This window comes from Pelodiscus sinensis, chromosome 2, assembly GCF_052426305.1.
Source record: "Pelodiscus sinensis isolate ZL-2025 chromosome 2, ASM5242630v1, whole genome shotgun sequence".
Lineage (NCBI taxonomy): Eukaryota > Metazoa > Chordata > Testudines > Trionychidae > Pelodiscus > Pelodiscus sinensis.
The window spans coordinates 181,054,077-181,175,972 of NC_143053.1; the positions used below are offsets into that span (position 1 = coordinate 181,054,077).

The window sequence follows — 121,896 nt, forward strand, 5'->3', positions numbered from 1 at the left end:
CTAGAGATCACCCCACCATGAGTCTTGAGCTCTGATAGAATTCAGGCCTTCAAACTCTACTAATGGTTATTCTGTGGTCACAAGTTCATAATAGCTTTTGCTCAGAACAAGAAATTCTATGTGTACATTAGCCCAATGTTTCTCAACCAGTGGTATGAGTACCTTTAGTACAACTGAAATTTGGAGAAAACAGAATTTTTAAGTTTTACAGTGCTTTATTATTTTTGTACTTTTTACACCTAAAAATTCCATTGCCTGCCAGGCTACAATTAAGTTGTTTAAACAAATGTGTTGCAATGGTAGAATAAAATGTGTGTGTCTAAAAACTGTAGGGGCTGGAGGTACTTATAATTATTTTTTTGAAAAAGGGGTACTTTATAAAAAAAAGGTTGAGAAACACTGCGATAGCCCTTCCACTTTGCAAGTGGGGGGTTTGGTATCCAGAGACTGTGAATAGGTAATCTTTCAAGCAACTGTTTTCTCCTTCAGATGGCTAGGTCTAGAAGTGGACATTTGCCTTTATTTTGCCCCAACTATTTCTTTTTTTGTCTCAAAAATTTATTTTTGTCTGGCACTTTTTTTAAAATAATCTTTTGATAATCATAACACTTCCCAGGATTTACTTTGGTCATGTCTCCCTGAGAGAAGTAACGCACATTTTCATATTAATACATAAAGTTTGCATTTATGAGACAATGGACTCCACAGTTATTTAAAGTTAAAATCACCCTCTTTCTCACAACTACCTTTAGGATTCAAAACCTCTAGCCAATTTTGTGGGTAAAGTTTTAGGTGAAGGCTGAGGTTGGATCTTATTTTATTTACACATTCTGCCTCCATATTGGTAGTCTTCAGTCCTGCCAGGAGCACAGGGGACTGGATTAGAGGATCTTTCAAGGTTCCTTCAGCTACATCTACACTGTAAGTTATTTCAGAATAAATTAGCTTATTTTGAAATAGCAAGTCTACACTATAACACTACACACGCAGGCTATGTGTACACTCACGGCTTCATGCACAAGTATGGCCATTCTTGCGCAAGAATCGGTAGAGCGTCCACACTGCCTGCCCACTCTTGTGCAAGGAAATTTACAGTATGGCATGGTAAGAGAGGGTTTCTTGCACAAGAGCTACACTCTTTTTTTAAACAGGTGTAAGCCCTTTTGTGCAGGAGTTCTTGTGCAAGAGGGCAATGTGGATGCGTGGCAGGGATTTCTTGCGCAAGAAAGCCCTATGGCTAAAATGGCCATCAGAGCTTTTTTGGGCAAGAGATTGTCCACACTGCTATGGGCGCTCGTGCATAAAAGCACAGCTCGCACATGGCAGTGTGGATGTTTTCTTGCGCAAGACTTCTTGCACAAGAATCCTTGTGCAAGATGTTCTTGCACAAGAAGTCACCAGAATAGCCCAAAGGTGGCTGGAAGTTTTTTTTTGTTTTTTTTTTTAACTCCAGTCCCACATCCATCTCCAGTGGCCCGATGCACGATGAGGGGGGTTTTCACCAGGGATGTTAAAATGCCTGTAGCTGGTTAACCGTGTAACGCCCCGTGACACGCTGGGAGGGAGCCAGCCCGCCGGGAGCAGGGCGTAGCAGTTTGGGTAACGGAGACGCATGCGCGTCGGTTACCCGTTTACACGGCTGCACACTGACACGCCTCCTTTGCGGGGGGAGGCGGAGACCACGCGCTGCGAGCCCGGCTCTGACAGGGAGCAATGGCCCTAGCGGCCTCTGGAGCTGCCTGCCCGCCCCGGGCGAGCTTGCGGATTCCCGCTGGGCACTAGCTGGCGCGCGGGGCAGCGGCTGCACCTGAGACCCCCCCCCCGAGCCGGATCCGCGCCCGCCCAGCACTGGGGCGGAGGGGAGGGGAGGGCACGGGGCGGAACGGGCGGCGCGCGCCCCCCCCCCCATGTCGCGAGGCGGCACCTATGGCAGGGGCGGAGCCTGGCCGCACGAGCCGCGACATCCGCCCATTCTCCCCTCCCCGCGATGTCGCAGCAGGGCCGAAGGGGACCCCCCCCCAATGCTCCGCCCCTTCCCCCATGGCTCCTCCCTCGAGCTGTGGGCGGTTTCTGCGTCGGCGCCGGTTAAAAAAAATGGCGGCGCCCAGTGGGCAAGCGGAAGCTGGTAGGAGCGCGTGAGGGGCGGACACCCGCAGCCGGGGCTTGCGCGCAGGTAACACGAGCCTCCTGGCCTCGCGGCCACCCCCTCCCATTCACCGTCGGCATAACGGCCCCGAGTTCCCGCCGCCCCACGTGACCCCATAACGGCCCCAACCGCCCCATGGCACCCAGCTCCCCGCCCCAGCCTGTAGCATTGCCAGTCTGCCCGGCGCTGTACAGGAGTAGCCTCCGCCGAGCATCCTACCAACAGTTCTCTGCCCAAAGCTCCTCTCCTGTAAGCTAGATCCCCAGCCCTAATTAGGGGTGCCAGATGGTTTCAACAAAAATAGGGGACACACTTGACATTACATCACAATCTACATGACATCTGATTTAGAAAACACCGGACATGTCTATTTTCACAGTTATGTTTTCTCAATTTGTTTCCCAAACAGAAAGTTCAAATACTGGACTGTTGGGTTCAGAACTGGACACTTGGCAATCGTACTCCTAAGCGAGAACTCTCATAATTTCCTCTTCCCCCCAAAATGTTCCAATGTTGGCATTGCTACTCCAAACTAGAAGCCCATAACTATGGCTCTTTAAACCACCCTCTCGTCTAGAACTCCCAAAGGTTATGTCTACACTGGGGGGTTCTTGTGCAAGAACACGTCCACACTGCCATGTGCTTTTGTGCAAGAGCATCCGTGGTAGTGGGGACGCTCTCTTGCAAAAGAAAGCTCTGATGGCCATGTTAGCCATAGGGCTTTCTTGTGCAAGAAACCCCTGCCGCGCATCCACACTGTTCTCTTGCGCAAGAGCGCTTACACTTGTTAGAAAAGAGTGCAGCTCTTGCGCAAGAAGCTCTCTCTTCCCATGCTTTATTGTAAATCTTCTTGTGTAAGAGTGGGCGGGTTGTGTAGACAGTCTGCGGAATAACAGCCATTCTTGCGCAAGAACCCACCAGGGTAGAAGTAGCCAGGGTGTTCTCAGCCCACAACTCCCACCCCAAACTAGAATCCCTGAAACTTCCTCCTCCCCAGAGCATCCCATCCCAGAACCTTCCTCCTGTAACCTAGTATCCTCCTAACTACCACCCAAAACATTCCCAAGCCCCCATCCTAACACAGAACCCCCTATAGCTGCTTCTAGAGTCCTGTGGGGATACAAAAATAAGTGTCTGCATCTGATTTTCAATCCACCAAAGCTGTCCCTGGATATCTCTGGACTTGCAGGCCTCTCTGTGACTTCTGCCAAGGGGTGAGGTGTGGCTTGGAGCCACAACCTGTCCATGCTAAGAGCCAGGTGGGCAGCTACAAGGAGCTGTAGTGGACCATCCACCTATCTTGGACAGGGAACTCTACAGCTCTGCTCATCTCCCGGGCCACGCCAGTGTGGAGTGTAACTGGGGAACCATAGCAGACCCTCCACTTGCCTAAGGAGAGGAGGGGATGGAGAGTAGCTGCCAGCTGTGTCCCTGTCCCCTAGAATCCCCTTCCAGGCAGATGGGGAGGGTCTATATTATGGTTCCTCATAGCTGCCTGCTCTCTTTTTTCAGATTCCTGCACATATTCACAAAATGTGTATCTGCATCAATGTTGCTGTCTGCAAAAATGATCCATAGATATAAAACAAGTACCCCCAAATTTGCAGAGCTCTAACTACTTCCTCTGTAAAGCATTTCACGCCCCCCCCTTCAATCACCATGCTGATGACAAGTACTGTTGTGTAGCTAACTCTTCTCTCCCAAGCTGCCCCCCATTACAATATGCTGTCCCACATCAGTACACCCCTAGAGGAGTGTTTACACAAAGTTTTATCCTTTTTTTTTTTTTTTTTTTTTTTTTTTTGTTCTTGTTCAGAATTAAATACAGGGAAAATGACTTGTTTCAGTTATTTATTAATAATTACTACTTATATTAAAACTGCAATAGGTTATTCATTTGGGGGGCACTTCTGTTAACCAGATGAAAGATTTAGAGACCCTACTGCAAATTAAAACTTTCAGGGACTTGATTCCATTCCACATGAATGATTTGTCTCTTCTCAGAGAAGGATTCAATTATAATAGATACAGTGGGAAGAAGAAGTTTGTGTAATAGTAATTAGGGATGTGAAGATTTAATCAGGTGAGGCTTACCAGTTAAAGATTAATGTGGGCAAGGGGCTGCTGCAGGGACAGGATGCTGAAACAGCCTCTGTCCATGGCAGGCCAGGACTCCACACAGGCAGGGGCTCTTCTGACCAGGATGCCAGAGCATCCTCTGCCTGCAGTGGTGGGTGGGGAGAGGCATTCCAGCTGGGCTAGAGTGCCCCCCCCCCACTCATTTTCCTTTAATTGTTTAATCATTTAAACAATATGGCTATGTCTACAGTGGGAGGTTGTTGTGCCAGAGATATGCGAATGAGGCGAAGTGTGGAATATCGCTGAGCCTCATTTGCATACCTAATGAGCCGCCATTTTTGCGGAAGAGGCTCTTGTGCTAGAAGGAGCTGTCTCCACTGCCCCTTCTTGTGCAAGAAAAACCCTCTTGCGCAATGCCGTTATTCCTGAAAATAATCAGCGTAGCGGCATTGCGCAAGAGGGTTTTTCTTGCGCAAGAAGGGGCAGTGTACACGCTCCTTCTAGCGTAAGAGCCTCTTCTGCAAAAATGGCAGTTCATTAGATATGCAAATGAGGCTCAATGATATTCCACGCTTAGCCTCATTTGCATATCTCTGGCGCAACAACCCGCCACTGTAGATGTAGCCTAAGTGTAACCAGTTAGCCAGTTAACAGGATTTTACATCCCTAGTAGTAATGCTGAAGATGACCACTTATGGGGAGGAGAGGAAAAAATAGTTTGCAGCAAAATGGCCAATGTATTTTTGAGCTGTATAGATAGACATTACATCATGGAATGAGTGTGATAGTAAAATACCATCTGATGCTTACATAGCACTTTACAAAGGAAGTCAGTATCATTACCGATTTTATTAATGAGGAAATGGATGTATAGAAAGGTGAAATGGCATGCCCAAAATCATCTGAGGAAGTGGGTCTGGCCCACGAAAGCTCATCATCTAATAAACCATCTTGTTAGTCTTTAAAGTGCTACATTGTCCTGCATATTGCTTCAAAATCATCCAGAAAGTCAGGAGTACCCAGATCTCCTGAGTGCAGGCTCCCTAGCTATTTTCTGTATTTTTTTTAAAAAATTACACCTCTAACTGAAACAGTTATACCACCCAACTTTCAAGAGTAGTCTAGGTGTAAGGATGGAGAAGAATTGGCATGGCACAAGGGATACTAAGGAGTGCTTGTCATCAGCATGGTGATAGAAGAGGGTGTGGAATGCTTTACAGTAGGAATTTTAAATATCGAGTAATTGACTAATCAAATAGTCGATAGGGCGCCTCCGCCTTTAGAGTGTAGCAACATCCCTAGGGCTTCAAAGATGAATAGGGTTACCAGGTGTCCGGTTTTGAACTGGGCAGTCCAGTATTTGAGCTTTCTGTTTGGGAAACAAATTGACAAAATATAAAATGAGAAAATATGTCCGGTATTTTCTAAATAAGATGTAATATAGACTGTGGTGTACTGTCAAGTGTGTCCGATATTTTTGTTAAAACCATCTGGCAACCCTAAAGACGAAAGCCCCGCATGAAGCCTAGGGTCAGCTGGGGTCTCTAGCGCTTACCCTGGGGTTCCATGTGGCACTGCCACTTTGAAGCACCGCGGGGAGCCTGACACTGGGCTCCCCACAACGTTTCAAAGCAACAGGGTTCCGTGGAGCCTTGGGTCTGGCCCCAGCTCCATGTGGAGCTGCTGCTTTGAAGTACTCCCACCTCTTCCCTCCGTCCTTGCTGCTGCTTTCTGATGCATTTGCTTATTGGTTAGTCGACTAATCTTTCACATCCCTAATTTACAGAGGAAGTAGTTAGCAAGGAATAATGGGATGAGATTTTTTAAATGGGTAATGGTTGTTTTTAAGGCTGGGTAATATTCTTTTCATATAAGTGAGAAAAACTGCTAGTCCTGGCAACACTGCTATTGGGAGCAATCCTGCACTTGCAGTGAGATGGTCTAATAGGTATTTTCCATCTTTGACTTCTTTTTGTGATAACTGGATTGAGACTTTCCAAAGTGTGTGAAGAAAAGTTTCCATAACTTGTGTATTTTCTGAGAAAATTGGGACACATTATTATCATCATCATCATCCTGACTTGCTGAACCATAGTAAATTAAGTTTTAAATGTGTAGGATTTCAACCTCAAGCATTATTCATTTTATTGAATAATTACCATACCTAGTAAATTTGAATCAGAAACTCTGAATTAGTGAAGAAAATTAACTGGTGTTGGTCAAAATAAATATCAAACTATAACAAAATAAAAAATTACATTGAAATAAGTCTCTTGGTGCATAAAAATCTTTAGACAATGATATCAAACAATCAATTCCTATTCTTTATGATATTCATCATGCAAAATACCTTTTTCGATGTTCATATTTGTTTTATTGTTTACCTCAAGAATGGAAGTCTTATTAAATAAAGCTTCCATTACTCTTTCTGTAACTAATTTGAATTACTTTGTGGTTTGTAACAGTAAAAATTTTCTTTGCACTAAAATGAGTTGAATAGGTGATTTGGTTTTAATTTTGTTAGCAAATAGTTTTATGAACTGTAATCAATGATCATAATAATCATGTATTTCTGATGAACAACAAAAATAATTATTTAAACCTTTCACCCAGCATATTGGTGTGTAAAAAGTTGTGCATTTCAGCTAATTTAAGTGTCAAGACTGTTTATGAAAAATTTTGGTATCTGTAGGTAATCACAAAGTATGACTTTATTTTGAACAAACAAATCCACAAACAAGCTCTTCAAAATATATAGTATATTGCAAAACTAGTTTCATGTTGGTGCCCCTCCCAGGGTCAGATCCAGTTCTTTAGAGTTAATTGAGAGCTTTAACAACTTACAGTATTTGAAATATGAAGTACAATCTGAAATAATAAAATATTGTTTAAACCATGCTTAAAATACATTTCATTACAACAAAATTGTCATACAAATTTCTCCTGTGGTACTCATTGCTTGACCTTGGATTAAAAGTTATATTTGTGTATTTTTCAGAACAGCCATTGTATCCTAAAGAATGCAGTCTGCTTGGCAGAGATACGGAGTTTGTTCCTCATGTCTGAAAAGGCAGCTAAATGATTTAATTAAATGGCAAAGGAGATTGGTTCCAGGATGCATCAGATCTATTTACAGTGAGACGGGCAAGTGGGAAAGAAACTATGGATTAGAAACAAGAAAGAAAATTGAGAAGTGGTGGCTTCCGAGAATGAAGGAACAGTTTTGCAAAACATCAGAAATAGATGTAAGCTTTTTGAGAAACTTGAAAAATTCAGATTTAATTTTTTTTTTAAAGTGAAATGTTTTTGAAGCGTCCATCTGGAGTATTTTAATGTAGATGTTTTAAATAGTGTTTTCCCCACATGTAATCTACTTGGCAAAATATATATCTTGTAATGGACTATTTGAAAAAGTTATAGTAAGAAAAGTGAATAAGGACACAATATGGTTAATGACATAAAGAATTTTTAAATATATGGCTCCCATTTAATAGTTTTCTTCAAACAAAATATTTACTGGCAGTAAAACCAACATATTTTGTTTGTTTTTTAAAAATACTACTTTCATGCTAGGAGTAATAAAAAAAAATCCTGAGTTGGGGTGCAGTGGAAGCAATAGGACACCAACAGAGAAATGCAAATAGACCATTCTTGAAAGAAAACTATAATAAAGAAAAATAAGACGTCTTAAAAGGGCCAGCAATTAGAAAGACATTGAGAACAAAGCTTTCCTGGTTATGGACAAGAAAATGAGACAACTGTGAGTTGTGCAACAAATGTGAGTCGTGCAACAAATTCCCCAAATTATTAATAAATAGGTATTTAGATGTTTGAATTTATCTAAATATATGCAGATGTCTTTCTAGATTTTTATGAACTTAAACTAAGTTGTCATCATTTCTAGGATTAGTTTTACATAAGAGGAGCAAGTAATGTTTGTGAAGCAGTAAAACTAATGAGAATAGAAGGTGATTGCCAGCAGAGAGTCATGTAGAATCAATTTGTACAATGACAAAAAATAACTTTTTTTTTTTTTTTGGAGGGGAAAGTTCTCTGTACCACAAAGGTGCCAGTAAACTGAAGGGAAATTACAGAAAAGCAACAAAAGTAATTACAGTGCTTGCAGAACTCATATGAGGAAAGATTAAAAACTAAGGTTCAATTCCATAATCCAGTAACATGAGTGCAGGAGTCCTCCCACACAAACTGGATTTCCTTTGACTTTCATTGACTTTAGAGGTACAGGAGCTCACCCATGGTGATTGGATTTCTACATTAGGACTTAAATATGTATATTTGGTAAAATGATTATTAAGGCCCTGATTCTTGTATTCCTACAACATGTGCTTAATTTTATATACACAAGTAGTTTTGTTAATTTCACAGGGACTACTTGCATATATAAACCTGTGTGTATACGCATATGTAAGAGTTGCTGGTTTGGGGTTGAAAGTGACTATGCTAACTGAATGCAACTGTTAGAAGACTGTAAACACTATAGCTACGTCTATACTGCAGGCATCTTGTGCAAGAACTGTTTTGCACAAGAGTTCTTGCACAAGAGTGCATCCGCACTGCTATGTGCTTTTGTGCAAGAGATGTGCTTTTGTGCAAGAGCATCCATGACAGTGTGGACGCTCTCTTGCGCAAGAAAGCTCTGATGGCCATTTTAGTCTGTCGCCTGTCCGCACTGCTCTTGCACAAGAGGGCTTATTCCTCATGGGAAGAGGAATAACTCTTGTGCGAGAAGCCCTCTTTTCTCATGCTTTACTGTAAATTTACTGTAAAAACGCACGTTCAGTGTAGACGCTCCAAGTTTTTGCACAAGAATGGTCATTCTTGCACAAAAAGCCTGCAGTGTAGAAGTAGCCTAAGATTATGCTTAAAACACCAGAATAGTGCTTTAGTGTAGACACTTGCTGCAGTGAAAAGAGCGATTCTAATGTTTGCTGTAGTTAACCCACATCTCTGCGAGACCGTAGCTAGATCGACAGAAGAATTGTCAACCTAGTGCTGTCTACATTGACGGTTAGATTAGCATATTTGTGTGTCTAAGGGGTGTGGATTTTTCCCACCACTAAGAGATGTAGCTATATTGATACAAGTTTTTAGTGTAGAAAAACAGAAAGGAATTGCTAGTACAAGATAAAATCAACCGAGTTATATTTTAGGCTGACTGAGAGACGTTTTCTTAAAAGAGGTATCTATTTTGCTGTGACAATCTCCCAAAGGAAAGGACAGATATTTCCATTGTTAGAGGGGTTTTTTTAATTGGGGAGTACAAAGCACTCAAAAATACTATAAAAATTAATCCTAGATCGAGAAGAGAGATTTAGGTAATACAAATCTATGATCCTAATTTCCATAGTTCTGTGATTGGGTAATACTTAATCATCTCACCCGCAAGGGAGCCATTTCTAAAGTAAATCATTTTCCTCTGAACACTTCAAAAAATGAAGAAAAAGCCTTTGAGATTGTAAACTTTGAAAGAAATCAGTTTTCCCAGGGCGGTTTGGCTTCACTGACCAACTGCAAAAATATATTGTCCCACTAGTGTGACATGTTAAATTTACATTTAGGGAAGCTTGTTTCTCAGAGTTTTTCTGTAATTGAAAGCATCCTAGGAACATTGATTGTCTTTAGAAAAATCCTCCCCACACTGCAAAGATCTTTGATAAACAATTTTAATATATATTCTGTCTCTAATACAATTCTGTTTCTTTTTCACTCTTATCTATGTTCAATCACATAGCTGTAAAATCTCATTCTTCCTTCTCATTTGCTTCTTTTCTCCCCATACCTGCCCTCCCTTAGACAGAAAACAGAAGTCATTAAATTGTCACAAAGATAGAAAGATGACCAGACTTGCATGGAGAAGAAAAATAAAATGAGAATTGTATGTGTATTCCAAGGGAAGCATTGATTTAAATGCATACTTTTTAATACCAGACAGCAATCTAGAAAGCATTCATAAATATGCAAAACTCATAGGATTATTTTTTAATATTTGTTCTATTCCTGGTATTAATGTGACATTTAATAAAATCCAGGGTTAAGGTGCTAGTTGTCTGTAATATCCCAGTAAACCATTTCAATTCCTTTCATTTTGCAGTTTACTGGAGAAACAAAAGGGAAAATCTGAAGGGCCAAATATTTTTGGAAGAATGTTTATTAAATAGGAATACAGAGTAATAATCATTGTACAATAGAACCTCAGTGTTACGAACACCAGAGTTAGAAATTGACTAGTCAACCACACATCTCATTTGGAACTGAAGTATACAGTTAGCAGCAGAGACTGGGGGGAAGAGAAGGGGCAGAGAGGGAGCAAATACAGGGTGAATTGCAGCCAAGGGGAGCCACAGAAATCAGCACAGACCAGGCTGTTGCTTTCCATGGTTCCCCTTGGCTGCAAACGGTGAACAGTAGTCGATGGAAGCCACAAGGCTCTGTGGCTGCCAAGCCAGTAAATAAACAAGTGGGAGCGGCCAGTTATCAGGTTTCTCAGAGTGGATCTGTGGACCACTTTGAGAAACACTGCTTATTTGTTTTTAAAGTTTTTTTTTTTTTTTTTTTTTTTTTTTTAATTAAAATACCGTACTTCTGTTTCTCTAGGTTTGTATTTTTACAAAACCTAAAATCTGGGGCAATTTTGACCACACCTTCTTAAAATATAGCACAAATTACAGTTTTAAATTAACAGTCATTTCTGTTTTCCTTTGTTATGTAAAATAATCTTCTTGTAAAAATAGGTGTATGCAAAACCCCCATGAATGTTTGCATTTAACTTCTGAGCTAAAACACTAGGTTCCAAATTCTCTATTCATGTAAATTGGTACAAAGCAATTGACTTTTAGAGCATTGCCGGTTTATACCACTAGGGAATTTATCTCGAATGTTTTTTATTCAAACCATATTTTTGCCTTTGTGTAACATTACTTTGTTTTCATACTGTTGCGTATAAAGTGCTGACTGATTTTTTTTTCCCCCCAAAAATTAAATGCTAGCTTACTTGGATTTAATTTTTTTAATTCTTCCTAGAAATCAAGACCAAAGTTTTATGTGCTTTCAATGTTCCCATACCCTTCTGGAAAGCTTCACATGGGCCATGTTCGTGTCTATACCATCAGTGACACAATAGCACGGTTCCAGAAAATGAGAGGGATGCAGGTAAGGAAAGAACCTTATAGCTATGAATGTTATTAATAACTGAATAAAACATTATGGCTTCTTTCAAAAGTTTACGACTGAATATTGACTTAGTAAAGTTTTGAAGCTTTACTAGGCAGAAGAAAAATGCTGTTTTGACCATCTCTCAATTTAAATATTTAAATGAGACTGGCACAGAAACAGCTCCCTTACCTTGTCAGACCTTTTTAATAAACTTTCCCTTTATTTCTTTAGTAATTTCTTATATTTGCTCTGTGTGGGGGGTTTTTTGTTTGTTTGTTTGTTTTATCTTGTCTTGTCTCTGCTGTTTGATTCCATATATCTGGTTCCAAATGAAGTCTGTCCTTGACTGGTTGGTTCATAACTCCAAGGTTCAATTATAAGTCATTGGTTCAGGAGTATATTTATACATGTACGGCAAGCCCTGTACAATTCTTAGAAATACCCAAAATTCCAGGCCCAGAAAACATTACTGTGGCTGAATGTTAAAGGGCTCTTTCGATGCCTCTGTTAACTTCATAGCTTCACACTGGGCTTTATAAATGTCCCTTGTATCTGGCCGTTCATCCTCAGGCTAAAGCTTCCCATCTTTGCTCTCCATTCTTGTGGCAACTTGTGTCCCTTTGCAGGTATTGTGCAGGATGCAACAGAAAGCTATAATCCTCACTGAGGTCCAGTCTATGGATGTAGATTAATTAACTAATCGAATAGTTGATGGGTTTTTTTTAACTATTTGATTAGTCGATAAGGACTTCTTCCCCCTTTGAACTGTAGCAGGAGCCCTGCAGAATCACAGCAGAATCAGTGCGAGCAAAGACTGCTTCAGTCTGCATTTGTGCCATTTCCTGCTGTGACTCTACCTCCTCTGCCCTCCCTGGAGACGGTGCTGGAGGGAACTGACTTTTAATTCAGCTTCCCCCAAAACCGGCTCCTGCTTCCTTCCCCCTCCCCCCTTACTGCCTCTGTCTGATAGAGGCAGCAAGAGAGTGGGAGAAGGGACTAGTCACATCACTAGTCAGCTATCCGATAAAGTTTTGCTTATCAGTCAACTAGTCACTTACATCCCTAGTCCAGTCTAGTGAGTAAATGCCACCACAGTCTCTTTGATCTACCAAAAACATATTCAGCAATTATTCTGTACCTGCTGAGCTGGTAGTTGAATTTGAGCTTTCTAGTGGCTGGTATGACTCCATCAGCAAAGGAACATGGGGTAGGTGTGGTCACTATTGGCATTTCAGTATTGCCAATGGTAATCCCCCATCTTGGAAAGAATGTCTGATTGTAGGTCTCTGAAGAGTCCTGAGTTCTTAAGAATGTGATTATCATGCATCTTCTTTGACCAGCCACATCGATGGCAGAGAAGTGTGTTCCCCTTGATCCGCCAGTGCTTGCAAAACCATAAAAAAATAGCCTTTTTCTGTTATGGTATGCCTATACGGCTGTGTTGTTTCAGAATAATTTACATTATTCCGAAATAACATTGTCTGCATCTACACCACAAGCAGTTATTTCGAAATAATGTCGAGCTGGAGGACTGCTTACTCCAACTCTTGTAAACCTCCATTTTATGAGGAGTAAGGGAAGTCAGAGGAAGAGTGCTCTTCCTCAGACTTCCTGCTGTATAGACAGCATCATAAGCTGAAATAAACTATTTCGACTTAAGCTGTGCTATTGACGTAGCTGAAGTTGCTTAGCTTTTTTTTACTTTAGTCCTGCTGCATAGACGTGCCCTTAATGTATTCTCTGTCAAAGTGGGCTGGTGTCAAAATAGGGATATGCATGCTGTCGCAATGCAGTCTGGGATACCATTGCTACAAATCCATGCACTGTGCCCTGCACGTTGCTGAGTGTCAGTCTTTTTGTAGCAGGAAATGATTCATGACTTGACTTAATAGTCCCCACGTAGATTTTCAAACTCCAAAATTATTTGCTGCTGGTCAGTGGGAATCTGGAATTGTAACTTTTCATAGTGTAATCACTAGTTGCTTCTCCACTGTCAATGCAACTCTCATCTGGTGGTGTTCTGCTGGGAAGCGGGAATAAGCTCATTACACAGACACAGGAATGAGGCCTTTTACATCTGAAAGTTCTTCAGCCAGTGTTCTTTGTCCCAGGCCTGCATTATGATGTGATCTGAGCAGTCAGTGCCATTTCTCAGACCCAGAAGCAGCGCTCCATCACTACAACTGATCCATAAATACAACCAACAATTTTGAATCTTTTACATTCTATCCCTTAGCAAATTGTGCTAGAAAAAACTGCCAAAGTCCCCCAGTGTTGTTGTACTTCCTCTGGGTCTGCCAAGACAAAAGAATCACGTGTTTTCTATGTGCAGTGTTCATGAGAATAGTTATTATTTACTTACGGTATATTGCATTTTCCATTAAGAGTAGTACTAGTGAGTATACACAACACTGATGCAAGAAGCCAACTATGCACATGCCCGAGAAATATACAAATTTTGGTGGTAGAAGATGAAGTTAAATTGCATCCACCAAAGTTTGTGGCTATCTCATTTTCATTCCAAAAGTTGGTCTTTATTTCTGAGGTTGCCTCACTTTCATTATCTGAGGAGTTCTGAAAGAATTTTCTCCCAACCAGTTTTTATCTGATGAAGTTTCAGACCTCGTACTTCATATTCTTTTTTTCTTTCATGTGAAAAAAGACTGTGAAGTGTATTAGAAGCAGTGGTTGCAGAACACTGAATTTCCTAGGGAGCTATAAATAGGCATATCTTTGCCTTTGTTAACCTGCTTGAACATCTGTTTATGACTAATGATGATCAGCCAAAGAATTCAATCTTCAGATACCATAACAGACATAAAAGGTCTCTTCCGTGATTTTCATTGTGTGTCAAACTCAGAGCTGTTAGGTCATGATGAATTTTTGCATGAAAAGAAATGTTCTGGAGCCTTTTTGAAGTTACGAGCTTTACTAATTCCTACAATGTAGGAATCACTGTCATCACTCTTGAATTTCTCCTTTATATAGATTAATTTCTGAATCCTTGTCTGTATTTTCAAGAAACAGTCTCTGTTTCTAATCTTTTACAGGTTTGCTATATGTGATGATTACAACAGACAAGGGATTCAGAGTTTCCATTTGAAAACCAAGAGAAATTAATTAATTTCCTTACATGATGGGATTTTATTAAATATGCAGTACAGGTTGTGAACCACTCTAATACAGCACTCTCTGGTCCGGCAACATCCATGGTCTGACATGATTTTAGTTAGCCAGATGTCTACTTGTCATGGGTGTGGCCAAGTTTCCCATGGTCCCATAAATTTTGTTTACAGCCACCAGTCCTGGCTCTTGGTGTTCTGTGCCGTTATATCATAGAATCATAGAGTTGGAAGAGACCTCAGGAGGTCGAGTCCAACCCCCTGCCCAAAGGAGGACAAACTCTAGCAAGATATTTAGCTCTAATTTTCCCCTGAATGTCTCTAAGAGCCCAGTAAACAGTGAAAGTGTTGATGTTGTTGCTGGATAATATTGACTTCCCATGGATCCGCAAATTCTCTGCTTCAGCACCAGAGAGGTTCAACCTGTAAATGCATGACAATTTTAAAAAAATAACAAACCAAAATGTATTTTTGAAACATGAATTGGAGAGGTTTTTTTTTTATTTTATTTTATTTTATACAGCAAAAAAGCAAATTTGAATTTTGCCAGGCTATAAGTTCTTACATCTCTTCCCAATAGAAATTATTAACTTTTGTATTATGGCACATTTTATTTTGAAATGTTTTTCTGGGTGAAAATATTAAAGTTAGAGAACAATGCCATTTATATTTGCTTGCTTTCCTCAAGAAATGGATATAGTAGAAAAGATAATCTTTTTTTAACATTTTCACATTTAAGGTTTCTGCATGAAGATGAAGAACTATTCTTCTGTCTGATCTAGGTCCATTAGCACTAACATAGAATACAAATGAAGTCTATTTTATGTCACCTGAGCATCTGGCCCATGATCCATTGGGAATGACTCCACTTAATCTTCTGACAGAACTGTGGTTATATGTAAACCTAAAGTCCTGTCTGGCTCCTGGGTTAGGTTGTTGAATAAAAGGTTTCTAATGTAACATTCATTATAGGACAAATAGTTTACATTTTAATTACTGAAGACAAGTATTTTACTGTTAACACTACAGATTATACTGTTTTTAAAAAATGTGACCTTAAAGTAATAATCTTATTTCTCAGATACAAATACTGTTAAAATAGATCTTCAGATATATAGTATTAATTACAAATCTTGTTACAAAACTTATTTTTCAAAAGTGCTATGGAGAAATCAATGTGTAGATTTTAATTTACAAGAAAAGTATTCCCTAAATCAACTAGCTTCAAACAGAAATAAATGTTAATTTATACTTTATTTCTTAATGAATTTATACATACTCTTCTGTAAATTCAATGAGAGATGATTTGGACCAACCTATCACATTTTCTTTTCAGTATTTAAAAAAAAATCTTTATTTTGAGGGCATTGTGGACTTTATAAATCTTGAAAAATGTCAGAAATATTTTTAAAGTCATCCAGCTTGCCTCCATTTGAGGCAAAAAATTCTACCATAAATGTTGTTATCAAGATGATTTAAATCTTGATTTAATTCACCAGGTGAATAAATAGTTGATTTTAATACACTTTTGCATATGTACTACTTTATTTTCCAAAGACGGATGCATTCTCATTCATTGATAGAGCCATTAAAACATGTTTCTTTACAACTAAATAGAGCCTTTACACTGCATTTGGTATATCTTTTTGCTACCTAGGAGGATGCACTGTAACGACATACATTTATTTAAGCAATTATATAACTTCATATTTTCAGATTTATTATACATTTTACTGTGTTAGAAGGTGAATTAAGTATTGCTTATTTTACTAGATAATTAACTTTTTGTTCATAATTTGTCTCAAGCTGTATTATATGTTAACTGGACTTTAAACCCACAAAACAGCATGTCACATTTGTTTTTATAACTCAAAACAACCTTTAAGTGTTTTGTATATATCAATTTCATATATCAAAATGTTTCACATTTACAACAAAATGGTTTATTAAATAGAGTGATTAAATGTAGTTAATGAATTAATTATTTCAGGTCATCCTGGGAAAATTTTCAAATATGCCCAAGGGAAAGTGATTGGAAAGTTTCTTCTTGCCTAAGCCTCTTGAAAATGTTGCATTCTCCTAATTTACATAGGCTGACCTGTTTTGCCATATTTAAAAAGCCCTAACTTGATCTCACAAGTTATGTTTTCCCCTTATTGTTTCTTTATATAGAAAAGAACCTTAGCTCTAACTTAGTTCTTGATAGTGGATCATGGACTGAGCATGCTTGTTACTGAAATGTTTTAAGAATTTATAAAAGTTATGGCTTTAACATAATTTGTATAAATTCGGTTATCCTTTTAAACAGGTTTAATTTTAAAAAGGAGGATATATAATTTTAAATAGCAAATTAAAAATTCTGATTTAAATAAAATGCTTTTTAATTTTTTTCAAATAAATCAGTGATTTCTGTCTACAGTGTTTCTATCAAATTCCTACACAAATTGACCATATGTGTCCTTCCAGGGTCTAAGAATAATTCTCTTAAGAATGAGTAAACACAGAGAAATCCAGTTAATTTGTTTCCATGATGTTATTTTAATAGAATTATAGATTAAAATTAATACCATAAGTGAGAGTACCAATTTTTGTATCAATGACTGGCAATCATACTGTAGTGATAGTCTGAAAATTATTATAAGATTTTTTTTCAGTTGGAAGTGACTACTTCTCCATTCCTCTGCATTGTGGATAGATTTATTTTAATTATAGTTAAAAAAAATTTCCTAATGGATGGGATTCCAGACCTACTTTGAATGTTTCTGGTATCATTTCCATATCCCAAAGGGACTTGAAATGATTTTTCCCTCATAACCACATCACAAATTCCTTCTTTGAAATGGCTTGAGATTCTTGTCATGTCTGTCTTATGCTAGTGCTTTTGGAAATGTAGGCAGTTGATGGTATTGAAGACAGGCAAACAGATCTACCTAAGCCTTATAATGCACTTGTCACAATGACATGTTATACCATTGCACTTCAGTTCTGATCATTGTTAGCTTTTACTTCTACTAGCTTCTCCTGAGGAAATGTTGCCCCTTTTGTTAAATTGTTAGATGGTTACTGTGTTTCAGATTAAGTGGATAGCACCATATACATCTCATGAGAACTAAGTCAAATTTGAATCCAGTTTTCCAAAGGCACATAACTAAGATGTTGATTAGCTGACTGACTTTGACATTAAAAAAAGAGAAATTTTTGGGGGATGCAATTAAACATGATAAGAACTTAAAAGACTGAGGATGACAGAGACCTCATTGTGTTGTCTAAGCAGTTTTTGTTGTGTATGGACATAGAGTAAGAGAATAATTTTGCATTTTTTATTTCTTTTGGGAGCAAGAATAGAAATAAATTAGAGCATTACATAAGCATAGTTATTATGATGATAGAAGTCTGTGGGTTGATTTTTCTTTTAATTGGGCAGTAGATTAGTGGAATGTTATAAAATGACACTCTGTTGCAGAGAATTATTGAAATAATGCTGCTTACATGATCATACATAGTAGTCAGATATTCACAGTTTTGGGGTTTCCAGTTCCTTGTCTTCCTGATTTTTAGCTTCTACATATCAGATTCTGTTAGCTGATTGTCTTCAAATTGCCTTTTAAGTTTATCTCAGATGGAAAGCTTATTTTTAAATATCATTCTCACTCAAATGTATAGGTAAGTAGAGGAATGTAGGATCTGTCAAAACATACTAGGCCATTGGTCCTTCAAATTCTTTATCACTTAAACAATAACATTTGTTTTTGTCTGAGGTTGTCTTCTCCTTCCAGCTTTAAAATAAATAATATCTATATGCAGGTTGAATCTCTCTAGTCTGGCACACTTTGATCCAGCAACAGCTATGGTCTAGCATGATTTTAGTTACCTTGAGGTCCAGTTATGCATGTGGCCAACTTTCTCGTGATCCCATAAAGTTTGTTTACAGCCACCAGTCCTGGCTCCCAGTGTTCTGTGCTGTTATTTAACTCTAATTTACCCCCAAAATGTCTTCTAAAAGCTAGGAATGTTAAGTTGTGATTAATTAGCTAATTGAGTAATAGTTGATTGAATTTCCATATATTAATCAATTAGTCGATAAGAGGAGGGCTGCTTGCCACCCCTACCGCAGCACTGAAGTTTAAATGTAGTAGGAGCCAGGCGCACAGGCAGCCTAGTTCCTACTATATTTAAAATTCATAGCTGCAACGGGGTTAACTCTTGGGGGCGGTATGAGCCAAGACTGAATCAGGCTTTTCCTCCTCTGTCTTCCCTCCCCCCACACCACAGAGACGCTGATGGGGGGGGGGAACTGCTTTTAAGCCGACTCCCTCCAGCACTGGCTGACACAGAGGCAGCAAGGAGGGAGAAGTGAGTAGTCATCTCGACTACTCAATAAGCATAAGCTCTTCGGGTAGTCGACTACTTCCTTACATCCCTACTAAGATCCCTGTAAGCAGTGAAAGTATTGGTAATGCTGGTAGATAATATTTACCCTCCCATGGTTTGGCAAATTCTCTGGTTCAGCACCAGTTAGACCCCAAGAGTACTGGACTAGAAAGGTTCAACCTGTATAAAGTTTATTAAATAGATGTAATTTTTGGTACATTTATAAGTTTTCATAACGGAATGCAGCACATCATGAAAGAAGAACTACAGGGCAGCTTATGACACACTATTCCTTATATACCAACTAAGGATGTTAAGTATCGTGTAATTGACTAATCGAGTAGTTGATTAATTTTTGCATCAACTATTCGATTAGTCAATAGGGCGATGCTGCCCCTTTGAAACTTCGCATCAGTTTCAAAGCAGCAGCACTGCACGGAGCCTGGGTCTCACCCTGCCTCTTGCTGCCTCTATAAAATAGAGGCGGGGGAAGGGGGATGGAAGCGACTAGTCAACTATCCTGTCGACTATCTGATAAGCATATGCTTATTGGATAGTTGACTAGTCCTTAACATCCCTAATACCAACGACTCCAAAAATGCAAACAAGCCCTTTGTTTCCTTTTAGCAATTAAGCAAAGGGCTTTCAATCATTTTTCATGCCTTCTTTAGTCAAATCAATAGGGAGATAAAGTTGAATATTATCAGAATATTGACAGTGTTATCATGTAGCATTCTTGATCTCACCCAACAATTTCACACAAACATGAAATAAGGTGTCTGTCAAGACAGAACATAAAGAGATTGCACAGTTGAAAACTTTCCAAGAGGAGGGGTCTGAAATCTCTGAGAGGAATGGATGAAACTATCTTAAATCTTCCTCTTTCAATTCTGTAATCATGTTAACAGGGCCTCCTGGTTAACAGTCATTTATCACTGACAGAAGCACCTGGGCATCTGAGTTCTGTCCCATTGTCCTGAGATTATGGACCACATCATGAAACTAACACGGTTTCTGTGCCATGACCTAATGTTAAGCTTGATTCTTTGGAATCTAAAAATCTTTCAATATATCACTTTCTGTTAGAGTTGGCCCAATTGCACCCTTCTCAGAAATTTTCTCTAGAAGAGACAAGAGATTGTGTGTGGTAATGGTCAGGAACATGATATTAAGTAACCTTTATTGAGGTAACTTCATGGGCCTCATGTAAAAATGCAGATTACAGAATACCAGTTTCTGAATAGCAGTTGCTTCCTAATAATAGGAGTAGTTTTTGGCCACAAGCTTGTTGTGCTTTCCTTCCTCTATATGAGCTCACCTACTGCTTGTTAGGTTAAAATCGCTGATGAGGGAATGTGGAACAAAGAGCATACTTATTTGGTTAAGCGCTTTCTTCCTTTCTGCTAATGCTCTCTCTCAGAACTGACTTATTACTGTCTCTAAATGTCCTTTCTGCTGACTCTCTCACTTAATAAGTGTAGACCTCCTGAGAATTACAGAAAAGAGCCTGAACTGGGAGATGGGTCTATTACAGTGATGGACAATCAAGGCTAATGAGTGGGCCACATAAATGGCCCTCCTTCATGTCAGTGGGCTGCAGGATTGTTGTAATCAAGACATCTCCTGGGATAAGGTAGTTTTGCTAATGGTGCTTGTATACCTACAATTTGCAGGGGGTGCCAATTGAACCATAGCATCACTTTTTTTTTTTTTGGATGCAGAGGGAGCACATGGCTCTTCCAGTCAATGTTGTGTGCAAGCATCATGAACCTCATGTCATTTGCCCTTGTGTGTCACGCTAGTAATACTGGCAAGAAAAAAAACTATGAAGATGGAAACCAGCAGGATGTTTTGCAGGCCACACGTAGAACTTGATGGGCTAGAGGTTGCCCACTACGGGTGTATTTTTTTCTTGCTATCTGGTGGGTTAGGGAACACCTATCATATTAATGGGTAGCAGGTTTAAAACTAATAAAAGAAAGTTCTTCACACAGCGTGTAGTCAACCTGTGGAACTCCTTGCCAGAGGAGGCTGTGAAGGCTAGGACTATAACAGAGTTTAAAGAGAAGCTAGATAATTTCATGGAGGTTAGGTCCATGAAAGGCTATTAGCCAGGGGATAGAAATGGTGTCCCTGACCTCTGTGTGTCAGAGGCTGGAGAAGGATGGCAGGAGACAAATCGCTTGATCATTGTCTTCGGTCCACCCTCTCTGGGGCACCTGGTGCTGGCAACTGTCGGCTGACAGGCTACTGGGCTAGATGGACCTTTGGTCTGACCCAGTACGTCTGTTCTTATGTTCATATAACAAGACTTCTCAGCCCAGGAAGAGGCTACTGCTGTGCTCAATGATCTCTTAGTAAGCAGAATTGGTCAGTCAGTTGTATAACCACAAGATATAGTGACCTTATTCTGAAGTCAATGTCAAGTCAATATATAAGAAAGTGATTGACTTTCTCACATTTCATTGGTTCATCTGTAATCATGGGGGAAATAGTGTGTTTTCTGATGGTGCCTGAATCACTGTACATAACTAAGGAACTGATGCACATATCCATATGCCTTACAAATTATTTTCTTTTTGTCCCTGATTTGTTTGTTTTCCTTTTAGAAAATGACAGTAGTAAAACTGTCCTTATATCTTCTCAGTATTATTTGAGTTTGATGTATCTTCTGATTTACAAGTAAGGTGTGTATTTCAGATGCTCTTCTCTGATTTCTATCCTGTATTCAGTACTATAGGAATCATACTCAGTTGAATAGGCATCTTTCTCTTGTGCTGTGTCCATGTTACTTGAGTGGACAAGGATAGTGTTGAGAGCTGTGTGGGAACTATTGTAATCTGTAGATTCCCTGATTTTGGTCAAAAGGAACAGACATCTTACTATTTAGACAAGTGCATTTCACAAACCTTTCTAATCCATTCTTACTATAGAGCAGGGGTGGAGAGCTTAAGGCCTGGGGGCCGAATTCAGCCCTCCCCCCCACCACTGGGGACCCTGCACCAGCATCGCCCACTCCCCAACCCCACTACTGCACCCCTTCCTGCCCTCACTCCTGCATCCCTAGCCTGCTCCTGCCCTCTCAGCTACCCCAACCCCCAGCCCACTCCTGCAAGCTCCTTCTGCTCACATTATGCACCCCTCCTCCCACTCAGGACTCACCCCTGCCCTCCACCACTTCAAGCCTGCTTCCTGGCATCCCACTCCCCCACACTGAACTCTTCATGTTTGGCCCTACCCCAGAGTCTAAGGAGACCCACAAAATCTATTAGCCCTAGGCTATGGTACGTAAGGGGAATGTGGAAAGTGTCTTTCTGCTTCTTAGTTGGGGGCCACATCAGTGAGTGTTTTTGTTTTTCTTTTTGCTTCTCACTTTGGTGTAGCCCCCAACTGACTTTTCTGTTCATCAGTGGCCCCTGACCCAAAAAAGGTTCCTCACCCCGGTATAGAGATAAAAGAGACAGTGAACTTGAAATGATTTTCTGTAATATATTATGTGCACTACATTAGTCTCTATGGCAACTACATAGACACATCTATTCTGGAGTTTGACTTGCGAATATTTGTAATATGTCTCTAAAACTAAGGCTTCAGTAAAACCTCAAATGTAAATATTTCTTTGGTCCTTAAATTTTAGGGTCACCTTAGATACCTATTAGAGCAAAATATCTTTTGCTGTTGAAACTCTTAAATTGATGTCCTAATAAGAATAAGAATTCCAGATATTGATTAAAAAAAATCTGTGAGGAGATATCAGTACTGTATCACCTCAGAAAAATAAATGTTAAAATTTCCTCCAAGATTGATAGACCTAAATAGGAAGGCACAGAGTACAATGATTGCATGGTTTTTTTATTGTGATGAGCGGCCTAGTGCATTAGGTAAGATCTCTTATTGGACCAGCTTCTGTTGGTGAAAAAGATAAGCTTTCAAACTTCAGAGTTCTTCAGTCTGAAAAAGATAATTAGAGTGTCACAGCTAAATACGACGTGGGGCAAATCGTTAAGGATAAGGCATAAACACATGTTGTAAAAGACTTTTTAAATTGAAGTGGACAGTTAGGAGAAGGAAGGGTTAGTGGGTTACAGCGTGTTGTAACAAGTCATAAAACAAGTAACTCTTGAGTCCATGATTCTTAGTGTCTAGTGGAGTTGTGAATTCAAGCTCCTAGGCTCATCTTTGGAAGATATTGTGCAGGTTTCCTTTGAAGACAAAGACTGATATGTCAGATATGGAGGGATTGCTTTGCGAAAAGAGTTTGTCCTCGAGTGATAGCAATCGTTTTATCATTTACCATGATCAGAGTGTCTTTTATCGTGTTTCTGAGTTCATTTGAGAACGTAGTGATTGTCAAGTTTTATTTACATAGTTATTGAGGCATTTCATGCATTGGATGGAACATATCACATGTTGTGATAGGCATATGTAGGACCATGGATTTTAAAGGTGTGTTGTTATGAGGGTTATTGATCACTTTCGCAGTAGAGATATGTGGAGGTTTTCCATCTGTTATTGCAAGGTCAGGTGCCACTTAGAATCCTTGTGTTCTGTTGGGAGCTTCCTTCTGTTTGAAGACCACAAAAGTGGGGTCCAGGAAAGATTTCTTTCAGGATGCAGTCCCCATCAAGGATGGCTTGTAACTGTATAATGCACTGGTGGGGAACTTTTTTTGAGTTGGGGGCCCATTGACCCACAGAAAAATCAATCTGGGGCTGCACAAAAAACTCCTCACACACTAGAGCCTGGGAGACCCAGTCTTGTAGATTTGTGTGCTCCAGTCTCCCCAGCTGCTCCACCACAGGGCTAGAATGCCAGCACAGGGTCCCCAATGCAGGAAGGGTCCTGAGCCTCAGGGGCCGGATCCAGACAAGTCAGGAGCTACGGTTCTCTGCCCATGATTTAATGGTACCCTGTATGGGTTTCGGTATGGAATGGTAGGTGATGACTAAGTGTGCATGGTCTGTGGTTTGGTTTGGTTTGGTTTTCTGTGGCCCCATATGGTTTGTTTAGAGCCACCAGTCCTGGCTCTCAGTGTTCTGTGCTGTTGTTTAGCTCTAATTTACCCCTAAATGTCTTCTAACATCCCAGTAAGCAGTGGAAGTGTTGGTAATGCTGCTAGACAATATTGACCTTCCATGGTCTGGCAGATTTGTTTAGGCACTGGTCAGGTCTCGAGTGTGCCAAACTATGGGTTGAACCTCCCTGGTATGCACGCTCAGGACCTGACCAATCCCAAAGGAGGGAGTTTGCCAGACAAAGGTAGGTCAGGCCCCTCTGCTGACAAATCCTGGGAGAGCTTGGAGTTTATCGGCAAATCACCAGGCTCTCCTGCATCTAGGGCCACCAGGCTCCCAGCTCCTTTACTAGCCCCAGGGTAGCTGGGGCTCCACTGCTCTAAAGCTGCCGGACTCCACAGCCGCGGGGCTATGCTGTAGTGCTCTGGTCCAGCAACATCCATGGTCCTGCAACAGCAGCAGTATTAAGGTGTTAAATTAAACCATTTGTACACCGTTACCAGACTTTCAGGAAAATAAAAAAGCTTCTTGAATTTACCTTGTACTTCTGACTGACTAATCGGATAGTTATCCGTTCGAAAGTTATAGTTTCCCCCACTTTAAATCAACCTCTTTATTTCTGTTGTATTTTAAAGACTAACAAGATGGTTTAATAGATGATGAGCTTTTCTATGGTCATGCCAATTCTCTTCCAGAATATGATCTGAGGAAGTGGGTCTGGCCCACAAAAGCTCATCACCTGTTAAACCATCTTGTTAGTCTTTAAAGTGCTACATAGTTTTTCCTTTTGTTTTAGCAAGATCAGACTAACATGGTTATCTCTCTATTACTATTTCTGTTGTGTTTTTCAGTTGTCTTTTAATTGACATCTTTCTAAAATATTGTGTGTAAAAGTCTTCAGCCAAAATTCCCAAGATTGTTTTCAGCAAAACTTGTTTAGGGTCTCTGTGTATGTTTTGTTTTGCCTGAATTATTTAGGGCTATTTGAAACTCTTTCCTTCCTCTTGGTTCTCACTTAAACCAAAATACAAGAATTGGATAAAAAGGCACGCTACAGGTTCAGATTTGACCAGGAGCTATGCAACAGGTTCTCCGATCCAGGAATTTGTGTCCAGATATACTGGTTCTTCATTTTTTCCCCCTTTTCTAGTACAAAGATTTGTATTACAACTGCTTCTTCAGACTCGTAATGTCAGTTGTTTTGCCTTCTGGCATAGTAACCAATTACAGAGGGCTGATGTTGTTAATGTTAACCCATTACTGAAATAATGATTTAGAAGCACTATGCGAGTGATCTATAAATTAACTACTCCTACTTCATTCATATTCCCTATGTCACCAAACTACAGCAGGCAGATATTTCTCATATTTCCATTAAAGCTGAATTAGTCTCAGTGGGCACTTTTTGGAGTGACTCAAATCAGGGAAAGCAAATGTTGAAATGTGAAACAGTTCATTATTTTGAGCCCTGAAGGTGTTACTAACTTCACTCCAGAAAGTGACAAAGGATAACATTTTTCAATTTTTGTTACAAGGTGATAAATCCAATGGGATGGGATGCATTTGGATTACCTGCAGAAAATGCTGCAATTGAACATGGGCTGCACCCAGCAAACTGGACACAAAGGTATGTTTTATCTACTAGGTACTTATCAGATTCACAATATAAATAATGAATTGTACTGTTGCTTAAATTTTTAAAAGCTGAAGTATAGCACTGTGATTTTATAAACTCGAAAGGTGGTCTACTCCAGATGGCAAGTTGTAGAAGACATAGTAGCTGAATAGTATAAATGTGACATTTCCCAAACTCTGAGATCAGCATAAGTAGGTTTTGAATTTGTTCTTGAATAAAAATTGCTAGAGTACATAACTAAGGGAGATGAATTATCTGGGTGGATTTGCTGACATTTTCACGATCAAATTGAGGGTGGAAGATGATTGGCCCTTCATTTGGGCCTGACCCTAGGACATGACAAGCACTTATATTTCCTACTAAGTTCAGTGCGAGTTGTGTGTTCCAAACCTCTCAAAATTGGGCTCTATTTCTCCCATTATTGTTTGTTTTTGTTTTGTTTTGTTTTTGTTTTGTTCCACTCAGTAGTATTAACATTCTCAGAAGTGTTTTTCTTTGCAAAATAATCAAACATATGAACGGCTCATTAATATGCATGCACACAGTGGCACAGTATTCTCCCAGGAGTAAATCATGTACTACATAAAGGTAGTTCAGAGGAAAGTGTAAACTGCTGAGTTCATAGAATTATTGCCACCCTTCTCCATCCAACCTTGGGATTCTTGTGTGTGTAGGAATTATTATTATTACTATTATTATCATTACTTTTTGTATACTTAGATAAGTTTGGGATTAATTATGTTAATGACATTTTGGGAAGGAATTCAAGTGATTTCTGTTCTTACTGTAGTGTTTGCTGTGGTAATCATAATCATTATTCCATTAGCAATAAAACTATTTTCTAGTTCATTCCTTGAGCTGAGGTGGTGGTGTGGTCGGTCGTCTGTTGACCCTCAAGAGGAAGAGACTTGTGGTTCCACGGAATTGTAATCTGGGATAGAGGGCGAATTTAGATCTATTCTAATCAGATTGGCCAGCCTTACTCATGTAAAATTTTCACAAAACTCTTTCCCAGGCTACAATCCCTACCCCCACCTCCATTCCTATGCTCCCCCATCCTCCCTAACCTCTCCTCCTCCCCACCCTACACTGCTCATCCCCCTCCAGCCATCCCTACCCCCACCTCCTTCCTCCATTCCTACATCCCCATCCTTCCCTAATCCCTCCAAATCCCCACCCCATACTGCCCATCCCCCTGCCTCCATTCCCATATCTCCCTGACCCCCACCTTTCCCCCTTACTGCACTGCCCATCTCCACATACACTCTATCCCTTCCTGCCTCCCTACACACACCCTGTCCCCTCCCACAAATTTGTCGAGCGGTGCGCCCCGTTCCTCAGGAGCACTACCAGACCGTGTAGCACAGCCCCGGATAGCACAGCCCCAGCCACCACAGCAGGAACCACAGCCCACCCGCAGCTCAGCCTTTCTGAACAGGTCTATTGGGGCATCTTTGCACCATGGCGAGCTCAGGGAGCCCAGAGTGCAGAGTGGCGCTCTGGAGAGCTGGGAAGGCGGCTGGGGTGCAGTGTAACTGTGCCATCCCTAAAGAGCAGGGTGTGCAGTGTGGCCAAGACCTGCCCAGCTCGTGGTGGGCTTAGAAGAGAGCCTCTGAGCTAGGGGTCTGGCCCCAGGTCACTGGTACACACCGGAGCCTCTCATTTGGGGGGAAACCTGCAGCCCGTCCCCAAAGTGCTATAAGCAGGCCCAGGCCGCACAGAAGAAAGCTGCGTGGCAGGTGCATGGGATGGGCAGGTTGGGGATGATCCCAGAGGCAGGCAGACACTGCTTCAGGAGGTGTGCAGGGATGGAGCCACCATCCTCCCACCCCATTTTGCAGAGGCCAGTCAGTGGAGAAGCCTGCCAGTAGCTTTGGTAGTGTGGCAAGAGGTCAGGGGGCAGAGGGCAGTGTTTGAGTAGGCTGTGGATGCAGAGTCTTGGCTGAGGGGGATGAGTGAGGAGGCTGGGGGTGGCACACAGAGGAGCTGCAGCCAGTAGGGCTGCAGGCGAAGAAGCCAGTCAAAGGGGAAGCCTCTGATGGTGCTGGTAGCATGGCAAGAGGCTATTTCCGGAGTAGGGGGCATGTTCTGGGCTTGGAGTTGGGGGTGTGGTGATGCAGAATGACGTGTGTGCGCGTGCGCGCGCACACACAGCAAGAGAGAGAACAAAATAAACTAAGGTCAGGTCTACACCGGAATTTTTTTATTTAAATTGCTAGAGGTGTAATTTTTTTAATGATACTTTTTATACCAGTAACGTCCTATTGTGCAGACAGCTCTCCTGGCAGGATATAACTTTTGCTGGTATAGCTTATTATAGTCAGATAATTTTTTATGGATTATGTTGGCAAATGCATATTTTTGCCCATAAAAACTGTATATACACTAACTTACCTTTTCATACAGCCACCAATTAAGACCTGTCTTGAGTATGTGTCATTGTGTCAGTGATGCAAATCCTCATCAGAGCTCTCTTACCAATTGTCAGTGTGGGGCATTGTGGGATGGCTTCTGACAGCCAGTAACAGTCAATATAAGCAATACAGTGTCTACACTAAAACTGCATCCACCTAAATACTATGACTCTATGCTTCTTGGGTAAATGGTATTTCTAAATTGGCATAGAAGGGCACATACATTGGTGCAAGCTGAATTTAAGTAAAGACACTATGGCAGCAAAGCAGCCTTCATTGTCCTAACCCTGTAGTGTCAACCAGGCCCAAGAGGGTTTGCTATACTCTCAACAGACCTTTTCTAGTGTAGACCTGGCCTAATGCTATTACCTCATTCAAACTAGTCTCCAGCTGTTTCTAGAGAGGAATTGCTCTACAACCTTGTTTATGCTAGAAAGTATATCTCTTGACAGCAATGGATGCATCTGAACATTGTTTCCCAAACTGTGCTGAACATAAATCTGATGTTACTGAGTGAAATTCTGTGCCCTGGGTTATATAGAGATCAGAATAGATTATTATAATGTTCCCTTCTGGCCTTAAAAGCTTCGAAGAAATATGTTTTGTCTCCTAAGTTCTAGGTATGTACCCTAGCCACTGGCCCATCCTTATTCTGATTTAGTTAGAGGGGATTTCCAATTTTCAATTCAGAATTTCCAGAATGTTAATTCTTTGCTTTAATTTCCATAGAAATGTAAACGTTTATGAACATCCTATTATGTTCCACATCGTTATGTCATGTAAGAGGTGTGTGTATTTGAGAATTCTCCTTTATTTCCCTCTGCCAGGATTGGTGGAGAGCAGCTGTGTCCTGATATTGGTGTATGGGTCTCGCTACATTGCAGGGACTATGTTGACTACCATCAAAGGGAAGATATTGTTGCTGTGCTCTTTAGTGAAGAGACTTCAGAGCAAATAATGCCAATACTAGTCACATTTTTAAAGAAATTCCTTTGTGGTTTCTCCCATCCTACCCATAATAAATGGGAGGAACTTCCTGTAAATATCCACAGTGCCACTGTGTTATCCATGTCAAATCTATCCTTAAAACTTGTCTGCCATGATGCCTACAAATCACTCAGCACTGGTAATACAACACATTACACTTTTCACTGTTGTCTCACTGTTACCTGGTTCCCCCCTCTGTCTATTTCTTGTACTCTTCTGATAGGTCTTATCTTAGATTTAAGCAATTTGGAGTAGGGATTGTAAGGCATGTGTATAGTTAGTAGCACTATGAAGGTGGAGTCTCTACTTTCTACTGCAAAACACATAGTAAATAATCATGGAAAAGCATTTTTTCCAAAACTAAAAAGTTGGCCTCCTCTCTTCAGTTACACTCAAAGTATAGGCAAAAATCAGTGTGTAGTTCAGATGGTCATTAAAAGTTGAACAAAAATGCATTGGAAGCCTTTAAGTTTAAAGTGTTCACATAAGAAAGATTTGCCTGTTAGCCAACTACTTTCATTGGACTGTTTATGTAGTTTAATGATATTTGACTCTTCTGTTGTACCTTTCTGGTTCAAAGAGTTTTACAGGCATCTGATAACAAGTGCATTACATAATCAAAAATAGCTAGATATATTCTTTAATGTGCTTGTTTCATATTTTTCTTTTGCAGTAATATTAAACACATGCGGGATCAGCTTGATGCACTGGGTCTGTCTTTTAGCTGGGAACGGGTAAGCTTTTTTTCCTGTAAGATTTTACGTCTTTTTAAATGTATGAAAATAGTGCAAAATAGAATAATAACTCCATAATTGTATAATGTTAGGTAAAAAAGAAACTGTATAATATGTAAATCTGGGATGATTACTGCTTCAGACTACTACACAGCATGAATATACTTGAAACAAATTTGGAAAACTTAGTTACCAAACTTTCCCCACTTTTGAGATAATCACTGACACCGCTTCCCCTCCATCCCATCCCCCATAATGTGGGGGGTGAAGGGAACACTGCTTTTTTTTTTGGCAACTGAAACATTAACAGTTTTATTTGGGCATAAACTTTTGTGGGGAAAAACCCACAAAAGCTTATGTCCAAATAAATCTGTTAGTCTTTAAGGTGCCACAGGATTCCTTGTTATTTTTGCACATACATACTAACACTGATTCCCCTCTGAGCCTGTTCATCTCATTTGTGCATTAGAATAATTTTTCCCTTAGTTTTTTGGGCCATCTTTTATAAGATGTATATTTTCAGATATGCTTTTTAATATGCACATATTTATTGTGTGCTGGGAGTGAAGAAATTGTTCAAAATAGTATCTTTAAATGCTGGATTATTCTGTTTAAGAGACTATAAAGCATTGGCTTGTATTATCACAGTTGTCTGTATCACCACAGGAGGGAGGGTGGGAGGAAAGCACATTGGAAGCTGGAAGATCTATTTAAAACAGAAGTGCTTGAGAAGCAGCTGTTACTAAGGCTTTTAAGGTAAAGAAAATCAGACAAAAGACTGTGCAATTATGGAGATAAGAATGAAAATGTATTTCTTTCTGAAGCACTTACATTGCAGGGTTATTGCATTTATCAACAGATTGAAGTTATTCACTATCTTTGTATTCTCACTGGTAAACTCTGCTTATTACGTTAGTATGATTCTGCATAGAAAGGCAAAGATGTTAACAGTGGGTTTTTATGGCAGGACTACAGCTCTAAAAGTAAAGAGGGTTTGTTTTCTACCTACCAGTGTAAGACTGCTCTCTATTTTCATTAGATTTAGAGCTAAGGACATTGAATTACATGGCAAAAATCTGAAAATCATGCTACTGTGTGTGGCAATGAGATCCTCACTGTTGCAGTTTAAGTAAGATAAGTGTCCTGCATAGCCAAGAAGTGGCTTTGGGAAGAACAGGCTGAGAGAGTGCATCTAACACATGGTTTACACTTAAATGTTTTCATGCATTTGTAAGCCTTTTTGTGTCAGAGAGCTTTTCTATCCATATTATGATAAAACTTTCAAATTGGGTAAACCTTTGTGTGCCTACTGTAATGTATTATAAAGAGCTAAGTATAATATTGCAGACAGTCCTTCAGGAGAAGTAAGAACATTTATCTACTATTTAGATCTTTAACATAACTTTATCTATTAGCCAGTTTTACAACATTGGCCATATCTAGGATGTTGGCAACTGAAAAGGGAAGGGTATATGGCTGCTGTGAGGTAAGATTGTCAGACTAAGTGAAATGAGTCCAACCAAATTCTCCTATTGTGGATTGTGGCTAGTCTATGACCTTTGCCCTTGCTTCCCTTACAGCTTATTTAAATATGCCCCCCCCTTGTTAATTGCTGACCTTTCAGATGTCTCTAAATATTTGTGATAGGTTCTGTGACACATCTGTTTTAGCCCTTGTATTGATGGAATGATTTAAAATGTGCTAGGGACATTTTAGCTTATGGGTCCTATGCAACGTTTTCTGAAATGGGCAAAAAAAGAGTTAATATAAATTCATATCGAAGTTGTTATGTAGGAAAATAAGCTGGTGAGCTCTATTTTGTTTTACTTAATTTCAGATGGCTGGTTCTTTGCAAATATTTAACTAAGATGTTTAATGGCCTGAACAGCTGTGCAGAAATGAAGATATATACTTATTTAATGGAAAAATCAGCCAACATTGCCAGAGCCACATCTCCTGAAAAATGATAGGAAAATACTCTTTATTATGGGTTGATCAAACTACCCATGGCTCTTTGACAAACAGGAGTTTCCTGTTTTAGTGGAAATGTATTGATTTTGCTTAAATATGTGCCTCCTCTATTTCAATAGAGCTTGACAGGTAACACATATATACTAGAAGAGCATGGTAAAAACAAAATTTAATAAAAACGAAATTGTAATACTTAAAATGCACAACTGCACTTACAAAGCTGACTGAATGTAAAATTATCTTTGGCTATGTTGCAAACTCCTGTGCAAGACTAGTGGAACCCAGATGTGGTTTTATTACTTAACTGAGGTATAACGTAGATAAGGAATTTCCTATTTTGTCTAGATACTGGAGGTCAGCCTCTTGTATACTTGTTTTTATTAGTTTCTGTCACAACCTAAAAGATACCATTTTATGTTTTGGTTTGCATATTGTGGTCAGTAAAATTGCAAGATAGAACACTGCAGGATCTCATGGTCAGCTTTATAACATTATCAGAATATAGCAACATTATTTCAGAGAGCCAGTAACTCAGATCTCTTAGTATATTGTTTGCATTTAAAACAAACATAATTAATGGAATTAGTGGAATTAGTAGTAATGGTCTATACCAGTGGTCCCCAACCTTTCGGGGCTGTCGCGCGCCCGGGGGCGGGGCCGGCCCAGATCTTTCAGCAGGCGCACATAAATGCCCCAGCGGGCGCCATGGCACCTGCGGGCACCGCGTTGGGGACCACTGGTCTACACTATTACACAGAAGGAAGAGGTCCTGGCCTTTAAGGAGTTTGGCCAGTAAAATTACTGTGAACATGTGGTGAGAGAAACTTGGGTTTGAATTTAACATAAATTGTTAATAGGGTTGCCAGATAGTTTCACAAAAAATACCGAACATGGCAGGGAAAAAAAATTGGTTGAGCTGGGACGGGGGGGAAGACCTGCAGACACAGCAGGGAAAAACTGTCCCCACCTGCCTTCCATCCAAGAGAAACAGAAAATACAGGTATTTTCTGGGGTGTTTTTTTTTTTTTTTTTTAAACCGGACAGAAGACACAATTGCCGGACTGTCCAGGTGAAAACCACACACCTGGCAATCCTAACCCCATGGAAGGAAGGGGTGAGGGGGCTTCTCTTCCCTGCCCCGCTTACAAGGTATTCCTCCCCTTCCTCCCCCCGCCTTTCCCTCAGGTTCCACATGCCTCCTTAACAGTTAAGGAGGCATTGCGTCCAGTGTAGGGCTAGCTTAGGCTACAAGACACTGCTCCTTGATGCAACCAGCTTATTGCAGGGAAGGAGTTCTGGGGCTTGCCCAGATGTGGCCACCCCTTCCTCCCTAAATGCACCTCATGCAGGGAAGGGGCTGGGGGTGATTCTCTTCCTTCCCACTCCTGCAATGTATCCCCCACCCCCGCTCCAGTCCTGCATGCCTCTCTTAACAGAGGCTAGCCAGCCTATTCAGGGAAGGGGGCGGGACGAGGGGAGAAGCTGGCCCTGCTGTGGCTTCCCCTTAGTTCCAAAAGGTGCCGCATGCAGTGAAGGGGCTCAGGGGCTTCCCTTCCCTCCCACTTTGAGAATGGATCCCCTCCCCTCTCCTCTCATTCTGCTCACGGCAAAAGGAGTTTTGCTGGCAGCCTCCTGGGCCTGGGCCTGGGCCTGGGCCTGGGCAGGAGCAGCCACCTCTTTCCCTGCCGCCTGCCTGACGTGCCACAGGGCTCCAGCACGTGGAGCTTCTCCCTCGGGCCAGATCTCCTGTGCGGCCTCTCCCACGTGCAGGAGAGGAACCAGAAGTATCTGGCCATGCGGCAGGGGAGGCTGGGGAAAGTGTTTTAAGTGGCCCCAGGGACACCCCTTCCCCCCCGCCAGACGCGGCAGGGGAAAAATGTCCCCTCCGGCCTTCCATCCGAGAAAAACAAAAAATACCAGACATTTTGCATGTCTGGTATTTTCTGTGTTTTGTTGGGGTTTTTTTTTTTACTGGACAGAAGACACAATTCCCCAACACCTAGCAACCCTAACTGTTTAGTTAGGCACCAGTTTCATTTTATCTTTATTTTTCTTGTAACCAGTTTTTACTTTTATGCCTCATTATTTGTATTCACTTAAAAGTCTATCATTTATTTATTTATTTGTAGTTAATAAACTTGTTTTATCTAAACCAGTGTGATTGAATTGAAATGTTTGAGAAACTCCACTTGAGATAACAGAATTTATGCATAGTTTCTGTTAATAGAATGATGGCCTTCTTATGAGCTTACATTGTCCAGGAGAGAGCTGAACAGTACAAGACCTGTACTTTTGGGAAAAAGCTTTGGGACTAGGAGTGTGCGGAGATCACCCCGCACTGCAGTAATAGTCAGGCTGGTAAAAACCTGGGTGAAACTGGCAGACTACAAGTGCATAACTGGGAATGATTTATATGCCAGAGGCTGTTTGTGAGCAGTTCAGGAGTGGAGACAAGAAGAACAAAGCATTGTTAAGGGGGCAGTCCAAGTTAATCTAGATTGTATACTGTGTATGTCGCAGGCAGTGTACTCAGTGTGCAAGTTTCACGAATTGAATACAACACAGCACTTGACTTATGAGTTTATATTTTTTAAACCTTCATGTTAAACATACAAGAATATTTATTTGTCTGACAAGTATTTTAAGAAGTCTAAAAAATAACTTGCAGCAGATGGACTCCATTTTCAGTATGATATAATTTGCCTATTGAGGGCATTTAGGTTGCAGATGAGGACAGGATGGGATCACTATTGCCTACTTATGTATTTGAACACCTACAATCCAACATTCAAGGAGTTTGTTCCCTTAGAAGACAGACTAAAATCATTGTGTTAGAATCATGTGGTTCTTGTTTGAGTAGTGGCCTTGTGGGTGCACTATTCTAGGTGTCTTTGCATCTCTGTGCCCTAAGATGACAGATTTTTGGGAGCAGTGCCTGTTTAGGCTGTATATGGGCTGTCCATGTCTCATACCTTGGTCAGATGCAATATTGCCATTCTTGTCTTGAGACAAGAGTATGTTCCTTGTGAATTGCTTTAGTAAATCCCTTTGTTAATCGTGGTAGTGTTTGCAGTTAGACTTAATAATCTCTCTCACACAGGAGAGGCAGCATTTAAACCCAGGGGACCTAGGCATACCCCTGTTTAGATGTCACTTCTCTAAAGGGAAGACAAAGGGAAGGGTAAATTGTCCTATTCGATAGTTAATATGAAAAAAAATTAAAGATAAAGATAACGGCACCATTGCCACTTACTTCTGCGGAGCTCATGCCCATTATGGTACTGTAGGAATTTCGATTTCCAAAGGATTTACTGGTCTTGGAAATGTCCAACTCTCCACTGCTGGGTACTGACATAATTGCAGTATGTATCACATCCCCGGACTTAAATGAAGTACAGTCTATTCTGCTGTCTGTAACTGGTCTTCCACCCCCTTTAGTGATGTCAAAAAGGAAGCTAACATTTATTCAGTTTCAACCCAGGACTCTCCATCATAACATGAGCTACCCAGATTGAACCTTATTGGACTACTTCCAATACAAATCAACTTTCAGAGTGTTCTCTAGAATCCTTTCTGTGTTAGCGGCACAAGGAATTTCCGTATTTAGGCGATTGCCTTCTCAAAGTAAGTTCTCTGAACAAGTTGTTAGCAGCCACACAAAACCCATGAGCCTTTTCTTATTACTGGGACTACAGGTAAATGCTCAGCAATAAACTTTAACCCCTGTGACACCTTAATACTCCAATATTTACCATTGTCATGTACTTAGGATATGTTTTATACAAAATATAAGTTGTGAGGTATCATTCTAAAAGGCTTGATCTGTTAAACATTCATATCTCATAGGATTGTATGTGTTAGTATTGTATATGAAGTTTGGCTATGTATGTGCTACTAAAAAATGTTGTGAGGTTCAATACACCCACAAGCAGCCTTTCAGGTACAACCGCAAAAAAGCCCAAACTGATGTGAATAGCTTACTGAGGAAATGCATACAAGCACAAGGATTACCCCAGGAACTGTGTGCAGTAGAAACCTCTCAGAGACAGCACTACACGATGGGAACTGTTTGACCTAGGATACAGTAAAAAAGGTTTCCAGCTAATAGGATGTAGATATAAATGGGGGGACAGTGACATTATGGGAAGATCTCACTCACTCTACAACAACACACCTGAGGAACAAAGCCTAAACTGTGGGAAGTCATGGTGGTCCAAGGCTAGAAGGATTTTTATCTTGGGTATGCTAGAACTTGGAACAGTGTAGCCAGACATGAACCCCATCTTGGTTTCCGCCCCCCCCACCCCCCAGAGAGCAAGAGAAAGGCAGTCTGCCTTTGATGCCCTGGGAACGCAGGTGTGCTGCCTGTCCCTGACTCTACCATAAACAGAAACCAGACAGTAAATGGGCTAGCTGACGACTCGGGGCCTCCCGCCGTCCTGATGGCTAGTACCGGTAATTGACATGCCTGCACTGTCCCAGGAGAGGAATCTTCGCCCATCACATTCCAGAGGTGTCCATTGTCTGCATTTTCCCAGGTGTGAATTATGCTTTGCACCCTTTGTGGGAAACTTGGTGTTCAAAGCCATTTTTCCTAATTGGCCACTTGAGACCAGGAAGAAGCCTACATGACCCAAGGGGCATAAAGAGGGGTTTAGTAGCCCATCCCATTTGAGCTCCAATCATCTACACCTGCTGACAGGTATTGATTGTCTCCTGAGGTCTGTGGGATGCCCAACCTTGCCCTACTTCTTCCCGAGGGATTGAGAGAAAGATGCTGGCCATGCCAAGTCTGGAACGCAGGGGTGAGAATATATACCTGCTAGGTGTCTATTTTGCATGCATTTAATAAGAGCTCAGAGAACCAAAAGGGTTTCATGGTACCTGTAAGTGACTTATTAGTGTAATTTCTGTCCTGTCCTTTGTAGTGGCTGTGTTATCTGTAAGACAGTAGTAGCATTTAACAGCTAAGTTTGCCCTGTAACAATAAAATAGTAACTGTTTAAGCTTTAACCTGACTCCTTCAGTTGCTGTAACACAACCAAGCACAATTTAAAAGAACTTCAGCCGGTCATAAGGGACAGGTATAGGAAGAGCTTGGGCGTTTTGGATTGTGTCACTCCCAGGTGACAGATCCATTGGGGCATCTCTCAGTCTTCCCTAGACTGCCTGCTGTGAAGGGATCCTGTATCCTAGCAGCTGAAATCTGAGGTGTAATAAGCTCTCCCTGTAAACTTCTTGGGGTGCCCGTCAACCTTCTCCAGGTTGCCCGCTGCGAAGGGACCCTGGTCTCAGCAGTTGAAGTCTCGGGTGTATAACACACACACACACTACTCACTGCCCTGACCATCGGCTGACAAACAGTCAGGAAAACTTCTGCCCAGAATCACAGACAAAGATGTAAAGATGACACATAACATGTATGTTCTATATAAATTGGGAGGAGAGGGAGGGAGGACATGCTTAGCAGAAAGTTCTCCCAAGACCGTGAGTGGGAAATAGATGTCATCATTTGACACAGCGTGTTCACATGTTGGGAATTCTGAAGATGAACAACTTTGCCATAGCCAAAAAAAAACCCCAAAAAACTCTCAATTCTGCTCCAGAGTAGGCATGTGTCATCAATCTCTCAGGGATGCCTGATTTCTCAAATAGGACAGACATCTTTTATACACATTTCCTCTACTTCTGCTAATATCCAAAATGATACACAAAATGAAGAAAATGACAGAGTTATTGCGATAGCTCCAACATGGCCAAGACAGACATGGTTCCCTTATCCTTTTCCACATGCTCATATGCCCACCAATAACTCTTCACCCATTTATACACCTCTTTCAGGATGCAGGCCAGATCCTTCACCTGTGCCTCAAACTTCACCTAAAAGCATAGCTCCTCAACAGTTCCAAAATATAGAAAGGAAGTACTCTGAAGAGGTAAAAGAAGTCTTTTCACATAGCAAAACAAACAAACACACATTCATCATACCATAAGAATGGACGTACTGGGTCAGACCAAAAGTCCGTCTAGCCCAGTATCTTGTCTTCCAACAGTGGCCAATGCCAGTTTCCCCAGAGGGAGTGAACAGAACAGGTAATCATCAAATGATCCCCCTCCTGTCATCCATTTCTAACCCCTGACAAACCGAGGCTAAGGACACCATTCCTACCCATTCCGGCTAAGTATTGATGAACTTAACTTCCATGAATTTATCTAGTTCTTTTTTGAACCCCGTTAAAGTCCTGGTCTTCACAACATCCTCTGGCAAGGAATTTCACAGGTTGACTTTGTGCTGTGTGAAGAAATACTTCCTTTTATTTGTTTTAAACCGGCTACCTATTAATTTCATTTGGTGACCCCTTGTTTCTTGATTCCTAACATTCTGTTTGCTTTTTTGACTGTCGCTGCACATTGAGTGGATGTTTTCAGAGAACTATCCACAATGACTCCAAGATCTCTCTCGAGTAGTTATAGCTAAATTAGTCCCCATTATTTTGATAGGGTTGCCAGATGGCTTCATCAAAAATACCGGACTCACTTGACATTACATCACAATCTACATTACATCTTATTTAGAAAATACCAGACATTTATCTTTTCTCAATGTGTTTCCTGAACAGAAAGCTCAAATTCTGCACTGCCCGGTTCAAAACCAGACACATGGCAACCCTATATTTTGTATGTGTAATTGGGATTGTTTTTTCCAATGTACTTTACTTTGCATTTATCAACATTAAAATTCATTTGCTATTTTGTTGCCCAATCACCTAATTTTGTGAGATCCTTTTGCATACATTCATGCGTGCATCATGCATACCTTCAGAAACGGAAAAGATTCCAAATCTGGTGTGACACTAAACAAGTTACTGCTATATCCCTGTCTTCATTAGTGTTCTCATACTGGCAATAAGATTGTTCCAAAATACCTTCATACTAGACAACTACCTATCACTGTAAAAACAACTTCCTGCCACTATATAAGCTGGCTTTTTAAAACTTTTTTTTTAAAGAACTAGACAATACAATTTTCATAGAGAAACACATCACCAACAGTAAAAGAAAGAGATTATGACAAAACTCTTTCCGTCTTGGACTCCATCACAATGAACGCATAGTCTCATGAAGTCACCAATTCATATCTAGAGTAATTATCAAATTGTATCTCTTTTTACAGGCTCCATTCAAATTTGGTTTGTGAACAATTTCAGCTGGTTTATGATGAATTCTCCTATAATTTTCATGTAAAAATGTAATATCCTGTTCTGTCTCATTAGTAAATTTTAAAAGATAGTAATTTCTTTGACCAATATTTTTGGTGGGTTAAAGTGACCTCTTTATTGCCTGAAGAACATTTAAGAATTTAACGGTATATGTCGTATCTGCTAATTTTTTCCTCCATCATAGTCATTACTTGTTTACTTATATCCATGTTAAAAATTTAAGGTCACATCTTCAGCTAAGTCAGCACAGTTCCTTTGACTTCAGCTAAAGATCTGGCGATCTGGCCTTAATTTCTCAAGCTGGAATATTTACAGCTATTGGGTTTCTAATGTAAATTTATGAGGTTATAAATAATTTTGGAAAGAGTGAATGAAATGCTACTGTGGAAATACTGGTTTGATATCCAATCATGCTATATATGGTTGAATAGAAAAGGGTACTTTTGAAATTCCACAGCTTATAATATGAGAGTAAAATTGCTTGGAGAATTGCATTCTGCATGGACTATGCATATGATGTAAATAACACATGAAAAAGTAGGTTGCAAGTACTTGAATAACAACTACAGGCAGTCCCCGACTTACGCGGATCCGACTTATGTCGGATCCGCACTTACGAACAGGACTTTCTCGCCCCGGAAGTCGGGGCGAGAAAGCCCCGTTCTGTAAGCTGCTCCGGTGCCCCTGGTCTGCTGGAGACCGTCTCCAGCAGACCAGGGGCACCGGGCGGGTTCCCGCGCTTCTGAGGCTTTGCCAGAGCAAAGCCTCAGAGGCGCGGGGAACCGCCGCTGCTGCCGCTTCAATCTGGGTGCCTGTGGTCTGCTGGGGACCGTCCCCAGCAGACCACAGGCTCCCGGACTGAAGCCGCAGCCGCGGGGGGGTCCCGCGCGGCTGCGGCTTCAGTCCGGGAGCCTGTGGTCTGCTGGGGACGGTCCCCAGCAGACCACAGGCACCCAGATTGAAGCGGCAGCAGCGGCGGTTCCCCGCGCCTCCCCCCCCCCCCCGCGGCTGCGGCTTCAGTCCGGGAGCCTGTGGTCTGCTGGGGACGGTCCCCAGCAGTCCACAGGCACCCAGATTGAAGCGGCAGCAGTGGCGGTTCCCCGCGCCTCTGAGGCTTTGCTCTGGCAAAGCCTCAGAGGCGCGGGACCCCCCCGCGGCTGCGGCTTCAGTCCGTGAGCCTGTGATCTGCTGGGGACCGTCCCCAGCAGACCACAGGCTCCCGGACTGAAGCCGCAGCCGCGGCGGGGTCCCTCGCCTCTGAGGCTTTGCCAGGGCAAAGCCTCAGAGGCTCTGCTCCCCGTGTCCCTGGTCTGCTGGGGGGGGGGGGCGCAGCTAGTGTGCTCCCCCCCCCCCAGCAGACCAGGCTTTTGTTTTGGACTCTGGGGCAGAGCAGCTGGGGCGCTGCCGATTGGTCCTGCAGCGCCCGCTCTGGGCACTACTGGACCAACCCGGCAGCACCCCAGCTGCTCTGCCCCAGGTCCTGATTCAGCCGCTGCTGGTCAGTTTCAGCAGCAGCTGAATCAGGACACCTGGGGCAGAGCAGATGGGGTGCTGCTAGGTTGGTCCAGTAGCACCCAGGAGCGGCGCTACTGGAGCAACCCAGCAGCACCCCAGCTGCTCTGCCCCAGGCATCCCCAAGTCAGCTTCTGCTGAAACTGACCAGCGCTGACTACAGGAAGCCCCAGGCAGAGTTGCTCTGCCCCGGGCTTCCTGGAATCAGCTGCTGATTAGTTTCAGCAGAAGCTGACTTGGGGACGCCTGGGGTTCTTAAGTTGATTCTGTATGTAAGTCAGAACTGGCGGTCAGTTTCAGCAGTGTCTGAATCTGGACGCCAGTTCCGACTTACATACAGATTCAACTTAAGAACAAACCTACAGTCCCTATCTTGTACGTAACCTGGGGACTGCCTGTATTTAACTGCTAGGTAGGACATATAGTTTAGTTCTGTGAAAACCAGAAAATTATTTTACTTCCAGCATTCTGGATTCTGCTTAGGTATCTAAAACGCCATATGATGTCCAAATGGAGAGGTAAGATATTAAACCAGTGTTTCTTAAACTGTGTTCTTTGGCTCACCGTGCTGCGGAGAACAACAGAGTTCAAAATGGCTGACCTTTCGCCCACTCCCCTTCTCTGCTCAACAAAAAATCCTTGGTGTTCCTCATTAAAAAAAAATTGTTTGGTGTTCCTCAGTCTTAAAAAGTTTAAAAAACACTTTATTCAACACTGTTTAATTTTTTTAATGTTTTGGAGAAATGTGTCCAGATTGTTTGTTTCCTCTTAATAAGAAGAAATTCAAGTACAGTGTGACTGCCTTGATACTTGGATGTGCTAGAAAAGAGTGATTACTAATAAATTAAGAAATGGGTTCCCTCTAGTCTAGTTATGTATTATTCACTAAAGCTAGCTGGGTCACAGCAGGAACAGTTCTCTCTTGCTCTTAAGCTGCATGTATTGCTGATATTAAAAAATACCCGTGGAAATAGCTTAAAGGTAAACTTCAAAAATATTCTCCCTTTTTTAAATGCAGACTGGTTAAGTTCATGGTTCAGTACTAGAAAATGGAATATGTATGACAGATGATTACATTATAAAACAAGGTATTTGAAACCAATTCATAAGGACAAACTGATATCTTGCATTGGAATTCTTCAGACCTCTCCATAAGCAACAACCTTAAATATGGATTTCCTATTCTTCCCGTGGTACCTGGAAACAGGCCAGAATTTTGACCTGAACTGGACTTTGAGAGTATATCTGCATAAGGATGAAAGTCCCATGACAGGCATAGATGCTCTTAGTGTAAATGTTTGGACTTGGGATGGAGCCAAAGCTCTGGGATCCTGCACCCTTGAAAAAGCGGCGAAGAGTCCTGTGGCACCTTATAGACTAACCGAAAGCATAAGCTCCAACACTTCGGTTAGTCTAGAAGGTGCCACAGGACTCCTTGCCGCTTTTGCATATTCAGACTAACACGGCTACCCCTCTGATACTTGCATCCTTGAAGGATCCCTGAGCTTGGGCTCCAGCCCAAGTTTGAACATCTACACAACAATCTTGAGCTCTACCAGCCTGAGTCATCTGATCCGGGCCAGCTGTGGCGACACCATAGGTCTTTTAGTCCTGTATAGACCAGGCATGTCAAACAGGTGTCTGGAGGGCCGCATGTGGCCCAATCAAAGTTTTTTGCAGCCCACCACTATGTTTTATAAAAGAATAAAGTGCAACCCACTGGCCGCTTGGAGCATGTGGCCGAGTGCAGATCAAAACTGGCCAGCCGCTCTGTGCACAGTGCCACAGCAACTGCTCATGGCTGGCCGGGCCACTGTGTGCACGGTGCCCAGCACATGCTCACGGCTGACTGGGCCGCTCTGCGCTCCAGGGACTGCTCACGGCTGGCCGGGCTACTCTGCACAGGCATCAAGCGCCTGCTCGCAGTTGGCCGCTGTACTCACGCTGCCCCAGCTCCTGAGGAAGAAGTGTGTGGCAGCGACGGTGGCTCCGGGACCCAGGCAATTCGTTTGGGAGGGCTGGTAGTGCTCTGGGGGAGGGGGAAAGCGTTAGGTTAGGGATGCCTGGCTCTGGGGGAGGGGGAAGGTGTTAGGTTAGGAGTGAGGCTGGGAGTGCCTGGCTCTGGGGAAAGGTGGAGGTATTGGACCACAGACCTTTAGCTCTTCCCCTTGTATAAGCATACAATTCAGTGTTAATTGAATGGTGTGTCATACTGTTTCTCAAATAATACGATACAGTTTTTTCCACTGAATGGAATGGAATCGAATCAAGAGTACTGTAATACATACACACACACACAAGGGGATGATTTGTGGTTCCCAGTTTAATTTTCATATATCCTGAGTTTTAAGTACCTAACTGTACTGTGTTAATATTTGTTGTCCAATTTCCTTGGAATGTAGGTATTGCCAAATCAGCCAATGGGACCCTCTATTGTAGTCCAGCATTGTAGCTACAAAAGTGGCCAAGACAAGATGTGTCATAGGATGGGGTGTGAGTGTTCTCGCACATATCCACAAGAAACTACAGTGGACATTTATCCCCAGCCAGAGAATGTTTCTTCTTCACTCCCATCAGCTTGTGGCTGGCTTATGACCTGAAACATGAGTGGGTTTTAATTTGTTTTTTTATCATACCTATGGTATTTTAGATGTTTTCATTATCAATAAGCCTTCATCTTTTTAAAAATCTTACAAACTTTTGACCTCCCTGCTATTTAATGGCAGTGAGTTCCACAGATGAATTGAGTAAAAAAAAGATTCCTTTTATCAATTTTTTGTCATGTTTTGGCAGTTTGCTCATCAATTCTCACTTTGCACACCTGATATCTATCTTACATTTTTACCTATCCTTATTTTATTTTCTGCTCTATAGACTTAACTTAGGGTTAAGTTAAGTCTTGGGATGGGTTTCCACTTTCTGAAAGATACCCATTTGGCTCAAATAACATCTGCTTTAAAGATAAAAAAGGAAAAGAACATTATCCAGTTTTATATCTAAGAAATACCAGCCAGTCAAGGGAAACCAGGGCATACCAATATTGCTAATAAATATGCACTTGTACATCAGGCAGCCAAAGTGCAATTAACTTGTTAGTCTTGCATGGATTTTCTGTGTAAGAATATTACATGTATCTTTGAAAGTGCAAAGTTTAAGAAATCCTAAGGATAGCATAAAAGCCAGCTTTGCAAGCCACTTGATTCATTTTGGTAATCCTTCTGGGGACAAATAGACACTTGGCGGGGCAGGGGAGGATGGATGCAGAATAAGGCAGCCAACACAGATGTCATATTTAAATTCCAGGGCAAAAAAAGAATCCGCATGTACCTGGTTTACACTGTGTTTCTTTAAAGAAAATTCAAGGCTATTGTTTGCCAGGCTGAAGCAATTATTCTGAAATATGAGTCTCTCCCTTTTTGTTTTGGTCTATACTTGGTTTTATTTCAACAAAACAAGTTATGTGTTGTATAAAAATATATAAAGTACCTTAAATTTATATTTAAAAATTATTATATATGAGCAAATAACAATTTTACCCATCAAATTATTGTATTATATGCAAACAAGACCTGAAAAAATATTATACAATATACCTAAAACATAATCTATAATAATAAATAATTACGACTTTCCGATAGATAAGTACATTGGTGGCCCTGAAAGCTATCAATTTTCATTAGTGTGGCCCTCAGTAGACTTTGAGTTTGACATGCCTGGTGTAGACAAACCCTAAGACTCCTCTCAGAAACCCTAGCCGATGCAGGAGCCAGAGCAGCATTCCAATCAATTAGAAACTAGCAAAGCTGTTTGTTCACTTAAATTGAGAATTTCTTTGCAACAGAACCTTTAACTAAACTTCAGACAATAGTGATAAGGTGCCAATTAACTGATAATACTAACTCTTCCAGCATAATCCTCTCTGGGTGGGATAAAATATTGGGCATAAATGGCGTAAGAGAGGAAATTTCTGGATAAGAAATTTCCTTCAATATCAAAAAACAGGACTATGTAGCACTTTAAAGACTAACAAGGTGGTTTATTAGGTGATGAGCTTTCGTGGGCCATCACGAAATAAACCTAATTATCACCTAATAAACCATCATGTTAGTCTTTAAAGTGCTATATAGTCCTGTTTTTTGTTTCAGCTAGACAGACTAACTCGGCTACATATCTATTACTATCCTTCCATATCAGACAGTGTTAAGAGAGTGATATGTTTGGTCATGTCTACACTAGGAAATTGTTTCAAAATAATAACTTCCAAAATAACAAAATCAAGATAGTGTGTCCCCACTTTGGGGAAGCCTCAAAATTAGTCCAAAGCAGGCTCTGTTATTGTGGATATACTACCTCAACACAGAGTCCCAGAAAAAATACTGGGGAATAAATACTTCAAATTACTGTGGGAAGTAGTAGAGAGGTAGCCGTGTTAGTCTGCTCTTGCTAAAACAAAAGGAAAAACTATGTAGCACTTTAAAGACTAACAAGATGGTTTAATAGGTGATAGCTTTCATGGGCCAGACCCACTTCCTCAGATCATATTCTGAATGAGAATTGGCATGACCATATATACCAAAGGAATACAAGGAAAAAAGTGAACACATTATTAAACTGACAAATCAGATTTAGAACAGAAGGGGGGGAGGGAATAGCTGTTTATAAGTCAATGAATTGGCTAATCAGGGGGTGATAAGTAGGGAAGCTGTCTTTATTATGTGTAAGGTAATTAGCATCTTTGTTAAGGCCCATTTATAAAGTGTCAAATTTAAGCATGAATGAAAGTTCTGAAGTGTGTCTCTGTAATCTGGTGTTAAAGAGTCTCTGCAGCATCCACACTGACATTATTTCAAAATGACTATTTTGAAATCAGCATTATTCCCTGAGGAAAGCAGGAGTACAGAAAGCAGGAGTACAGCCTGTTTTTTTCCAAGTAACGGGCTTGATATAGTGGACACCACTTATTATTTCAAAATAAGGGGGTTATTTTGAAATAACTCCCTAATGTAGACCAGGCCTTTGTAGCATTGTGTCATTCCTGAGAGAGTACAGCAACGTTAGCTATAAACGATGATACTTTTTAGTGAAAGTAACATATATTTGTGCTTAGCCAGTGAACAAACTGAGGGAGAAAGAACAGGGAGGATCACTTCCCTTAAAAAAAATTTCATCAAACAGCCTGGTGGCATTTTGTCTCTAAATGTGTCACAGAGACTGAGGAATACTTGCAATGACCAAATGAAAAGAATAATTCATTTTTGTAAATATGGAGGATTTTAACATGTATTTATTTTATTTTAATAGGAAAAATGCAAATATTCTAACAGGTGAAAACACATTCACCTGAACTGCTTTGTGTTACAGAATATTTTTCTCTACACCATGCCCAAACGGGTGTTTGTGTATGTATTTATTAGGGATGTTAGTGTGTAATTGAATAGTTGTGTAACTGCATCAGAATTTAGCAGATACATGACTATTCGATAATCCTTGGGGTGGGGCCGGCAGCCAGTGCACTCCCAGCAGCACTTCTGGGGAGCCCCGTGCCATCCCAGGCTACTCCCTTTATACCAGATGCAGCAGCATGGGGTGGCAGGTGGGAGCTGGTCCACAAAGGGAGATGATTTAAAAACCAGCTTCCCGCACGGAGCAACTCTCACTTGCCGCCCCATGTTGCTGCTTCTGCAGCAGCAGTCCCTACCTATGGGGGTGGTCTGAGCTCCCCGTGGACAGAGGCTTGGGGGGAGCGAATGAATGTAGTTGTCAGGATTAACCAATAAACCCAGATTTATCAGTCAATCATGTAGTTGTCTACACATTGACATCCCTAGTAGTTATTATATACTAGAGGATTGTGCTCACAAGGAAAGGAGCTAAATTTGATTGACTGCAGGAAGAATCCCATCTTGTAGTTTTGCAGACACATTTCATGAATGCTTTCTTGTTAGTTTGTATCTGAAAGGCTGAAGACCTTCAAATCTATGTTGGGGGTCATTTGAGGCAGCACACATAAAACCTTTAACACACACCTGTCTTTAATTAAAAATGTTAGCAAGCTAACAAAAGGACATTACCAAAGATAACTTTTAGAGTTTTGTAGTTGGGAAATATGCAACTTTAATTTTTTTCTATAAGTCTTAATGTGCTAAACTAAAGGTAGAGGGATCGTTTTTTCACATTGTCTTTGGGGGTGGTTGTTGGCTTGTCATCAGCAGCAACACAGTTTCTTGATCTCAGACCTTGTTCATTGTTTAGAAAGTCTCTTTATGCTTGACTTGCAATGATGTTGCTCTATCTTTTTTATTCGTGACATGAATCTTCAGTCCTTTGAGGTTATAATGTTAAATAAATTATGAATTTGACTAACCTCTTTGCTGTTTGGTGATTTGAGAGCAAATCACTTTTAGTGATTTATTCTATTTCATCTCATGAATGGCAAGTCAGGTCACCACCTACAGGAGAGAATACAAATGAGATTCTGGCTGCACAGTTGAGATTTTTATTGTGTCGTTCTAAGTGTCCTAACTACCATTTTAAATTGAGAATGTCGTCTCCTGTAGTTTCAAATGATAATCTGCCCATCAGGATCAGAGACAAGCTTCTGTTTCATTACTTTTATCTCAACCTTTTTTGATACATTATTTCATTTGGTTTATAGTGTGAGGCTACTATGATATCCTGATGTATCAAAGAAAAAAGTTCAATTGAGACTGATTCTCTACTCTTTTATATTACTGGTATTTACACTGACATAACTACATTGGCTTTACTGGTACTATGCTAGTATAAAATTGGCATCACAGAGTGGAGAACCAGGCTAAATTAATTGAATTTCATGCAAACAGTACCAAATAGATGCTGTATTGTCTAAGACAGGAGTCAGTCTTTTAATGAAGTGGTCCGTTTTCAGCACAGAGTATGAAGTTAATGAATTGCTAAATCTTCACACGTGCTGAAAATTTACCATTAAATTTCTCTCTTTGGTCTTTAAAGCCTTATTTTCAGTTCTGAGACATATTTGCACAAAATGTATTAACTGTTCATAGCTGCAAGTCAAAACTGTAATATTGAAATTGTAGAAAATGAATGAAATTATTATGCAGAGGTTATTTCAAAGGCCTTTGAATGTCAGGTGATGTTATACGCATCATGTCACAACTAACGGAGATAAAGGCATTATGTGGTCTATGCTTGTTGACATTTTTTGAAGATTCTAGATCACATTTGCTCAGTTTACAAGTGTAAAGTTTTTACTGTTTTTTCTAATGGCTAATGTTGGAATCTGATAAGTTATGGTCTTTCTGATTTAGTGACCATGATAGGGCCTTAGATAGAATCCAGCTCACACTTCTATTGTGCTGTGTTTGTAAAGCTAACAGAAGGAAAAGTAGTAGAAATGTATTTATATTCCTTAAGCAAGCACATGACTGAATCTAAAAGCAACCGGACAGTGGATCTATTGCACAAGAAAGCTCAGTCACAGGAACTTGACACAGCACCCAGGTGCTCAGCCCCAATGGGACTAGAAACACAGATAAACCCATCTTACTTTTCTTAAAAGTTTTATACAGAGCAAGCTCATAAGTTGTTCTCCCCATTTATCAATGAAGAAGTGATATTCACAGCTGTTGTTTCCCCTGGGTAACAGCAATTTATGCTGTGTTTAATGATAAACCAAAGTGAACATAAGAACGGCCGTACTCGGTCAGACCAAAGGTCCATCTAGCCCAGTATCCTGTCTACCGACAGTGGCCAGCACCAGGTGCCCCAGAGAGGGTGGACCGAAGACAATGATCAAGCGATTTGTCTCCTGCCATCCCTCTCCAGCCTCTGACAAACAGAGGCCAAGGACACCATTTTATCCCCTGGCTAATAGCCTTTTATGGACCTAACCTCCATGAATTTATCCAGCTTCTCTTTAAACTCTATTATAGTCCTAGCCTTCACAGCCTCCTCTGGCAAGGAGTTCCACAGGTTGACTACACGCTGTGTGAAGAACTTTCTTTTATTAGTTTTAAACCTGCTACCCATTAATTTCATTTGGTGTCCTCTAGTTCTTCTATTATGGGAACTAATAAATAACTTTTCTTTATCAGCCCTCTCCACACCACTCATGATTTTATAGACCTCTATCATATCCCCCCTCAGTCTCCTCTTTTCTAAACTGAAAAGTCCCAGTCGCTTTAACCTCTCCTCATATGGGACCCGTTCCAAATCCCTAATCATTTTAGTTTCCCTTTTCTGAACCCTTTCCAAGGCCAAAATATCTTTTTTGAGGTGATTTTTTTCTATGTATAAAAAGTAGGATTTAAGTGGTTGCAAGTGGTGACAGACAGATCAAAGTAAGTTACTAAACAAAATACAACAGAACATAACAGCTAAACTTAATACTCTAAAACTTGTTACATGCAATTTCTTACCCTAACAGTAGTTTTAATCATCTTTCTGACAAACTGGGCAGCCTCCTAGTTTGAGCCCAATCCTTCTCCTGTTCAGTCTTAGATGTTTCCAGCAGGTGATAAGTAGGGTCACCTGGTGTCTTGCAACTGCCAACTCCCCCAGCTTTGTTCAGCTTCAACTCTTTCATACCTCTATGGAAAAGTACAGCATCCAAAATGGGTTCCAGTATCAGGTGACCTGGCCACATGTCTTGGTAGGACAATCATAGTCCAGACTTACAGGAAAAATAAGATGACTATTCACAGATCATTGTCATGACTTTCAGACCATTAAGATCCTTGAGTACTGTTAATGGGCTTCACTAGCACATCTAGATATATAAATGGGTTTATGCTTCATGTTTCTAACCTGCGCATGGATTGGATCAAACTCACCCTACTTTCTTGTCTGAACCCCTTTCTGCCCTGCATGGACCTGTATCACATTAAACCGATGGGTACTTTGCACAGCAGAAAGGGATACTCACTCAAATTCTCAGCCCTCCTGCCCTTCCACTCCCTTTCTTTGTCCCTCTTCAGGGACCTTCTTGCAAGCAACTCCTGAGAGGAGGTGTACTTGTTTCTATTGCTAGAAGCAGTGGTAAAGATTCCTCAGGAGCTGAAGGTCTGTGGCTTCTATCCCAGGTATTTCCTAATGCAGAAAGCCAGAGGTGGGCTCAGGCCCATCCTGGACCTGTGAGAGCTCAAAAGTTTCATGAAGAAACTCAAGTTCCACATGGTCTCTTTGGCCATCATTTCTTCCCTGGATCAAGAGGACTGGTATGCCACCCTCAACTAGAAGTATGCATACTTCCATATAGCAATCACACCATCACACAGAAGGGACCTCAGGTTTGTGGTCAGCGACAGCCCCTACCAATTCACAGTTCTGTTTGCCTTGTCAGTGGCACCTCAAGTATTTTCCAAGAGCATGGGAGTCGTGGCCATGTTTCTATGCAGGCAGCAGGAGGACTGGCTGATAAAGGACTACTTCATGGCTTAAATGGAGGTATAGGTCGACTTCATAAGAACAATGTTCGACAAACTAGGCCTTCTCCTGAATGTGGGGAAATCTACATTGCCCTAGTTTAGAAGACAGAATTTATAGGGATGTTAGTGGACTCGACCTATGCCAGAGTATACCTTCTGGAAGTGAGGTTCTGGGTCCTGGATGGTATCATTTGAAGTCTCAGGCAGTTCCCAGCCACCCAGCAAGGAACTGCTTTAAACTCCTGTGACACATAGCAGCTTGTATCTTTGTGGTGCAACATATCAGGCTTAGACTGTGGCTGTTACAGTCCTGGCTAGCCTCAGCGTACCGGCCAGGTCAGGACAATTTAAACAAGGCTGTGACTCTGCCTCACTCAGTCTTTGATTTCTTCCTTTGGTGGCTTGGACCCATACTCCAGCCCTCAGTCATCCCTCTTGCTAGTGACAGTCAGCCTTGGGATGGAGGGACCTCTGGGAGACCTCAGAACATAAGTCCTCTGATCTCAGATGGAATACACTCTCCACATCAATGTCAGAGAGCTGAGAGAAGTCTGCCTAGCATGCCATGCTTTCCAAGCCCACTTGGCAGGGAGACGCACATCAGTTATGACCAGGGCTCGCTAAGCGGCGGTGAGCTCCGCTTGCCAGCCGCGTGGTTTTGTGCCATTTTACGCATACTCAGATCGCTCTGTGCCGGCTCTTCCGGGTTGTAATCTACTCGCCATAGGCGAGTAGATTACATTATTTGTCGAGCCCTGGTTATGACATAGCAATGTTTTATATCAACAAACAGGAAGAACAAGCATATTACTCTCCCCTGTGTCAGCTGTGTGCCTTTTGTGGGGAGCATTAAATACACCTGCAAACATCATACCTCCCTGGAATACAGAACAAGTTGGTGAACCATCTCAGCAGGTCCTTCCAAAGCCACAAGTTGTGCCTATGCCCATATGTTGCAAACTCAGTCTTCCAGTGGTAGAGCTTTCCCCATATAGACCTGTTCACCATGCAGCACAACAGGAATTGCTAGCAGTTTTCCTCCTTCCTGAGTCTCAGAGCGGACAGCAGCATGGACACATTCATCTTCCTGTGGGGAGGCCATCTCCTATATACATTTCCTTTCATTCACAGGGTATTCCTCAAGATCCATAGGGAAGAAGCCTCTGAGGTATTGATAGCTCCAGCCTGGCCTCACGAACACTGGTACACACATCTCCTAGAAATGTCTGACCGATTCTGCTAAGGGAAAAATCTTCTGGCTGCTGTGCCTGTGCACATGCACATACCTGATTAGAATGGACATGAACAACAGTTACAAGAAGAGGAATAACCATTTTTTTCCACTGTCCAGCTCTTGCCTGGACAGCTTAGATATTATATGTCAGTTGCTGCTGCAGGAGGTCATTATACAGTAGTTTACTACTCTAATTGGATTTACCAAACAGTTCAGTTTAACCAAAACAATGGATTAGTTTAGATTTATGACAAGCTTATTTAACTCTAGAGAGAGATTTTAAGTGAGTGAAAGGATAATGTATTAAAGACAGAAATGATTACAAGAGAAATAAATATAAAATGTTTTCTTGTAGCTAAAACTTAACAAAGTTAAGACTGGGTTCAGGGTAAAATCCTTACCACAAGTTGTCAGCACCATTGCTGACCAAATTCTCAGAACAGGAATTACACCAAAGTCAGTGGGCTGGTTTCCCATGTTTTCATAGGAGAAAGAGAAAGTGATAAGCTGAGGTGTTTTTGCTCCTCACTTTTATGGTTCATTTACCTTATGAAATGGATTGTCCTGAGGGTTATGTCTAGATGGACTTCCTTCTCCTTGTGAGGATAGAGTTATGGAGTCTTGTGGTGAAAGAGGTTCCATGTTGTTTGCTAAAATGCCAGTTGATCTGTTCCTGCTCCCCTTTTGTTGCCAAAGGATGGCCATGTGATGGGTGGTTGCCCATCTGTTGATCACACCTCACTAGAGGGGTTGGCTTGTTCTTTGTCTTTATGAAACCAGTTTATCCCCTCCTGCTGCCAACTTCAGAAAAATCAACCAGCTCCACCGTGTAATCTCTCCCGTCCTATCTCCTCCAGGGGGCTGGAAAGAAGCATTATAGAAGTATTGCAGCTCCATGGGTTGGCTGTTACTTGAAGGTACTGAGGGACATTCCCCCACAAACCATGATTTCTTTCATTTTGCATATGTACATTTTCAGTCCTGGTGCACATTTTCTAAATTAATGTAATTAATACAGTATGTATTTTCTCTGCAGGTTGCAATTATTTATATGGCTAATCTACAGGCTGCAAATATTTATAAGGTCTACTAAGTAAATCACTTGATTTATGATGTAACAGGAAGATAATAGAATGTTTTCCCCATCTTTTTACAGGAAATAACCACTTGTTTGCCAGAGTACTATAAATGGACACAGCACCTCTTTATTAAGTTATTTGAAGCTGGGTTAGCCTATCAAAAGGAGGTAAGTGCAAACTTTGACCTATAAAATTATACATGTACCTTAAACTTAATGTCTTGACTCTCTCATACTATAGATATTTTTTCAGGCTCTTCAGTTCATGTTCATTAACAGAACAGATATCTGCATTACTGTGTGTTTTTGTATATCGCTGTAAAAGAAAATGAAATGTTAATGGGTAACATTATGCATTGCTAGGCATAATGGCAGGGCAAATGAATGATCTGTATTATCAAATGGTTTACGCTGTCCCTATTAGTATGCAATATTAGTATGCCAAATGAATGATGTAGATCAAATTTGTTTGTTTATTTTATGGCTCTTGATGTCATAGAACAACTCCTGCTTGCTTATGGTGTTCTCCTCCTCCTAGCAAAGTCAATGGAAGATTTGCCATTAATTTAAATGGAATTGGGATTGACCTCATCATCAATAAGACTCTTCAGTCTGTGCTGAGACCAGTTAATGCGGATCTTCATCTCTGCTTCCAGCACACTTGAGATATTATCTAAAACAGTATTTCTAAACAGCCAGTAGTATCGTTTATTGTTGTTATAAATGGAGTACTAGAAGACTGACTGTGGCTTTGCTAAGGCTATTAAAAGGTACTTTTGAGTGAATATGGATGTAAAGCTCCATTCCATTATTGTGAATGCCAGTCCAGGAATTATTAGTTTATACATTAGAATCATAGAATACTAGAACTGGGAGGAATCTCAAGAGTTCATTAAGTCCAGTCCCCTACCTTCACGGTAGGACCAACCACCATCTAAATCATCCCTGATAGATTTTTGTCTAATCTGTTCTTAAGTATCTCTAATGATGGGAATTCTACAACTTTCCTAGGCAATTTATTCCAATGCTTAACCATCCTGACAGTTAGGAAGTTTTTCCTAATGTCCAACCTAATTAGTCTTAGAGCTGGAGTCAGTGAAAATCAACAGAATCTGTCTCTGTCTTTCACCCTCAATAAAAAACCGAGTTTATATTCATCACAACAAAATCCTGTCTCTTCTCTAGTGAGAGACTGCATGAGTTCTGAACACTAATGGAGAGGATGCAATAGTGAGATAGAAGGGACAAAACACCGCTTTAAAAATCCCTATGACTTTCAATTACAGGCAGTCCCCGGGTTACGTACAAGATAGGGACTGTAGGTTTGTTCTTAAGTTGAATCTGTATGTAAGTCGGAACTGGCGTCCAGATTCAGCCGCTGCTGAAACTGATCAGCGGCTGATTCCAGGAAGCCCGGGGCAGAGGCTTCCTGTAGTCAGCCACTGGTCAGTTTCAGCAGCGGCTGACTTGGGGACGCCTGGGGCAGAGCAGCTGGGGTGCTGCTGGGTTGGTCCAGTAGCGCCGCCGCTCCTCGGCGCTACTGGACCAACCCAGCAGCACCCAAGCTGCTCTGCCTCAGGAGTCCTGATTCAGCCGCTGCTGAAACTGACCAGCAGTGGCTGAATCAGGACACCTGGGGCAGAGCATCTGGGGTGCTGCCCGGTTGGTCCAGTAGCGCCCAGACCGGCGCTACGGGACCAACTGGCAGCGCCCCAGCTGCTGTACCACAGGTGTCTGGAGCAAAGCCGCGGAGCACGGGGGCAGCGGGACCGCCCAGACGTGCCGTGGCTGTCCTGCTGCCCTCCGGCTCCGTGGCTTTGCTCTGCTTTGCTCCCCGTCCCCCTGGTCTGCAGACCAGGGGGACGGGGAGCAAAGCGGCGGAACACGCGGGCAGCGGACAGCCCAGACGCAGTATCATGAGCTAGTTTTCTTTTGTTAAATAGCAACAACACATGTAAGTCAGTACAGGCAGTCCCCGAGTACAGGGTACAGGCAGTCCCCGAGTACAGTACAGGTCAGCTGACAGCCCAGAAGCAGTATCATGAGGTAGTTTTCTTTTGTTAAATAACAACAACACATGTAAGTCAGTACAGGCAGTCCCCGAGTTACGCGGATCCGACTTATGTCGGATCCGCAGTTACGAACGGGGCCCTTCCTCTCCCTGGTCTCCAGCAGACCAGGGAGAGGAAGCAAAGCGGCGGAACAGGCGGGCAGTGGACAGGGCTGTCCGCTGCCCATGTGCTCCGCGGCTTGGCTGTGCTTTGCCCCCCTCCTCCCCCCCGTCTCCCTGGTCTGCAGACCAGGGAGACGGGGGGGGGGGAAGCAGAGCCAAGCCGCGGAGCGAGCGGTCAGCTGACAGCCCAGACGCATCTGGGCTGTCAGCTGGCCGCGTGCTCCGCGGCTTGGCTCTGCTTTGCCCCGCCCCCCCCCCCCCCCCCCCGTCCCCCTGGTCTGCAGACCAGGGAGACGGGGGGCAAAGCAGAGCCAAGCCGCGGAGCACGTGGGCAGCGGACAGCCCTGTCCGCTGCCCGCCTGTTCCGCCGCTTTGCTTCCTCTCCCTGGTCTGCTGGAGACCAGGGAGAGGAAGGGCCCCGTTCGTAAGTCGGATCCGCGTAACTCGGGGACTGCCTGTACTGACTTACATGTGTTGTTGTTATTTAACAAAAGAAAACTAGCTCATGATACTGCTTCATTTTGGCTTTTTAGCGTTTTGTTATTTTTTAATATTGTCCATTTAATATTAATCAGTGTTTTATTTTAACTTTGCAGTGGCCTAATTATTCTGTTATGGAGTTTTATTTTAATAAAATGGTTGCCATTTTAGAGCCACTTTTACAATATGCCACACCATTATTGAAGAACTGTATTTTGATTGGCTTTGACAATGGATTGTAATAAACTCATGCTATACTATTAATATCTTTTTAATTTAAAAAGTTTGACATTATTAGTAGGAAGGAGATAAAAAGTAGCTAAATCACATTAAGCATGAATTCCCATGAAATACTTGTATTTGTATGAGACTGGTTTGAAGATAGGAATTTAAATTTTTCATCAAAATATCTATCTTTACTTCATTATATCATAATTTATACTGTACAAGTCAATGCAGGCAATCAGATGATGCATAAAAAGTTAGTTAATAACAATAGTATTCCTAAGAGGAAGGGAATGAATCAGCTACCATCTACAGTATTTTCCTTCATACAATTTGTAAAGAGACTTTTGCTTCTTTCCAAGAACAGGCAATGTGCTTAAAGAAGGGAAAAAAAAATTGAAAATTAGAATATTTTGAAAGAAGAATGCTGATAAATATGCAAAATGTAGTAACATGAGAATCAAAATCTCAGAATTTAAATAAGGATTTTCTGTCTTCCCCCTACATCGTATGTATATTTAATTTATTTTAAATTGTATGTTAATGTGTAAAACATTGTGGAGCAGAGCATTTTTTCAGTTTGAGTGTGAATAGCACAGATGACATTACTAAATAATGCTTCATATCATGGATTCATTTTTGAAATCGGTTTTATTCTTTTCTTGATATTTAAATTTCCATTCATGTTTTTTTAAAATATACACCTGTTAGCATATCTCTTTCATTTACCATGCCATGAGAGTTCTTCAGTCTCTCATAAATGGTCAGCTAGAGGTTCCAATCTTTCAAAATTTATGCATGTCCATTTCTGCTGTTTGTAACATGCAGCATTTGGGATTTAGGCCGAAGTATCACAAAACACAAATTGCGTACATGTGCTTAGGCCTGGACTTGAACACAGATCTTTTCTCCACTGCACTATTTTGTTCTTTCTAGGTTACTTAGATAGCTATAAGTAGGAGAGAGTGATACTAAAATAATGTACGTTGAATAGTCAAATTCACTGCAAGAACTATTAACTCTGTTTAACATACTTATATTTACAGCTGACCAGTATTCCTACTTGAACATTTTAATAAGTGACTGTACATCGTCTCGGTTTAGAGCACCTTAGTTATAAATTTTCCCCATTCTTGCCCCCAAAGATTTTTGATCCGTACCAACCTATTTAACATTAGACAATTTTTGCTCTGTAAAGTCAATTAGAATGACATTCAGTTGTGTTTTTACTTCATTACTGTAGATAACAAATGTCCTTGAGTCAGTATACCCCCTTCTAGTACAATCCATTCAAACATTCATGTTTTGACTCTGTAGAAACGTAGTAGGCTTCATTGTTGGCCTTTGAGCTCTGAAGAGCACAGCAGTCAACAGATCCTAAGTCGCATCTCAATTCATGGAGATTACGTTAATGGACATTTTTATGCAGAGATCATGGGAGCCTTGGAAACTGTTTTTATACTGAGTGCTGTCAATTTCTGAAAAGTTAGATCTACTCACGCTGAAACTAGTGTTTTGTTTCCTGGAACATTTTTAGGCCATGGTTAATTGGGACCCAGTGGATCAGACTGTTCTAGCAAATGAACAGGTGGATAAAAATGGCTGTTCATGGCGTTCAGGAGCAAAAGTGGAACAGAAGTACCTTAAACAGTGGTTTATCAAAACTACTGTTTATGCAAAGGTATGAGTATTAGGTTTTTGTACATCAGCCCATAATGTATCTCTTCAGCAGACTAGCAAGAGAATATGTTCTGCATGCATGTGTGTACACACTTTTAGTCCTGTTTACCTTTCTCCTCCTCCTCTAAAGTAAGATCTAAATAACTGGTTTAGGATTAAGCAGTGGAGAAATAAAAAATGGGAATGGTTTGTTTTCATCAGTTGGTTCTGTTTGTTTATATCATGTTTTAACTTTCTAACTGTTCATATTTGGCCAATCAAAAAGAGTAGGTTTGCATTTCACACATGCTTCTCATAAGTAAGAATCAGTGTTTTTTCTCCTTGCTGCTACTTTTGCTTAACCTCCAAGTACGTGCTTAAGTAACCCACCAAATATCAATCATGCACAAGGGATCAATAATGTGTTTTGCAGTTACCTTCACTGTTGTATTAGTCAAGTACTATATTTTGTTTATATACTTAACATTCTTTAGGCTTCTAGTATGTCAATTGAGTTGTTGTGTTTTTTTTTAATTTGGTTACTGTTACTGCACCTATAGTCATTCATTTCTTAAAATACACAAAAATGCTGTTTGTTCATATGTCACTTCATCAATGGTGACACATTTTCGAGGGCAAAAAGAGTGACAATGCTTTAAATTTGTAGCAGGAACCCTTACTTGTTGACTATGCAGATACTATTTTAAGTAATCATGCCCATGTTGTCCCATTTTTCAAAACTATTAGTAAACTTAAGACCATGTCAAATAACTGTTATAGATTCTTTTTAAAGTAAATTTTAACTAGCTTTTTTGTTTTGACAGTTTTCTTTGGCAAAAGGATAATAAGCTTAACTGATGACATTGTTATTCAAATTGTTATCTGTGCATTTTAGAATCTTACACTGAAATATTTAGTTACTATGGTTACTCAGCTAGGACTGTATGCAGCTTTATTGAAAAAGCTATCTGTTGCTTAGTTATTTTTGAATACAACTGTAAAATGGCACTGTTATTTTTTATGAACAGCCAGCCAAGTCTTCAAATAATATGTCAAGTTGGCCTTTGTTAGCCTTCCCCTCTCCTAAATGGGTGCTATGAACATTTCAATAACATTTTGATATTTGGCTTTAAAGGCTTATCACTAAAGAATGGAAAATTGATGCATTTTGAATGTTGCAAAGCGGAGAACAACTTTTAGATTTGATTTTTTTAATTAATTCATATACCTGTTTTTGTCCAACTCTAGAATAGTATATTTATACTTCAACTTAAAAGTGTGGAAATTGTCAGGAACCATAAAATCCTGCCACACTAGTTTATAGCTAAATCTCAGAATCACTTTTTCTGAGTGCATGTTTTTAAAGAGTTATTGAGAGGCACTGGTACACAGGGTCAGTAGCTGGTTAGTACATTATGAAATTTTAGGCATAACTTCCTACCCAATCCATATGTGAGGAAATGGTCAGTGAAGGGACCCACCAGCTTGGCTTCATTTTTACCCTTGGCTTGCCCTTATAGCTAACAGTCCCTTTCTCAGCATTTTGAAGGGAAACCCCTCAAAAGAAGGATTCCTGCTTATAGGAGTTTGTGCCATCTGGCCAGGGGTTAGGCATTCAGCCCTACCAACATCAACACATTCTGGAATCAACTGAATTCCACTGCTATTCCACTGTTTGTCACTTTTTAAGGTAAAGAGCTAAGTGGGTGTCTCTGTGAATGTATTCATGGAGGCAGATGGTTTGTTAAAGTACATACATTAAACATCAGATGTGAAGAAAAAGATAATGAAGGAATCATATATATAGTAGCCCAATGTCTGAGAGTCTGTAACTCTGAAATGCTGACTGTTCCCTCTGGGCGGCCCATGCTGCATGGGGAGTGCGGGGCCCAAACGGCCGCTTGCGCCGCTTGCTCCCCCGCGGCAGCCTGGCTGAGCGGTGCAGAAGTCAGCCGAGCGCCACGGCGGGAGGCGAAGGGGTGTGGGGCGGGGGGGTGATGTGCGGCGTGACAGCAGCTCCAGGCCCTGCCCCCTGGCCGTGAATGTCACCGCCCCGCCCTCATTCGCTTTCCACCGTGGCGCTCTACTGACTTCTGCGCTGCTCAGCCAGCCCGCCATGTGGTATCAAGTGGCGCAAGCGACCGTTTGGACTCCACACTCCTCATGCAGCACAGGTCATTTGGGCTCTGCAGTCCCCCGAATGAGAGGCAGGAGGGGGAGGAGAAGAGAAAGAGAGAGACAGAGAGAGAGGCAGGAGGCGGTGGAGAGCTGAGGGGGGGGGGAGGCAGGAGGAGGAGGAGGAGGGAGGGGGGGGAGAGAGAGAGAGAGAGACCGACCGACCGACCGGAGGCTTAGGAGAGAAGACGACCGATGTGGAGGAGACCTGAAAATCCCGTCTTATGATGGGCTAATTGGCTAGTTGTCTAATATGAGTGAAGCAACAGGAGAAAGTATTTCAGTGTTATCAAATGCCAGATTGAGTTGCTTTTAGAATTAGAATTCTGTACTCCGTGGCAAACCATTGACTGTTCTGTTAATACCAAGGACAAAAGAAATCTGGAAAAATATCTCATATTTTTAAAAAGTTTAATGCTTATTTCTACTGAATGTTTTATCTGTTAGTATTTAGAACAGCATTTCATGCTGAAAAAAGTGACATTTTGTGTGATGTACACAAGTGAGATTAATAATTAACATGCAACCCTTGCAAGGAGAGAGTGCTCAAATTAAAAGCAAATTCTGATTAACTTGTATTAATGGTTTGTTATGCCATAGAAAAGTAATGCTGTCATTTATTTGTCAGCAGTAGTGGTCACATCAAGCATGAAATGTAGGTCCAAATGTAACTAGTCTTGTTTATCCTGATTTAATTCTCTTTATTGTTTTATTTTGCTTTATTTCTGTACTACTGTGCAGAATGTCGCCTCTTTACTCACAATAAAATCAAATCAAATGGTGCATTTTAGTGGAGAATGGATCTTGACAGTATCTCAGCTAAAGTGCCTAATGTAAGGCAAAGTCTTGGAATCCTGAAGAGAATAAAAATGTTGCTTTTCAATTTTTCACTCTTTGGGATTTTATGCTTCCCGCACTCAAGGTTCGATGTCATACTTACTATCCCGCTGGCTGAATGAGACTTATACAAATCCCTTTGGAGCCCTTATTCTTGAGTCACTGTCTCCTGCAGAGGCGCCCAGAACACCGTCTCCACAGCTCTCTTGGCACTTATTAATGCAAGGAGAGAGCCTGTGTGCCCCACATGACAACACAGAAATTACTTACAGGTTTCCAGGCCAGACTGTTCTTTCAGGTTTAATATAAATAAGGTATAGCATTAAATGGTAGAATACTATAGCTTTAAATTCCTATTATATAACAGTAACCAAAGCAATGGACTTTAAGGATTAATTTTTTAAAACAAAAACAACTCTTGGAGTGTTTGGAGTCAGATTTGCAGAATTAATATGACTATTTTTCAGTTTTCCCCAAATGGTATATATTATGTTTATGACTAAAAAATATGGGGAAAAAATTATCTTCAGTGTCATAATCAGAAAGAAAGCTGAATATTTTAGGAATTCAGTTATCCTGTCTCTTGCAATTTAGTTATTTATCTCAGTTCTATGTCAGGCAACAGTGTTTATTTGATAATGAGAGAGACGCAAAAACTGCTAAGAATTGAGGCACTGGTTAGTGAGCATTTGAAGCAAGTACAATATCAGTGTTACTGCTCCTTGTGCATATGTATTTTTTCAGCATACCTCACACTTGGGGAAAAAAGATTTGTGTGTGACCTCTAGCAATGTAAGACAATTGAAGGTAGAGGGATAAAATAAGAGTTTGGGAAAAAATTAAAAATCCGTTTTTAAGAAAAAAAAATCAGTAGAGCAGTAAATAAATGAGATGTGTAATATTACTTTTATTTGCCAGCATCTTGTTGTATGATACATTTTAGCAAATTACTTTCTGTAGCCATCATACTATTTTAAATATATTCAGTTACTCTATTGTGAGTATGGCTAAATATAGGTAAGAAATTAATTTCCAGTGTGAATTTAACAAAGCTTGACTATACCCTTGGCTTCACTTTTTTGTATTGTCCTCTCCTAGATTAGAGAGCAGTAAAGTCATCCAATATAGTAAGTGTCAGCAATAAGCAGAATAAAAAGTTTTGGTTTTACAGCTGATATTTAGTTTATTTTCTCAGAAGGTAGATGTATCTGTTTATTTAATTTTCTATCATTGAAGTATCAAAACTCTTCTCATATCTGTATGGATATGATGTTAGGCATCCACCTGTCATAAAATTCTTATTTCCCTAAATTCAGATAGCGATTGAGTTTTCTTTATTTTAAAATCTGTCACCCCAGCCCATCCCTTTTAGTGCAATAGAAGAGGGATCTCTTCTTTTTTGGGAAACTATTAGAAATCCCTTAGCTTTAAGTCTTCTGTACCCTGGATTTATTTGAATAGACTGCTATGTATCGTCACTATCACCATATAATTCTTGACTAGACATTACCAAATTTGACCTGGCTTTACTTTGACGTTGTTTCTGTTAAAGATTGTTATTCATGCCTTGCGTTTCCCATGTCAATTATTACAATTCCTTCTATTATGATCCAACTAAAATTGGTTTTCCTCAACCTTCAGAAAGTCACAGAATGCTGCTACTCTCTTGCTTCAAAGTAGGGCCATCTCAAGGCGATATATTCTCACTGGCTTTAATCTGCCCTTCTGATTTCCATTACTCTCCTTAGACGTCTACTAGTCTCCTTTTTATCTCATTTACCTTCTGTTTTACTCACACATAATTTACTTTGTTCCTCCTTTCTGGTTTTAGAGATTTTTTTTTCTGGTGGTGCTGTCCCTGTTTTGTAAATTTCCTTCTTTCTAGGCCAACCAAAAGAAAGAGAGTTCTATTTAGAAAGAGACTCTGCTCCTTTCTTCTCTTTGGGTTTCTCTTTTTTCAAAGCTTCTTCTTAAGTTGAAGATGTGAAGATGTAATTTATTTCCCTGACAGTTTTATCCTTCTCCGTTTGGCAAATAGAATTTTCTGTTTTTCATACATCGCAGACGCCAATATGATAGCTGTTTTGTTCATTTGTCTGTAAGTAATTTCCAGTGTTAGCTGGTAGCTACATCATAAACTCTACAAAGCTGTTGGCTTCAATAGGAGCTGTTTACTGATTTCTGAGGGCAGAAAATGGCTCCGTGTTGTTTAAGAAATCACAACAAAATGTGTATTAAAGTATTGATAGTAAGAATAATAGATATAATCATATTTAAAGTTAAAAAAATACTGTGTAGTCTACAGGAAATTCCACACTGGCTTATATAAATCATAATATCAGGAATGTTTCAGATCTAAACAAGTTAGACAATTATCTCTTTAAATGAAATTTTATAGCTTTAAATATATATTTAGTACACACAAATATATGCTATATCTATATATACTGTATATATATATTTCTATAAATCTATATATGTGATTTTATATGCTTTTGTGTGAGAGATTATAAAAGTATGAAATGTGCTAATAAATTGATAGCATTTTAAGTGTTCCCACATTCTGTCTCTGACTAGCATTTCCAGGATCTTCTCTGTAGTTGATCAGAGTTTTGAGTGTGGTTTATTTGCTCTCTCCTAGCTTTCTTACATATGTGTTAAATTAGCTTATTTACAAATCATGAGTGTTTCCAATAAAGATTTTTTAAAAGTCTGCCAAATCAGTCCTCTACCTTTCTAGTCACTTCCTTCAAAAATAATTCAGATCATGTCCAGCCCTGGAAGATGCTCATATTTCTCAGTCACTTTTTCTGGTTTGGTGGTGTTATTCTTTACCATTTTCTTTTCCTCTCCTAGCAGATCTAGATTTGCTTCTATCATTGGTTGTCTTTTTTTTTTTTGCTTATAAATGTGATCATAGTTTAATCTTTCCAGTACTCTTTGGTGCCTTATTTATGTCTCTTTTAGGGTTGGTCCACATTACAAAGTTAGATCAGTTTACCTACATGACTCAGGGCTATGAAAAATGTCATGTCTGGCATGATGTAATTAAGCTAACCTAAGCCCCTGTGTAGACATTGCTAGATCAATGGAAGAATTCTTCCATCAATCTAGTTACTGCCAGAAGCGGCTTTACTGTAATAATGGAAGAACCACTTCTGTTACTTTAATAAATGCCTATTCCGCAGCACTACAGCAGCACAGCTGCAGAGTTTCTAGTGCAGACATACCCTGACTCTTGGTTTTTATTTCTTTGATCATTTTGCTAGTACAAGCAGTCCCCGGGTTACGTACAAGATAGGGACTGTAGGTTTGTTCTTAAGTTGAATCTGTATGTAAGTCGGAACTGGCGTCAGCCGCTGCTGAAACTGATCAGTTTCAACCGCGGTTGAATCTGGACGCCAGTTTTGACTTACATTCAGATTCAACTTAAGAAACCCAGGCGGCCCCAAGTTAGCTGCTGCTGAAACTGATCAGCGGCTGATTCCAGGAAGCCTGGGGAAGAGCAACTCTGCCTCGGGCTTCCTGTAGTCAGCCGCTGGTCAGTTTCAGCAGTGGCTGACTTGGGGACACCTGAGGCAGAGCAGCTGGGGTGCTGCTGGGTTGCTCCAGTAGCGCGGCTCCTTGGCGCTACTGGAGCAACTCAGCAGCACCCCAGCTGCTCTGCCCCAGGCGTCCTGATTCAGCCGCTGCTGAAACTGACCAGCAGCGGCTGAATCAGGACGCCTGGGGCAGAGCAGCTGGGGTGCTCCGGGTTGGTCCGGAGCGGCGCTGCGGGACCAACCCGGCAGCCCCCAGCTGCTCTACCCCACGGGTAGGCAAGAAAAGCCTGGTCTGCTGGGGGGGGGGGCACTAGCTGCACCCCCCCCCAGCAGACCAGGGAGACGGGGGTGGCGGGACCACCCAAGTCCTCCACGGTTTTGCTCCGTCTCCCTGGTCTGCTGACCTGGGAGACGCGGAGCAAAGCCGCAGAGCACGCAGGCAGCGGGACAGTCCAGGCGCACCGCGGCTGTCCCACTGCTGGCGTGCTCCGAGGCTTTGCTCCCCATCTCCCTGGTCTGCTGGCCAGACCAGGGAGACGGGGAGCAAAGCCGTGGAGCACGCCCGCAGCGGGACAGCCCAAGCGCGCCTGGGCTGTCCCGCTGCGGGCATGCTCCAAGGCTTTGCTCCCCGTCTCCCTGCAGGCCAGGGAGACGGGGAGCAGCTTTTCTCACCCCGGAGGACGGGGGTGGCGGACCGCGGCGCATCTGGGCGTCCCGCCACTCCTGTCCTTCGGGGCGAGAAAAGCCCCGTTCGTAACTGCGGATCCGACATAAGTCGGATCCGCGTAACTCGGGGACTGCCTGTATGTGAATTGCCAGGGCACAGTTTACACTTCATTACTCTCTTATTTGTCATAGGTCTCAACCTTTCCCCTTATGTCCGTTCTCTTTATCACATTTGATTTTACTCAACTCTTTGTCTCAGACTTTGCTTTGCCAGTGTCTGATGAATTTATTTTCTCTACTGTTTTGGTGGCTAACTTAATTACAGAGTAGTCCTGTGGCACCTTAGAGACTAACAAAAATATATGTATAGTATCATGAGCTTTTGTGGGCAAAACCCATTTCATCAAATGAGCTGGAGTTGAAATTTGGCCGTGTGTGTGTGGAGAGAGAGAGAGAGAGAAATATTTTTTTCTCTTTAGTTCCAAATTGTATCTTCTTCGTTTTCAAACAAAGTGAGGGACCAGAATTTTTCAAACTCAGAAGCCTTAAGCTAGACACCTATATCCACATTTCAGGCATCCAGATAAGCATATTGATTTCCAGTGGTGCTGAGCACTTGCATTACTTAATCAGGAGAGTGAAGAAACTAGTATTGCACTTGTTACTGACCTTTTTTTTTTTAGCATCCAGTCTATATTAATTTTATTTGGTGATGAAAATTTCAGAAAACATGGAAGCTCTGCCCACATCCTGAAATAGGAGTAGAAAGCCCAAGCAGGAGAAGTTTCTGAAATGAGAACGTCTCCCTATTGCTGACTCCAGTAGCTGTGAGTGTACATACCAAAAATGACAGCTTGGCTGGATGTGTTGTCAGGCTGTTTACACTTCCTGTAACATACAGTGTGGACAGTTACGTTTTTCAACATCGCACCATAAACAAGGCACTAAAGCAATCCAACTTCAGGATGACATTGGGATGCCTGGGGTACAGTAGCTTCAACTCAGGAGTCCCAGGTTTGCACGTGAATTAAAAATTTCTTAACCTGTCCTTGACAATCAGTATAGATGCTCACGTGGTAGGTTCTCCATCCCAGAGTTCTCTGATTAAAGTCCCACTAGCCCTGAGTTTACATTGCACTGTAGACATACCACAGAGTATGTCTATACTGTGGTAAAATCCCCACAGCCCTGAGCACATCCCTAACTCTCAAAGCCCAAAGGGCTTGCAGGCCTCAGGCTACATGGCTATAAAATTGCAATGTAGATGTTTGGGTTGGAGCTGAATCTGAGGCTGTAAGACCCTGTGAGGAGGAAGATTTCTGAGCCCAGGCTCCAGCCTGAAATATTTACACTGTAGTTTTATAGCCCACAGCATGAGTCCTGCAAACCCAAGTCAGTTGAACTGGGCCAGCAATGTTCATGCCACAGGTCTTTTACTGCAGTTTCGATGTACCCACAGAGGTAATTCAAACAGCAAAAAAAACACTCAGGCTGCAGAGAGTGATAGTTATCAGCTGGGGAATTGTACTAACCTGAACTGTAGTTGATATTTTTTGATGAGTTAAAAGCTCACTCAGACTGCTTTTGTGTTTGGAATGGATGTGAGTTGGAGCAATATTCAAATTATAAAGAAAATGCTAATAGTCATGTAGTGGCTTTTGAAGAGACCAGTATCTGTCTAGCCAGTTCTGTGTTGTCTGTTGACTTACTTGCATATTGTTAAAATGTATTTATATAAAATATATATATTTTTTAAATTATCCACTCATTGTTCGCTGGATTCTGTAGATTGGGTTATTATATGTAAGCACTCAATATTCACTGTAGATACAGCCCAGTACTCTTTGAAACAGGATACTAAGTATGATAAATAGCCTTCATGTGTAATATAATAGTACATGGAAAAGTAAAGAGAATTGTTGGTTTATATTCCACTAAAGTCATTACATTATTTTTGTTTTAAAGTAGCAGCAGCAGCTAGGCATTCTTATATCTATAAATCAGCTGAAAAGGAAGTAGTTATTTGAGGATGTAAGAGAAGATTAATATAATAAGGAATAATAATCCAAAACAGTATTAAATTATGGGGTTTGGATGACAAAATGTACTATACAGTACTGTGAATTATAGAGGCACTGTAGTAAAAACACGAGTAGCCAGCAACTAGCATTTGTACTAAGTTTTTAAGAATATAATTTTGGGCATTTCTGAGTATAATTAAAATATAATAATTGAAAAAAGCACATTATGTGTTCAGTAATTATATTCTATGAAGTGGAGCATATTAGTGCTATACAGTATGAATGATCCATGCTGCCTGATAATTCTAAATTAACAAAATAATAAAAGGCTTTCACATTTCCTGTGCAACTTGAAGACAAGTAATACTGCATATTGATTTCCTCCACTTAAAAATTAACTACTGAACATTGTTATCAACTATCTGTCTGACTCATGCCTCCAGTTGTATTTCTTCCAAGGTAAAAGTTTTCAACAATGCTGGAATACTCGTAGCAAAAAATGGCAAATGTTATGTAGTATAGATTGAGATGGGGTTTCTATTATACCTCCCTCTTTTAAATTCTTTGTTTAAATTCCTTGTGTTTCTTTAATTTAAAAAAAAAGTTTCAAATTATGCGAACCATCACTGTGAATGTCTTTATTGTGTGGCTATAATTATATCTGTAATTAGGATTGCCAGGTGTCCCCAGTTTTGAACTGGACAGTCCAGTATTTGAGCTTTCTGTTCAGGAAACAAATTGAGAAAATATAAATGAGAAAATATGCATGTCTGGTATATTCTAAATAAGATGTAATGTAATGTCAAGTGTGTCTGGTATTTTTGTTGAAATCATCTGGCAACCCTATCTGTAATACTGTATTAACATAATAACATTTTATATTTAATTTACCCCAGTGTTCTCAATTTATAAGATTTGTTTTGCAGAGCAATCAGAGGTCCCATTTAGAATTGGGCCTTCTGATCTAGGTAAAATACAAATAATATTACAAAAATTGCATAAGGTATGTAAAACCAGTGGATAGCATCTACCTCGTTGTTATGGTGTAACTGTTAGTTGAGTTTGAAAAACTTAAGCTAAATGTGACCTCTCTGTATTCAAATCTAGGCTATTGGCCAGAGAACTAATTCAAATATAGAATTTTGTCCTCAAAACACATATGCATATAAACATGCATATTTTCAGGATGAGAATTACAATTGACAGAGGTTTAAAATGGTATCTTTCTTTGTTTATTTTTTCATCCTAGATTTTCTGTGTTCGCTATGACTGCACCCAAAAGGAAAGTGTCTCAAACAATTGAATGAACCATATTTCTGGCCTATGCTGGGTTCCCCTAGTTCTTGAAAGATATGAAATTGGGAGAAGCTGTAGTACAAAAAGACCCTGTTTCTGTTTTCTCTCCTGCAGCCCAATTGCTGTGCCCGTTTTTATAATTAAATTATAAAGTGTTAATATATGTGTATTAATGTACATTAGACTTCCTAACACCTCCTTTGTATTGTCAGGCCATGCTTGATTCTTTATCTCATCTCCCTGAGTGGTATGGTATAAAGGAAATGCAAGCAAACTGGATAGGTGATTGTGTCGGATGCTACCTTGACTTCATGTTAAAGGTAAGTTTAAAAAGTTTACCATCCCTTTCTTTGTGTGAAATATGCAAAATCACTGAAATGAAGAATGGGATTTCTTTTTCTCTCTAGAAGACTTGAAAGTTAAAGATATTATTACAGGTTGAACTTCTCTAGGCAAGAACTCTCTGGTCTGAAAACATCCATGGTCCGGAATGATTTTGGTTAGCCAGATGTCCGCTTTTCATGGGTGTGGCCAAGTTTCCTGTGGTTCCATAAAGTTTGTTTACAGCCATCAGTCCTTACTCTGTGTTCTGTGCTGTTATTTAGCTCTAATTTACCCCTTAGTGCCCTCTTACAGCCCAGTAAGCAGTGGAAGTGTCAGTAATGCTGTTAGACAATATTGATCTCCCTTGGTTCGGCAAATTCTCTGATTCGGAACCGGTCAGGTCCGGAGGGTGCCAGACTAGAGAGGTTCAACCTGTATAAATATATATGTTTATTAAATGTATCATTTTGTATCATTTTTCTTCTTGCTGCACTATAACATTCATAGCTCATTGAAGATTTCCTGCAGAAAGGTTATGGCAGACTTTAGTGTTTTTGTAAGTGAACTTTAGTTAATAACCCAAATCTATGGCTGTTCAGAGTTCACATTGTAACCCAATGCAAATCAAGATGTGAGGTTACTTATATATCAGATTTAATGAGAAGCTACTGTCATGAGATTATATTTAGTCACTGGAAGGAGTACAAAAATAAATATGTAGGATTAAGATAAAACAAAGAGGACAAGTATATTGAATTGTTTCTGAGTGTTCTCATAATGATCATTTCAACTTCTTTGATCATATTTAAAAGGTCTAATGCTTCATTATAATGGAATTTATTCGTGGGAGAAACGTAGTAACATTTTAGTAACTTCTCAATATAGAAAGTAAGAAACTGAAATCCTCCACCAAAATGTGGTGTGTGATTTGAGCAGTTTGGAACTTGCACCTGTTCATTTTTGTCTGTCCCCCCTACAGTCCACAAAGTCCACTGAAGAGTGCCAAGAACCTATGCAGATCTAACTTAGTAGTTGTTCAGTCTCTGACGATTCCCAAGAAAAGCCAGTGTCAAGTATAAGTTTGTTTTTGCTAGTGTGGTTATTGGCTTGTAGGACAAAAGTCATATGAAATTATTATTAGTTCTTATTGGGACTCAAACTCCAGTAGTATTTTGCAACTGAGTCTTTAAAACTATTTTTGGTTAAATGCTTTGGATACAGAAGCTTTCTTTGCTATATATTTGTTTTCTTCCTAACATTGAGATCACAGAGCCTGTCCTGCCAACCCACATGACCGTAAAAACTTTTTAGAGCAATTGGTTGTTGAGGGTGCACACATAACTCTGAAGTCCTTAGATATGAGTGTAGACCAATAGAGTACGGTTTTTTTCCTTTTCTTCCACTATTGGGAAATCTATGCTAAAGTGAGTTTCTTTACGTTGATAGTGCTATTGTAAGTACTATGTTCAATGCAGACTAGAAAATAACATACTGACAGCGATGGGGGAAAAAAGAAAGCTAAAGAAAAGTGCCAGTAAAAAAAGAGGAAAGAAGCTACAGAGAACTTAAGAAAAATACAGGTTCACTTGCTCTGTGCTCCGTCCACAGAAAAAAATAGAGAATATTTGACATGCTTTTGCAAAGATGCAAAAATGAAAGACACTTGATGCTCTAGGGAGATATTTTCAAAGGTACAAATGGTGTTAGGCACATAGCACCCTATCACTTCAGTGAGAGCTAGGTGCTTATTTGCTATGGCCTAACATTTCATAAATGTTTTAATTTCTAGGAGCCCAAAATGAAATATCTTAAAGAAGCTCAGTACATTTGAAAAACAGGCCATTTTAGTTCGAGGCTTCTGCAAATGTATGCCTCTATGTGCACTTGAAAATCACTCTGAGGGCTCCATGTGCTAGAGCATGTAACTGGACCAAAATTCTGCAGCACTCTGGTGTGGCAAACTTGGAATTCTACGGTAGTCTCCTTTTAAATTTTAAAAATATTTTAAATTAATAACATATAATAATAAATACCATCTGTACAGTTTCCCCAGTGTTCATTATATATTACAATTAATTTATTTCATTGTGCCATCTTTTCCAGTTTGTATTGTGTTGTCAGTACAGAAATCTGTAGCATTAAACTTCATTCTAGAAATGTCAGTGTGGAGTCTGGAGATGGAAACAATGAAGGGTGATGCTTCCCCGTTACTTGGTTACCTGGTTGTTATCCGTTAACATCCCTAATAATAACTATCTTTTTGGACAAAAGAGAAGTTAGTTTTGATGGGCTGGAGTTGTTGGTTCAGTAAATCCCATTTCATCCCAGATGGCATTTGGGATTCAGCTGGAGCTGAGAGGTGGCAATGTTATCTGGGCCCCTCTCCCTAGCCCAGTCTGGTTAGGACATCTCAAGATTAGGATAATGAAGACCTGGGGTTCCAGGAGATGAAGGGGATGGAAGCCATGAAGGTGAAGCTTGCTTCAGTAGCCACCATTTCTGTTATTTCACTTTATCAGTTCTTTCTGTATTTTCTTTCCCCCAAAAGTTTGTTACTTTTAGCAAGAAGTGATGGATGGAATAACCCATCTCCACATTAATTTTCACACCATTAGGCCTAATATCTGATACATTTGTTTTAACAAACACAATTTGAACAGTCCTTGGATTATATCAATATATGCATGGCCTTCTCTTTGAACTAATTTAGTCTGTTTCTCTTGCACTTGTTTATAATATTCTTTATTAAAAATAATTTGACCTGCTTTCCACGGTATATCCCTATGCAGGCAAAAGCAATAGAGCAATTGCCACAAAAGGAGGAAATATAAAAAATGCATTTTAATGGAGAAAATTAGCAATAAAACTACTCTGAAATACTTTCTGTCCTTTATCAGGTTAATGGCAAAGAAACAGGAGAGAAATTGGTTGCCTATACATATACACCTGAAGCCATTTATGGTGCTTCCCACTTACATATTTTACCTGATCATAGACTCCTGCATGGGAATAGTAGTGTGAAGGAAGTGTTGCAGAGAGAGTTTGTTCCAGGCAAAGGTGAGTTTTTGCTCAAATTTTTTTTTCTGGAAGTAAGACAGTTTCAGAGCATAATCTTAAAAAAAGTAAGCCTGAGCGTGACAATTCCTGTGGAGGAGAAACAATTCCCTTTGATTCTTTGTACATAGCAAGTAGTATTACTTTTCCTCTCCCTAACTTCAAGTACGGTGGGGTGACAGTAACTGGAATATCAATCTTAGTGTTATAATGGTTGTAAAATCTTTAAATAAGTCAATTGATTGCATGAAAATAGGGAACTGAATTCCTGTTTCTATTCTGGGACCTTTCTACCATGAATAGTAGAAAGAGTCCACATTCTGGCTGTAGTTGCCCAGTGGAAAATTCTCCTGGTGGAGGGTTGCCTCCACATTGGCATAAAGCTGGCAGGCCTAACCACAAGTGCCTCCTTATTCTGCCCTCCATCCCTGGGGTGTAGAAGACATGTGGGAAAGGATCAGAGTGTGGAGGGCACATGACTAAGGTATGCTTTGTCACACTGATCCTCAGCTGGCATAGGGTCTCAATGGAGTAAATCAGAGTTGGCATTGACTTATTCTGAAGCTGGTACAGACTGTGTTCCAGTGTAAGAGAGTTGTAATTGACTTCTTAGGACACCCTACTCACGAGGGCTAAGTAGAGCTATGGCCCATTGTTTTGTTACATTTGGAAACCCACAATAATAAGAGTAACAAGATGCCTTAAAGCAGATTAAGTACAAAATATATATGATTTATTTCCACTCCATCCTGCTAATACTTGCATTTTTATTAAGTTGAAAAAAATATTACCTACCTTGTGCGCACATGTTATAAAATCAACTCCTCTTACATTCAGGGGAACAGATAACCAGTTGCATATAGGGTTACCATCAATATTTTTTGTTAGTCTCTAAGGTGCTGCAGGACTATTTGTTGTTTAAGTTCTGTATTGCTTACTTTTTTCCTGATGTCTCGCTGGGCATAAAATTAAGGCTACTCTAAATTGCAACAGCTCACAATAGTCCATAAAGGGCCATCTGCTTGCTGTGGGTAGTTGGAGCACAGCGCATTTCAGCCACTCGTCCCCACTGTGACATGCTCACTGAACAGAGTGCTGAAGGTGGTATAGGAACTGGCTATGCCAGGTTTACAGCTGTTGGGGATTTGCCCACAAGGGGGAAATCCCCAACAGGAAAGAGATGCCTGATTTCATCACCTTTGCACCACTGGGCACATGGACAAAGCCAACTAGAGAATCTTGAATACTAATTTTTCCACCTCATTCAATGACCGAATACTTGGCTCAGAGCTTGAGGCAGCTGTTTAAGAATTATTTTTATCTTTGCTGCTCAATGTGTGGCTCATTGCCTCATTAGCTTTATATCCTCCAACTTCTGCAGGGAATGAGGAAGGAATCATGCAGGGAAAAAAATGAACATGTAATTAAAGATAGTGTCATAATGCCCATGCACTGGGAGCAGAATTATGACACTTCCTGACTTGAAAGGTTCATTTTTGCAACTTGGATATTTTTTCATATAGAATCAGAAGAAACAGGAATCGGAAGGTATTGGTTATCTCCAGCTTCTTCCATGGAAACCAGGAGAAACAGGTGTTGTGATATCAGAGGGATTCTGCTGTATGATTAAACATCATACTGCCCCTGAAAAATGCACGTTAAGCTCTTAGAATTCACCTAAATCAGAACAGATTTTCATTGGCCCAGAGAAGGGCACAGATGCATCCTAGGGATTACCTCCTTGCCACATTTTATATTCCTGTGCCAGACAACCAGAGTGCAAAAGCTGTGCAATAATGATCATGTGGTTTTTTTATATCTGCAAAATTGTATTTTTACACATTTCCTACACAAAAGTAGTTGAACCATTGTTGCTTCAAGTTGCCCAAAAGAAGTCACCCTCCTGTGAGACCAGATCCATAAAATTTCAGAAATAATGAATGAAAGTTTGAGACAGTTATAAGCAATTGTGAAAAGAACCTATAAAATGGAAACAGTTACACACCTTGTGATGTGCCCCAGTGTATAATCTGGAACTATGGGACTACTGTGCTCCATCAGTTCTCCTCTCTGGGCTGTCTCATACAATACAGTGGTAGCAACAATCAGCGGAATCCCTCCAGGTGCTGTGATTACTCAGTTAACTGTAGAGACACTTTCAGCTAAGTTGCATGAATGCTCTGTAAGACACTCATGAGTTACACAGAGACCCCACTCAATTTTCCAAGCCTTGCACCCCAGAAATGCACCATTTTGCACAGCTCTCAGTGCAAGCTCACCAGTTAGTTCACTACTTCATTAAAGAAAAGTGGACACTTAACAGCCTTTGAGACATGGGAGTTAGGTAATTACCCTGGGTATGTGCCCTTTCTGAAGAGTCTCTAGAAGAGTGGATTTTTATTGTTGGGCCATCAATACATATCTAACTGGTCCTGATGTACTGTATATCTGTCTTGTCAGTTGCTCCTTTGTTACTACTGAAAGGCAAGCTGTGAGCATTTCCCACTTATCCCATGTTTCAGTAACAAACACAGCAATATTTCATAACTCCACATAAAATGATAGTATGTATAATCCAACATGATAGTAATATTCAACAGATACCTCATTTTAAATGATACCTTACAAGCCATACTGTGTATAAAACATATAATCATATAACTGCAGTGTGCTATTTTGAGGTACAATGTGTCACACATCTACTATAGTACTGCTATGCACTTGTGCTATTATATATGTGTTCATCTGTACATGGACATACTGGCCCCCTTGAAGTCACTTTTGCCATTACCTTGAGTGATGACAGACTTTTACCCCAGATATTCAGATAGAAGTTTTGTATAAAAGCTCTAAAAAAGTGTATCAAATTAGACCTTACCAATGCTTTTAATTGCAGAATAATACATCCCTTTGCTATTAAAAAGGAAGACTTTTAATTTTTGGTTTGGCAAGAAGTGATTTCCTGACACTGCTTTGCATCATTGTGAGTTCTCAATTGCACAGCTGGAAAGATGTGGTTGCCAGGAGAAAAAAGATGTGGTATGGCAAAGTAGCTTAATGTTCTTGTAGTGTTAGCTGGAATGTTCCATTACTTAATATTTTATGTAATTATTGTTTCAAGAGAAGTTAGCAATTAACTTTACAGTGTTTAAGCTTTGGCTCTAGCACAGTATAGTTAGGAAACGAACCTCCATTCAGTATGTATTAATGTGGAGTGTCTTGATGCAAGGATCTGCCCCCTAGATTGTTCATCAGTCAATTTGAGTATATTAATAGATTTGTATAGGTTTATAATTAAAATGTCATCCCTTTGCCATGATTATAATTACGACATGAAGAGACCAAACAAAAAACTGAGATATTAGACTTGAAAATTGTTTCCCAGGCCATTCCAGGCTTCGCCATAAAACTGATTTTTTTTGCTGAGGGACGAGAGAGAGATTTAAAAAGTTGAATCTCCTATACATGAATTTTCTCTTTTTACTTGCTTTCCAAGAATGAAAATGACTCCCCGTTTCCTTTTTTTAATAGAAGAGGAAGACTTTGGGTTATGTTTAGCAGAGGAAATTTTCTGTGAATGCTGATAGTTCAGCATTAAGCTGAATATCCAACAAAGATGAAATCTAGAAAAGTAGTAATCAAGAAAGGGAAAAAAATGAGTAGTAGCTTGCAAACTGCCAAGAATAGTAACCGTACCCTTTCAGAGCTATTTATTTTACTTCAAGAAAATGTATTGTTTATGTTTTTCTAACAAGACTGAGTTTTCTGCTAAGCTGAATAGAGCTGGTATAACTAAGGGGAAAATATGAGTGGTCTAAGTTTCAGGTTTGCGGTACCATCCTAGACAGATTCAATTCCCAGAAGGATCAACTCAAGTCCCTCTTCCATCCAAGACCGGTGAAATACATGCTAGGCAATTTGCCATGTGAGTGTTTTTCAAACTAGACCTTAAACATTTAGGTCCTTTACATTTTGAATAGACTTTAAAGATCCCACAGCATTTTTAATAAGAGTAGGCATTTGCTTTAGTATCCTTGACTAAAAATTCTCTTCCACTCACAGTTGCATAGTATGCTGAGCAGTGTTCATCTACATCAATGTTTCTCAACCAGTGATACAAGTACCCTTAGGGGTACTCGAGAGAATTCTGGGGGGAGGGGGGTACGTCAGCACAACTGAAATTTGGAGAAAACTGAATTTTTGTTCTAAGTTTTACAGCGCTTTATTATTTTTGTACTTTTTTCACCGAAAAATTTCATCACTCATCTGGCTACGATTAAGTTGTTTAAGCAAATGTGTTGCAATGGTAGAAAAACGTTGTGTCTGAAAACTGTAGGTACTGGGGTTACTTATAATTTTTTTTTCAAAGGGGTACTTTATAAAAAAAAAAAGGTTGAGAAACACTGATCTACATGACTGTAGAACTCTGCCATGGTGAAAGTAATTTTTAAATGACTTTGATCTGAAGGGCACTGAAAAATTTAGAGATGGGCCTAATTTTCCAAATTCAGATCTGGATTGTGAGCCTTCAGTATTCAACATTTTGTATCGCAGGTTTTAATTTGTCCCACTTACCCTAAATACTGGGAACTTCTGCAAAATGCAGATGTGACTTCAGATTCTGAATTTAATGTCATGTACTTTTCTTTAGTCGGATCTGAAGCAGTATTTTTTCTTAGTTTTGTGGTAATATCCTCTAGCATCCAAGTTAGGTGTTTCTTTTGCTTCTGGCCCCAACCTAAGGCTAGCTCATATGAGTTAATGGTAATCCCTTATTCTAGTTGAGAACTATTTTTCTTTCTTAAATACTAAATTTCTGCTTTCTGTGAAACCTTTTGTGTTTTATTGATTCTTTTGCCTGGAAAGGAAAGTGAGCAACTTCTGTGAGCAACATCTGGGATTGTGAGGGAAGACAGGTAGGAGGTACTGTTATACCCTTCACCTTTGAAGGATAATTTTGTTCAACTATCTCAGCAAAAAGATATGAGAGAGCTTCCAAATCTATTTATGTCAAACTCCTCCGTTCTGCTATACCTACTACTTTTGACAGGTATCAGGTTGACTAGAATTTATTATTTTAAAGGAACACTTGCTATATATATGTCAGAGGAGTAGTCATGTTAGTCTGTAAGGGTATGTCTACACTACCACCCTAGTTCGAACTAGGGTGGTTAATGTAGGCAACTGGAGTTGCAAATGAAGCCCGGGATTTGAATTTTCCAGGCTTCATTTGCATATTGCCCGGCGCCGCCATTTTTAAATGTCCGTTAGTTCGGACTCCGTGCCCGCGGCTACACGCGGCACGAACTAGGTAGTTCGGATTAGGCTTCCTATTCCGAACTACCGGTACACCTCGTTCCACGAGGAGTAATGGTAATTCGGAATAGGAAGCCTAATCCGAACTACCTTGTTCGTGCCGCGTGTAGCCGCAGGCACGACGTCCGAACTAGCGGACATTTAAAAATGGCGGCGCCGGGCAATATGCAAATGAAGCCTGGAAAATTCAAATCCCGGGCTTCATTTGCAACTCCGGTTGCCTACATTAACCACCCTAGTTCAAACTAGGGTGGTAGTGTAGACATACCCTAACTTAAAAAAAAAATACCTTAAAAACAGTGAGTGGTCCTGTAGCACCTTAGAGACTAACAAAAATATATATGGTATCATTAGCTTTTCATGGGCACAACCCATGATAGCTCATGATACCATATTTATTTTACCGTCAATAGTAATGCATTGCTCTGAAATTGTTGTATCTACTGTTGTTTCAAGTAATTTCTAACATGAGTAACCCTGAAAGAGATTGGAGAAAAATAATGTGTTTTACTTGGTTTACTTTGTACAATTGTCTTTGCACATCTGTTCCTTTATTTCTTCTGTATAGTCACTTAGCTTCTTTTATTTGTGGGGATCTTTCAGATGCCATCAGGAAACAGAAAAAGGTTTTAAATCACAAAATTTGGCAATGGAACTTACAGAAGCTTTTAACAGGTTTAAATTCATATTTTGAAGTTGACTAAATTGAGCCTCTCCCTTTAAAAAAAGAAAGTACTTTTTAATTCAATGGATTACTTCATAAGAGATTAGGATGCAAAGCACAGAGATTTTCCTATTAATTAGTGAGATTCTTAGTACTGTTGGTATCATATTTTAATTTTTGTCATGTCTTTTCAGACTGTCTTACTTCAGTGACAGCAGTGAACTTACTTACCAAACAGGAGCTTCCTATAGTCATTTCTGCAAAATCAGATTTTGAGAATTATATTGATACTAAAATAGGTAAGTGACAGTTAAAATATAAGCGCAACAGTGAGTTTTTCAGTAACTATGTTGGAGCACCAGAACTGCTGCTGCAAATGTTTTAAGGTAATGACTGCATTAAGATCTGTAGAGGCCATATTCTTCTTAATTAAGGGAAAGGGAATGAAACTGTAGCTATGTAGGATTTTTTTATTGATCTGAATATGAAGAGGCAGGGTAATATATTATAACAAAAGCGAAAAATATTATAAAAATAAATAAAATTAAAAGCTGTCTTAAGTGAGAAGACCTTCACATTTTCTCTTAAGAATTATAGTGTAAGACATGTCAATATGAGTGCTCTCTTTCTCTCTCTAGCATATTATCATGATCCAAAACAGAACCTCATCAGTGTTTGACGCAAAATATAATCGCAAAAGACCAAAACTTGTAGCAGTATTTTTTTTGCTTTGCCTAAGAACCCCACAAGATAACTGTTAAAAATTTCCTGATATTAATAAATATATCAAACTATCAATCCAATGTGGCTTTATCTAATTATATTTGTTTTTATATCAATGAAATGAATGTAAAGTTATTGTGTTTGATCTTGGTCAGTAATCTCAGAACTGAAAACCTGAATGTAACATTCCCCAGGGCTCTCTGGTCTGTCTTTCCTTGCTGCTTCTAGTCTCTCTTCTGCTTCTTTCTTTGCACCTTATTACTTTTACATCCTGGGGAGTATTAGGCTATGTATGCTACCCCACTGGGCATGACCAGGTGAAATGTGGAATATTAGCGTGGGAGGTGCGGTGTAACATTTTCCTGCCCAAATTTCCTGCTAAAATACAAGGGCCACTTCTATAATAAAATACAGAATTATAGAGGTTCCTCTTGGTGAGCTCTTTTAAAATCAGTTCTGAAGTTCATTGTATTCTCATAAGCTGCTGATTTTTCTTAGAAATTCTTTGTTAAAAGTTATTAGAAAAATGGATTGACTAAATCAAGAGATGTGACTAGCCTACTAGCTGTGATATTATTAATTTCACAGCGTGGGTTAGAACTTGTTAGCCCAATCATATAATAGGCTGTATTATTATGCCCAGTTTTGAATCAGTAAAATGTAGGTGAGTAATGTGAACTGTTAAAGTGAGAATTTTTTAGGTTGTTTTATCATTTTATTCATCGTATTTTACTTCACAAAATTTTTAGATAGTCTTACAAAGCTGTAAAAGCTTAATACATATTTGGAAGATGTATATGAACAAGTGTGGGGGAGAGCATTGAGAAGGGAAAACAGAAGGGAACAATACATAGCATACATTAAAACTTTTCATTTTATGTGAGAGTTGAAAAATAAACTAGCTCACTCTTCTTAGTCCAAAAAGTGGGGCTTTTTAAATCTTAAAGATTGCATGTATTGTCTTTCCCCTGTGTTTTGCCTGTCTTTCTCATTCACAGTCATTGCCTTCCTTTTCAATATCTCCTTTCCAACCTTTGGAAAGCCAAGCATGGTTGCAAAGTCTGGTAACTTTTTCAAACTATTCATCCTCTTCAAGCTGTTTAAACTAACTTGGCTGTTTTATTAGGAAGAGGCCAGATTTTCAAGAGTCTCCAGATTGGCACATTCAAAAGTTTAGCTGGATGCCAACTGTTGATTTTTGACACAGAATTTTTGACGTCGTCTTCTTGGGGGAAAAAAATAGACTAAAATGTGGGTGCTGCTTTCCTCTGTACAACGTATGGTAAAATCACCTGTGGTAGATTATATGGGGTTCTTTAATTTATTAAGATACTGATATATGGTGCCTTGATATGGATTTAAGAATGGTAATATGATTCTTCTGCTCTGGAGATTACATAGTGATTCCCCATTTTTGGTTTCTTTCTGTTCATTCTTTTGTGTTATATGCTTCTGTATTTCCATATATTGACACAGTTGAAATATTTAACTTAATGGGCAGCTCCATGGATGAATAAGGGTGCTATACTATCCTTTGAACTCAAGTTTGTATTTTGATAATTCTAAGGCAGTCAGTGATAATGTTTGAGAGCTCCTAGAACTGCAGTATTTCTAGAAATAGGAAGGAAAAGAGCTAACCTGACATTTAGTTTGGTCAGTAATCTGCTGTTCTGTTAGGGTATGTCCATATGGCAGTTATTCCGAAATAACATAGTCAATGTCTACATTACAAGCAGTTATTTTGACATAAGGTCAAAATAATGTCGAGCTGGAGGACTTCTTACTGTGACTCCTGCAACCCTCATCTTACGAGGAGTAAGGGAAGCCAAAGGAAGAGTGCTCTTTCTCAGACTTCCTGCTGTGTAGACAGCGCCAAAAGCCGAAATAAGCTATTTTGACTTAAGTTACGCAATTGACGTCACTCCAGTTGCATAGCCTAGTTTGGCTTTAGCCCTACTGTATAGACGTCCCCTCAGAGGCCAAGTAAGTAATGCAGGCTTATTTAAACAAATGATCCCCAAAATGAAAAGCAAACTAATGTGGAAAGATATACCTCATTTTGTTATATAATATACCACACAATCTATAATTAATATTTGAATATAAATATGTATAATAAAAATGGGGATTTCTTAACTAACCACCAAAATGCAGTCCTTATTAGTGAAACACAGCAGCTGCTGAACAGATTGCAGCTGTCAGGTGGCAACATTGTGAACAAGGGTTATTTTAAAATAATATATCACTTTTTGATATTGGTAAATTGCAGCAATAAAAATAATTCTGTGTGGGTGAGAAAGGACTTGTATTGAAAAAGTGTGAATATCCCAGGTAATAAGGCACAGTGGGAAAAGGTGTCATCAGTGGCCTTAAGTTTTCTGATTGAATGGCTTATTCTGGCAGCAGTAGGAAATGCTTTCTTTAGCTTTATTCTTAAAAGAAGGTTGACATTACACTGAATTGGAATTACTGGAGATGACTTTGTAGTGGTAAAAGACAAGATTTTAAAGAGGAACCAGCCGTGTTGAAGGACTTTATCATGTCATACTTTCTTTTTAAAAAATACGACCTTTGTTTTAAATAAAACTTTCAGTTATGAAAATTGATTTTTTTAAATGACTAACTTACTATATATTTATGCTATTTGCTTAGTTTCTGCATCTCTCTGCTTGGTAATGAAAACAGATTAGTCAATTTCAGTTTTATTTTACTCAGTTTCAGACCCATTTACTTTCAGGTTCTTCTGAGCTAGCACAGTGATAATGAGTTTTGGGTTGTAAACACTATAAAATAATGTTTGCTTATAATTGTTGTCACTAATATTTCACAAGCTTGTTTTTATGCATTTTATGAAGTTTTGGCAATATTTAATTTGACCGTATTCTTGTTAAAGCCATTGGAAAGAAGTGCCAATAGATGAAAATATTTTTTCCTCGAAAAATTATGAGGAGCAGCCACATTAACTAGTTATGGAGCTGATTTTTCCCCCCTTCCCTGTCTAGGAATTCCTAGTATTAATCCAGAAGATGCTGCTGTAGCTCAGAATCTGGGTCTATCTTTCTCGGAAGTCATTGAAACACTACCAGATGGTTTGGAGACACTAGTCAACTCCAGAGAGGTTGGTGCACTTGTACTGAGGTTTTTTTTCTCAAGTACAGTGATAGCACAAACTAAAACCCACTACAGGTTGGACCCCTCTAGTCCAGCACCCTCCGGACTTAACCAGTCCCAGACAAGGAAATTTGCCGGACTATACAAAGTCTGGTGGGGAGGGGAGTGCTAGCCTCCCTGCTAGGCTTCTCTCCCCAGCCCTCTGGCACCGAGGCCCCCTGCTGTGGCAACCCTGCAGGCTCCACAGACCTGGTAGCTCCCATAGCCCTGCCAGCTTTGCTTCTCCCAAGCTCCAGGAGCGCCCTGCCAGCTGCAGGTGCTGATGCTCCATGGACTCTGCTGCCCAGCTGGCCCCACTGGCCAACTCTGCTGGAAGCCGCCAGCAACCTGTGCTGCTGAGACTTTCTAGGTTAGCAACATCTGGGGTCTGGCACCAAACCAAAGAGTTCCAGATCACAGAGATTCAACCTGTACCAGGAAAATGCCAGATATTTTGTTTTTGAGGCTTAATCTTCCAAACTTTACATACCTGAAAGAAGAAAAATGCTTTAATTGTCTAAACGTCACAATAGAGAAGGAATAATAAATTCCTTCATGAAAATGGTTTGATGTTTATTCCTGTTCTTCTTTTACACATTTGTTCTTCTTTCAGGTTAAATGTTTAATAAATTAATCCCCTTGGATGTAGTCACTGGAAGTGTTATTACCAGCCATTTCAGAGTTTCATATCTGTGTAATGATGTAACCCTAACACTAGAGTTCTTGTGAGTCTGAATGTGTGAATCAGAGGAGAGATGGGATTGTTGTTCAACAGGAGATGAATTTTGTGACTGTCTAACTTGGGAGGGATATTGAGTGTTTAAAAGAGGAAGAGAAGTATAAAATCACCTCAAATGAATGTGGGGAGAGGTCTGATTTGCTACTTATAGTCTTGCAATATCTGCTTTGGAGTATTAATATGCTGGATGTCTTGCCCTACGGAGATGCCACCTTAACTATAGATATGTGGCCAACAGAGCCCAGGAGTGCTGAACAGGCCCATCCTCAACCAAGATCTGTTCAGCCTGTCAAGGGAGTGACATTTATAGGCTTTGAAGGGAGATTTATCTAATTCTCATGACCACAAGGTTGGTGACTGACATGTAGGAAGCCTATAGTGGAGGGATGTAAAGTAGAAGAAAAATCTGGAACCTCAAAAATGCTTGGGACCCCTTTCCCGTCAGAGTTTGTGTGTTGGATTTGTGTCCTGTGCATATGAAAAATAACATCCTGGGGCTATTGCAGCATTATCAATAGTAGCTTATATCAGTCTGCCTTTCTTTTTATCAGTTCACAGGCATGACTAGGCAGGAAGCTTTAAAAGCCTTAACTCAGAAGGCCAGAAATAAAGGAATAGGTGGCTACCTATCAAGTGACAAGTTAAGAGATTGGTTAATATCTCGACAACGGTACTGGGGAACACCTATTCCTATAATCCATTGCCAGACCTGTGGGACAGTCCCTGTGCCTTATGAGGATTTACCTGTGGAACTTCCCAATATAACCTCCTTTACTGGAAAGGGAGCTTCCCCTCTAGAAACTGTCCCACAGTGGATGAACTGTTCATGTCCAAGGTGAGCAAATATTATATACTGTCCACTTGCAATCATTCTTCTCATATCTTAATGTTTCTTCATATAAGCTATTTTTCTTGATAAATACCTCATGGAGGGAAAGCTCAGTGTTTTTAAGTTAGAGGAAAGAAAATTAGAAAAATAAAATAGGGTTTTTTCCTTTTTTCTCCTCCATTCCTTTATAGTATTGCTTACTTCATTGATTGCAAGGTTTTTTTTTCTCTTCCAGCAGCAGAGTTAAAACAAAGGTTGTAGGGCAGTGATACTCAATCTTCAGCTCACAAACTGCCTGTGTCTCTTTCAGATGTAGCCTGCGGCTCTTCAAGGAGCTTCTGGAGGGCGGAAACCCCTGCTCTGCCCTCTCCGTCCTGGAGAGCCACGAAAACCTAGTTTGTGGCGCTGCTGAATGTAGTGCCTGTTCCACCAACTCCCTCCAGGAACATGGCAAATCAGCTGATTGGAGGAACAGGATTAGTTGAGCTCAGAAACAGAGCAAGCTCCAGGAAGGGAGATTTCTTCTCCTTGTTGGCACTAGCACAAGGGCTGAGGATATAAGTGATATTATAAATAGCACTGCTGCATGAAATGGTAAAGGTGTTGGTGGAGGGAACAAAATTAATAGCCTGGTATGCTCACCCATCCAATGGTTAACTAAATTTATTTTTCCTTGTATTGAAAATGTATTTGAAAATGTTATAAAATATTTGGTTATATTTATAGTTACATATTTTATATTACTGTATATGTGTTTGGTGGAATGGTGCATGAGGCATATAGTAGTCATGTGGCTCTTGATTAATGGTTGTTGCAAATGTGACTCCCAAGATGCATAACTGTGAGTACCACTATTGTAGAGTAAATTGTGTTGTTTTATTTGCTTTTGTGAGACTAACATCTTGATTATTTTTGTTAACAAGTCCAACAACAGAGATAAGATGGTGCTATTGCAGTAGAATCTTTTACAAAGATTCAAAGGCCTGTTACATTTTACATGACAGCAGATAATTCAGATTGAAGGAGTTATTAGTTTATACACCCATGGTTTGGATTTTGATCATACTATTTGTTTCTCGGTTCTTTAAAAACAGCATGTAGCTTATATTTAGAAAGATACATATTCCTTAGAGAAAACAAGGATATCCAGTCACTAGAGCTGGTTGGGTGTTGGGTATATTGAAGTCTGCTGGGGGGAGGGAATAGAACCTGGGGAATCCCACAGAGAAACCTTTTACCTTTTCCAGGCATATAGTGAAACCCTGCTGTCAGCAGAGCTGGTCCAGCAAGCAGGGCATTGTCAGGAGATCCATCACACTTCATAACATAGACATTGTAGGGATGTAATAGTGTAATCAATTAACTTATAAGCAAAAGCTTATAAGTTAATGCTATAGACTATGTGCATTTTCCCCCCACTCCTTGCCAGTACATTTTTTAGCAGGCTAGCCAGCAGCTTAGCTCAGTCCTGGCTTGCAGTGGGTCCTGGACCTACCCTCACTGTGGCTCTGCATTTAAAGTCTATTAGGAGCCAGGTGGGCAGACAGCCCAGCTCAGTTCCGGCTCATGCTAGGTCTGGGAGCTCAGACCACTCCCTCCTGGACAGGGGCTGCCTGGGGACTATAGAATAGTTGACTAATTGATAAGAATTCATGAGGTTAATTGACTATTCACTTAACCAATATTTAACATCCTTAAGACATTGTAAATGTGTTAGTTTTGAAGGCTAGAGTATTAGCATGAGTCTCATTTGGAATTAGGTGATTTACACAGAACAGTTCTGTGGCTCACTGGAAACTGGTTTGACTTGTTGATGTTGTATGTTTTAAGCGAGGAAAGACATACGCCTGTGTATTTCTGCAAAGAAAATGTCATTTCAGGTAGTCTTTTTTTATACAATGCACAGTAACAAGCTGAGGAGGATGGATATTTGAGAGGAGTCTGACTAAAGTAATTCTAATGTTAAGTAATGGTCTCAGCAGTGTCTTGTGGTCTGAAATCCTTGACTCTTACTGCAATCTTTGTTGTCAGCACTACAGGCTTTCCACGGATAAATATGTTGAAATTCCTTTGTTGCGAAGAGAGGACACTATGATTCTGATCTCCTCTAGATTATATATTCTAGCTACAGGCAGTATTTAATAGCTGGTATTAAGTGGATTAACAGGATGTGTAGAGATGGGAAACTAAGGTGGCTGTGGCTATGGGCACACAGATGGGGAATTTTGAAGCTATAGCCAATTATGAGTGGACTGGAGGGATGTGCATATTGACTTCATAGTAGTTCAAAATTATTCAGTTAATATGCAAATAATACTGTTTGGCTAGCTATAGGCTATTAGTAGCCAGTGTATAGTGGCTTGCATGCTATAACTATGTTAAGAACATAAGGAGGATAAACTGGGTCAAACCAGAGATCCATTTAGCCTAGTATCCTGTCTTCCAACAGTGATTGATGCAAAATGCTACGGAGGGATGAACAGAGCAGGACAACTTAGCTAGTGATCTATCTCTTGTCAGTCAGTCCCCAGATTTTGGTTACCAGAGGTTTAGGGCAACCAGAACATGAGATCATGTTCCTGACCATCTTGGCTAATAACTGTTGGTTGACCTGTCCTCCATGAACTTATCTAGTGAGTGAGCTGTAGCTAACTAGGGTGAAGGGAATTGCTTAAACTGTTATGTAAAGTATCCCAGAAGTTGATAGGCTGAGACAATTTTGTTATAATATAATAAAGTGTGTGTTTATTTCGTAATAAATGTATTATGTGTGTCTCTGGGCACATGTACAATATTTAATATAATTGTCTCCTTAAACTAAAAAGCCAACTAGAAACAGGATGCCTCCACTACAGTTATCCAGCTATAAGTAATAGCTTGTTACGAGATGGGCCTTGCATAAATATCAGACTGGAGAGAAAATAAGTGGTGGTGTTCCCCTAAGCTCTGCCCACAACCCAAGCTCACGTAGTCATGTTGCCAGAATGAGGCACCACTCAGTGTAAATTGTGCAGATAATTCATGTGAATGCCTCTCTGCAGTCTTGTTTGTTTTGGCTAGTATGCTGTCACTGCGTTAAGACCATAAAGAGGCCAAACCAGGTCAAACCAATGTTTTGCTCAGTTAAAATGTTCTGACACTGAATTATCATTAGGATCCTCTTGAGATGAATGTTTCAGACTGCGGGCAAATTCAGGCAGATGTGACTGTATCAACTTACATTTGGTTGACATTTTGAAGGTTAACTTCACAGTTGTAAAAAATGTTAAGGGAAGTTTATATTCTGGTGCACAAGATAGGAATTACTAAGTAAAAATTCTGTGCTTCTAATCTGACATCACCATGCCAATCCAACTCCTGGCCATGCACCATGCATTTAAAAGTAGCAAACTTGATCTGAGTATTCTGAGAGAGGAAGCGAAGGGCTTTCGACTAATCACACTCAAATACAAGTCCTCTCTGATACTTAACCACTAAGTACATGCACCTCACATGCCTGAGATGACCTGAAGTACTTCAACAAATACACGGAGACACAGGTTGTATCTTAGGCAGTCAGGACCCAAGCCACATAAAGACCATAGGTGCAGGAAGAAGGAGTGCAGGGGGTGCTACAGCACCCCCAAGTTTTGCACCTGGCTTCCCTGAACCTGGGGGCCAGCCCCGCTGCTGGCTATGGGTAGCCCTGTGAGGTTCTGCTGGCCCCACACACTTTGCTGATCCCCCAGGGTCCTGCTGCCAGCCCCATAGGCTCCACTGGCCTTTGGGCCCTGCTGCCTGCTGGTCCTGCTGTGAATGCCACAGCCCACCAGCCCCAGGGTCCTGCTGCTGGCCCAGGGCTCTGCAGCTGCCCCCAGCAGTGGCCCCACGCTGGAGAGATGAGGATTGTCAGCTCTCCCAGGCTGGACAGACCAGAGATCATTTGAAGCAATGAAGTCAGGTCTGTCTGATCCGGGAAAGTTGGCAACCTAGTCTCAATAGGTCTAAACAGGGGGTACAGCTCAGCACCCCAAAATTAGTTCCAGCACCACTAATAAAAACTTTATAGACCAAAGATTCACCATTCCCAGAAGTGGATAGCCAACATTGCTGTCAAAGAGCTTGTTTAATATATTTTCTATGGGTTATACCAATGAGGGGCAGCCTAGGCTAGTAAGTGGGCCTCCTTCATCTCAGTAGGCCACAAGATGGTTGTAACCGAGACAATCTCCTGGGATAGATCATTTTGCTAACAGCGCTTACATACCTAGAATTTGCAGGGGGTCCCTATCAAACCATAGCAGCACTTCGATTAGATGCAGAGAGAGCACACAGCTCTCTCTGTCAATGTTGTGTGTAATCAGCATGCACCTCATTTCACATGCCCTTGCTTTAAGTGTGTGTCACTGTTGTAATACCGGTAGAAAAAAACTACATGGATGGAAACTAGCAGAATCTGGCAACTCTGTGCATGAAAATGGTAATTAAATGTCTCATGAGCCATACACAAAACCCTAATGGGCCGCATGTGGCCCTCAGGCCACAAATTGCTCACCAGTGGCTTACACTATCAAGCAGGCAGGCACATTTGGCTGTGCAGCTGAAGCTTCCAATCACAGTAACAGATTAAAGTTACAACAGCCTGTTTACATTCTTTGTGTTTATGTATACTGCACACAGGTTTTCAGCTGGCTGCAACATATCATTTGTATTATAAATTTTTCATTTTATCAGAAATAGTCTTAAATATGGAGTAGCTGCAATAAATGCAAACCTAGTTTTAAAAAAATTGCTTCCTGCTGTTTGTTTCCATAAGCAAATTATTTCTGTTCATGGTAGAAGGAAAAACTATTCCAGCTTTTAACTTCTCATTTTGAATCCATTTTATTTTGTACCTTCAATATAATACCAAGCAAATACTGATTTGTTTTAGCAGCCATCATGAATCAAAATGGTATTACAACGACTAGGAAAGATAGTGGTAGAAAAGTAGCCGTGTTAGTCTGGTGGAGCTGAAACAAAAAACAGGACTGTGTAGCACTTTAAAGACTAACAAGATGGTTTAATAGGTGATGAGCTTTCGTGGGCCAGACCCACTTCCTCAGATCAAATAGTGGAAGAAAATTGTCACAACCATATACAGGCAGTCCCCGGGTTACATGGATCCGACTTACATCAGATCCCTACTTACAAACGGGGAGAGGCAACCCTGCACTAGCTGCTTCCCCCCAGCAGACCAGGGAGACGCGAAGCAAGCGCCCCCCTCCAGCAGACCAGGGAGACGCAGAGCGGCTTTTCTCAGCAGACACCTCAGCTTGAGAATAAAAGACTGAGGGAAGTGAGGTGGGGAGAATAAAACTGAGCTCTGGAGAAATGTTTGGCTAGAGTTTCCCCTACATATGTACCAGTTCCGACTTACATACAAATTCAACTTAAGAACAAACCTACAGTCCCTATCTTGTACGTAACCCGGGGACTGCCTGTATACCAATTATCTTACCAATTACAAACATAGCTTCCCCAATTATTACCTCTAATATCATTAGCTCACAGACATTTACCTCCCCCCCCCCCCATCTCCCTTCTGTTCTGAAATTTGATTTGTCCTTTTCATATGTGTGTTTTTTTTTTAATTGTATCCTTTGGTATATATGGTTGTGACATTTTTCTTCCACTATTTGATCTGAGGAAGTGGGTCTGGCCCACGAAAGCTCATTACCTAATAAACTATCTTGTTAGTCTTTAAAGAATTAGGAAAGATGTGATCCTTCTCAATGAAAACTGGAATTAAACTAAATTTGTTTCTCTGCGGAATAAGAAGAATCCCAACTAATCAGGAACAATAGATCCTTATATAAAATGAGAGCCAGTGAAGTGCAGCTCTTTCTACTGGAAATGATCATAAAATTATTCATCTGATAGTACCAGAAGGGTGTGCTGTTTTTTGTATACCGTTCTACTTTTCTTCTCCCTTTCTTTTGAACTTTCATAGAGCATTTGTTTTATTTCTTTAATCTGTGGGGGGAAAAAGTCAGCATGTGATTTTTTTTTTTCACATAGGAGTGCTGAGTATTTTTCTATTCCCCAGGTGCAAAGGACCTGCAAAGAGGGAAACAGACACTATGGACACATTTGTTGATTCATCTTGGTATTACTTCAGATACATTGATCCTCATAATTCTGACAGGTAAGGCATCCAGGCAGCTGGCAAGCTGGCCTTTGGTCATACTGGTGTTCATGTAACCTGGACCTGTTTTATACAGCAGAAATAGAAAGAAAAGAAAAAACAAGTGGCCAGATATTCTGGTAGTTCTACCATCTGGTGGGCACAACAGGATGGGGAAGTTGAATGGGAACCTGCTATGAGTTCCTGATTCTCTTTTTGCTGACAGACACAGCTCAGATTAGAGTAGCTTTGTGAGCAGTTCTGAACGATAGAATAAGGCTATCAGCCCTTAACAGGACATGCAAGGGCTCAGACTGCACACTCAGCTGGTGATTCACAACTTTTACCCCTGAAAAACTTGGTAAATTAAGATGATTGCAGCCTCTCTAGCAATAGACCAAAGCTTTTATGTGCATGGACATAAGGGGCTTTCCCGTGAATTAAGGTGGAAACAATCAGTGTAACTTCTATAATATGGACAAAGCCTTTATTTTTATCTTTGTTGTCATTAGTGCTTACGTTGTGCCACTAAGAACAGATCTAACTGGCTTCTTCTGCGATTTTATAGCAATGCATTCAGCTGGCAAGAGCTGATGAAAAATGAAAGAAGTGAGAAATCAATCAATTTCACCCAGAGAATGAAATCTAGAAAACCTCTAATCTATGCTACCTGGAGTCATGTTAATTTTGGTCCAGAGCTAAAATATTGTCATAGTGGTTTATTTCTGTGTTGTTACTTCAGCTAAACACAGTATTACAAAAGAAAACACTAGAGATGCTATGCATTAGTGACTATAAAATAGGGCATATGAAATATGGGCAAAGTTATTTAGCTGTTTACTTGCTCCATTTTCTGTTGGTGCTAGCAAAACTGATGGGTCCTACTGAGGTTCTGTCAAACTCAGTACTAAAGCAGGCTGCACAAAGGCTAACTCAACATTGCAAAATGTATTTTCTGTATGATGTCCAGATTAGATTACTGTCTGCAGTTGCTGGACAGCTAGCTAATTCTTACAGTCTCTAAAATATTTTAAGCCATTCTGTAGGCAAAAAGCTTGCCATAAATTAGATAAGAAGTATTACTGTTTGTGTTACTAAGTCTTTACACAGATATGTATGGAAAGTTTTGGATAAAATGGTTTCAGTGTGTCTAATGAATTGTATGTAGTGTGTGATAGGCAAACCCAGCTGTTAGGGTCTGTTTTATTTTAACTGCCAAGGTTTCTGATTTAGAATCTGACTTCCATGGGGTAGGGGAGGAACACATTTTGTTGAAAATTCTCTACCTAAAGAAACATGGTTACTGTTCAGTGTGGGTCTCTTTTGAGACAAACTCAATCTTTAAAACAATTTATGTATTTGATTTGGTTACCTGCTTTTTATTTGACATAAGATACTAAACATCCCCTTGCCTCTGTTGGTGGGAGAGGAAAAGGAGTTGATGAAAAGTTTTAATTATAAAGACTTGGGGAAAGAGACAGAGCTCCATTTATTGGTCCTAGTTGTCTTTCTGTTAAAGTGGTGGTTGTGCCTTGAGCACAGTCTAGGTGTGTATTGATATACCATTAAGTAACATCTTTGGAATAAAGTAATTAAATTATAGCAGTAATGTATTTTAAATAGAACTGGGCCAACAACAATATTATGAACAGGATCCATAGCTCAAACCAAGATCTTGACTACACATGAACTTTTTTTGGTTTAAAGTAGTGCAACCCCCTGTGTGGGCGCACTCATTTCTCTACAGTTTAAACCTTTTTTAATGGACTTAAGTTAAACTGAAATAAATCTGAATTATACTGAAATAAGAGTGCTCACACAGCATTTTGCACAGATTTAACTAAATCATTTAAAAATCTAACCTTTGGGTCAGCTCAATGCAACATCAGAACATCAGTCAGGAGCGTGAAAGTATATACCACCCTAACCAGTTTAGCTATCAGGTGACACAAAAACCCAGTGTTAAATTCAGATGTGCCAACAGTGTAGTGTTTCTGTCAGCAGAGCTAATATCATTCAGGGAGATGTTGTTACTATGCCAACAGAAAACCTCCTTCTGTCAGCATCTTCTGTGTCTACAGTAGGGGGCTATGCTGATATAGCTGTAAACCCAACACATTTGTAGTTTAGACAGCACCTAGTTAAAGTGCATATAGAAAACCCCTTTTTTGAGTCACACTCCAAACACCAAATCTGGACACAATTAATTTACAAAAGCTCAGATCTGCATTTTGAAACTTTATGTGCAACAGTTTTCAGATTTGGGTTTATAGACATGTGACGTCCTGATCCAAGGTTTTATTTCAGGCTTGTATCCAATTAAGGAAATGTAACTAATATGTGACACAATAAAATCATGGTTCTGATATTATTTGAGGTCCAATAGATACATTCGCTAAAGAGGGGGTTATAATACATGCCTTAGTGGGTGGGAACGAAAACCATATCTTTGAAGTTTGTTACAATGCCCCAAATGAATATTCAGAAATTTATTATAGTATTTAAAAACAGTCATGCTGCCCTCTAATGGTGACAACACAAAGTTTCTGTTTTAAATACATAAATAATTCCAGTATTTTTAAAATTGGCTTATTGTTAAACATTTTGAAGAGTAATATACAGCCATTGTGTGTGTGTGTGTGTGTGTGTGTGTGTGTGTGTGTGTGTGTATTTTTCCCCTCAAAATATCAATTAGTAAATACAAAAGACTAGACCAGATAACCACAACATCTTTATGAACGTTCTGTAGAAATCAGACAAATATATTTCTATAGAATTTAAATACAGATTTAAGATGACACATGAGAACTCATAGTCATACATCTCAGGTTATGTCCACGCTACAATGATCTATCGGAAAAAACTTTTTTCAGTAGTTTTTTCGGAAGAGGCTTTTCTGAAATTTGGCCCATCTACACTGAGCCAAAATTCGGAAAAGCCTCCTCTTTTGGAAGAGCCCTTCTTCCTTGTGGGAGGAGGAAGACAGGGCTTCCGAAAGATCACATTCACTTTTTTTGCGGAAGAGCAGAAGCATTCCCTGGACGCGATGGAGTTTTTCCATAGTGTAGACATAGCCTAAGATGATATATATAAATCATATTTTAGTAGCTCTGTTTCTCTATAGCTTTTAAAATTTTTCACATGGATTTTGTAACGTTATCAAGTGAAACATTGCTTCTTAAACATGAGCAATTAAGCAAATACCAAAATTAATATAATGGAGGTTAAGATGCACATGCCACTCACAGTGAGCAGCCATTTCCAGTCTTATTAGACCTGTTCTAATAAAGTTGGTTCTTTTCTTTTTGCTTTACACTTAATGTGTGTTTTCAAATACCTTGTGTTTTAGGCCTTTTAATAAAGCCTTGGCTGACTACTGGATGCCTGTGGATTTGTACATCGGGGGAAAGGAGCATGCAGTTATGCATTTATACTATGCTAGATTCTTGAGCCATTTTTGCTATAATCAAAAGATGACCAAACACAAGTAAGTACTATTAGATTTCTATGGAAAATTGTTCACGCATCAGTCTCAGACTGCATTTAGCTTCCACGGGCATCTGTGAGAGTTTGATACCTCTGCTTCCTCTGCTCTAAATGTTATTTTCAATAGTATATTTTACATTTCATTGTCTGAGCCTGAATTTTCTTCCTTGTCAAGTTTAGCTAAATGATCAGTTTGTTATAGTCTGTATTGCATTTGTTGTTAGTGCACATATATGTGTGTCTAATATTTTTGGCTCAGAGCTCTAGTAGTAAAATATTGCCATAGGCTCGCATCCTCCACAGAAGTGCATTAACTTTATGCATTGTGAGGAGAGCCATTCATTTGACCATGCTTAACTTTATGTACTGAGTAGTTTCATTAATTTAAATGTAACTGTTCTTTATGGAAAATCAAGCACTTGCTTAAGTCTTTGCAGGATTGGGGCTAACAGCATTAAATAGCTCCTGATAACGTAATACTCTGCTTAACTCTTTTGGGATTTTTTAAAATCAAAGGTAATATTTGATAGCAAATTTAAATTGTGTTTCCTTTAACCAGTAGATGGAGTCATCCCAACATTCTTCCTAGGGTGAAATCTTTGTGAGCTACCAGAGAAATTCAGTGCTAATCTGCATTTGTTTTTGACCACTGCTTTCTCCCCCAGATCCTTTTACAGGCTGAACATTTCTGATTTTGGGCATTTCTTCATCCTTCTGTAGTCTCTCACTATAATCAGATATGTTTTCTTTTTTCTTTTTCCCCATACATGGTAAAGTATTTTGCACTGCATCCTTGAACCTCTCCCCCTATAAACAAAAACTGGTTTCTGTTCTTACATGTAACTTTTATCAACATGGCATCTGACCTGAACTAACACTGTCTTATGAAAAGACAAGTGTTCCCTGAAAAATTACCCCCAGTTTGGACAGTTACCCAGTTTTTGGTGCTCTAATTGTTTAGTTAAAGTTCCCATATTAGGTAAAATATGATAGTTATTTAAAAGGCTATTTTAAATTCAAGAGACTGACATATGTATTGCAGAACAAAATTAATCATTTTATTGTTCACCTTTTTGTATTTTTTGAAACTGTTTTAATTAATGGTCTGGGAAGGCTTGCTCTCCTGAATTAAGGGGCAAGGACTCAGTCTATGAATCTCTCATCTTATGATTAACTTGGAAAACAATTAATTTAGGTTTGGGTCACTTCTTCCTTTAAGATATTCTCTTGTTCTTATGATGGCAGAATCCATTTATAGCTTTTACATTTTTAAGAGCCTTTAATTTATTGTAGGCAATTAAGCAGTTGACTTATGAAATACCGTCTGGAAGGGCTCATAAAGATACTCAAAAGTATTACTCTGTTAAATTTGGTAGTTATCAAAACCAAAGTTAATAGTTTGGGCTGTGTAACATGTAGAACTTTCTAAATTTACCCTTATCCTACATCTGCCTACTGTGGATATGTCTACACTACAGTGAAATAGTTAATTTGAATTAAGCTAACTCGAAATAACGCATCTAGACACAAACTAATTAGAAATAGCGTTTTTCTAATTCGAAATAGCGTATCCACATTGAATGGACCCTGAATTGAGGGTAAGGCTGGCCGGAACCAGTGCCGGCAGGGCATCAGGGTTGGACTTAGTGTGTGGGGCTGTTGCCTTAGGCTAGCCGAGGTCTGTGCTTAAAGGGACCCTACCCCCCATCCCGGACAGACAGTTCTCAGGTTACTCTGCTTGCTGGTCTACCTCGCTGAGGGACAGCAAAGCATTTGTGTCTGAGTGCTCTGCTTTCCCTCACTTGGGACACCATGGCACTCTGCAACATGGAACCAGACCTGTCCCTTGGCATGCCGGTGCGTCTCATGGGGTCGTTGCCATCAGCCCGGCTGCACTTGCTGCAGGCTGCCATCCGGGAGGTCCATCAGGGGGGCTGACAGGATCCAGGAGGCCCTGTGGGAGAGCGTCCACCCTGAGGAGCCCTCAGAGCCACCCCAGTCCTCCCCACCGGGGGCTCATGCCCCATTCCTCCTTCACGTCCTTCCACTTACCCCTCCCTAGCCCCCCTTCCTGATGTCAAATAAAATACAGTTTTTTTCATAAACACATCTTTATTTAACATGTCTTTATTTAACAAAACTGGGGAGGGGGAATGAAACTCTGGGGAAAGAAGGTGGGAGAGGGGAGGAAAGAGAGTGGGAGAGGGGAGGGGGAAAACTGGGAGGAGGGAGCTGGAAGGGGGAAGCAAGAGGAAGAAGGGGAAGGGAAGCTTCAGCGCTCAGGGGTGGGGGTCTCGTCAGGCCACATGTCTCCCAGCACGGCGGGCGCGGGGGCCTCAGCATCCCCGGGGAAATGGGGAGGAGGGTGTAGAGGTTGAGGTGGGGGGTGTGGAGATTGAGGAGGGAGAGGTGGGAGAGGGGCAGGAGTGGGAAGAGGAACAGTAGCTGGGGGGGCAGCAGGCGCTGGGGAGGCACAGGGCAGCACGCTCTGCAGAAGGGCCTGCAGGTGTGAGCACATGGCACGGTCCTGGGCAAGCTGCTCCCGGTGGAGCTGCAGGTCCTCCTGCACCCAGGCCTGGATGGTGTGGTGCAAGGCTCGCAGGGCCCCCAGGTGCTGGTCCCGGTACCCCTGCTGCGTGCTGGTGGTCCGGAGGAGCCCTCGGTTGCGGGAGCATGTCCCAGGCAGGGTGGTGCGCCCTGCACGTGCAGCTGGTGCGGCTGTGGAGAAAGAAGGGGAGTGGTCATTTCTCCCTGGGCACACAGTGGATGATGCCCAGCACCCCCTGAGAGGTGCGGATGACCGTGCCCTGCACCGTCAGAGCCAACATGCTTGCACAGAGGCCATGGTCGGGATGTCTGGCTCTCCCCGGGAGTGGGAGCTGCCCCAAGACCGCACCCATGCCCCTGTGCCATGTATTGTGCAGCTGAGGCCCGGGGGGAGATATCCCCTTCCTCTGTGTAGAGAGGGCGTCCTGCTGGGTCCCGCGCCGGGGTCGGCAGTGTCAGGTCTCTTCATACACATGTGTGCCTATTAGGCCACGGCCCCTGGGTGTCATGCAGCTGGAGCCATCTGCCCCCGGGTGGCATGGCACGTGCTCACACATGCACAGGTGGCTGCATGATCCGTAGGAGGCATGGCCCACGCGCGCAGTCCCTGGTCTCTCTCCCCGCCTCCTCCCCCGGGTAGGGGACAGTGCTGGCAGTGACCTGGTATGGCCTCCCCGGACGACCCTGCCAACTCCGGTGCCGAGACAGCTGGTGGTGGCCCCTTTGCTGCGCCCGGGTCAGGGTCTTCAGCTCCCGGCTCGCTGCCTCCTGGGCTGGTGCGGACCGCCCCGCCCCCCAGGATTCGGTCGAGGGTGGGGAAGTAGGGGCAGGTGTCAGCCCCTGCTGCGACGACGCCCCGGTGGCCCTGGCGTACACCTGCCGCAACACTTTAATTGAGGTGCACCTGCTCCTGGGTGCACCTGTGGCTTTTCCTGGCCATGGTGGCTGCTATGCGGCCGTAAACGGCCGTGTTCTTCCACCTAGTGCAGAGATCATGGACATTGGGGGCCTCCCCCCAAACCTCAATAAGGTCCATGATTTCCACACTAGTCCACGAGGGTGCGCTCCATCTACGGCCCCTGCCTGGCCCCTGGGTGCTGGGGGACTAGGCGGGGGACGGCTGGCTGCCACTGGATGGCTTTGTGTGGCCACTGGGTGAGGGGCTGCAGCTGCTGGCAGGCCTGGCTCTTGCACATGGCCAGTGGCCAGACTCTACCCTTTTAAGGGCCCCGGGGCTGGGGGAGAGAAGAGTTTTACTGGTTGTGCCCAGAGTGGCCACCAGGGGAAACTGGGAAGGGCTGGAGGCCCCCTAATTCGAAATAAGTGTCTACACAGCACTTATTTCGAATTAGCTATTTCGAATCTGGCGTTATTCCTTGTAGAATGAGGTTTACTAAATTCGAAATAAGTGCTGTTATTTCAAATTAACTTTGTAGTGTAGACATACCTTGTGGGATTCTTGCCCCTTCTTCTGAGTTAACTGGTCCTGGTGACTGTCAGAAATAGGACACTGGACACTGATCCACTATTGCAACTCCTATATTCCTGTGCTGTGGGAACACTCCAAAGGTGTGTAAAAGAGAAAACATTTGTTAAAGCATAAATACTTGAGTGATAGAAAGATGGATGTAGACTGTGACTGGTCAGATTGCTTTTTCATAAATGGTTTTCTCTCTCATTAAAGTCTTGCTATAAAATATCCTTTGACTTTTACAGATGACAACTATTTCAGTTGTCAGTGTGACATTCTTCTTTCATTAAATAATTGTCTAATTGAGTTCAGCATCTAAGGCTTGCTGTAAAATGTGCTTTTGACAACTATTTTCAACAGACAGATTTCCTTTTCCTTTCATCCTCAGGGAGCCTTTTTATAAGCTCTTGGTTCAAGGTCTTATCAAGAGTCAGACATACAAACTAACAACAACAAGCCAATATCTGAAGAGAGAGGAAATTGATCTCACCGGTAAGAAAGCCCGTATGGGACGACCGGCACAGGTGCATCCAGTAAAGTCAAGGGCTAGTTCAGTGAAAAAGGATATACAAGTCATAGTGTATGGAAAAATCATCAGTGAGAAGTGAACCCTTGTAATCATTAAACCGGAGATTGACTTTTGTGTGTATTCTGGACTCATATGCTTAATGCTGAGTCTACATGCAGAGAAAATTAGTACTCCTGTTGCCTGTAACTATTACCAAGTACAGTACTTCTGCCCTATTTGTTTTTACTTCAGTCTGGTCTGTGTCCAAACATGACTTAAAGTGAGTATCTTGTGGCAGCCATTCACTAGCCCATGTGAAAGGAGCTGGTGGTCTCAATTCCATTCCTAATAGATAGATGTCCACATTACAAAATCATTAGCAAAGTCAACACATTGTTAGCCATCAGAACAGATAAGACCTAGAGAGAATGGGCGCAGAATGAACTTCTCTTCCTTCCATACGTTTAAGAAAACATACATTTGCAACTGTCTGTATTATACTCATTCCTTGTATAGAAGACAGAGCTTGTCTGCACTAAGGAAATCTGCACTTGTATACTAGTGCAAACCATCTACTCCCCCAGGTAGATAGATGTATTGTAAAGCAGTGCTTACACGGTTGTGATTTACCCTGGCTGAAACTTGCAAACTTGCTCTATATAAACATTCAAAGAATCAAGGTAAGTTTGCTCCATTGCAAGTGGCATAATACAACAGTGCAGAACATCTACAGAGGAGGTTTGCATTGAGATAGCTACATTAATGCAAAAATCATAATGCTGATGAGTGCTACATCTCCAAATCCAGAACCTTTCATGAGCACTGGATTTAGCTTCATAAAATAGAAGAAATAATTTTTCTCTCCTGTGTGTTGGAAACATTATAATGTTTCTTCAGTAAAGATATAAAAGTAAAATCATTTTTGTCTTACTCTAATAATTGATTTTTCTCTTTAAATTATGTGGGAATGTTGGGAAAGGGATTAAAAATAACATAGTATTCAATTCTGCAGCTTCAGATGTTTGTGGATCTAAATTCAATATTATTGTATACTTTCTATGTTTAGGGACTGAACCAGTTCATATCAAAACGAAAGAGAAGCTCCAGGTTACATGGGAAAAAATGAGTAAATCCAAGCATAATGGAATAGATCCTGAGGAATTAGTTGAGCAGTATGGCATTGACACTATGCGACTGTACATCCTGTTTGCTGCCCCTCCAGAACAAGACATCTTGTGGGATACAAAGAGTAAGTCAAGTTCTTTTGATTCTTTCTTCCTCTTGGTTTATTTCTGTCTGAAATGCAGTTTATTGTTTAGGATTTGGAGAATTTGATGTGAACAGCTGATGATGCAATGAGAAAATTTCATTGGCTAGCTTTCTAAAGCTGGGACCTTTATTGGGATAAAAGATTATGTCAGTTATGTATACATTTAACATTAACAATCAAAACATAGATGGACTTCTGGTTTCATATGCTGATTCACATTTTTCTCTCATGAGTGACCAGTACCAGATGCTCCAGAAGACATTACAGTTTTCCCTTAGTAAGTGGTCTTGGCTTAAGTACTAAAATAATGAGGGTTTATATTATTTCTCAAAAATATTATCCTGCCTCATATAATTATAGATATTCTCAATGTCTATAGAAATGTCTGATTCTTTTCTGAATCCTGATAAGCTATTGGCTTCAGTATCTTATAGCAGGGAGTTCCCTAAGTTAATTCTACCATATTTTTAAAAAATCCCTTTTATCATCTTTACATTTGTTGCCTTTCCATTTCACTAATTGTTCCTTGTTCTTTTGTAATGGGAGCAGGTAAATACAACCATCTGAATGACTTTTATAGGATCATTAATTTCTGATAATGGGTTAATCAGACTTTCACATATAATCAAAAATTAGATTAGGTCATTCTGTTCCAGGCTTCATGTTGAAAAGAATGTTTTGCATTAGGAAAGCTTCCACAATACTGAATAATATTTTCTATAAAGGGTATTCCAATGTGAGGTTACTGCATAGGATCTGAAGCAGTATTAAGGATGATGTTCCCCTATGTTCAAAAAATTTTGAAGTGGTTCTGTCATTTCTTCAGTAGTAATGATAGCCTCTGCCTCAGGCTTTTTATCAGAGGCTAGAAATGCTAATAAGTGCTTAGATGTATGCAGTTGCTGTAATGCCATCTTGGCAGAGAAAATCTGACATTTTTGCTCCTTGACAGTCTACCCAAGAGTAAATACAGGAAAATATAGACAATAGTACCGCAGAACTACATAGGACTTATATGCATCTCTCTAAGACCTTGAAAGGTCCCTCATAATATGTGCTAACTACTTATACTAAGCTATCTGTTCAACCTTATTAGTATGGCACCCTGAATACCTTTCCCAGACTTGAGAGAGTGCTCTGTGTAGCTGAATTTTTTTTCTGACTAACAGAAGTTTGTCCATTAAAAGATATTACCTTGGTTATTTTGTCATACATACTGTCTTCTAAAGTTGTTGAAAGCAAGGATCTACAACAGTGTTTCTCAAAGTGGGTAGCAGGCCTGCTTTGGGAAAGCCACTAGCGGGTTCATGCCACTTTGTTCACCTTAGTCACAGAGCCTCACAGCTCCCATTGGCTCCAGTTCGTTTTTTCCAGCCAAGGGGAGCTGTGGGAAGTGGCGGACTGGGCCTCATCACTTCCCACAGCTCCGCGTGGCTGGAAACAGTGAACCAGAGCCAATGGGAGGTATGAGGCTCCATGGCTAAGGTAAACAAAGCAATGCCGGCCTGCTAATGACTTTCCCAAAGCGAGCCCACGGCCCACTATGAGAAACACCGATCTATAACAATATGGCCTCTTTACTTCAGACTAGAATATTAGCCTTAGCCAGAAAAAAAGCCTGCAGAAATGTTCCATTATTATGAAGACATTCTGTGCCTTGTGGGAAATGGAAGCAGAGAGGGGGAAAACTGAGTAACCTTTTATCATTCTTTTCCTTCTGATTTAGCTTATTTGTACTATGATCTTTGTAGTTTATGAAATACTGATGCCATAGAACTACGCAACATGTCCTCTTTGTCAGTTGAGGATGGTGTCTTTAATAAACTATTTTTGCAAAATAGTGTTAATTGGGCTACAAACTTATTTAGGAAGCATTTCTCTCCCTTTGTCCCTTACAAACTTCTTAAAAACTGAGATTAGGGAGTGTGGAAAAATACATCTTGTAATAATCTATCTATATATTTTAGAAGTGTGTGTCTGTGTCTTTCTCTGTGTCCATCTGTGAATCTGTTTGTTCAAGAACTCCTCTTAAACAGTCAGAGCTAGGACCACCATGTTTGGTAGACAACTTCCTCTTATCATAACTTAAAGAAAGGTCAGAGGTTGGTTGTGCCAATGCAATTTTCATATCAAATGGATAGGCAGAGGTGTGAAAGCAGGGACAGTTATACCCACCCTGACCACAGGGGGACAGCAAGCGCCCCAGTGACCAGCCACTGACTGGCAGGACCCACCACTCTGGTGAGCAGCTGCCAGCACCAGCCTGCCCCAGCGAGTAACTGCTGGCTGCCGCAGGCCACCCCCCACCCCAAGAAAAAGCAGGTGCCCACTCCCACCCTTGGTGTGTGTGCACACGCGCACACACACACACGTGTACACGTACGTACACACTCTCTCTCTTTCTCTCTCTCCCTCCTCCCAATCTCCTGCTCTGACTCTTGTACCTCCACCCATGCCCTGAGTCCCCATGCATACACCCCTCCTACCAGTAACCTAGCCTCTCCACAACACCCATCCCTATCTCCTGCTCCCCCATACCTCTGGCCTTCTCCCCTGAGCCCCCCACATCCCTAAGCCCCTGCCCTGATTCCTGCATCCCCACACTGCCAGCCCCCTGCCTTGAAGGATCCGAGCAATGCTGGGTAAGTCTTTTAGTTTCTTTATAAATGGTGAGAGAATGTACAGCTCCAGTTTCTAAATCTCTCATCTGACCAATGACTTAGAAAGCAGTTATTTTAAGATTAGCTCACTTCCTCCTTTTTAATACCGTCTCTCTTGTTTTCATGATGTGAGAATCCATTTGGAGTTTTTGCTTCTTTAAGCTGCTCTAACTTATTCTAGACATTTATGCAATGAAGCCTACCCAAACGGGCTCTGAATACCATTTGAAAGATGATGATAAAGATATGTAGATTGTTATGCTGTTAAATTAGATAATTGTTGAAGCTAGGGTAAATAATGGGGGATGTGCGCGTGCACGCGCACACATATCAAGTACAAGTTTCTGTTTAATTTTACCCCTTAAATATGACTTGCTTGTGGGGCTCTTCCTTTTCTAAATGAAAAGTATGGTGCAGCATCAATGCAATCTTAATTTTAATTTCTTATTTCTGTCTATCTTGCTTTATAATTTTTGCTGTACACTAGAAATTTATGCATTTTAAACAACTTTCTTGTCACATAGAACTTCAATATAACATCTACATGCATTTTTTTAAATGTTTTAAAATGGTTTGTTGTACCTCTTTGTTCTTTTTTGACCAGCGTCTCATAGTGCAACCTATACCAAGCACTCTTAAAGCTGGTATTTATCATTACCTTTTTTATTCACTCTTTACCAAATTATCACTTTTCCAACAACAAACTTTTGAGAGTGGGTTTTATAACCTTTTTATGTTAGTTTCCTATCACAATCAGTTCCTGAAAGCACAAGACTGAGTCAGTAGGTTCTAGTCCCTCCTCTCATGGATTCTCCTGCCCTTGCGAACGTTTAGTAGTGCCTTACTCTGCAAGTAATCTTATTGAAATCAGGCTTTAAGTGGGTCATCCGGTTTTACACAGTATTTTTGCTGTTTCCCCTTCTTGAATACGGGAATAATGAACTTTATCCCCCTCCCCCCCTTTTTTTTTAAGTACTGTGCAATTCTTGGATAAAAGGTGTTATTTTGCAAAGTATTATTACAGTTTGGTGTTTATATTACACACAAATTTTTCATAAGTGAAAGCATCTTTTACAATGCTAGGAGAAAGCCATTTTGCCATTCAGACAAGACTCTTCTCAAATGCAGAGAAGCACACAAAAATATTTTTGAGAGTGACCTTTTGTTGAGATGTTAAATTTTCAAAAGGAAAATGTAAAGGAAAGATAATGAAAACAGTTTAATAAGCCTTCTGTAAAGCTTGTCATCTCCTTACAGCAACAAAATAATATGCACACTTCCTGAAGGAGCCACACAAGTAAACATGTCATCGGCTTATTTTTGGGAAGAGACTGCACAATATTAATGTAGTAACACTGGTCAGATACTTGGCCTCATTAAAGCTGCTTTACACTTTTCCCAGGAGGTAGCCATGTTAGTCTGTGACTGCAAAAACAATGAGTAAGAGTTGTGGCACCTTAGACACTAACAGATTCATTAGGTCATAAGCCTTTGTGGGTAAAACCCACTTCATCAGATGAAAGCTTATGTCCTAATAAATCTGTTAGTCTCTAAGGCCATGTCTATACTAGGAAATTATTTCGAAGTAACTAAATTCAAAATAACTACTCCCGAAATTACAAAATTGAAATAGTGTTATTCCCTGAGGAAAGCAGGAGCACAGATTTTGAAATAACCAGCCTGTTGTTTTGAAATAACAGGCTTGGTAGTGTGGATGCTCCGTTTATTGTTTCAAAATAAGGGGTGATATTTTGAAATAACTCCCTAGTGTAGACCAGGGCTAAGGTGCCACAGGACTCCTTGTTGTGTTTACTCTTTTCCAGTGATGCAAAACAGCCTTAAATCTATTGTAACCAGGGGATCTCCTTGGGGTACAGCAGCTCTTATGCCACAACTCATCCTTCATCACTCCCTTCCTCCTTCCCTCTCATTGCTCTCAACTGTAGATGTATGGCCTAAGCATCCTGGCACTTACACTGTCCCCAGGAGCAGCCTCAGAAGCCAAAACAAAAGAGCCCTAACTGGTGGCCCCCAGGATTAGGGGTGACACAAAGGCAGCGTATAGCCACATTTTGCAGTCCCTTCTCCCCAAGCGAAACTGGTGCCAATAGCTGATCTCAAGCAGTCTGGCCTTTTGTCTTTCATTACCATAGCAGCCACATGTCAGCTGAAGTTATTCTTACATTAGCCTGATGGTAGATTGTAGTATACACTTAGGGTCATATATTGAAATGCTATTTAGAAAATATTCTTCATTTCCAGTAGTCCTCCTTTTTCTTTATTAAAGCAACCCAACAATTTTTAAATGTAATTTCAATTACATTGACGTTTCTCTTGCAACATGTAATTTTCCCTTCACTGTGTAATAGTATGGAACTCTGTGGTACAATTTTCTTTCTGTTGCTTTTTGATGTGTTGGTGTCATTTGTTATAACTCAAGTCTCACTCTTGTTTTAAATCTGTCATTAAACTCAGCTGATGCTATCCCTGGAGTACGAAGATGGCAGTCACGCCTCTGGTCTCTAACTACCAAATTTATAGAAGCCAGGACTTCCAGCATTGTGGCCAATCCCCAGCTATTGAATGAAAAGGAGAAGGCTGAAGCCAAAAAGATCTGGAAGCAGAAGAACCTTGTGGTCTCTGAGGTTAAAAGGAACTTTTAACTATTTTGAAAATGACTGAATAGATTACTGGTGGTGTTATACAGTATCATGCACCAACAGTGTGCCTGGCTTCTTGTGTTATCAGGTCAAACAGTTTGTCTTTAGATTATTCCATGATAAATAGCTTTAATAGTGAAACTTTCTCTGTTTAAACCTGGGGAGTCCCTAATTACCAGCGACTTCATTTACCTAAAACCAAATGGGGCGTGATTCGAGGTCTGGATAAGCAAGGCTTTTCACAAATGAATTTATCACAAGAATATCACCACCACTGATTGCACATGGTCTGCATATATATCTGTGGGTGATATTGCTTTGAGAGGGAGGAATACGTACGGACATTGCAATTGGTTAATGTTCTTGTTTTATAAATTAAGAGCCCAGTATATGGAAATTGTAACTAACTAATAAAAGTGAACATGTTTTGTATAACTAGGTAACAAGTTACTTCACAACAGATTACTTGTTTAATGCTGCAATCTCTCAACTGATGGGCCTCACTAACATACTCTCAGTAAGTATCACATCTAAAAGAGCTTATGCAGTAAACATTTTTTTTCAATCTCTGTGCATACAGCTGTACATCCAAAATAGGAGCATCTTAGGCCTTTGAACATTATATTATATAAATATATACTATCATTAAACTATTGCTTTTATGGCCCCAAAAACTTGCATTACATCAATTCAAATGCACTGCACACTTGTAGCAAGTGTACTATATATTGCCATTAATAGCTTAAAAAGGAATCTGACTAACATTAAAACATTTTTAACTAAGAAGATTATTTAATTTTAAAGTCTTCTACAGATTGCACCTCCCTAAACCAGGACTCTCTCGTCCGGGAACATCCATGGTCCAGCAGGACCATGCATGTTGCTGAACAAGAGAGCCTAGGGCAGGAGGACCAGCAGCTGAGAACCCCACAAAAGGTGAGGCTCTCAACTGGTACCAGGGCCAGGGCCTCAGCTTCCTGACAGTGGTAGGGGGCTGTGGTAGCGAGGCAGGGGCAGTCCAGCAACTCAGCTGGGGCCAGAGCAGCCTGTGCGTGCCGACCCGGCAGTGGGGTTGTGCCATGGCAGCTCGAGTGGGGCTGCATGGCGGCCCGGCAGTGGGGACAGAGCCGTGGCAGTCTGGCTGACAGTAAGACCGGGCCGGGGCAGCCCAGCAGGGGAAACCCATCTGGGGCTGTGACAGCTGAGCCAGGGCCGTGTCAACCCTGCTGGAGTCACGGCAGGTTGGTGGCCTGATCAGGGCTATGTGCTGGCCAGCAGCAGGGCTGTTGCTGCGGCAGCCGGGCGTGCTGGCAGTGGAGCTGGAGCAGCACTTATGATGTCAGGGCTGAGACAACCATGTCACCCGGTGAGGAGTGGGGCCAAACGAGCTGGTGGCAGGGAGGGGGTGGCAGGCTATGGGGTTGGTGGCAGGGAACCTTCCATGGTTCGATAAATTCCCTCATCCGAAACCTGTACTCCATATGTGGAGCTTTTCAGAGATACATATACACAACATAGATTTGATCTAAATCACCTGAGTTGTTGTTGTTTTTTTTATCTATGACCAGTAATTTCAAAGTATCTTTTGAATTCATCATTCAGTTTTGTTTTAAATTAAAATTCATCTTTTTAAAGAAATGAGTTACAGTAATAATTCCAATAAATAAAAAAAGAAATTGTTACTACTGATGAGGAAAATCACAAATTCCTTGCATTCCACTGAGATCTCTTTCAACAGTAGAGAGAGTTGGTATTAAGAGAGCCTGGAAATTATCTTACTTTAAAAAATAACTTTAATTTGGCACTTCTAATTTTACTAATTAGAAAATTAGCTAATCTAATTGCAGATCAGACAAGCAGTGATAGGTCAAATATAATAACTCTTGCCTTTACTTGGTTGAGGAAATAATTGTGTTTAATTTTGCAGTGATCTTAATTCCATTTTGAATTAAACACTCATATTTTTCATCTTTGATTGCAGTTAATTATTATTATAATTAACTTGTGATTTTAAGCCAGTTACTGGTTAAACCACAACACTTAACACAGGTCTCCGTAAGACGTATGCAAATGCTGTATTGAAATAGCAAAAATCCTAGAGACTACATAGTCCATGGGATATTTTTTCTCCAGATCCGAGATTCATATCATTTCAGACGAACATCCAAATACTTTAATACTACTATGAATTCTCTGGTCAAGAAATAAGGGTGGGTATCTTTCAAACACAAGTTTCCTTGTATCATTTTGATACTTCCTCTTTCAGGCTTAGCTGAAACCAGGAAGTGTGCAGATGTGTGAAAATTAAAATCAGAGGGGAAAAAAGAGGTACTAAAATGTATTCAAACCTCAGACAAGGATGAAGAAATGAACATGCATAGAATCTGAACTGTCCTCATCATTGGAGGTAGTTCCCCTAGCTCAGAGTGTAAGAAATCTGACTGGGCAGAGTAGGGGAAAGCTTGTGCAGCTTCTGCTTATGTTCTGCCTTTTCTAGAAAAACGGGAATTTGGTCAATCTGGCACCTTTCACGGGAACTTGTAAAAGAAACATTCATTACCAAAACTACAAAGATTTAAACCACAAAAGATTTTTCTGGTTTTCACTCTGACATCTTTTTACAACTTTTTAGCTCTATATCAGCTTTATCTAAATGAGGCCAGGATTGTATACCGATGAGCCCTATCTCAACAAAACATATGCCATCATTACATGTCTACACGGGCCTAATAGTCTGACAGTTTTTTAAAACTCAACTGTGAACTTGTTGGACACTGCATTTCTGGAGCTAGGTGGGAACACACATTCCAGTGCCCAGAATGCTCTTCAAGGCCCCAGTCCTAAAAGGCTTCCATATGGGCAGACCCCTCCCTATACTCACACGGTCTGATCACACTGATCCCTTTTCAGGATCCAAGTTTGTAGCCATTTCATTAGTGTGCTGGTGCCTTAGCTCCAGGTTAGAGTCCTCTGTGTGTGTGCAGCTCTTTCCAATGGTGTGTTTTGTAATCAAAAGTTTGGAATGGTTTCATTTTCATTCTCTATCTTTTGTTAAGCTTATCATTTATTGTAAAATTGGAATTTTTCTAGACTGAGACATTGATTTATGTTATTATTTCATTCTCTGCACTACAAGCTGCCTTTTTATAGGAATATTTATACTTACAATTTCTTTTTCTCCACCTTTTCCATAGCAAGCCTCTCAGCCTCTAATTCTCCACAGTCCAGAATTTGAAGATGCTTTGGCTACTCTTTGTATTATGGTTGCACCTATGGCCCCGCACATTGCCTCAGAGCTATGGAAAGGTACTTACGTAAAATACTTTTTACTCTGATTGCCAAAAAAAAAAATAGTTGGGGAAATAATATCCAGGCAAGTTGCATAATTAAAACTCTGTAGTAAGTTTGCAAGAAGCATCTTACATATGATGCACTTCACAGACACTTAATAGCCTACAGACCAAGATCTGTCCTCCTCACAGTTACACACAACTTTCCCATCCCAGGGAGTTGGATTCAGTAATGTCCCCAGGCCTCTCATTCCCACTCATCCATATAATTCCCACACTAACCTGAGGCTTACAAATTGATCACTCTCCATTTTTCTGCTTGCATGATTTATTTCTATGGTCACATTGTACTTTTTCTGTGGAAGTGGTGTGATGGGTAAGGAGAAGGTTACATTTCTTTAAGTGAGAAGGGAGAAGAACCTTCCAAACCACTAGGGCTTGTGCAGGCATTCATGGAGGGAAAGACTGACAGCTGGGCCTAAGGAGGGAAACAGTCCTTCTAAAAGAAGGATTTGTCCAGAGAAGTGGCCCCTGTTCCAGGTATTGAGTTTGAGCTAAGAGGACTACAGGGCTATGTGCCAAGCAACATGAAAGATTGTGGATTCACAGTACTATTGTTGTAACATTCCCTAGCAGCTAGGAACATGTTGTTGTGAGTTAACTTCTCTAGGGAGATAAAACCTTGCCTACGACTTATATCAACTGTGAACCTTAATATCTAACCCCTAAGTTGGCCTGGAAGGGTAACCATCAGTAGTGTGAGGGATGTACATACCAGAATTCAGAGGTTGGCAATCATATTAATGATATGTTGATAAAAGTGCCAAGAGATAGATGAGAAAATGGGAATGCATTCCCTGTTAAAATTAGCTATGATGGACTCTGTGACCTTAGCGTAGCATTTTATAGAACATTCAAGAGCAAAGTTTTGTCTGAAGAAGATAATCATCCTACATCTTCATGCTGTAGCTGATTGACTCAGAGTTAACAAGCACAAAAACCGTTTCCTTGCCTTGTAAAAAAAAAAATTAATTTTAATTTAATTTTGTAATAGATTACATTCAACACAGTACTGTGCTGCATTTGCTTTTTTGTGGGGGAGAGATTCTGTGTTGCTGTCTGTTGGCTATCTTCTGGTTCGTAATGAGGTGAATGGTTGACTGTTCAGTTCATAACTCTGGTGTTCATAACTTGGAGGTACTACTGTAAACTGATTATTTTTCAATCACGTGTGGCATTGAATACTGCCAGAGAAAAAGATTATTTAAGAAAAAAATGAATTTTAGTTGATGGTTTACAGGCAATAGATATTGGAACATTTGTTATGTGGAAGTATTGTATTGCCTTTATAAATCTATAAAATTCCTTTTTCTATTGGTTTACAAAGGCTTTACTATAATTTTCACAATCTGATCTTCCAGTTGTTTAGGGGTTATATTATATCTGCATAATGGAGCCAGGAACCCTAACTATGGCCTCTGGGCAGTATTGAAATACAAATAATATTATTGAAGAAAGAATTATTAAATATGTTTGGTAAAATAATGAAGACTACCAACATGTCTTGTCTTGTATCTCTCTCTGGTCAAACATAGGACCTGACCCTGCAAAATATGAAATGCCTTTAGTTCTCATTTAAAGTCATTGGGAGTTGTAGATGTTCAGCATTTTTCAGGATCTGGCTTACATATGAGACTAGAAGATTTACCCAGCATTGCTTGGGTCCTTAACTCAATTAACTTTGGGGTTTTGTTTTTTTTTGGAAAATAAATTAAAAACACATGCTTCATTTAAATTGTTACTCTGGGGTAGGGTTCAATATGCAGGCTGCCCCGGGGAAAGAGGACTACCCCAGCCCCCTCTCACCACAGCAGGTTAAGGCCAGGTGAGAAGAGCCTCTAAATGACTGCTGCAGCTCCAGGATCAGCTGGGGACTCCCCCGCTGGCCTCGGGCTTCATGCGGTGCTGCCGCTTTGAAATGCTGTGTGCAGCTTGGGGACACATCAGCTGGCCCCAGGCTGCACGTGGCATTTTAAAGTGGCAGTGCTGCATGTAATCCAGGTCTGGCTCTGGGCTCCATGTGGCGCTGCACCTTTGTATTACTCCTACATATCCCCCACCCTTTGCTGCCTCTTTCTCATAGAGGGATTTGCTTATTGGATAGTTGACTAGACCTTTGCATCCCTAGTGCATGTTCATTAGCTGGGGCAGGTCCACGTTTGTCTTCCCCCTGCACTTCCCAGGCAGAGTGAGGAATGCTGCGTACTTTCCTCTCACTCTCTGATGAAGGGGAACAGCCAGGAATGTACAAATGAGGGAGGGTATGTCTACTCCGAACTAGCCTAATCCGAACTAGCTACTCCGTGCCACGTGTAGCCGCGCGGCATGGGGTTCGAACTAGCCAGGATTTAAAAATGGCAGCGCCCAGCTTATGCAAATGAAGCCCGGGAAATTCAAATCCCAGGCTTCATTTGCAAGTGCAATATGCCTACATTACCCCGCTAGTTCGAACTAGCGGGGTAGTGTAGACATACCCGGAGGGAAGTGAGCTTCAGCCCCTTCTCCCGCCCTCCCTAAAAGGCACCTAGTGGGTGGAAGGCTTGGTGCTGGGATAGTCCCAGATGGAAAAGAGGGGGGGGGCCTGCCCCCAGCTAGCTCTTTTCACCTGCCGCCTGATGATTCTGTCTCTTTTCTGTATGGTTTTATAAGAAGCAATCCCATTCCAGCCACATTCCATCTTCCTGGCCCAAGAAAACCCTTACTTTGCTTTAAGTTATGATGAGAGGAAACTGTATATTGAATTTGATGGTCCTAGCTCTAACTGTTTAGGTCAAAGGATTTCTTGGAAAAAATAAACAGACAGACAGACACAAATAGACAAACTTTCTAAAATAGTGGTTTTCAAACTTTTTTTCTCGTGACCCAGTTGAAGAAAATTGTTCATGGCCACAACCCAACATAATTATATCTTCTGACTAGAATTCAAGCTATGAGGTGGGGCCAGGAATGAGGGAGAAGGCTCAGGGCAGGGGATTGGAGCGCAGGCTTACTTCCAGTGGCTCCAGGTCAGCAGTGCTCCAGGGGTGCTAAGGCAGGTTTCCTGCTTGTCCATGCTGTTCCCCAGAAGCAGGTCTAGCTCCGAGGCAGAGATATGTAAGCAGTTCTGCACACTGTTCTCACTAGCATCCATTACCTCCCTTCGTCCAGCTCTTGTCGGCCAGGAAGCAGCCAACAGGAGTGGGGAGTGGTGCTCTAGGCATGCACAGCACTTGGATACACGAAGCCCCCACCTAGGAGCTGTACCTGTTGCTGGCCACTTCAGGGTGCAGCACAGTCACACTACAGCAAGCTGACCCAGTGCCTGACTTTCCAGGATCCACTACTGGGTCACGACCCAGACTTTGAAAACCACTGCTCTAAAATATATAGTAGATATAAATTGTGTTCCTTGGAGAGGATCCAACATTTGTTATTGCTCAATCCAAGACATCTGTGAAAAGTATCCATCTAGAGTAGAGCCAAGTTATTCAACAACAGGGAAGAGGGTTAATGTTCTCAAACATACAAGTCTGCATTCCTGGCCTTCTGAACCTTGGTGATCGGCAATTTAGGCATATTTATTCTTATCTTATTGTATAGGGAAGTAGGGGAGTTAAATTCTTGGATTATTTCAAGAACTATAGTTTTAAGATTTTAAAGACAGTCACACTGTGTCACTTGTATATGAGCATAATTTGTAAAGTTATAACTAATTCATGTTGACTGTATCTTTTACCTGATATTTATCTTTTACAGTTGTAATCATACCTACTGGACAAGAAGTGTTTAATAAGATTTTGAACTTGACACCTAAACATTATTTTCACTAATTTTTTAGAAAGATAAAAAATATTAAGATTTTTAAATCCTCCATTTTAAATCGTCCATTGTGTGCTTCAACTCTTCATCTGTAAAATAGGGATAATTCTGTCTGTGCTTTGGCTTTATCTATAAAATAGGAATGGCAGTGTTTTGTTTCTCCACTCTTTCTGTCTCCTGTGTGTTGCTTGTATTCCCTTCAAGACATGGTCTCTGTCTCCTACTTTGTGTTTATATAGTACCTAGCATAGTTGAGTCCCATTTTAGCTGGAGGCACTATAATACAACAAATAATAATAAAGCTATATACAGTAAAACTCCAGTAGTCCAGCATCCAATTGTACGGCACTACTGATAGTCCGGCATCAAAATGGCAAGAGCCCAGTGAGTGAGCTTAGGCAACAAATGAGTGAGAAGGCAGCAGCAGCTGAACTGAGTGAAAAGGGTAAAAAAGGGTAAAAAAAACCCTAAAACATTACAGTATATTGTATACAGTATGTACAATAAAAAGAGTTAAAACACTTTATATATGGTGTGTGTGTATATATATATATATATATATATATATATATATATATATATATATATATAAAAACCATTTTATAGTACCTCCTGATAATCCGTCATATCCAATAATCCGGCACCACCTAGGTCCCAAAGGTTCCAGGTTATTGGAAGTCTACTGTATTTGTTATCAAACTCTTAATTTTGGCCCTAAAAATATCTGCTTCTATCCCTTAAACTTACTTCTGTTTCAGAAATGAATTTAAGAAGAATGTTCTTTCTAAAGATAGTCGGGCTAGTCTTAATAATTAAATAGATATTTTTCCTGTTGGTTAAGAACAACGTTGAACAGGAAAACCGATTCTTCTGTTTACCATGCATCATGTTACACTCCTCCTTTACTTGAACTACCTTTGAGAAGAAAGGATTTTGCTATATTAATAATATTTTGTAGCTAGGGAGTATTTACCGGGTAATTAAATATACCTTACATTTAATGCATTACAACCTTTAAAAAAGAGCACAATTTGAGTGTTTTGCGTAGTATTTTACTGTGTACATAAGCCACTTTCCAGACTGTTACATTCTAATGGTATAATCTTATTAATCTTTTCGACTGCTTCTCATAACTCACTGTGGTAAGCATGGCAGAATGCTTTTTATATATAATTTCAACAGATATTGATTATTTTAAAGTTTTTACAGTTACAGGAAGTTATGGGTCAGACATCATTTATTTAAACATTGAGATTTAAAATATTAAAGCCTTATAAATATATAACTTTATTGTTAGTATCAAACATCAAAATATACAAAGTAAATATCCTTAAATCAATAATCTTCCAATAATTTCTCTAGTATCATTTTCCTTTCTTTGCCTATCTGTGCATTTCTGTGGATATTGAGGCAAATTATTTCTTGTCTGGGTATACATTGAAATTGAGGTGTTCCAACATTTGCCAATAAAAATCTAATCCTTTGAAGCAAGAATGAAGTGTGTAAGAAGAAATCGCAACAGAAAAATTGTGCTTTAAACTATCGTCATTATTTAATTTCAGTTGCACCAAGACTCTTCAATCGGGGCCCCCCTTGTGCTCAACACTATATACACACATCACAAAAAGACAGACCCTCCCCAAGAGAACTTACAATCTACATACATGACAAAAGACGGTAAGAAAAAACAACAGACAGGGAGAACACAAGCTAACATGGAAACAGGTGTAGTTAGTGTGATGAGATTGGTCACAGCACACCAACATCCTAGCTATTGTCAAGTGTTTTGTAGACATCACAACAGAGGTGATTTCTTATGATCCAATAACAAACCACTCACAATCAGGACTCTTGGCTTGATGTCACAGGATCCCTCTGGTGTAATATTTAGCCTTGTATGAGGGTAAGTCAAAAAGTATCCGCAATATATTTATTAAAATTAACACAACAGCAATACAGAACTCTTAAGTGTATCATTTTTCAACATAGTTCCCCTGCTTTTCAACACACTTAGTCCAGCGTCGCACAAGCTTTTGTATGCCTTCAGAAAAAAATGTTTTCAGCCAGGGCGGCAAGTCATGTATGCACCGCCTCCTTCAAATCATGATTGCTGGCAAAACAACGGCCTCTTAAAGCATCTTTGAGGGGTCTCTCTGATGTTTGCTCTCTGGCTCATAATGGTGGATCCACGTGTCATCACCAGTGACAATGCGACTCAAAAAAGCTTCACCTTCCTCATGATACCAGTTCAAAAGGTGGTTACAGATGTCTAAACAGTTACGTATGTGCTGTTCCTTAAGTTGTTTGGGATCCCACCTTGCAAAACTTTACTGAAGCGAAGTTTGTGGTGGATTTCACAGGCAGACCCGTGACTAATTTGCAGTTGGTTTGCCACTTTGACAGTCACCCGCCTGTTTTCGAGCATCAGCGTGCAGACTTGTTCAATGTTCCTTTCAGTAGTCGATGTGGATGGGCGCCCTGATCGTTCTTCATCAGTGATACTTGTTCAGCCATTTTTGAACATGTCAATCCATTTGTACACGCTTTGCTGCGGCAAAACACTGTCACCGTACTGTGCTGATAGTCTTCGATGAATTTCCGCACCTCTTATACCTTCAGCCCACAAAAATCAAATCACTGCACACTGCTCTTCTTTGGTGCATGTGGTAAGCAGAGCGGCCATGTTGACCCCACTAGTGGTGAAAGACATCTGAACAGTCAAGGCCAAATATGTCACTACAATATAGGGAGGTTCCGTGCTTATGGTTGCACACTAATTCAGCAGTTGGGCCAATTGCAAAAACAAAAATGAACACTTTGCGGATACTTTTTGACTTACCCTTGTAATATAACCCTTTTAAAATAGATTATAATGCACAAGAAAGGAACATTTTTGTAAACTAGAATGAAAACTCAATAATTTCTGCACATCGGTGATTGAAAGTTACTTTATTTGTTTGGTGCCATATGAAAATGTGACCATTTTGTTTATATATTTCAAGCAGAACTTTAGCTAAGCAAAGAAACATACATTTTTCCAGTTTGAATAAAGGGAAAGACTATTTGAATGCAGTCTGATACATTTATTAACTTTCATCAGTGGCAGAATAACAACTGAGTAGTTACGGTGCTTTGATATTTTTGTATCTTACTTTTTTGGGAAGTAGCCCTTTCTCCAGCTTAGGGCAGGGACTATTACTAGTGTCTCTGATGTGTCATCTTAACTCTGTTACACAGTACATGCTGTGCCATGCCAAAAAAAAAAATTAATATAGCCCCTCAATGTGGGAAGAGTTCATCAGGCTGACATACATTTTGGCAGTCTGTGAACACTAACAGGATGAGGAAATCTATTTCCTTCCTGAAACCTTGTATCTGAGGAATATACATGCACCACTGCTAAATTTGAGATTCTTTTTGTGTAGTTGTGTTTGCCCAGTATTTAATCATGCAGGCAATGGTTGTGTAGTTGCTTGTTTTGAGAAGTTTCATTTGTGCTAGACCTGAAAAGATGAAAGCACCATGTGAAAGATACTGGTTAAACAAGCATGGTCACTTCATCCATTTTTTATGATTTATTGACATTGATAATGAGTACTGGTATTTATGATGTCATAATTATCTTGGCAACAAATTAACAGTCATTACAATAGTCTCATTCTTGAAATCCTGATTCAGTTTTAACTCAGTCCTTGTTTAGGGAAAACCACCACTGGCTGCTGTCAGAGTTTTATCTGAAGAATAAGGGCTAAGTAAAAATTACACTAAAATTACTTAAAGGAAAGGTAATTTTGCTTTGTACTTGCACAAACCACATACTTAACAATTTTGATATTTTTGGTCTTCCTCATCTGAACTCTGCTCTTTGTAGAGCTTTCTTGACAGATTGTGATGCTCTGTACATGTCCTTGAAGAGTCTCCGAGAAGTACCAGGCACAATACTCAGAGAGAGAGAGTGGTGAGGAGTTGTAGAGCTAGAGAAGAGGGTTTCTGAGTCATTTATCCTGTGCAGGAAAGAATGACTCAGGATGGCCTAGGACAATGTACCTCACAAGCCAGGTCAATAATAGTAATTGTGCAAAGCTAGTTTAGGTGCAGTGTGAAATGTTTTTAATTTAGCAATACACTTGTTTTTTCATGGCTCACAAAACCTGAAGGCCTTTGAGTACATTATCTATGTCCTCTCAAAAATCTAAAAGCAGAAACTCCACTATGCAACATGGCCCAATATCAAAATAATCCTGATCCAGTATACAATCCCATACCACCAGTTTCTTGTCAAGCCAAAAATAATAAATCTGCATGAACTTGAGAAAGAAAAGCTATGGTCAGCCATGGTCAGAAAGATAGACTTGGAATAAGCTAAATGGGAGAGCATACCAAAACTCTGGCTCTAGAGGCCTACACCTCTGTTGGGTGTTCATGGATTCCTGCTGTGCGACATACATGGGAGTCCCCCCATGGGACTATATTCAGCTAAGGTTAGCTTTAGATATCCACTTGTGTAGTACTACGGGTTGGACCTCTTTGGTCCAGCACCCTGGGGACCTAACCGGTCCAGATGAGGGATTTTTGCCAGACCAGAGAGGGTCATTTCTGCCCCCACTCTCTGCCCCCACTCTCCCGGCCCTAGTGGCAACTCGCTGTCCTGCAAGGGTCCCAGCCCTCCACCAGGAACCTGGTCCTGGAGCATTTGTGGTCCTGCCGGACCATGGATGTTGTCCCAGTTTAGAGAGGTTCAACTTATATTGCACAGTTTTCTTCCTAGCTGTTTGGAAACTATGATAGTCACTTAATATCTCAGCTGTTGCATATACCGTGTGGTCTACAGCTATGCCAAATGTGTATCCTGATATTCCCCTGGTTTGATTTTATGTAATGGGAAAATCATGTGATGACAGTACACTGGAATTAATTGTAGAGATGAATAGCATACTGATAAAACATGAAAATCTGCTAAATATTGTTAATGGCTGTACAGAGCTTCTTGAGAACACTTCATTTGTCCGTGTAATGATATTGTACTCAATTCAGGCTCCCATTATTTTGTCTCTGCCAAACCCAGAGATTGCTAATATAACTCTTGAATAACAAATACTTGCATCACATTTGTTTATGATCACCCTGCGCTGATCCTTCTAATATTTCCATTTCTGCCTAAAACCCCCTTGCCTTAAACTCTGGCCACACCCCTCCACTGGCTTTTTCTCACCACCCATGTTACATTCAATCATTCCTCTTCCATCTCTCCATAGCTCTACCATTTGCTTCTCTGTCTCTGCATACTTCTTTTGACTCCTCTCCCTCCCTCATCCCACGCTACATGCCTCTTTGACCTTATGTACACTAGAAACATTTGTACTCATTTGCCAGCACCAGTGCAGCTTTAGTGCTGCTGAAAAGTATGGTTACAGGTTTTTTTGGTTTAATTGCATCCATTGTTTTCATGTGGCCCTGTAAGATTGCAACAACTATGCAAATGTGATTTGTGAGCTGCCATGCTTCCCCTTTCCCTCCTCAAATACATTTTATGTAACCAATAATATGTAATTTCTCTACCAAAAAAACAATATTTTATGGGAAGTATTATTCTTGTGATATTCACATGACTTTCACACTACTAATCAAAGCATTTGCCTGATTTTGCTGCTGTAAATCATGTCTTCCCTTCACCATAATCCACTCTTTCATACTCACCAGTGTTTGTTTCCACCTTTTACAGTGTTGCATTTTAACTTGAATCATAGGCCCATAAGCAAGACCAAAGTAATAGTTTCAAAAGATAATTCTGGTAATAGGGTCAAATCATTTTCATATAGTACAGCAGAATGCGTTATTTCAAAAGGAGGCTGTTGATTTGTTCTGAAATTATGTAATAAATGGTGATAGCATTGCCTGTGTTCTGGAGATTACAGAATGTGAATTAAGACAGGAAACCAACTAGGCAGGCATGTGAAACCTTCATTTTGGTTTCCTGTCTAATGCATTTTCTGAAACCAGCCCTGTTGATATTTTTTTCAAATTTTTTTAAATATAGGTGGGCTTAATCTTTGTAACTGGTGACATGTCTTGTAGCAAAAGAATCATTAAAAAAGACTAACACGGCTACCCCTCTGATAATTAAAAAAGAGTGACACTTTTCACTTCATTAATATTCTGGATTGACTGAAGAATATTTTCTTTTTGCTTTTTTATGAGATGATGAGTGACCCAGTTTCTGCCCCTTTGGTGTTGTCTCTCACCTTTAGAAGATACTTTTGCAATAGTGTGAAGAATCCATTTAAACAGGAAAATAAGGAGTGGCCTGTGTGCATGCTTTTCCTCACGGCATGTGATCATTTGGAAAGAAGTGAGCTCATCTCTGCATGCAAAAGCCAAAAGGAGATGAATCTGTAGCAGCTTTTTTTTTTTTTTTTAAGTCAATGGGAAAATGAATCTTCACTTTGAAGATTTCTGCTCTTTGATTTCTTCAGTTTTGCTTTCTTGGTTTCAGTACTCCTGTCACAGAAAAAGCCATACCCCCAATAAAGCATTTTGTCAGATATTTACTTAACAAGATTGGAGCCTCTATTGTCACACTTAGGAAATGCTTGCATAGCTTGTGATCAGAAATAACTCCCACCAATCCACCCCCTTTCTGAGTCATTAAGGAAATAGCTAGCGTATCCATGTCACTTAGAGAAATGGCTTGACTGCAACTTCTTCTGACTTTAATTTTAAGAGAGTTAAACTGTACCTCTCCTTTCATTTGCTTTTATTTGGTACGTTTGCCTGACCTCTAACTATTATGATAAATATATTTGTTATTCCTGGAATACCATGGATTCTCTTTTTGTCTCTATGAAATGCTTTTTTTTCTTCCTTTTTTTAAAATTGCTTCATAAGCTGATTCTGAGCAAATCTCTTGGGGCTATACTTCTTAGACCATTGTTTTTCCTTATTCTATTGTTTGAGTCACTGAAAACGCATATATGTGTTTGACTTTTTTTCCCTCTTGAGTTTGTAACTGTATGTTGACAAGATATGCACATTTTCAACTACACGTCTGGTCAGTTGCTGTGGATTTGCAATTCTGATTTGAATTTTAGTTTAAAAAAATATTTAGAATTGTGTTCTCATTGAAATACATAATGTATTTGTAAGTGGAAAATTACTTGATTTTATAAGAAACAAATAATTACAGTGACAATTGGCAGCATCAGTTTCATTTTCAGATATTTTTGTAGATGTTCAAGTTCATTTCATCACACAACAGGAGTAAATTAAGTATTTTTATTTCCATATTTAAGAATAAAGTCTGTCTGATAAGTAGTATTTATAGAAAGTTAACCTGTAGCAATAGACAAAATGAAAATGTAACACATTTCAGGCAGTGTGAAAGAGTGCAATAATGTTTATACTTAAATTCTATAGAGCCTTTTATTTGAGAGTGTCAGAACACTTTGCAGACATCTGTTACACAGCCTTGCAAATAGTCGAATACGACATCTTATAGAAATGGGGAAATGAGGGTTAGTGATTTAAATGTGAAAAGTATCATATTGAATACATTATGTGAGATTGAGATTAAACTGTGATTATGTAAGAAGAAGGTGCAGTCTTGAAGAGTGTAGAAAATTGACTGGCTGTAAGATTAAAGTCTGTTGTGTGTAACAATGTAGCATCAATTTGAATTAAAACAGAATAAGAGCTGGCCTTCTATATCTGTGCCTTATGGCAAAGTAGCAAAGGTTTTGGAAATCTAACCATAATCTGAAAAACATTCACATTTGAATCCCTAAATATTATATAAAACAGTCCCTTTCAAAGTTCTGAATACGGTATATCTTTCTGATTGTAATATGCAAAACTAAACCATATTATTTCCTCCCAGTGAATTAGCTTTCAACAAGGTTTAAATTAAATAATCTTTTGACATATTCATCTTTATGAAACTCAAAAGATTTATTGTTTTGGTTAAAGTATGATCAGCAGTTGATCAATTTTATGTTGTAGGTTTGGCACATGTGCAGAATAAACTTTGTATGCATTATAAATGGGATGACGATGTGCTGCATCAGTCTTGGCCTGAAGTGGACCCAGAATACCTTCAACAACCAGATATCATAGAGATGTCTGTTCTGGTAAGAGTTTACAAGCTGAGTTTCATTAGTGGTCAGTAAATACATTACTAGCTTACGTGCTGTTGTTTTTGTTCTTGAGCACCATAGTTGACGTCTTATGTTGCTGATTGACTCAAGAAAGAACGAAAGCTGGATAATTCAGAATTCTGCTCAGATGAAAAAGAGAAGTGGTGATAGGAGATAAACCAAGAATAAAAAATATGAAGTTAACTGTATGACTGTGGTACGTCTACACTGCACACTTATTTTGAAATAGCAACAGTAAAGTGTCTACACACATCTTATTTTTAAATTGAAATTGGCATTGTTCCTCATAAAATGAGGTTTACATATTTTGGAATAAGCCATCCATTATTTCAAGATTATTTTGAATAACAGAATGGCTATGTAGATACTCGCATTGTTATTTTGAAATAACGCTAGTTATCGCGAAAAAACGGTGCAGTGTAGATGCACCCTAAGAGATTTGGCTTATGCAAGAGCAAAGCTGAGTGCATCTGAATCAGAAACTATGAACATAGTACTAGCTATGGGACCCCTACATATTTTTAATCTATTAGTCCATTGATGTTGTATCTATACAAAAAGTATGTAATTACAGGCAAAACTGACCACACTGCCTATGGTTAAACTGAATACAAATATCTAAAAACCTCACTAGATATAATTTAGGATTGAGGTTGATTTCATTTATTATCTTCAGAAGTAACATACACATCTGACAGCTTTTATGGTTCTGAATCTTTTAGTTTTAAATTGCGAGGAGGAGCTCAGGAGGGATGTCCACTCTCCTCCCTTTATCTGTTTTATTGGCTGAAATAATCTGCAATGATGAAATGAGGAAAGGTATCCGAAGGGGCCTATTCTATAATTTTAAATAAATCTCTAGGTAGATGTTATTTTGCAGTACTGTATGATTTTGCCATGCTGAAAGAGAGCCAGGACGGAAGTTGTTTTGTAAAGCAGGCAAACAAAGGAAAGCATTACCTTTATGGGGGATGAGTTCCTAGCAGTTGCTCCTAGCTTTGTGGATAATCATCTTGTTAATAAATGGATGGCTATTTTTATAAAATTAGTTTAAGTTTAATCTCTTTTGGAGGTATCTCTTCTGTCCCAATTTTTATTGTAAAATTATGTTGTGGTTTAATATCTATAGTTTATCATTCAACGACAAAGCAAAACTCTGAAGCAGACCATCTAAAATGTCCATCTGCCAGAGTTAGGTCTGCTATCTCCTTGTTCAGCTTGTGCAGTTCTCAAACATTTAATATACCAGTGTTGTATATTCTGCTGATACTAGAAACCGTCAGTAAGGAGAACTTCATATTGCCATTCTTTCAAGTTACTGTAAGCCTATATTGTGAATCAGTCACTCTCCTTTGGGGGTTATTTTTTTTCTTTCTAGCCAAGAATCTCTGCCTCAAAGAAAGAGATAAAGGTTTGGTACCATTCTTTCCTACAAGTATAACAGAGTGGATTGAAGTGTAGCTATGAAGTCCTTAGGACTGAAGTTATTAAACTGGTCCATTCTTGATATCATGTCTCTGTTTTCCAGATCAATAACAAAGCTTTTGGCAAAGTTAGTATGCCTCGCCGAGTAGCCCAGAATGCTGAGGAAGTCCATGAACTTGTTCTTCAGAGTGAGCTGGGAATCAAACACCTCCAAGGACGTGCTATCAAAAAGACTTTTCTGTCTCCAAGAACTACCCTCATCAACTTCCTACTGCAAGAATAATGGTAAAATGTGTTGTCTAAAGCTGCTAGCCCAGGAGTGGCTGATGGAATGCACCAACATGAAGCTCATTGAAAATACCAATCATGTTTATATAAATCTATGATTCTATGAAATCTATTTCACAATGGAGAAACCAGAAAAATCTTTACTGGACAAAACTGTATTGTTGCTGTTCTTGTCAAGTCAGTCTTCATTTAAACATAGAAAAAAACCAAGGTATTGGGGTTTCCTGTTTGATCGGTGATGGAAGCTATTTCACCATATTGTCAGGCTAAGCCAGGATGCTACAGGAAGCAGCAGTATAAGGAAAAGGAGGCAAAAGAACAAAAGAAGGGTGATTTGGGAGAAATATCTGAACCTGCAGTTAAGAGGGCATTAGAAATGGGCACAACCTACAATGTCATCAGTATTCAAGTGTCTTACAGTTCATGGGTATCTGGGCCAATCTCTAAACTGCATCTTACTAGGAAATTGATTTGGCTTCTGTCCATATAAGTAAATGTGATTGAAGAGCCAAACTACTGTAGTGAGTACTTGCTACCCAACTTGTTCAGTAAGCCATAATTGAATCATGAGCTGTTGCCTCTGCTTCCTAGATAGGGATCACATTTGGGTTTACTAATATGAAATACCATTTTTCCTGATTAATATTTTTGGAGCCATGTAGTGTTCTTAGGAATCAATTAGCACTATATTGTGGCTAGGGTAATGTAGCCACTAGGATGGATGCTCCCTTACACAGCCTTGCTAGTGCACTTTGGGCATGTTTGACAGCCAAATTAAGACTATAACAAAATACTTTTTGTATATTCTGGTTTAATAGTGTCCTTTATGCTGTATTGTTTCCATCAGGTCACATTTGTCTTTTTCAACTTTCACAAACTATGGAAAGATTCTTCTGAACAGACTAGAATAGAATTTGTTTTTTACACATAGCATGTCTCAGAGCGCTACAGAGGCACTGTAAAAAAGGATGACTTAGATACAATAATGGAGAGCAGGTGAAGGCAAACATAGCATTCTTTTTTGGTTCATCATGAGCTCTCATATTAGAACCCAATTGGCAACTCTTGTTTTTCTGTGGTTTTCATTATGTGCAAATAAAGTTATGTTCCTAAAGTCAATGAGATTGTTTCATAAAACACAGAGTGATTCTCATGAACTGGTTGAGCCATTTTTTTATATAGTACATCACTTGTTATATGCACAAGGAGATGTTAATGAAGGAAGAGGAGGAATTTGCAGTCCTTTGGAAGGGTTTTCTTAAAAAAGAAAATTATAGGCTTTACTGTACGATGACCTTTGTTCTTTACAGGCAGTGAATCAAGTAGCCATATAAAACAGCCACACAGGAGGCATCTTTGCAGCTAGAAAACCAGCCAAAAAAATAAATCAGCTAGCCAAATAAAAAGGTCTGTCAACCCGGGAGCCATTTCAACCAGTCTGTCTCCTAAACTGAAAAGAAACCAGAAAAGTCATGCTGCTCCGTAGTCATAAACAAGTTCATTGCCTAGTCAGTCACCCAAGCAGCTAGAAGCCAGAGATAGATTCAGTTAGAGCCCCACTGCTTCCAGCCTTAAAAGACAGACCAGCCTTAGCAAACAGAATGTGGGGCTGAGTTTTCAATTCCAGAAATTAACTCTCCTGGTTCCCAGCCACTTGGTCTGGCTGTTGGACCAGAGTGACCAACAGTCCTCTGCAACACAGAAACACCAATTAAATATGGCACAGCTGGCATATTTACAATGTATGTAATTCTTTAAAAACCCTGGCCATAAAGAAATGTATCTAGCCAGGTATTCAAACATAGGGTTCAGTTGAAAATTAATTCCAGTCTAATATACACATTGCTATAAATTCTTAAAACTCTGTTCAGTTGCCTCTATAAGGACTAATAAAGAAGTTTTTAAAACTATCATTTAGAACTCCTAGCACAGTTTTGCTTGCAAATATTTACAAAGTCCCTTAGGCAACAATTTTGACAAGGTTTTCATGGAGGTAGGAGGGTATTAGAAACTGTCCTCATTTACTAGGAGGATAAGAAAGATGCAGTAAGCTCAACAGATCTGTGTGCCTTTTAATGAAAGCTGCAGTTACTGCCAGCTTGAGCAGCAGAGCACAGTAAATATTGCTGTTAGCACAGGAGTGCTTTC

General features: G+C 40.3%; 1 protein-coding gene across 1 annotated transcript; it reads left to right on the forward strand.

Annotated features, from left to right (window-relative positions):
• The first annotated feature begins 2,017 nt into the window (after positions 1–2,017).
• Positions 2,018–120,867, forward strand: LARS2 (leucyl-tRNA synthetase 2, mitochondrial). Its single transcript, XM_075921874.2, has 21 exons — positions 2,018–2,173; positions 7,224–7,470; positions 11,267–11,395; positions 25,442–25,533; positions 29,617–29,677; positions 52,196–52,285; positions 56,533–56,676; positions 67,404–67,511; positions 70,413–70,572; positions 76,744–76,848; positions 80,275–80,390; positions 81,713–81,996; positions 88,058–88,156; positions 91,485–91,622; positions 96,028–96,131; positions 97,214–97,396; positions 102,553–102,722; positions 103,177–103,254; positions 105,932–106,043; positions 117,881–118,008; positions 119,564–120,867. The coding sequence occupies exons 2-21, from the start codon at positions 7,246–7,248 to the stop codon at positions 119,741–119,743; spliced, it is 2,706 nt and encodes a 901-aa protein (XP_075777989.2). The 5' UTR covers positions 2,018–2,173; positions 7,224–7,245; the 3' UTR covers positions 119,744–120,867.
• The last annotated feature ends 1,029 nt before the right edge of the window (positions 120,868–121,896 follow it).

What these genes read in the sequence shown, in the direction of transcription:
- LARS2 (XM_075921874.2), top strand. Translation starts at nt 7,246, where the DNA reads ATGCAGTCTGCTTGGCAGAGATACGGAGTTTGTTCCTCATGTCTGAAA. An exon ending in GCAAAACATCAGAAATAGAT is followed by an intron (nt 7,471 to 11,266) that starts GTAAGCTTTTTG and finishes AATTCTTCCTAG; the next exon opens with AAATCAAGACCAAAGTTTTA. An exon ending in CCAGCAAACTGGACACAAAG is followed by an intron (nt 25,534 to 29,616) that starts GTATGTTTTATC and finishes TTTCTTTTGCAG; the next exon opens with TAATATTAAACACATGCGGG.